The sequence below is a fragment of the Squalius cephalus genome, assembly GCF_949319135.1.
Source record: "Squalius cephalus genome assembly, chromosome: 5".
Lineage (NCBI taxonomy): Eukaryota > Metazoa > Chordata > Actinopteri > Cypriniformes > Leuciscidae > Squalius > Squalius cephalus.
This window is the reverse complement of record NC_137126.1, coordinates 45484527-45628705: the sequence shown is the minus strand read 5'-3', so window position 1 is coordinate 45628705 and position 144179 is coordinate 45484527. Positions and strand designations below refer to the sequence as shown.

Here is a 144179-nt window from a genome sequence, read left to right as displayed (position 1 = left end):
AGTTACTAACTTAAACTGAAACATATCCAGTTCAATTCTGTTTAACTCTCATTCTGTTCATTCAGTTTAGTTAACAATTTTAAAGGAATTGTTCATTCTGACCCGTCGGGGCAGTTCCAAAAACCAGTTCATACCTACCAGCCAAACAACCACAATACCCAGAGATTGGGATGATTGGTGAGCATTCATAATTCCTTACAATCAAAAATTTGGAATATTAATCTGCGTCTGAGAATGAGAGTCATGTCAAAATAAGAGTATTTGCACTACATTACATATGCCTATTCATTATATATTTTTTACTCTAATACCATTAAAAAGGTAGGCTATTATTATATTGTTATTATAAAAACGGCCTTCTGCAATTCAGTCCGTTTCCTGTGTCATCTCTCTTGGATAAGTTGTTGGTTCATTAATATTCAACATATTTTTTGCACACTGATTATTTAAATAGTACTAGTATCTATTAAGGTAAGGATATCTTTGATCTAAATTGTTACTACCCAGCAAACATTTGGACGTTTAATGACCGTTGAAAAGACGTCCGTCCGAGACGTCCCGTCATGGTTGAAAAATAGTTCCAAAATGGAAGTTGAACCGACGTCTCTTCTGCGCGTCCCTGGACGTCTAAATGCGTCGTCATATGTGTTTAAATGTGTTGCTGCATAATTTAAGTGTATAAGCCTGCATATAAAATAATCACACACCTATTGTGTAACATCGTGAAAGACAATCAAGTCTTGAGGTTTAGCCTACACATCTTGACAAAGGTTCTAAAAAGGTCCAAAATTGGTCCAGTCAGACCTGAACGTCAATAAAACGTTTTAATCACGTGTACATCAAAAACAATAACACATTATTTGTGGACATAAGCAAAAAAGAAGCATGTTCTGATTAAGCACAACATTTTATTGATCTTGAACAGCCAAAATTTCTCTTTATTTTTTTCAATGTTTAACATTTCGTGAGCTTAGAATTATAAGGTTCTATCTCCACTTTTGGTCGAAATTGAGTTTTTGACAATCTGATTCATTAGGTGTTTATTAATGCCTGTGTGGTGTTATTTTTGTAAAAAAAATATTTTGTTAGTAGTTATTAATAAAATAAAAGGTTCCATCTCACAAAACATAAACCGAGTTTAAAAACTTTGATCCTCAATAAACTAAAATAAACGGAGATAGAACCTTATAATTCTAAGCTCTCGATTTGTTAACCAAACTAAATACCAATAGCAAAATACTGAATTATTATATAAAGATAGTTCACCCAAAAATGAAAATTATGTAATTTACTCACCAAATTCCAAACCTGTATGAGTTTCTTTCTTCTGCTGAACACAAAAGAAGATATTTTGAAGAATGTTTGTAACCAAGCAAATAGAGCATCCACTGACTACCATTATTGGAGAAAAAATTATTATTAATGGGAAGCGACATCTGCTTGGTTACAAACATTCTTCTAAATATCTTTGTGTTTAGCATAGAAAGGTATACAGGTTTGAAACATGAGGTTGAGTAAATGATGACAATTTTCATTTTTGGGTGAACTATCCCTTAAACACATTGTTTGGCTCATTTTTTGTATCCACCACCCCCAGCTCTTCCTGGAGCGTGTTTCAGGTGTTCTGCCATTGCTGCATCAATTTCAGTGTCTGTAGCATGTGGGCTCCACCTCTTCACAGCATCTAAGGGAAGAGAATATATTTATTTTTAAAATAAATGCAAATTAAAAATTTGAGGTAAATGACATGCACTTATTTTCAAAATATTTTTATGGTCTTCAGCTAAATTCAAAACAGCATTTGTCCCCTGCCTCTTCAATACCACTGTGGTGCCCTTAAGAAAGACCCTTAACTAGGTGTGTAACAGTGAGAAAGTGAACAGGACATTTCTGATAAAGACAGGTGGGCTGTGATGTCCCCTGAATAGACATGTTTAGCAATTCTAAAATTACAAAATATTTTTAAAGCAGTTACTGAAAACATACATGTTCAAATCCAGCTAATTTCATTCTACTTCAGATAATTTACTTTCTGAAAGAAACTCTCAAAAGGCTACATTAATAATTTACAGTAATAACTTTGACTGTATCATTAAACATACTTTATACTATGGTATACCGTTGTATAAGTTCAAAGTAACTTTTAGCCTACTAGCTAATTTAGCCAAACTCAGTTAGCCAATTTCAGTTGACAATGTGGGCATCATTTCTTTCGGTTCATTCATGTCAAACAAGTAAAACTCTAGCACTTGAATCTAATAATACAAAATGTACGTACCCAACAGTAGATTTCTAATAATATGGGCCTCAATTCCTCCTCTCTCCGTGGTTGTTCAAACTTCAGTGTTCCGGAGTGAGTCTATGGGGAAAACGCGTTAACATCTCGTGAGATAATCTAACCTATCGCGGGATTTGGTAATGTCGGGAGATCTTGGCAGCACAGTTTTGGCAATTACATCCAACTCAGACACAAAAGGCGACCAGATATATTTCTGTTTTACATGTATATGCATACATTCCATTAAAAAAAAAACCACACAACGTATCAGGTAGGCTACAGGTTGAAATAATGACTAGAATGCAGAGGCTTTGCATTCACTTAACCACATAGGAACTGTGTGATTATAATTTATTTAAACAAGATAAAGTAAATATATTTACTTTGTATACAATTCGTGTATTTCATAAAGATAATTCCTGTTTTTTTTCTGTCTTGCTTGACTAGACGTGTAAAAGACATCAGTGGACGTCTGTTCACAGCCTTGACGTGTAAAGGACGTCAGTGGACGTCTTCACAACCTCTTAAAAACTACTTGGGCAATTAAATAAATTTTTGCAGTATTAACCATGCAAGGATTAAGCACAGCTTTTGCATATTTCACAAGGATTCCATGATGGAGGGTCATGATGGACTATAAATGCACGTGTAAAAGACGTCGCCAGGTGACGTCCTCTCACCCGATACACTATATTGAACTACACGTAGCTAAAAGTCTAAATAACAATTATACATGCAACCCCAGAGAACTGTAGACATGTACAAATGTATCTGAATGCATTTTTAGGAAATGTTCTGTGTTACATATTTTTACCGATTTATGCCGTCATACCGCGACTATTTTTGGCCAGGGACACGACGTTGCCGTCGGACCAATGTTTGCTGGGTAGTAACTAAAAAATAAGCACTAGTTCTATTTTTTCTTAACAAGTTAGGCATAATGAAATACTATTGGAATAAGTACTAGTATCTAATAAATAAGAACTAGTATCTAATAAATAAGAACTATCTCATGAATAAGTAGTATCTTTAAAAAGGTGCTAGTACCTAAAGAATAAGCACTAGTATCTAAAGAATAGGCTCTAGTACCTAAAAAATAGTGTGACTACATGATACACTTGCTCAAAACATCATGTGCACATCCTTTTTATCCACCTCTAAATAAGTGATCATTTAAATGTTATTGGTGCCAATGTAGCAGTTCCTCAAGCCAAGGTGGTGGCTATAAATGCCAAAGCATCTGACAATGTGAGATGCTTGTTTTGAGTAGATTTTGCTGATAACAGCTGATCTTGCTTTATCTTACTTTTTCCTGCCACAACAGTTACAGCAGCCAAAGAAAAGCTAACACAAGAAGAGCGGAGACCAAGAGCCCAACTAAAGCAAATACTGATCACCACAATGGTGACACTTCAAATGAAACAAATATCAACATCTAAACATTTGTTAATTGTCACTGAGATCTTCTGTAGATGTCTGACAGAAATAGTCAAATTATCTGTAGCTATTTTATGTCAGTGATTAAGGGCAGGACAAGTGTCTGAGCCAGAAAGTCTTGCCTTCAGATCTGATTTCTCTCATGATCCAAAGATGTATGATTTACAGATGTGTATTTTATGTTCATGTTTTTTGGACAAACACAAACTGTCTGTGAGTTGCTTTGCAATTAAATTGAAATAAACATGAGTTTTAATTTATTGCATCCTGCGTGTTTATTTGGTCCAGAAACAGAATCAATTAGGCCTATATCTAAATGAGACCATAAATGATGTTGAAAATGTCCACAATGGCCACATCTGAACTAGTTTTTAACCTTGTACGGAGGTTCCATGAACGTCTATATCTGACGTGCAGAACACGTAATAAAAAATACGTCATAAAAACTTTAATTCTGGCCCCTCAGTGGACGTCTTTTCAACGTCCGACTTTTGTGACAAAGACGTTGACAAGACGTCTTTTGGACATCAACGTGTTAAGTGCAAGTGAATAGCTTTTGTTTCATCATAAATTCTAGTAGCCTACTTTCGATTACCTTTGCTGTGGGCGGAGACTGAAGAGCAGGAAATCAGATCAAAGCGAGCTTGGACCGAATGAGATGAGAATTGAAACTTTGAAGTTAAGGCGTCAATATTTACTTGGACAAGGTAAGATTTCCTGGTTTCCTTTTATATCACTATTTGGAATATAACCTAGCTTGGAATGTCTTGAAACCCTAAAACACATTTGAGATGTTATAGGCCTACAGGTGGCACACCATAAAAAAAAAAAAAAAATAGCACAGCATTATGTTTAATAGGCTACTTAAGGAAAAGTGGATGTTTTTTTTTTTCTTTAGTTTTTATGAGACATTTCGTTTTTCCGGTTTAAAATGGAAAGTTGAACTAACGTCAGTGCGGTAAATGCGTTTAATTCCGACTGGTGACTGACGGCCGTGGCTTGGGCCTGATGTATAAACGCTGCGTAGGCTACTCGCATAAAAAGGCATTGAAATGTCGAGCGGTATTAAAGGAGAATCACACCATGATGTAAGAATGGGAGCAATTTTGTAGTCTAAAAGGTGTTTATTAAAGCGGATGTGCAAAAAAAAAAAAAAAAAAAGAAAAGAAAAGTGAAAATAAATATGGTTAGGAAAAATAAGAACAGGTTATCAATAATAAAATAGTCCAAACTAGAACTGTAGGCTACTAAAACAGTTCAAACTGCATCTGAGGACAGAGTGCGCACAGATATGGAGGACCAAACCTGCAGAAATTCAAAGTGAATATACATAAATAAATATGCAAAGAAATGTAAATTTAATGTAAAAATAAATGACTATTTATACTTTTATTTCCCTATTTATGTATAATTATATATTTTTCCACATTTATAAATAAATGTAGACATAAATACATATATGCATAAATAAACGTGAAAATAAATGAAAGTGGAAATAAAATAAATACATAGGCTAAATAAATAAATGAAAAAATAAATGAAAGTGGAAATAAAATAAATACATAGGCTAAATAAATAAATGAAAAAATAAATGTGGAAAAATATATAATTATACATAAATAGGGAAATAAAAGTATAAATAGTCATTTATTTTAGTTTTTTTTTTTACATTTCTTTGCATATTTATCTATGTATTTATTCATTTTTAATTTCTGCAGGTTTGGTCCTCCATACACAGACAGCGCTTCAATCAATAGGCCTAGCTCAAATCTCTAGAACCATGATCCGTCCTCAATCCTCCCATCCACTAATGACGGCTGCATAATTAAAGGTATAATGTAAGATTTTTGTATTAAAATATCCAAAAACCACTTGCACGGTGTTATATATTTCGTTCAATTGTGTTAACTCAACATGATGAAATGTTAGAATATGATGATCAGTATTATTCTAATGTTGATCTAGCTTACTGCTAGTCTCTCATACAGCCCACAAACTAACACATAGAATAACATTATAACTTTCATTACACTCAAATGCAGTTTAGTATGATAGCGAAACAGCACTGCGTTACCACACCATTTTTATTCGTCAAAGAAACTGACCTGTATGAGTAGTGCAGCACTTTTCAGGTTGTTCAGCAGGTTGTTCGGTAAAATGAAATGTCCTTATCCCTTTATATCCTACTAGCGCTGATATCAGAGAGGTGGTATTAACTTTAAAGCTACACTGTGTAGGATTTTCTCCCCTCTAGTGGTGAAATTGTTTATGACTACCAACTGAATATTACTTTCTAGCCCCTCCCATTCCGAGGACGTTTTAACTCCTGTAACTAATAACTAATGTATTTTCAAGATGGAGGCGGAACATGGCTGCCGCCATTCGAGCGACTCGCTCATATGTATTCTAAATGGCAGATTCTACGCTTACGAGAATACTTGATTAGTTGGTAAAAGTAATTACACATTAATGAGCACATATCATTTTGAAAGAAAAAAGTGTTTTTTGCTAAGAATCAACTTGAAAAATTACACATAGCTTTAAGTGACATTACATCTGACGCACAGAAGACTAGGCACATGTGATTAGTGATACAACCGGTCTTCATTGGCACGTGCCACTGACATTGCCGCGAAACACAGACACAGAACATGTTGCCGACTCGCCATATGTAGTGACACCTCACACCTCCAGTAGTGACTGACGTAATTGTGACACAAAATCCTAAATAAATAGCCTAATTAGTAATATTTTACGTCAATTAAACTTTACTTTATTTTACCATTAAAATCGGTAATATTTTTTTCAACATGTTATTTGTGTCACTGTCACGTCTGTGTTTGAGTGGCATTTGCTACTGAATGTTTTGAAATAGTGCTATTGTATGAAACAAAATGACACAAAAGTGGATACAGGCAATTGAGACAGTTAAAATAACAGTGACATCATTAAATTAAAGCATATTATAAATTGAATAGACTTATATGTAGGTGTCGACCCATACATGAATAAACATCAAAATGAAAATAATCTAAGGGTACCCAATCACATTTTTTCACATAATTTTTGTAACATTTATCATATCCAAGGCTCTTGTGTTGTCTTTATAAGCGAATTAGAGAAACTGATAATAGAAATCAGAGAAACAGAGTTCAAAATTGTAGCTCAAGACCAAAGAAGCGAATCATTCCTCTACTGCTTTAAAATTATGATAGAAAGCCCTACTACACACACACACACACACACACACACACACACACACACACACACACAAACATTGTATAAATAAACATCCTTGTTGGCATTCTTTCAGGAAACAATGGATTTGTCTAAAAAATAAGCTGATGAGGGACACTCATCAAAAGATGTGAAGCAGGTAAATCACTTAACATACACTAATAAATGCATCATTTAAAGCCAACCCTTTTTTCTTCAGTGCATTCACTTGAATGCTTGTTTGTGCATTATTGTCGAATCAAATTGCATGGGTTGTAAACTGTCATCACAGTAGGCCTATGCGTGTGTAGATCCAAAGGAAAGAAATACAGGACGCAGAAGTGGAACTGATGATCAAATAACTTAAGAGACAACAGGAACATAAGCACTATGCACACAGGAATATAATGAAAACAAAAATAAGGGCTTAAATACACTGTTACGCTGCTATTTTTGAACCAATAATCGGAACAAAAGGCAGTTGAAGGATGATGTGTATAATTCAAATATTTATCTAACTCCAATATAATTAATCTGACTCCATTAAAGTTGTTGTTATTCTTTAACCTCTTATTCTTTAAATGTAAAGGTCTTTCTTAGAACTGATAGGAAAAGGTAGGATTTAACCTGAATGTGTAGATAACGAAAGTTATAATCACTTTAGCTTTCAACATAATCAGTGATAAAAGGAAAGATTCTCAAAGCCTTTAAAGCAGGCAAAGTTATTTATTAAGTTACATGTTTAAATATACAGACAGTGGAATGGAACAACATACTGTATAGAAAACTTAGTTGTAACAAATAATGCACTGTGGTGCAGAGGAGGCTGTAAAAGCCTTTCTCCTAGTATGAGGTTACGCACCGGTGTGCGGGGGTGGCGGGGTTAAAGCTCCCAGATCAACAGTTACCTTTCCTTCTTATACCCTGAGCAAAGCATTGTTAAACATTAGTGGAATATCAACACCAAATCCGACCGACAGGAAGCCAAAAGATGAGGAAAATGGGTGGAGATCAAGAGGGGGAGAAGAACATTAACAATCTCCTCAATGTATGTTTAACCAATACCTAGATTGTACATTAGGATACTTTAATATCTATTAAGTTCACCACCATTCATTTCAGTTTATAAGCTGTCAGATGAGACCAAACATGACATAGTTTCATATTAGAACACACTAGTAAATAAACAGTATGTAGTTGAAAGCATATGTCCTGTGAAGCAAATGTTACAGAGTCTACAGACGTGTCATTGACGCAAATTACTCTGTCTCTCTCGACAGAACCATCCTGTGCCTGGAGTGTCCCAACAGTCCTCAATCATATTGATGAAATCCCTTGCACTAGATAGCCATTAGCATACTGTGATGATGAAGGCCATTGTGCCACGTTTAATTCACATGTATACCTTTAAAAGGATTTCTGAAGTACTAGGGCAGTAAAGAGTTCTGCCCATATTTGCTATAAATATCCAAACTATAGTGCAAACACTAGCTATTTATTAGCAAGGTAACTTAGATCAGCAGTTTAAGACATTAAATTCGTAAGCACATAACACAGTACTTCTCTTTAAAATACAAACAAGACTTTGATTATTCTAACACAAAAACTAATATCTAACACAAACACACACATTCGAGTTGCAGAAAGAAAGAAAGTGAGGAAAGAATGAGTTTTAAGAGTGAGATGATGAAATCCCAAGTTTCAATATGCACTTATAAGACATGACCTGAACGAACCATCAATCATTAATTTAACCCTTCTATCGTTTCTTAGACGAGGTTATTAAATCTTATATCAAAGCACCAGTTCAGTTAAGAACCTGGAGGCTACTCGCTTGTCTTTGTTCATTTGGGGGTTCCTTTCGTCAGCATAAAAGGGGGTAAAAGGGAGTTTCCCGGGTTGTTGATTGGCTGGCGGTCTCCTCTGCCTGGATAGATTTCTGGGGTGGCCAATCACGTGGTGTGCTGGCGAATGGATGTAAAGAAAGTCTATGAAGTTGGAAGCAAAACTTAACTTATAACCAAGACTCTCAACGGAAAAGAAAATTAACTAAGTAAGAGAAAGAAAAGTGAGACGAGAGTAGTTAGATGGCTTGAATGAAGCTGTTTAACCCATGTTCTTCTGATCTTGATTTGGGTTCTTTCGTCTGCTCGTCTACATGGTTACTTGTCTGTCTGGTTACTCAATGGCTACTCTATGCATACTCTATGTTTTGTTTGTGTCCTAAGGTTTTAAACTCAAATGTTTGTCGAGCCTCCTGGATGAGTTCTGACACATTAGATACTGTTTTTATTTGAGAGGTGGCATTTTCTTCCCCTCTCGTCATAAATCATGCCTTATCTGTGATCTCAGCTCTAGCAGAGATTACCGAGAGAACAGTTTAGACATGATTCCTATTATAAGATTACTAAACATTTTACACAGATTTCAGTGAAGCCATCTTCTGAATTATGAACATACGATTGTACTGATAGGAAACAAGAAACACTTTCATTCAACCATCCAATAGTAATAATAATTGCATGACTTATATGGGATCTAAGCATAAAAGTAACATATATAGGTTGTAGACATAATATAGAATTATGTAGTTGAACGATGTTTGTTTATAAGTCCATCACGAATTTTTTTGGAGATGATTTTATGTATTTTGATATGTAAAGTCAGGCCGTTTCTCAATATGCGTTCTTGTCTGTACTTGTGTTCTTGTGGACTTGTGAAACGTCATCAGTCGCTGCCCAAGTACTGTTCCAATTCAAAGTTCACATCTAGCCAAGTCCAGTTCAAATCCCCGGGTGTGTTCTTGATCCGCCCCTTTTACCGAGGATGCATCGAGAGGTGACTTGTGCTGACTTGAGAAAGCCAGGTATGAGGTATCCCAGAATGCATCTCACACCAACCAAGCGTCAATAGCAGAGGAGAAACCCCGCGTAATTTAAAAATACTGCTGTAATTGTGTCACGAAATGTAGTTTTAAGAGTTTTTCAGGCGAGAATGTAGTTGTTTAAAGCTCAAATCTTTGGTTTATTTATAAAGATAGCGCCTATTTGAAAATTTGATCTGACATTTTCGGAGTTGTGAGATCCAGGCAATCGGATGCTCGGCGCTCATGTACCCCGCCGAGAACAGCCTTTCCTCGGTTAGTGCTGCTGACATTTGCCACTGGCTTGGATGTCTCTAGTGGTTTAACATGAGATATAAACCGTCTTGTGTATATCTAACGGACGATTTATTTTATTTGTCTCATTAATCTATAATTTGTTCCCTGGCAAAACGTTAAGCTGAGGGCAAAGTGAAGTTTCATAGCTTTATTTAGTCTATTTAACTTTAATGTTGTAGCCTAGAGAGCTGACTTATGTTTGACTGAATCGTTTGCTTTATTATTGTATATAGCCTCTTATACCTTTTAGGCTACTTATACTTTTATAATGGCTATTATTGATCATTAAAACTGACATTTAACAAAAAAGGTTATGTAATTTTATTTTATATAGCCTATTTAAAACATAAAATATTTTATTATACATATTGCCATTCTCTCTGTAGTACATAATTAAATAAAATGACACAACCCTGTCTCTTTTTGCTAAATGATAGTTTTAATGATCAATATTATAATGTTTTTTATTTATCATATTTTTAAAATGAAAACAAAAAGAGTCAGGGTTGTGCTTTATATTTCGTGTTGTTATAAATATGCAGTGAAGATAATCAATTGCGTTGCCTGAACCACATTTGTGTGGCCATATGTTTAATATTTTTTTTAAATGAAAATGAAAAGAGGCAGAGCGGTGGTTTATAACATATTTTGTTTTATTTGTAGCCTAGATATCCACCTTATTCTGCTCGGCGCTGCCATAACGACGACTCCGGTTCCATACTTCCGGTTCGTAGCGCTTGACCTGTACTAGTAGCGAGAGAAGTTCAGTTTTAACGCTAACCACTCTAAACGTTTGTATTGAATGTATCTGATACGGAATCGGACATGGGCATTATCTCCTTGTTAAATGCTCGAAACACTCAGTTTCTAAAAAGTTTGAAATCTTCTTTGAATTGTTAAAACAAATAACAACAGCACATGAGGAGCTTGAACTCATTCTCCCGCTTCTAGTACAGGTCAAGCGCTACGAACGGAAGTAGGCAACCGGAGTCGTCGTCATGGCAGCGCGCATTGTTTAGACTGAGCAGAATAGGCCTATGTCACGAAAAAATTGAAGACCGGAAGTACGTCTTTTAGTAGGGATACGGCTCTTCCGGTTAGCTTTTTACAATGGCGGAGTCCGATAGATACCGCTGGACCAAATCTCTCCTCAACCTGCCTGAAGTCACATATGACGATGTGGTTCGGATGGTAAATGAAAACTCTCAAGTGGAAAAGCGTTAAAGCTGAGGTATGGCTGTCTACGTCCTGACGCAGAGCAACCCGGTGCACTACAACAACAGCGGCGGGCCGTTCGCCAGTAAGGTAAACGTTTCTATGGTAACAGCGAGTTGGACCAATCAGCAGACGTTGCTGCTACGCTTAGGATTGTGGGTAGTGTAGTTTTTTTTCATAAGATCGCGGATAAAACATGTTTTTCTTAAAACAAGGTTGATTTCATACGAACTTATAGCTTCTACAGGAGCAAAAACCTTCGTTTCACAACCTCATAGCTCGTGGTCAGTCTACCTCGGATGGTTTAGACATTATGGCTGATAATCTAAATCCTTATCGAGAAATACTGTTGACCGGAAGTTCTGAATCCCTACTCCGCGTTCCGGAAGCAGGAAGTGTGACATAGGCCTATAAGGTGGATACATAAAGAGATAACCGGAGTAGCCTGAGCGAGCTGAGTGACGCTATAAAGTACGCCGCTGTTCCATTTCAGAATTATCGGACTTGCGTCCTCCCGTCCTCGGGAGTTCGTTCTCCTGAGTCGAACTTGTCAAGTCCGAACTACCAAGGACTCAAGTCCGAACTTTGCGTACTTGGTATAGATAGATTTCCGATGACGTCACATTTCTCCCGCAACTCCTTACGGCGCCATCTTGTGTGTCAAGTGGGTCAAGCGTTTGTGTTACGGAGCATGATAATATCCTGAATCGGCATTATTCTGAACATGAAAATCATACGATTATTCTCCGTTTGGCTGGAGTCAATGTTCAGTGCTGCTCTTGTGAACATTTAGAGGTTTTGTGCTCTGGAGATGTGACACTTTATCTAATAATTTCCAAGATGGGCTAGCTAAATGCGCTAGCTCTCATCGGCTGTCAAATCGCTGTACCCAGGTGGCTACTATCGACACAGCCCTTGAGATTTGTTGGCTGGGCCAGGAGCACACTCTGACGATTGTCCACCTTCATCACTTTCTCTGTGGCCACATCAGCTGGTCGAGCCAGAGGCAGAGGCTAACGTTACACCTGGAGCACATCGCTCCGTGCTCGTTCTTTCAGTTAAACATGCGCCCAGTTCATCTACATTACTCACCGATCAAATAAGACTTTGGCAGGACAAAAATTCACTTTGGCGGGCGGCCGGGCGCTAAAACAAGTTCAATGCAGGAGAATTCATGCGTGAATTTAACTGAGTAGTACATGACCATGCACTCGCACAAATGCGACCATATAAAATTTTAACTCGCACATTCTAACAAAATAATTGTATGCTTCCAGAGACTTTCTTCCTCTTAATTCGTCGAAAGTGTACGCACTAACGGTGTGGATGAGATACTTGGCAATGTCCATTTCCTGAATATCGGGGTACGCCGCAGGATTAGCCTTCATAACCAGTCCTCTTTCGACATTGTGTAAGGATCCTTTCCATCGATATAACTCAATTTCTCATCATATCTTGCCTGGCAAACATCGTCTAATGTGTCCCTGTAAATAACCTTCACCTTGTCGCCAGGTTTGGAGGAATTTGTCATCGTTATCTCAACACAAAAGAGTCAAAAATACTTTATTAACTGGCTTTCTATTAATGCAGCACAGTGGCTTACTGACAGCTTTGACACACAACATGGCGGCGCGCCGCAGAGGATAATGGGTAATTCGCGAAACGGAAACCCATCTATTGAGAAACGGCATGCGGGCTGCGAAAGAGAATAGCTTTTGTTTCATCCCAAATTCTATTACTTTCGATTCCCTTTAATGTGGGCGGGGACTGAAGAGCAGGAAATCAGGGGCACGTTCAAGTTCAAAACGGTGCGCAACGTTTTGCTTCGGTTTCCGGGTTGAACGTCATGTTTCCTGGAAACGGCGTGCACCGGTGTGCAACAGGGTTTGAGATACGTTTTCTCTTGTTTGGTGGGTGTGTCAGAACTGCAGTCCAATCAGCAGCAACATGTATATAAAGCACGCGGTATTAAAGTGAACTCGCACAATGGGTTCAAGGAAAGTAATTTACAAATGTGTTCATGCAGCTCGGTATACGCAACAACTGAGGATATTAGAAGACATGTTTGTCGTACGTTTTATTGTAAAAATACAGAATATCAACATAATGATGTAGTTGTTTATATTTTTAGCTTCATTGCAAGTGTATGACATTTGGTATAGAAATAAACAATGGTAATTAAGTGCTTTTCCTAAAAATGAGAAAGAAAATACAGGGTATTAAAACAGTATGAACTACAAATAAAGTCAGTATGTGAGGCTAAATAGATGTGTTTTAGTCTGAATTAGGTAAGATGTGCTTCCATTTCAGTTTCAGCAATCCCTTCACTCGATTGGGATGTTCTCTTTTGTTCTGGGCGGCAAGTGCAGTAACTGTAACATCGGGCATATTTTGTAGTAGGCTATTAAACACATATTTATACCGACTTCATCAGGCTCCGAAAATTCTTCACAAAGAACACAAAGAATGGCCTTCTCAGCTGCCATAGTTGCAACTCTTGCGTCATCATCAGAACAGTGTGTTCAACGCATCACCGTTTCTGTTTAAAAAACGTTGTGCAAAGTTTTGTCGGCGCTGAACGCAGCCCAGGTGTGGTCCGGATAACCGTAGCCTATAGTAGGCTACCCGAGCGTGGAGTGAATGAGATGAGAACAGAAACTCTGAAGTTATGAAGTCACAAGTCCTACTCCATCTAGATTCTCTTTTAAAGGGGACATATCATGCTAAATCCACTTTTTTAGCCCTTAAATGCATATTGTTGAATATTTGGAGTGTTTAGAAATACAGAAAAGTTGAAATTATTCTCTTCAGGTGCTTCGTTGATATCTTTATATTCTGTTTTGGCCTTATTTTTCATCCTGTTCCGATTTTTCTGTTATCTATGACGTTTTGTGAACTATTACGTCACAGTATTTGCAGCGGAACTGCCAAATAAGGACACTGATTTCCAGCCCAACACTTCGAGCAATCCGCCATTTTTATTTCTCGCTGCAATTTTGTAGTCCAAGCTAAAAGATGCAGAAGTTACGAGAGGGTAAGTTAAAATGTTCGGTTGTTGGATGTAGTAACCCACACGCTTCATTACACCGTCTAATGTAGATGAACTGCCGCGCTTGTGACAGGGCGCATGTTTAACTGAAAGAACGAGCATAGAGAGAGAGACCCGGTCGCGCGCGCGCACTCCCTCTCTCTCTCTCTTCGGAGCCAGGCGAAAGTGTAAACAAGACACCGTCTCCAAACTAGACGCTGTCTTGCTCTCTCTCCCTCGCACATATTAATCAAAATAAATCGACACGGTGGTAAAAGGTCGGAAGACCAAAGTTTCATGTGTAAATACAGTAACACACCATTGCGATACATCCATATGAAGACGTTGTTCTGCAGGTTCGTCGTCTTCAATTTCATCTCGCTCCTGCTCCGACTCTGGCTCGAACATCTAAGGCTGGCTGGACAAGTCTTCCGTTGTTGACATTTTGTTAATAACGTGTGAATAAAAAGTTTCTGTGCCGCTAGATAATCGTATCTCTGCTATCAAACTACAAAAATGGCCGAACGGGGTGGAGTTGAACCGAGTGTCACTTCTGCAACCTGGAGAGGGGGCGGGGTATGAAGTGTCTCAATTGTATTTAAAGAGACCGCACCAAAACGAGTTGCTCTCAGACGCACATCAGAAAAGGGGTAGAAAAGGGGCCTGTGGAGCTATAATAATGAGGAATTCAGACCCAAGCATTGCAGTTCAGCTTTATATAGACTACAAATGTATGATTTATATGTAAAAAGGAACGATTTAAAAGCATGATATGTCTCCTTTAACTTGGACAATTAAGATTTCCAGGTATAAACAATATCACTATTTGGAATATATAACCTTGGAATGTCTCTGACTTCTTAAATTGGGACCTATTGACATAGGCTATACGTTAAAACTGCTAGGCTGTGACCGTAAATTAAGCAATCTTGTGCATCATCTAGAAGTTTTATAAGAATCACTATCATGGTCGTCTCCATTGTAGTAATGTTGCAGTATGAATTTGGCCCGTCTTGTGTCATCTTAAGACAGCCCTGGCACTCTGTGTCCTCTTCATATTTGCCGTCGTCGTTTTGTTTCTCGCCAAATGTAGGCTATGTCTGAGACACATTACTGCGTGTAGCCTAATTATTGTATTTATCACATTAGCTTATAATATAAGTATAATATATTTATTATATTATAGCCTGCTTATTTTTAATACTTAATTAAAACATTCTTGTTTTTTTTTTTTATTCTTCCGGCATAAATTACCAATGTCAGTAATTTAGAATCTGTTAGCCTATAGGCTACCTTTTAATTGCTATGTTTTAATCACTATCAAATTAGCCTGTCGATCTTTATTCATTTCAGTTAGTTTGACTGCGTTAGTCCACGCCTCTTTCTGCAGTTGTACAACAGAGCTGCCAACTCTCACCGTGAGACTCACACAATTGACGCTTTTCACACGCTCTCACGCCACACATCCACTTTCTCATGTAGATATAAATCATGAAGCAAAGAGGACACTTACACTGACGGACAAGACAGAGCAGGTTCCTTTTAATATGAAACAAATTCTCAGCTCTCTCTGTCAATTTTATTACGAAATTCAAACAATAAAATACCGTTTTGGCGCTCATAAATGTGACAGATCGCTGTAGCGCCTCAATTCAAGCGGCATGTGAACCGATCATTTCTCTTTATTACTAGTTAATAGTAAGTAAACACAAACAAACAATAATAGGTATGTTGAAAAGATAGGCTAGTTCAACTTACCGAAATGTATATGCCTCATAAATAATATCGACCAATCAGTGTTTTTCAACCATGTCAATAAAACAGCTGGAGAACAATGTCACATTTATCTCAGGAAAGCCATAATGACCATAGCACATTAGTTGGCTAGAAAAAATACTATTTTATAATATATTTAGTATCAGTAGGCTATAAATGAGTATTTTGCTAAATATGTGCACTATATTAATTTTTTTTTTTTACTTAAAATATTACAAAGTTGTTATTATAATAAAAACTGCATTATATTTAATTTGAGTTATTTTTAACATTTAATAGTACCAGCTAGCAGGGCTCTCTGTAGCAGCTGTTTTCAGCATTATTTGAGAATTTCTTTCTTGAGAAAAATTAACATGTATCTACTGTAGCCTACCATTTATCCAATTGAATCGGTATTGAATCAAGATCGGAATCAAACCACAATAATTTAATTGAAATTGTAATATTTGTATCAAACAATAATAAAAGCAGTAGCCTACCATTGCACCATGTAAACATGGTAACATGTTGTCCCTAAACTTAATAAACTTATGTTTAGTAGGCTACCAAATGTTTTGACGTCACAATAGCCTACTCTTATTGCAATTAAAGTTTTTCTTTTTTTACATCTCCCCATCATTTTGGATAGCTGTATGCTATGCTACTATCTAAGCTAACAAAAAAAAAATACTAGGAACGATAAATGTTTAAAGGTCCCGTATTATGCCCCTTTTCACAAGATGTAAAATAAGTCTCTGATGTCCCCAGAGTGTGTATATGAAGTTTCAGCTCAAAATACCCAACAGATCATTTTTTACAGCATGTTTAAATTGACATTTTTTGGGGCTCAGAAAAACGAGCTGTTTCAGTGTGTGCCCTTTAAATGCAAATAAGCTGCTGCTGGACGACACAGGGGGCGGAGCTTCATGAGCTCGCGCTCAGTCTCTCAGGACAATTTCATCTCACGGAATGATGATATCAGAAACTCTCAGTAACGGTGTTCATTTCGAGTTGGACAATAATGCCTACAGAGTCAGAGTGCTGTATAGAGATGGAACAGGTATAGTTTAGTAGTTTAATTACGGTTATTATAACGTATTTGTCATCTGCTTGTATGTATCCATTATTTATTAATAGCCTACAAGTCTGCTGTTTCGGACCAGGTCCGAATGATGATCAAACATATACTGATGAGTTTAATAAAGTTTATTGTACATCACACAAAAGATGAAGTGTCAGTTTTACTTCAGAAAATCACCGTAAGAGCTGAGTAAACACAGTAAGTTATAAGAAGTGTGCAAGTACATAAACGAATTTCGGTAGAGTTGAGGGAGCATTCCTGTGGGCGGAGGTTAGTCAAGAAACGGTTCTAGTGACATCACTAAAGAAGGAAGTAGAGGGATGTAGTCCAAACGGGCCGTTCGATGTAGGCGACTTCTGTTAAATAAAATATCTTGCTTGGCATTGAACTTTGAGCTTTATAATTTTACAGATATTATTTATGCTCTAACAGCAACATTACACACTAACTAAAGTTTGAAACATGGGATCACGAAGAACGGGACCTTTAATTTCACAAGACCTCGGTTTAACATCTTATCCGAAGGATGGAAAATATAGCACTTAACACTACGGCTACTGTTTACTATGACATACAAAACACTTCTCTTGAACTAACTGAAATAAAGCCAATTAATATATTTCCAGTTTCGTGTTAATAGCTCAAAGTATATAAAGCGTAAACTAAAACTTTAACTGGATAGCTCTAAAACTGGCAACAATTAACAGCTCTTACTTTAGTGGTCTTAGTAATGCAGTTCAAACTCTTTACTGGCAACAGCTGCGAATCCAAATCAACGAATACAGCAACAACACTACAGCTTTTCACTCTGACAGACAAAATGCTTGTTGTCTGCCACAGCTGATGTTTTTGCCTTTTCCATATACTGTATTTTCTCAATACATATTCATTCCCTCTCAGTGTTTGATTTGTTTTATAATATATAATAACTTTATTTTCATAGCACATTTAAAGGAGCTTCTCAAACCGCTTTACATTATAAGAAAATACAAGTCAAGTAATAAAATAAATCTAACAAAAGAGCATATTTGCTTTGCTGTATCCTGTTTGGTGTGATAGGACCATAACTTTGCACTTACCTGTCCTTTTCATGATTTAAATCATGATAGAAAGCTCTAGAGTGGTAAGCCCGTAAATTCACAGTTTTTCCCCCCCAGGAAACGATGGCTTGTTCATTGAAGACTGAAGTTGAAGAGGGACCCTTCAAAGATCTGCAGCAGGTAAGGTACCTTAAAGGGATACTCCACCCAAAAATGAAAATTCTCTCATCATTTACTAACCTGCAGTCCCATATGCATGACTTTCTTTCTTCTGATGAACACAAATGAAGATTTTTATAAAAATAATCCATCTCAGTGAGACCATATAATAGTTAACGGGGACCCCCAAAGTTACATAGAGTGAACAGTAATCCATACAACCAGAGTGGATGAATCAATGTCTTTTGAATCAAAAATATAGGGGTGTGTGTGAGAAAAGTCATATATTTTAAACTTTACTACTTTAAACGGTCACACTGCACTTTTCGTTCCATTGACAATTTATAAGCATGTGGATGCGGGAGACATGGAAATGCAATTATTTTGATAATTTGACTTTAAATATGGTAAACTCTACCCTGCAAATTCATAAAAATTAAAGACTTGTGACCAATGGAAGATTAACGTTTCACAGTTTGACCTCTTAGCTGCAAACTTGAAATCTGCAAGATTGCAGCGAAGTGCATGCCATTATTTTATGATCGATGCAATGTCTGTAGAAATTTCAAATGCTCAAAGTCTAGTGAGACCAGACCACAGTTTAAGCCGGTAATTCCGTCAGCTGGCAACTTTGGGATAGATAGATAGATTATTTTTCTAAAACTCTACATTTGTGTTCATATGAAGAAAGAAGGCATACATATGGGACGGCTTGAGGGTAAGTAAATGATGAGGGAATTTTCATTTTTGGGTGGAGTATATCACATATATACTTATAATGAATCATCATTTCATTGAAAACATTTTTTCATTGGTATTGACTTGAATGTCTGTTTGAACATGATAGATTGTTTATCTGAATTTAACAGAGAGCAGAAGAGCAAAAACACAATTTCAGGTTTCGTTTCGACTCTCATCGTGAGCCAGTGTCTGTGCCATGTAATACATCCATGACTGTTCTTGATGCTCTTATTAAAAGAGACACTTTCAAGAGGAATGAGAATGTAAGGGACAAAGAGAAAGAAATGGTCATCCAGAGATCTGACGGCGCTGCTGTGAAAACAGATTTCCCCTGCCGTCTTGTTGACAAAAATGAACTCTTAGAAATAACCTTCATCAAAAAGGAAAAAAGGCTTCTACAGAGCAACAGACACATGAAGATTTTCCACTCCACAGACAGACAGACTTAATCACCTTTAAAATCAAAACAACAGGAGGGAAAACAGTGAAACACATAATGAAGAACAATGAATTGGCAAACACAGCTGATTATGTTTGTGTTTATGCATTCAAAGAAGAGGAAGTCGAAACTGCTCTTAAGCGTGATGGACGATTCATTGATAAAATATTCCAGAAACTCTGTCTCCTCTCTCAGGAGTATAAAGGTGAAGCAGAGAAGAGTCAACGATCAAGGTATGAAATGTCTGACCTTGCTGAGGATCTTAATCAGAAGACATTTCAGATAATTGCTATTGATGGCAGGCGGCCTGAAACCCAAATGAAACTAACTAAAACCAGCAGTGTACCAAATTTACCTTCAGCTGCTGATTCAGAAAAAAATGACCTATGCCAGCATCCCACTAACACTGAACAAAAAACAATTCAAGAGAGAAAGACAAGATCCGCAGGTCCTTCAACTGAAGGGAATGCAACTCAGAATAATTCTTCTGGTTATTCTGGCTATTCTTGTTCCACTGAGATTGAGGATATTCTGCAGACTCAGTGCAAAGTTTTATTTGATATGCTACAAAGTCCAGAGAACAAAAAATTATACCAAGAAGAATTTGATAAAAGCCTTCAAAGTTTTACTGACGTGAAGAATGTGAAGTGGCTCATGGATCTGTCTGACTCAGTGTGTTTGATCAAAGTTGAGAATTCTGCCAGAGGAACCGGCTTTTTACTCTTTGACAGATTCATCCTCACTAATGCTCATGTTGTCAAGGACTTTGTTTATTCCCCACCGGAGGCTCCTCACACACTTAAGCTTTTAAGGAAATGTGTGGCGTTATTCAATTATGAAGTTATAGAATCAGTGGGAGAAGTTCTGAAAGTAAACGATGTTGTTGTTGCTTATGCTTATGGTTTAGAAAATGATGAATCCCATGATTTTGCTCTTCTTGAATTGGATTCTGCACCTCATAACTGCACTGAATTGCTTGAACGCTGTAAGCCTGGCCCCTCTCCTCACAGTGGTGGGATCTACATTGTGGGACACCCAGATTGTGGGGTTAAGAAGATGGACCCCTGCTTCATCGTTGGGATTGAGAATCGACTACCGAGTATAAACAAACACATATCTGAGAATGTGTCCTGTCCATATGTATCATGGCCATGTTGGTCGTGTCTACATCAGAACCACATTACATACGACTCTTGTTTCTTTCACGGATCTTCTGGCTCCCCGGTGTTTGATGAACACTGCTATCTGATTGGCATGCACACTGGTGGCTTTCATTACAAACATGTTTATACTGGTAGGAGTGTTATTGAATTTTCAGTTTCCATTCAGTCCATTATCAAAAAAATCCACACACAGATCAAAACCAGAAGTGAAATTTTTTATTTATTCTCTAAATTTGAATTTGTAAAAAACATTACATCTGGAGCAGACATGCCCGCTGTGAGGCAAGAAACGCTGAGTGAGGAAGTTGAGGCCATGGATATAAATTAATAGAACACTGGAGCCTTGAGGCCTGAAGATGAACACATTTATGTGTCTATCAGGGCAAATTTGTCAATCCCATTATGGAGTTTTCTTTTTTTTTTTTTTTTTTCATGTATTATTCTAGATTATTGAAGTTTTTTTTTATTATTAGTTTAATAACTTTTTAAATAATGCCTCGATGTCTGAAGAGGACTTGCACAAATATGGCAGTAATAGCAGATGATTCTACATGATTCTACAACAAGACTGGAAACAACTGCTGTCATGGAAATGCTAATATTTACACAATACATGTGAGGCCGATCTTTATTGATTACAAACTATGGATACACAACAAGCAAGAAAAAACAGAAGAGAAACAAAATCCACAAGCCCTTCAGCTGAACGTTGTATCCCTGAAATCATTCTAGAATCTGAAGTGGTTCTGCAAATTCTGCATGATCAGCGTAAATATTTCTTTGAAATAAAGCAGAAAGAGAGCCTCTGCAAAAAGGTTCTTCAGAGCAGAATATGATAAATGTGTTCCCCGTCTACATGCCCATTTCTTTGGGAGGAAGTTGCTGCAAAGCCGTAATTTATGAGAGACCTTTATGAGAAGCCATTATAGGTTTTACTTTTCATATAATTTGTTGAGATGTTTGCATGTTCAACAGCAGAGTCAAGTTTAAAGTCAAGTAACCCACCAGCAGGTGATTGTGGGATTTACGAGAGGAACGGTGAAAATTATTCATTAATTTGAGGCCAAAAATACAGTTATAGGCCATTATTTTCTTTACTGACTATTATTTTCTTTAATTGCTCATATATGCTTGTGTATTAATATTTCCATACTCATTTAACAAATCATTCACTCATAAATTCTATATATCCATTTGATATATTCGTTTAACTTTACATTTATGTTTTATACTGATTTTACATTGACTTCATCTTAATGTTTTACTTGTTGTAAGAGATCATGTTTAAGCTCCACTGTAATCATCTTTGAATCACACAAATATGGTACGTCATAACTATTGATATGACAGAACGCTTCTAATGAGAGACAACAATACAAAGCTACAATCAAATATGTATCTTCACCACAATAAATACATTTAGAATGAGATTTATTTTTAGTTTTTAGATTTAAATTGAGTTTATTGAAGGGCATTTCCCTCATATCTGTGTGTATTCATGCTGACTTTAGATGTAAATTGCAGCAAATAAAACCAAAGCTTTCGATTACACTTACATTTATTATTTTAACACTTTTTTTTATTTTAACACTTGCATTTTACCTTACATTGGTGGTGGTTGAGGAGATTTCCCTCTTCTATGTAAAGCGATTTGAGTGCCAAGAAAAAGCGCTATATACATGTAATTATTAATGTGAATGTCCTGTAAGAAATGTAATCAGAATTATTAATAAAAAACACTTTTAGTGTATAATTGTGAAACAAAAACCTTCATTGCTCATGCTAATTACAATAAAGACTCAATGAAAAGGTTTTATGAGTGCTGACATATTTCTTATGGAAACCAGATGTTTAGGGTTGACATGGGTCAAAAGCCACAAAATTCATTTTTGATTTGATTTTTGTCTTTAAAATCTACAGAAGTTGTGATAGTTTTTTCTTTACTATTGTGACGTATATCTGAGTGAAACGGCTTCTCAAACGAGTAGTATCTTTTTAATTTGAGTTGAAAGTGGCCTTAAAGGGTACATGGGCACACTTACCCTATATGGGAATTTATCTCATCATGTATTATTTAGACAACTGGATGTGTTTCTCTACATGATGTTCTATTTTTTTTTTTTTATAAAATCAAAGTGGACTGTATTTATTTATTGCCAGTGATGATCAACAGAAAAATATATTTCTTTGTTAATCAAAGCAGATGTGAAGCATCTAGCATCCATTGTAAGTCCTATATTTCTGCAAACACCTATAGCCTACTTTTATGTTTTCACTGGAAATATAACAAGCAAATGCTGTAAAGGATAAAATGCGCTTTGTTGCGACTTATTTGTGAACGAAAAAAAAAACTTACATTGCAGTGTGTATCTATGAACATCTAAGATTCTGAAACGCGATGATACCAAATGTGTTTGGTTTGGATTGACGTTTTTTCGTCCGTGAACGAATCATGAGACGAATCACGTGAGGCGGTTTAGCAGGGTTTTTCCTGCATTCAAAGACTGCGAAAGTATACACACTTTTAGTGTATAATTGTGAAACAAAAACCTTCATTGCTCATGCTAATTACAATAAAGACTCAATGAAAAGGTTTGATGAGTGTTGACATATTTCTTATGGAAACCAGATATTAAGGGGTTGAAATGGATTAAAAGCCACAAAATTCCTTTTTGATTTGATTTTTGTCTTTAAAATCTACAGAAGTTGTGATAGTTTTTTCTTTACTATTGTGACGTATCTGAGTGAAACGGCTTCTCGAACGAGTAGTATGTTTGTGGTTTGCTATTGGTGGATCTCATGTGAGTGACAGGTTGCTCCACCCTGATGCCAGTAAACGCATCATCAGAGAAGGAAAGATGTCGGGAGGGGAAATTATTTTGATTAAATATTAGGCACATGAAAAATATTACATGTAATATTACATGATTTACAGGCACATGAAAAAATTATGTGCATGGATAAATCGTTTATAATAAACTGCAATATTCCATAAAAAAGTAAGATGTCTATTTTGATTTCATGGTGACTTTAAAGACACTTTAGATCATAGAATTGATCTATTTAGTGACTTGAATCTTCTAGGTTGAGATCATTCAATTACTAAAATAAAACATTTTGGTAACACTTTAGAATACTATTCCATCATTAATGAATAACTACATAGGAACAAATGAGTAATTCAATTATTAACTATGTTAACTAACAAGAAACTCTGGTTAACAAATTAGCAAGTAGCCTAATAGTGCTTAGTTGAATGTGGTAGTTCACTATTAGATAATCAATAACTACTATTTTTTTCATACCTCAGAGGACTACTAGGAACTATACAGGTTCATAATTAATGTGAATAATGCATAATCTATAATTCATTCTAAAGTGAAGGATCATGGTAAGCCACTAGTAATGACTCAAGTATTACCAAATCATACAGAAGGAATTACTAATTATTTGGAACCGTATTCTGAAGTGAAAACTAGGGCTGAAACGATTTGTCGACAACGTCGACAATAAAAAATTGTCGACAAATATCTTTGTTGTCGAGTAGTCGTTTGATCCCACGTGACCTAATGTAAGGGCCTGCAATATCGCGATTTGACCGCTACGGCGCTGTAGCGCTAGAGTGTAATGCAGCCGTTACAAATGCTATTGCGGTAGAAGAAAACACAGCGCGAATTATGACGGAGTGCAAACGAATCCGAACTAGCAACTGAACTTAGGTGTGTAAAGTTTCACAAAACTGCAAACCAAGAATGCTGTCGTATGCAATACATGCAAGGCGGAACTTGCTTTTCACGGGAGCACAACATGCATGTTAAAACACTTAAAGAGGAAAAACCCGGCACGAGACGAGCCGGTGAGAAGTGAATGTTCTCCAGCTGAAGCTAAATAACTAGCAGTAAATCTCTTTTTAGAGAATGCAATACTACTAATAATAACAATAATATTAACAATAATAATATAATTACAGTAATGTGATGATTTATTTTTGCATAGAATAAAGCTTGATCGAGCTTAGGAGTCAGGGCTGTTTTTATTAATGTAACGTTAGCTCTATTAGGTAACGTTATAGTATTATCCCTTGCCTGTATTTTGTTACATATTCATGAAGACTTACAAAAGGAGATGTTATGAAGAATATCATGTCAGTTAATTTTTTATACTGTAAATTAAAATGTCTCTGTCAGCTCAGCTCAATTGTCATATCAATTTAAAAAAAAAAATTCTTATAATAATTGTTTGCAGTTTAAGTGTGTCTGTAATGCAGCTGATAATTTTTTTGTTTATTTTTTTCTATTGAAAGAGAACAGAATATTTAACCAATGCTTAGAGAGCATTTGTGTGTGATTTGAGTTTGACAGAAATCTGAAAACTTAAAGAGAATGACCTGTTTAGTTGCTCAAAGTTCATTAAAACAACCATTTCAAAAGCTGAAGTGATTTTCTTTTTTTATATTATAGTTAGAATATGTATAACTCAGTGTTTTAACTAATTGAAAAGGCTGAATAATCGTTCCAAACGTACTGATTAGTCGGCGAAATAATTGATGAATATAGTCGATTAACCGTTCTAATAATCGGTAGATTAATCGATTATCAAAATAATCGTTTGTTGCAGCCCTAGTGAAAACACGATTACACTCTACTAATGACTGAAGTGTTACCAAATCCATCAGAAGGAATTACTATCCAAAACCTTACAATGTTGCACTTTATTTTACAGTATGTGCACTTTCTATGTCCTTACAGTGTTCTTACCACAAAAGCACTGAATAGTGTAAGATACTGCAGTACATGGGTTAAATTAAGGTTTAGGGGTAGCTCAACTTTAGAATACTGATCCAAATAATTAGTACTTCCTTTAGAAGGATGTAGTAACATTTGAGTCATTATCCAAAACCTTACAAAAAACTCTTCAGTCATTATTAGAGAGTTATCATGTTTTTTACTTTAGAATACTGATTCAAATAATTAGTATTGGTAATACTTGAGTCATTAGTTGTGGCTTACAATGACCTTCAAATTTAGAATTAATTATACATTATTCATTATTCACATTAATTATGAACCTGTATAGTAATCCAGTAGTCCTCTGGGAGATATGAAAACAATAGTTATTGATTAGCCAATAGTGAACTACCACATTCAACAAAGCATTATTACTTACTAATTTGTTAATCAGAGTTTCTTGTTAGTTAACAGTAGTTACTAGATTGTTAATAATGCATTACTCATTTGTTCCTGTGTAGTTATTTATTAATGACGGAACAGTATTCTAAAGTGTTACCCATTTTTTTATATATTAATTTGAACATTGTTTGGCATGGAGCTCTCACCACTGAGCTCTGTTGTAGTATGTGTGTGAGATCACATGTTTGTGTGTTATACTCACAGGAAGCAGGTACTGTGAGGATCCTTCTATTAGATCCTGCAGAAAGGGATGCTGGGGAAAGTGGATTTGTTAAAGGGGGGGTGAAATGCTCATTTTCACTCAATCTCCTGTTAATCTTGAGTACCTATAGAGTAATATTGCATCCTTCATATCTCCAAAAAGTCTTTTGTTTTATTATATTTTTAATTGAAAGATAGGCTGTACCGAGTCTTTCCGGAAAAAAACGAGCGGCTGGGGGCGGGCCGTGTGGGCGAAGCTTAGCTGTGCTTACCCGCCTAGCTAACAACACACAGAGACATTTGTTCAACAGTTTTACATTCATTGTGACTGCTCGATCCTTAAGCATTAGACGATCTGCAAATCCGTCGATCTGGGCTTTGTTTATAAAACAATCATCGTCGAAATGCAGGGAACAACAGTCTTACACAACTCCGTTGATGCTCAGGAAAACAAACTCCATCCACGGGTTCCTTAACGCCGGGTTCTTTGGGAATCTGTGCAGGGTTGTCTTGCCCTGGCAACCAAAAACACACTTCTTTGGTGACATTGACTTCCCAAAAGCCGGGCAGGGCGCTTTGATGGCGTACTGCTTTCACTCTCTTGCTCTGGTCTAGGAGTGCGCGCGCGCCCGCGATCTTACCGGAGAAGTGCCCTTAGGACCCATATAAGGAAATTCCGCTCTATCTTACGTAAGACAGAGCCATACTCGAAAAAAACTTTCCGAAACTTGTGACAAACCGGAAGGAGTATTTTTGGAACAAAAATACTCCTTCAAACGTACAACTTAGTTTTTGAAACTTTGTCCATGTTTAGCATGGGAATCCAACTCTTTACCAGTGTAAAAAACTCAGTATGCATGAAATAGCATTTCACCCCCCCTTTAAGTATTTTTGCCATCTTGCTTGCTATTTTAAATGGAAAAGTTTCTCATTTGTTTGCATTTTGAACTAAAATAGTTCAAATGAAATGGGGTTGAGGATGGACTGATGGATCCTTATAGGTTTGGATCAGAGCTGTTTTATACTACCTCATTCAGCGGGTAAAAAGGATAACTGTAATGTATGGCGGAATAGCACTTGGGAGCACTTTGACTCGGCGTAAAAAGTCACGCCTGAAAAATCCTCTCTCCCTCTCCCTTCTGTCATTAGAACCAGCGTGACTTTTTACTGCGCCGAGTCGAAGTGCTATTCCGCCATACATTATAGTTTTCCTTTTTACCCGCTTAGAAAAGCGCCACGTTTTATTTTGTGTCACCATACTTGGTCGTGTAACTACTCGTGTAACTGTATTTAAATAGGGAAAACGTGGAGATGTTTGGTCGCTTCTAACTTCATCTCTGTTTGGTCCCTAATGAATGAACTGGGCTAAGCTAAGTGCTATCAAAGTGTCGCCGCGCGCCAGAGCGATTGAGTGCACACACTGAGACGAGAGAGGTATGTATCAACTCGTCTTAATTAAAGGGATAGTTCACTTTGAAATTAATTTTTGATATGTTTTAGCTTACCTCAAGGGCATCCAAGATGTAGGTGTCTTTGTTTCCGCAGTAGTTTCAATTTTGATATTTTTAGGTCAAACCGTTCTTGTCTGTCAGTCATTTCATGCAGGTCTATGGTCACTGGCTCAAAACACAAGCACAGAGTCCAAATTAAAACAATTCACCATCGTCCAAATGAAACAATTCCCCATCATAAGTACACATTGATGGCCTAAGACACGAAACGAGCGGTTTGTGTGAGAAAACGAACAGTATTTATATCGTTGTTATCTCTTGAAAACAGCACATGTCCAAATGATCTGACGGCGCGGGCGGGTATAGATATATACATAGATGTCGCCTTGGCTACTGCAGTTCATTGGAACGAAACGGTAGCCAAGGCGACATCTATGTATATATCTATACCCGCCCGCGCCGTCAGATCATTTGGACATGTGCTGTTTTCAAGAGATAACAACGATATAAATACTGTTCGTTTTCTCACACAAACCGCTCGTTTCGTGTCTTAGGCCATCAATGTGTACTTATGATGGGGAATTGTTTCATTTGGACGATGGGGAATTGTTTTAATTTGGACTATGTGCTTGTGTTTTGAGCCAGTGACCATCGACCTGCATTATATGACTGACAGACAAGAACGGTTTGACCTAAAAATATCAAAATTGAAACTACTGCGGAAACAAAGACACCTACATCTTGGATGCCCTTGAGGTAAGCTAAAACTTATCAAAAATTAATTTCAAAGTGAACTATCCCTTTAAGGGAATAATATAGTTTAATATGAAAAAACGGTGGAGTGTTCCTTTAAAGTTGTCAAAATACTTCATGTTGCATTACCTTCTTAAAGGGATACTTCACCTCTGGAAAGATGAATGTGTATTTAAAATGGGTCATTTATGTAGTAGAAATGTGAAATTATTTTTGAATTTTTTAAGCCTTCTAGATTGAGAAAATGTCACAGTTCTGTCACCCTTGTCTGGGTTTTCTCTTGGTTTAGTGACAGAGCTGTGACACTCCCGGTTTGTCATGTGTTGTGTTAGTCTGGTCTGTTGTGAGCACATAGCTGTCGTGTTATTTCCTTGTGCCATGTGCTCTCCTGTCAATTGTCAAACCCCGCCCATCTTGTTATCTCGTTATTGTTTAATGTCCCTCACCTGCCTGCCTCGTTACCTTCCTTGTTTGTTCCCTATTTAGTCCCCCTGTGTTTGCAGTCCTGTGCTGGTTCGTTGTCTATGTTCCCTCGTGTTCTTCTTGATGCCTGCCTGAGTTCTCCCCTGTTTTTCCCCCACGGAGTTGTTTTGTTTGTAAGTTTGTTTTGTTTACTTAATAAATTCCTTTTACGCACATGAATCCTCGCTTCCAGTTTTACCCATTACGTGACAGAACGAACCAGCCCTAATGAGGATTCAGCGGAAGGATTCACGCCAGCCACCAGCCTCTCCTATTTCCTGCCCGCGTTATGAACGCATTGTTAAGTTCACCGCCTTGAGTTCCCTTCGACAGAAGGGGACGAATGTGAGAGACTTTGCCCTGGAGTTCAGCTCCGCTGCAGAGGGGCTGGGGCTGGGTGAGATGGCCCTTAAGGACCTATTTAACTACGCCCTTGATGAACCCATCGACTTCCTAATAATGAGAGCTTTACAACGTACGACGTTTGAGGAATTTGTGAATTCCTTGGAGCGTCACGGTAATCCTCCTGCTAAAGAGGTCTCAGTTCCAGGGGTCCCAGTTCCAGGGGTCCCAGTTCCGGTGGTCCCAGTTCCGATGGTCTCAGTTCCGATGGTCCCGGATTCGGTGGTCTCGAGTCCGGTGGTCCGGAGGCGGAGGAGGAAGAGGAAGCACGTCACGTCTGTCCAGCCAGAGACTGTTCACGTCACGTCTGCCCAGCCAGAGACTGTTCACGTCACGTCTGCTCAGCCAGAGACTGTTCACGTCACGTCTGCCCAGCCAGAGACTGTTCATGTCACGTCTGCCCAGTCAGAGACTGTTCACGTCACGTCTGCCCAGCCAGAGACTGTTCATGTCACGTCTGCCCAGTCAGAGACTGTTCACGTCACGTCTGCCCAGCCAGAGACTGTTCACGTCACGTCTGCCCAGCCAGAGACTGTTCCTGAGCCTATGTCCTCGGACAAGAGGGTCGTCACGGCCACCGAGCCTGTGTCTTCGGACAAGATGGCCGCCGCCGAGCCTGTTCACGTCACACCTGCCGAGCCTGTGTCTTCGGACAAGATGGCCGCCGCCGAGCCTGTTCACGTCACGCCTGCCGAGCCTGTGTCTTCGGACAAGATGGCCGCCGCCGAGCCTGTTCACGTCACGCCTGCTGAGCCTGTGTCCCCTGGCAAGATGGCCGCCGTCGAGCCTGTGTCTGAGCCGGAGCCAGAGCCAGTGTCTGTTCCTGAGCCGGAGCCAGAGCCAGTGTCTGTTCCTGAGCCGGAGCCAGTGTCTGTTCCTGAGCCGGAGCCAGTGTCTGTTCCTGAGCCGGAGCCAGTGTCTGTTCCTGAGCCGGAGCCAGAGCCAGTGTCTGTTCCTGAGCCGGAGCCAGAGCCAGTGTCTGTTCCTGAGCCGGAGCCAGTGTCTGTTCCTGAGCCGGAGCCAGTGTCTGTTCCTGAGCCGCAGCCAGTGTCTGTTCCTGAGCCGCAGCCAGTGTCTGTTCCTGAGCCGCAGCCAGTGTCTGTTCCTGAGCCGCAGCCAGTGTCTGTTCCTGAGCCGCAGCCAGTGTCTGTTCCTGAGCCGCAGCCAGTGTCTGTTCCTGAGCCGCAGCCAGTGTCTGTTCCTGAGCCGCAGCCAGTGTCTGTTCCTGAGCCGCAGCCAGTGTCTGTTCCTGAGCCGCAGCCAGTGTCTGTTCCTGAGCCGCAGCCAGTGTCTGTTCCTGAGCCGCAGCCAGTGTCTGTTCCTGAGCCGGTGGTGTCTGTTCCAGTACCTGAGCCGGTGGTGTCTGTTCCAGTACCTGAGCCGGTGGTGTCTGTTCCTGTTCCTGGGCCGGTGGTGTCTGTTCCTGGGCCGGTGGTGTCTGTTCCAGTGCCTGAGCCGGTGGTGCCAGTTCCTGAGCCGGAGCCGTTGGTGCCAGTTCCAGAGCCGGAGCCGTTGGTGCCAGTTCCAGTGCCTGAACCGTTGGTGCCTGTTCCTGAGCCGGAGCCGTTGGTGCCAGTTCCAGTGCCTGAGCCGTTGGTGCCAGTTCCAGAGCCGGAGCCGTTGGTGCCAGTTCCAGTGCCGGAGCCGTTGGTGCCTGTTCCTGAGCCGGAGCCGTTGGTGCCAGTTCCAGTGCCTGAGCCGTTGGTGCCAGTTACACCGCCCGAGGGGTCGTCGCCGCCCTGGCTGCCCGAGGGGTCGTCGCCGCCCAGGCCGCCCGAGGGGTCGTCTCCGCCCGGGCCGCCCGAGGGGTCGTCTCCGCCGTGGCCGCCCGAGGGGTCGTCTCCGCCGTGGCCGCCCGAGGGGTCGTCTCCGCCGTGGCCTCCTGAGGGGTCGTCTCCGCCGTGGCCACCTGAAGGGTCGTCTCTGCCGTGGCCGCCTGATGGGTCGTCTTCGCCGTGGCCGCCCGAGGGGTCGTCTCCGCCGTGGCCCCCTGATGGGTCGTCTCCGCCGTGGCCCCCTGATGGGTCGTCTCCGCCGTGGCCGCCTGATGGGTCGTCTCCGCCCTGGCCGCCCGATGGACTACCTGCTCCACTCTGGCCACCTGAAGGGTCGTCTCCGCCCAGACCGCCCGATGGACTATCTGTTCCGCCCTGGTCGCCTGAAGGGTCGTCTCCGCCCAGGCCGCCTGATGAACTGTCATCCCCTGTGTCCATTTCCTCCCATGGTCTTGGCCCTCCGTCCCTCCCCCTAATTCCCCACAGTTCTACCTCCCTCCTTTCCCTCTCGGTGTATGTGTTTTGATCTGCTTGTCTTGTCTGCTTTTTGGTCTTGCACGTTTGATGTTCTTGTCTTGTTTTTTGTGTCCCTCCTTGGGAACGCCAGGTGGCGTTCCTTTGAGGGGGGGTAGTGTCACAGTTCTGTCACCCTTGTCTGGGTTTTCTCTTGGTTTAGTGACAGAGCTGTGACACTCCCGGTTTGTCATGTGTTGTGTTAGTCTGGTCTGTTGTGAGCACATAGCTGTCGTGTTATTTCCTTGTGCCATGTGCTCTCCTGTCAATTGTCAAACCCCGCCCATCTTGTTATCTCGTTATTGTTTAATGTCCCTCACCTGCCTGCCTCGTTACCTTCCTTGTTTGTTCCCTATTTAGTCCCCCTGTGTTTGCAGTCCTGTGCTGGTTCGTTGTCTATGTTCCCTCGTGTTCTTCTTGATGCCTGCCTGAGTTCTCCCCTGTTTTTCCCCCACGGAGTTGTTTTGTTTGTAAGTTTGTTTTGTTTACTTAATAAATTCCTTTTACGCACATGAATCCTCGCTTCCAGTTTTACCCATTACGTGACAGAAAAGCCAGAAAATGTATTTTTGGCTTATGTGGATGAAAGACAAAACATAAGAGGCAAGAAGAAGTACTTTAGAAACCAGCCTATTAATTATTATTATTACAGAGATGGGGTTTGGGGCTGGGTCCATGGGACTGTTTCTGGGGATTCACTTTTTATTTTACTTACCTTTTGTCTTCTGCATTCTCTTTACCATTGTCTCCTGTTCTTCCTTCAGACTCATCCCCCAGAAATAGTCCCATGGACCCAGCCCCAAACCCCATCTCTTAAAAATGAATAAAGGCTGGTTTCTAAAGTACTTCCTGCCTCTATGTGTTAATGCTCATGGGTAGCCTAAATGGGTTCCATTCAGACCTTAACATTAAGTATTTTACTGTTATGTGTTAACAAGATTCAACAAGACATTTCCACCTGGCTAGACCCAATGTTTAGATCTGTTGTGGTATTTAGCAAATTAGCACATACATAATTAGATTATGCACCGTTTGTCCATGTTAACAAAACATTTTAAAAAACTAATACATTTTTTGTTTGTCTTGATTTAAGTAATCAACACAGTTATTTTCATGGTGATATCTAAAGGTTAAAATTTTTACTCTATTCATGTAAGAGAAAGAATGAATAGGCTATATTTGGGTCTTTTTCTAAACTTTCCCCTAATGGGATTCTTCTGGACTTTTTTTTCCTTACTCAGGACATACTGAGGATACAAAATCAGTTGAGTTAGCTTCTGTTGCAATTTGTTCAAGGTTGACCCCCATTTTGGCTTAAAATGATTGGACTATAATGCTAAATCCTGAAGTATCCCTTTAAGGTTGGCTAGTCTGTCGTAGGGCAGAGGTTCAGTTGGGTCATCCGGGACAGGAAGATCTCTTTCACTGGGAAACCACAATTCAACCTGATCATAGAACAAAACAGATGATAAACTGAACTGATAGACACATACAAATGTTAAAAGTTAATTCATGCACTTCAGTCAACTCATTACCACACAGCAGACCTAAACACACAACACAATAAAGTTCCTAACTTAAACTGAAACATCAGTATAGTTCTGTTTAACTCTCATTCTGTTCATTCAGTTTAGCACACAATTTAAAAGTAACAGAATTTTTGTGAACAATCCCTGGCATGTTTTGTAGTAACGCTGAGTCTGACCCGTCGGGGCGGTCATGCTCAGCTGAGCGCAGAGGACGTGCAGCTGTTGGACTGTGAGAGTGCTGTTTTTGGGCTTTTCCAGGGATCTGCACGGAGCGGATGCTGGACTCGCCACCACACGTGTGTCTCCATCCACGCAGAAATCAACGCTCTGCAGCACGAGCTCATGATGGATCTGAACTGCATACATTGACTAAGAAGTTAGACTGTAAAACAACATTTTATACATCATGTTATTTGTTGTACTGAATTAAGTCTATGCTAATCTTAATAAAATAAAAATCATTTGCACAGTTAATTTATTTAGCTAAATTATTTTTTTTGCTTTATATTGTGGTTTTGGGAGTGACATAGGCCTACGTTTATTAAACGTTTACCCGTTTATTTTGGATATTCAGCCATTTATAAGTCATCATTCATCTCTGCAGCTAAATGGATGAATTCTCCTCCTCTCACCTGTTCATCTCAGACAGAAAGCGAGCTCTCAGCCACTCCTCATATTCCTGTAGACCTGCTCCGCTCTCTGCTGCAAACTGCTCACGTTTCTCAGCGCATGAGCCTTCACCAGATCCAAATTTTGTTTGTTTGATTGATTTTTGTAAGTAACTGGCTTTGTTGGTTTATCTAGCTAATTGGTTAGCATGAACACAAGGAAAGATATATACATTTATTGTTTTGAATGTACAGTATAGGCTATAATAAAGACTTAACTGCCAATAATAAAATTCAAACAACAGTTAAGTAGATCCAAAAACCGATTCACACCCACCAGCCAAACAACCACAATACCCAGAGATTGGGATGTTTGGTGAGCATTCATAATTCCTTACAATCAAAAATTCGGAATATTAATCTGCGTCTGAGAATGAGAGTCATGTCAAAATAAGAGTATATGCACTATATTACATGCCAATTCATTATATATTTTTTACTCTTATACCATTAAAAAGGTAGGCTATTATTATATTGTTATTATAAAACGGCCTTCTGCAATTCAGTCTGTTTCCTGTTTCATCTCTCTTTGATATGTTGTTGGTTCATTAATATTCAACATATTATTTGCATACTGATTATTTAAATAGTACTAGTATCTATTAAGGTAAGGATATCTTTGATCTAAAATGTGACTAGTAACTAAAAAATAAGTTAACAAGTCTTAACAAGTTAAGTATAATTAAATACTAGTCACTATTGGAATAAGTACTAATAAATAAGAACTAGTATCTAATAAATAAATAAGAACTAGTATCTAATGAATAAGTAGTATATTTAAAAAGGTACTAGTATCTAAAGAATAGGCACTAGTACCTAAAAAATAAGCACTAGTAGCTAATGAATAGAGACACTACTATCTAAAAATAAGTAGGGTACTAGTATCATGAAAATAGATACAGGTTTTAAGGATTAAATGTTAAAACGGCTTGCCATAGAACGCCAATTCCACCAACTGCGTTAAACTATAATTTATTATTTAAAATTACTTTTAACATTTAAAAACAGACATTTTCAAATCCCAAAGCTTGTAATTTCTCTTGGTAAGACTGACTTACTACACCTCCCTTTATGTATTTACAGTAAACAATTATTTTTATATATTTATTTTTATAAAGGGTTTTTGGTGACTTACTACAGGTGAGATTTTGCATTATTGACCTGTAGTAAGTCAAGCCTGGTTTCTAGGGACGTACTAACCATGGCTGTAGCCAGCTGTGAGGTCACCGAGGTCTGCTCTGGTATTTTTCAGAGGTGCAAGGATATTCCACAGCATCAAGATAATTTGTTAATGGTCATAAAGTGCAAGATAAGATGCAAGTAGCTAAACTAAAAATTTCATAATTGACAGCTGTTTTAAGAATGTTAAATGACCAACAAAAATAATCAGGCAAACTAATAAATTTTTGACTAATTTTACCATTTTGAATTGAAAATAAGGCCAATACAATTTACATTTACATTCATGTATGTAATTAAAGTAACTGTAAATATGAGAGGACAAGAAACCTTAATGAAGCCTTTTTTTTCATATTGGGCATAAGATTATTAATGAATGTGTACATATTGTGAATTAATTTAATACATTTTGTTAGCATTCCTGGCAGCCTTCAGTAAATTAACTTGTCTAAGAAAATGATTTATAAAACATAATAATATCAGTTGACCCTATGTTTGCTTTCTACACTGCCAAAGACAAAAATGAACATACTATCAGTCAAAGCTCAGCTTTAGGAGGGGAAGAGATAGGGCAAGATAAAAAAACTGAGAGAAAAAGAAAGACTGATGGAGATGAGGAGAGAGCAGGTATTGACAAATAATCTACTGCCCGCTGACATTGTTTTATAACTAGTTCTTATCCATTTTTTTTTTTTTTTTGGCCTTTTCTCATGTTCTCTGTGATTAGAAAACCATGCCTACAGCCCTGACTACAACTTTTCTAACATGGAAAAAATACATACAAAATACATTTTTGGTGAGTTACAGTAAGAAAAAAAAAAAATATATATATATATATATATATATATATATATATATATATATATATATATATATATATATATATATATATATCATGTACTGTATGTACTGTACAAGTGAAATATTGGCAGAAACTCAAACAGTAATTCAGTCTGCCCACTAGGCATTTACCACAACCTATAAATATCTTTCATTGGAATTAATGATTGGACGTTCATATTTTTGGACTTTGAGTGGAATTTGCAGACGGATCCTTTAGCAGCCTAGGTGAATATGCGCTCCCGAAGCGGTTGCTTTCCACTACAAATGCAAAAGTCAAATGCTGTTATTCGTCATTCAGATGACAAATTCCCTCCAATTTCCATAATTCTATTTATTCAACGATATTATCATTCTGTTAAGATAACAATCATATTCTGTTGAGAGGTCATCTGACACTCTCACACTCACCTTAAGTGACGTGACCAAAACTCACAATATTAATTTGTTTCCACCTGTGAAACTACATAACTGGTGCCTCATGTGAGAGAAAGTACAATCATTACAGCTTTGATATTCCAGTACCAATTTGATTATAAAGCACAACAATATTGACCACAGTTATGTAAATAAAACAATAAAATTATTACAAACATAATTAAACACAAATGAATAGTCTACATCTTTTACATATGAGAATAATCCTAAAACCAGTGTCTACAGCAACTTATATAATCAAAGTCACTCATATAAGATTAAAAGCTACAAATGTTTTAAAAGACTTTTGAATTCACTCAAGGTTGATGATCGTCTAATATAACCCGGTTTACTGTTCCAGAGCCTTGGGGCAGTTACCGCAAAAGCGTCTCACTTCTAGACCTGGCCATTGTTAACTTTGGTTGTGTACAAAAATGATAGGCATGTTGGTTGATGTTCTCTGAAACACTATTTTACCTGTTGTGATGTTCTCATCAGGATGGAGCAGAACCTGTTTGAGGAGCTCAGAGGAGGAGGATCTGCAGGAAACCAATTGAAACCTGACAGCACAAACATAACCAATTATTCAACTTGCTCATTTTCATACACACCCAAAGACAAAAAAGCACGTCAAAGGAATTAAAAACACACAAAGAAACCTACTCTGCAAGTCCCAGTGATTTTCTCGGAAATCAAATGCTCTTTTTGAAAGCTAGCAAGAGTCTGTTTAACTTCACAGATTTTACAGAGTCAACATGTTTGGCATGCATGTCATGTATGGCACAACAAATATTTTGTGTTAAATTCTCAGCTGCTCTTTAACTTTCTATTTCATGTCCTATAGTCGCTGCCTGTCTGTTACATTGTTCTTGACAGCTTGGTGAAAGAGAGGAGTGCAAAATAAGATGATATCTTGTATTAACAAATATAATGTACAAAGATGAAAGAGAGAATTTGATTTAGTCAAGTTAGTTTGTTATCCACTGCATTCAAGTGCTTTTCTGTAATCATCTTCTGGCAACAGAAGGTCTACATTGTTTTTCTGCTTGGGTGAACAATTCGGCCTCTTCCTGAAGTGTTCAGTGAGGGAGCTTTAATGTTTCTATGCGTCTTAATGTAGGTAATGTGTTTTGTGTTTGTGTGCGTTGCTCTTACCTCCCATTGTCCCTTTACTTCCAGATGAAGCCAAACTAGCAAACCCCACATACACAACTGTAGTGCGCTAAAGTTACAGCAGTGACGGTTGGTGTTCACGCAGAGGAACATTATATTATGTGGCTGAAAAAGGAAGAAAATGGGTCACATTAGTTTTTTTTAGAATCCTAATTTGATGTTCAAAGATTCGATTTAAAGGATTCAATAGATCTAAGGATCTGAACATGATACAGGGATTTTTAAGGTCACCCAGATGCACCACACTTCATACTCTGTGCCCTGCTTTGACCTCTGACCTTTTACCCTCAGGATGAGAACTTGTTTGAACAGTAAATCACTTACAGGAAATGCCTCAAGTATTTTATGGCGAGTATTTTGTTTTATCATCCATTATTTAACAGACTTTAAAGTTACATATGTAATTAGGTGATGGTTGATGTGTGCAGGTGGGAAACGAGGGATGCTGGGAAGTGAAGTGTGGTAGAGGTGACAGAGCCGGTGACCGAGACACAGGTAAAGGAACATTTCACACTAGTAATTTAGAAGCGGGGTGAAACCCTGTTCTGGAGCAGGGTTAGCACTGCTTTTGCGGTGCCAAACGTGTGCAGTGTGAAATGATGCAGTATTAGAATCTTACGGCTAGATGCTTGGCAAGCGACAACCAATAACATGCCTCATATTTACATACTTCGGACATTCATGGAAACACTGTGCGTTGTAGTTTCAGAGTTTGAAGGGGGAAATGTCAAATGGTGACAGAAAACACGACAATTGGAATTAAGAAGAGACCGCTTCATTCTTACCTTTTTATAATCATTAAAAAGCTGTTATTCACCTTCATCGTGATCTCACAAAGTTCAGTTATAATCAGGGAAGCTGTCTACACAATGAATCTCTTATTGTTATAATGAGAAGATTAACACTCACCGCTCAAAATACCGGATTTTAATTATGCTTAGTTGTTCACAACCATTTTACGCCCTCTATACAGTCTGAGATGTTCTTTATTAAATTGCAAAAGTATTCTGGCAATGGATTAGAATGTGAGAAAAGCATTGGTAAAACTTTAAAGACACTTGTCTAACTTTGTGCTTCAGAGGATTATGCAAATGAGTTCCACAGAGGAAAAAAGGGTGAGCAACACTGTGTGTTACAACTCTGATGTCAGCAGCCAATAACAGTACTGGAATGGAGAAGTACCCAATTGTATTCTCCTCCTTATCGGGAAGGGATAAATGTACCTTTTCAACAGACACACACAGTTCTGAGTGTCCCGTCCGATGAGAGTTTAACAGATACAAGTTCTGAATCTCAGTCCTGTAAGGGGAGAGACAGAAACGGATCAAAAAAGTTCTGAGTCTCTGGCCTGAGCGTTGGGAGGCATTATTCATCACACCATTCACAATAACAGATGCAACACATACCAAAAGCAGAAAGACCAAGTTTTGGCCCAGAGAGGCCAGACATACAGACACATTTGCAACAAGGTTAAGCTCAGGAGGGCAAACCTTCACTTCAATGTAAATTTGTCTGCATGTTTCAGATTTTAGGACCCCTTTGGTGCTCCAGGAGAAGAGTATCCCAGTGAGCTTCATGTTCAGGGCTGTTTAACGGATTCCGGCTACTTTTCCCACTGCATTGTCATCCAGTGGAAGACGTCACCGCCATCGGACCACTCACTCAACCAGATGGAACATAAATATTACTTAACCCAACCTCTTTCCAGAGACTTTGGCAGTGTTGTATATAATCAGTGTATGATTTCCTAATTTACATTAGAGGTAATAGCTGACACTCACTAATAACAAATAATGTTTAATTTATTTGTTTGATGTATAAGATTATCTTTCCATTAGAATAACATAACTCTCATAACATAACATAACTGCCATATTCACACTCAACTTTATACTTCATGCATCTTATGCACAATTATTACAAACATATTAAACACAATTGAATAGGCCTACATCTATAACATATGAGAATAATCCTAAAACCAGTGTCTACAGCAACTTATATAATCAAAGTCACTATTATATGATCAAAAGCTAACGTAAAAAATAAGTTTTACATGACTTGTTTTGAATTCACTCAAGGTTGATGTTCGTCTAATATAAACCGGTTTACTGTTCCATAGCCTTGGGGCAGTTACCGCAAAAGCGTGGTCATTTCTAGACTTCAGTTTAGCAGGTTTCATTTTGTGTTTTTAATTCCTTTGACGTGGCCATTGTTAACTTTGGGTGTGTATAAAAATGATAGGCATGTTGGTTGATGTTCTCTGAAACACTGTTTTAACTGTTGTGATGTTCTCATCAGGATGGTGCAGAACCTGTTTGAGAAGCTCAGAGGAGGAGGATCTGCAGGAAACCAATGGAAACCTGACAGCACAAATATATCCAGTTATTCATCTTGCTCGTTTTCATACACACCCAAAGACAAAAATGCACTCCGCAAGTCCCAATGATTTTCTCGGAAATCAAACGTTCTTTTTGAAAGTTAGCAAGTCTCTGTTTGACTTCACAGATTTAATATGTTTGGCATGCATTTCGAACAGACAGAGTTGAACAGAAAAACTAGATTTAGTAGTTAATTTATCATTTAATACATGTAGTATTTACAAGAACATTATGGATCAGTGCTTATCTCTAATAGATCTGCACAACAAAAATTTTGTGTTAAATTCTCAGCTGTTCCTAAACTTTCTATTTCATGTCCTTTAGTCGCTGCCTGTCTGCTACATTGTTCTTGACAGCTTGGTGAAAGAGAGGAGTGCAAAATAAGATGGTATCTTGTTTTAACAAATATAATGTACAAAGATGAAAGAGAGAAATTTGATTTAGTCAAGTTAGTTTGGTATCCACTGTATTTAAGTGTTTTTATTTAATCAACTTCTGGCAACAGAAGGCCTACATTGTTTTTCTGCTTGTGTGAACAACTCGGCCTCTTCCTGAAGTGTTCAGTGAGGGAGCTTTAATGCTTTATGTGGTTTTTGTGTATTGCTCTTACCTCCCATTGTCCCTTTACTTCCAGATGAAGCCAAAATAGCAAACCCCACATACACAACTGTAGTGCGCTAAAGTTACAGCAGTGACGGTTGGTGTTCACGCAGAGGAACATTATATTATGTGGCTGAAAAGGGAAGAAAATGGGTCACATTAGTTCTCTTTAGAATCCTAATTTGATGTTCAAAGATTCGATTTAAAGGATTCAATAGATCTAAGGACCTGAACATGATACAGGGATTTTTAAGGTCACCCAGATGCACCACACTTCATACTCTGTGCCCTGCTTTGACCTCTGACCTTTTACCCTCAGGATGAGAACTTGTTTGAACAGTAAATCACTTACAGGAAATGTCTCTTTTTTGGTTTTATAAGCTCTTGTTTTTTAATGTAAACTTCATATCTACTGTATTTTACACTAAATACAGATTTTAACCCCAGGGATATTTCAACCCCAGGTAAAGGAACATTTCAGTAATTTTCAGTAACATTTTCAGTAACTAGTAATTTACAGAGGTGTAAAGTCCAGGGGTCAGAAAGTAAAAGTCCTGCCATATGTTTATTCCACCCATGAACTCAGCCAGGTGATTTCACTAATTAGTTCTATCTCCTGGCTGAAAAACTGTGTTAATTAGCAAATACAGGTGATTGGAACAATAGCAAGGACTTTTGCTTTCTGAACCTGGACTTTACACCTCTGGTAATTTAGAAGCGGGGTGAAACCCTGTTCTGGAGCAGGGTTAGCACTGCTTTTGTGGTGCCAAACGTGTGCAGTGTGAAATTATGCAGTATCAGAATGTCACGGCTAGATGCTTGAAAAGAGACAACCAATAACATGCTTCATATTCACATAGTACTTTGGACATTCACGGCAACACTGAGCGTTATAGTTTCAGAGTATGAAGGGGGAAATGTCAAATGGTGACAGAAAACACGACAATTGGAGTGTAGAAGAGACCATTTCATTCTTTACTTTATTCTCAAAAAAAAAAAAAAAAAAAAAAAAATCAACTCAGGATAAACTTGATAATAGCCTACAGTAAGCAACAGATAATATGAGGATGCATAATGCTAGAGCATTAATGTAAACATTTCGTCCAATCAATGCACTGACACCACAAATATGCAATGGGCAGGTTTAGGAATAGCCTACGGTTTGAAACTTCAGCTTATGAATACCCCCATGATTAATTGTTAACCTCTGGTAAATTATGGCAATGTGAAGTTATGAGTAAACGTGAATCATTATAACACTTCTTCTAGAAATGACCTAACTAATTCAAGTGTGAAAAGCCCTTTCGAGTGTTATTTGATGACCGAACAGTGAAATATGTTGTCGAATGAATGATCTTTTACTTGTTAAATTGTTAGGCTATATCTATTATAAATGTGCCTGAATTCATATTAAATTACTGCTCAATGCTACTGACATTTTGATATTATAGTTAGGATGATTTATGTTTTTTTGTGGATGACACAAATCTGCGTTTTCATTAAGCTATTTTCATTCATTATTTCAAAATTATTTGGGTTTTCGTTTGCATCAGCTTTCAACCTGTAAATGGAAAAGCAATTGTCACTTTAACAAATCATTACCTTAAATATTCCGAAATGTAATGCATTTTTAATGATTATAAAAAGCGTGTATAATTTTTGTATAATTGTATTAGCTTGGTTGACACCAGACCCTTCTCTTGAAGAATCAAGACCCTTGATCATGAGAATCAAAATCATATTATAAAATCTTTCATATGATTTTTTTTTACAGTCTATGATTGTAACTGAGAGTGGGTCTGGGGAAGGTTCATTCACAGCCCATTTCCAAAGGGGCGTCACCAACAGACAAATCGCTCAAATGCCTCAATTGCGCAATTGGATAGACCTAAAACCAATCAGAGCGAGCGTCATCGTGAAAAGCACACCTCAACGTTTGTGATTGGTGGCTCGATTTGGAAAAATTGGAAATGGGCTTGAATGGGCTCTTGGCCAGAAATTTCAAATTTGATGGAAGTTCGTCAGGGTTGCTATAATTGTATGATTTTTATTATGAAAAATATTCAATAACTTCACTGTAATTCACTGCGTGCATTGTTGCCAAATTCAGTTCACACATCACTGTTGTCCTGTTGGTTATACTACAACACTTATTTCGGAAAAAAAAAATATTTTTAATATATATAAAAAATCAATTCTGCCCAGAATTGATGTCAGGTGAGTGTGGATTGCATCAATTTGCTCTTGATCTTCAAAGTACAACGGCAAAGGCACTTGTTGGTGGAACACTTTTGGAAAAAGTGTCAAGCCACTTTCATTTCTTTTGGCCACTGATGATGGACTGTGCAGAGAAAATTGAAAATGACATTAAAAACATGTCCATGTCTCTGTAAGTCGTTTATTTCTTAAGTCGTAAAAAAAGAGACGAGTGTTTATAAGTTTAGAGAGAGAGATATTTTCATTTCCTTGCTAAAGCAAACACACACCTTTATAAAATGCAAGTTACAGAGAACTTGGTAATGAGTATGATAAAACCCACATTAAATGCACACAGCCTACATTTTAGTCCAGATCAGTAAGCTATTTTAAGAAAAATGTATATTAAGAAATAAATTAGATAATTAGATCATCTCATTTATAAGAAACAACTCAAACCAGAACATTCAAACCATATGGGAAAAGTTTTTAATGTGGGTTTTATCATGTACAGTATGACGTTGGAAATAATCAAAATATTTGAGTGAGTGTGCAGTTCAACTCTTTACTTAGAGAGAAAGATTTACATACATATATACATGCCTATTATAAATGCCTCTTTTGTGTGTTCACACCAAAAAAACAAAAAAAACAAGTTAACATATCTACTGTAATGTTGCCCCAGAAACCATGTGGAGTATGTTTTAATGCAAGCAGTAAACAGTGTCTTAGAAGAGGCCATCTCACGCAAGCTAAAGACAGACAACAAAAGAAAATTAAAAAGAAAATTAATTTTGAAAGTGAGGAGACTAATGGGCAGCTAAACCTACACGTGGTTAGCTAAGTTTGAGCAAGACAGACCGTCAAGAACTTTTTGTCTCTCGAAATAAATTATAGACCCATCCATTGATATATACAAATGAATTGATATCTACCTACCCTAGCTCTATCTAGCTAATCGTTTATAAATAATAAATGTTGTGTCATTGCTAAACAACAATAACTTCAGCAGATTATTTAACATACCTCAATTCGTGTCGCTGTACAGCCTCCCCCATACTGGACGGTGGACGCATCAGGAACAAGTTATTGTTCCTTTCGAGTTATTAATCCGGGAAGTTCGAATCTGTGAATTTATTTCCAACTTTACTCAACTACTTTAGTTTTGATTTTCTTGGTGTGGAGCAGGTGTGGATATTAGAATAAAGTTTATTTATAGGTAACTAGGTGTGCGCAGTGTTAGTAACAGAGACAGAAGCTGTCAAGTCAAGAGACACTCTGCACCATCCAGCTGATCTTTTAAATTGGAATAGGTAATGCTACGTGTTTCTGGTGAATCTTTTCATATTTAGATTAGCTTAATGTCCCTGATTAGGCCAAATTTGTCTGTCTGTGCGGAATATGTTGGCTAAATGAAATGAGCAAATGAGCTGGTCAAAAAACCTCGGGATTGCAATGAATTGTTTCGAGAAGAATAGTAGTAATGTAACTGTAGTTTTTAAGTTAACGTGGTTAAAATAACAAAGTGAGATTACAGCAAGCCTATAGACCTCTTTTGAGCAATCCTTTGTAATCACAGAGAGGCAACGGTACACAAAACTGTCGTGTGGCTGTGCATGCCTGGTTATCATTTCTATTTTCTGTGTTTAGCCAGTGCATTGCAGTTAGGCTTATTTTAATGGTAATGTTTGTGGCATGTCCATTTCAGAAAAAGCTGATGGCCAGAGACTGTGAACTTGAGATGGCACAGGCTATTGACGATGATCAGGTAAGGTCATGATACTGTAGGTCTACTTACTGTTGTATAAAAACAGAACATTATGGAGAAAAAATCTGAAAAAATATTAAATTAATGTCTAAGTACTTGAGGAAATGTGAAAAAAAATGTATACTCCACAAAAAATGTAAATGCATTTATAAATTCATCCTTATGAATTTGCACTTGAATTGAATGAATACTCACCTTGCACTTTTGTCACCCTAAATAAAGCTGTGCTTGGATTCACTTACCTCTGTCTCCTGGCCTGTATCCTGACAGAAGGCTTGACCAATACCGTTATGGATCCTACACAGCCCGCAGTCCGTGCTTCCGCGAACCCCATGACATACACTATATTCGACCAGAACGGTAAAACTTTGGAGGAATTTGCTAAAGTTTACATTAACCTTTACCAGGATGGGAGCTGGGATGAGGAATTCCTTCAACAGGAGTTCTGGACCGGGTTGGATGATCCACTCGCCCAGATGCTGCTGCTGGATGATCTCGAACTACCTCTCATCAAACTCATTGACCGCACGCTGTGGGTGTGTGGTTCATCATTCACTGTGAGAGACATCCAGTCCGATCTCCACGTCCAGCCCGATCCTCACCTCATCAGCCCCGCCGAACCTGCTCACACAGTCAACCCAGACAAACCCACAGTACCACTCCCCGCTGAACACCGTATCCTTTCCGGACCAGTGGCTGAGATCACATGGCCCAGAGCACGAAAACTGATTTCAAACAGTGCTGATCTGGCGTCTAAAGTGTTTGATCCCGTTCTGATGTCCGTCTGGGGAGCTCGCAGATCTGCTCCACGTTCCACCAAATCCACCGAGCCTGTTATCTGCCCAGCCAAATCTGATCACATCGTCTGCCTAGCTGAGCCACCACTCCCTACAACGCCCCTTCGCCGACGTAAGAGGAAGAGGACCCGCCAGGCTCGCCAGACTCAGGAGGACGTACCCAGAGTCCTCGCCCTGTCAGCCCTGCCTCGATGCCACGCCATGTTCGAGGCACTTCACGCCAGTCCAGCCGAGCCTGCACTTCACGCCAGTCCAGCCGAGCCTGAGACTGAGAGCGTCATGCCCCCAGAGCCAGAGCCAGTCGTCGGCCCAGATGTTCCGAGTCCAGTTCCGAATCCAGTTCTGAGTCCAGTTCCGAGTCCAGTTCCGGAGCAAGAGCCAGAGCCAGTCTTCGAGCAAGAGCCAGAGCCAGTCATCGAGCAAGAGCCAGAGCTCCCGTCCAGCCCAGAGCTTTCATCGCCGCTGGTCTCGCCCAGCTCAAAGCCCTCTTCGCTGCTGGTTCTGTCCAGCTCAGAGCCCTCTACATCACTGGTCCCACCAAGCTCAAAGCCCTCGTCGCTGCTGGTCCCGCCCAGCTCAAAGCCCTCTTCGCCAAAGCCTTCGCCGCTGGTCCTGTCCAGCCCAGAGCTGCTTTCACCCCACGACTCATACATTTTCAGTAACGCTGCTTTAAAATGGTGTATTGTGAAAAGCGCTATACAAATAAATGTGAATTGAATTGAATATTAATAATCATTTATTAGATTTACTTCATACATTTCTGTATTTCTGTATATATTTAATCATACATATTTTCCATTGATATTTACTCCACCAATATGATAAAGAAAGGGTGGGCAATTCACTCCTATTGCTGATCAAATTAATTTATATTAGTAGGTTAATATTTATGACTTTAATAAAATAATCCTGAAGACCTTGATTAGCTTATTTAGGGGCCTGTAAGCCGGTTTAGCTGCTAGCCAAGAAAGTTTTAGTGGGTTGCTTTTAGTCCAGTCATCAGCGTTTTGCCTGTTTATTGCCGCCAACCACTTGTTTCTCTGTTTTGTTTCTTTTGGGATACTTGGGATACGGTATAAAGATATTCCTTTTGTATGATCACGTATCTGATCGCACCCAACTGCACAGCATCGCTCGGGAATGATAGGAATATTTCGCGACGAGCTGTAGTATCACTGTAGTTTATGTACTGTCTATGAGTATCACCGGCGGTTTAGCATTTTCTATTCCGTCAAGATGGCTGCTCCAAATGGCATTACGCGGGACATCCCAAAGTGTCGCCGCGCGCCAGAGCGGTTGAGTGCACGCACTGAGACGAGAAAGGTATGTATCAACTCGTCTTAGTTAAGGGAATAACATAGTTTAATATGAAAAAACGGTAATTACTTTATTTAATTACAGAAGACTGTGTGTAATGATCTGATAGTCAGCTTAAAGGGCATTTGTTTTATAATTGGGTTGACTAAAATGGGAAGAAAAACTAAATAAATTTCAAGGTTCACATTTTATTCAGTAGGATTTTTTTCTTCTTCTAGACCTATTAAACTGTCTACCGCAGTCAAATAAGAGAAGTAACAAAAAAAACAGTAAACTGCATTCAAATCTATGCACATATCGAATCGAAATTTGATTCAAAATGGATTTTGAATAGAATCGTGACCTCAAGAATCGATTTGAATCAAATAGTGAGGTACTAAAAGATTCCCACCCCTTGTGACTAACAAGGGGGCGTGGAAAAATTGTCATGGGAACACACCAGGGTAACCAAGGAAATTAACTAGACACACCTGGGTAGACTAATCAACATGACTACAAAGAACTACAAAACATGGCATAAGAGAAGAAACAACAAAAGAGTCCACAAACACACAGAGCACATGACAGCATCTGTGTTTAATTGGAACACACTGATAAAACCATTCATTTTGCTAAATCAGTTCATTCCTTAGGTTTTATGACTAAATTATGATATTCTTATAGAAAACAATTTTTATAGAAATCTTTGTTCTTTCACAGCTTTTTTACTCTCATTGTAGATATAAAGAAAAAAGTCAGAGATGGAATGGTAATACATCAATAATATTCTGTTTGAATAAGAAAGTATCACTGATTCCGACTTGTCAAATTATAGCAGATGTTTTTGAGTGTTCTGTATTTTCTCAAGGTATGTTAGTTTCCCTCTCAGGGTGAAAAGACATTTGTTTTGCTTTGCGGCATCACGTTTGGTGTGATAGATCCGTAACAGTGCGTTTTTACCTACCTTATTATTTAAATTATTGTAGAATAATGTAGACAGTGGTACGCCTGCATTAACTTCACTGTTGTGGACATTTTTCCCAGAAAACGACGGCTCATTCATTTAAGAAAGAAGTTGAAGAGGGACCCTCAAAAGTTCTGAAGCTGGTAGATCACTTTCTGTAACACATGCATGATTAATCATTTATTACAAACATTTCTTTAGTGGAATTCATTTGAATGTTTGAATGAATGTACATAAATATATATATATATATATATATATATATATATATATATATATATATATTTCATTTAACAGGAAGCTGAAGAGAAAAAACACACTTTCCAGTTTCGTTTAAACTCTAACACCTATTCAGTTGTGTGTACAACTTCCATGACTGTGCTTGAGGCTCTTAATACAAGCCAAATTTTCAGGGATGAAAAAGACAAAAAGAAGAAGAAAGAAATACTCATCCAAAGACCCAATGGAAAAGATCCCAGAGCTGCTGTGAAGACAGATTTCCCCTGCTGTCTTATTGAAGAAGATGAGATCTTATACATAAACTTCATCCAAAAGGATGGAAATAGTTCTACAAATCAACAAACCACTGCAGATCCGTCACTCCTCAGTAAAAGAGGTAAACCTGAAACATTAGACACCTTTTGGGTTAAAAAAGAAGGAGGGCCAACAGTGACATGTTTACTGAAGAGCAAAGCTTTGAGGGAAAGTGTTCGTTATGTTTGTGTGTTTGCATTCATAGGAGAGAAAGTCAAAACTGCTCTTAAACGTGATGGACGATTCAATGATGTCATTTTCAGGAAACACTGTGCACTTTCTGAGTCTGGTACAGAGACGAAACATGAATATTCATTACCTGTAGACGATCTTGACAAAAAGACTTTCCAGGTAGTTGTTATCAGTAACAAGAATCAGCCAGAGAGTCAGGAGGATGCGACTTGTGTCAAAACTGAGCCTAATGAAGCTTCCTTCGGATGAGACGTAAAACCGAGGTCCTGACTCTCTGTGGTCATTAAAAATCCCATGGCATTTCTCGTAAAGAGTAGGGGTGTAACCCCGGTGTCCTGGCCACATTCCACACATTGGCCCTTACCAATCATGGCCTCCTAATAATCCCCTTACATTGAATTGGCTCTATCACTCTCTCTCCTCTCTCCACCTATAGCTGGTGTGTGGTGAGCGCACTGGCGCCGTTGTACTGTGGCTGCCGTCGCATCATCCAAGTGGATGCTGCACACTGGTGGTGGTTGAGGAGAGATCCCCTGATATGATTGTAAAGCGCTTTGGGTGTACAGTAGTACATATAAAAGCGCTATATAAATGCCTCATTCTATTCTATTCTATTCTTCAGATGCTGATGCGGCAGAAAATGTCGGGCCAAGCCAGAATCCCATCGACACTGAGCAAGAAAAACAACAGAGGTCCAGAAGTTCATCAGAGAAGTATCATATCATAAAAGTGTTGAGAATTTCTTGGAGGTGAAGAAAGTGAGAGAGCTCATGAGACTCTCTGACTCTGTGTGTCAGATTCGAGTCGGGGGGGAAGCCGTAGGAACCGGTTTCTCACTCTTTGACAGATTCATCCTCACTAATGCTCATGTTATTGGTATATTTACTGACCTTACGACAGTCAACTTTGCAGAGTACACAGCTGTATTTGATTATGAAGACATGGATTCACCGATCAAGCGCATACCAGTTAAACAATACATAGCTTACTTTTATGGGAAGGATGACAGTGGTAGGCATCTTGACTATGCTCTTCTCAAATTGGATTTGGATTCATCACTTGTTGATAAAATTTTTATCTACAAGTATCAACAAAAGTATCCTAAATTGCTCAGTTGTTACAGTCCAAACCCTCCTATTAAAAGAGGTCAGATCTGCATTTTGGGACATCCAGGAGAAGGGGTCAAGAAAATGGACCCCTGCATCATCATTGAGAAAGAGAAACGACTGGAGGCTGCAAATAAACACGTATCTGAGTATTACGATTTATTTCATGTTATGAAACAAAAGTCTTTGGAAGAGAAATGGGACTTTTTTGACAATGAAATTACTTATGATTCTTGTTTCTTTCATGGATCTTCTGGCTCTCCAGTTTTTGATGTAGACTGCAATCTGATTGGTGTGCACACTGGTGGATATGTGTACGAAAGAAACAAACATAAAACTTGGAGCGTTATGGAATACAGCTATACTATGCAGCCCATCCTGGAAAACATCAGAGCACAGGCTAAGATAAAAGGTTTGCATGAGATTGTTAATATCTTAGAACCCTACAGCGATAAAAGCAATGTGTCTGGGGCTCCAGATCAACAGAATCAGGCCTGAAGAGTCTTGAATGAAACTGTCCACACGTCTATGCTGATTTTTTTTGGGAAGGACTGCAAAGTCTTCCATTTTGAGAGACCTAAAATATTTGAAATTTTCACTGTCATTATAGGGTTTACTTCTTTATATAATATAGGTTTGAATGTGTGCTCAACAGTAGAAGTTACACTCTGTTTCCATTATTTTTGACATGTGTAAAGTCGTATATCTCACCTGTGGGTGTTTGTGGGTTTGACTTGTGCAAAGACTGCAGAACAGTGAACATTATTCATTTGGCAGAGACTAAAGATACAGTAATTTCTTTATTGTTCTTTCTTCATTCACAGTTTATTCTTTATTGTATTTTCTTTACATTGTTATTCATACATAGTTCTGTATTTTCAAATCATATTCATATTAATTTAACAAATCTCTCACTCGTATTCTTTATATCTATTTTTTAGATAATGTTTTTACTTTACATTTTTTGTTGAGGTTTTCTGCTGATTTTACATTGATTTATCTGAATATTTTGCTTTTGTTGTAAGCGATCATGTTCAAGCATCCACATAAATCATCTCTGAATCACACAAATACACCAAATTATTCACTGTAATATGAGACAAGAATACACAGCTACAATCAAATGCAGGCGCGCTGGAAGCTGTTTCATGCGAGGGGGGCTGAGGGCTGGGTTGGAAAATATGTGATGTCATTATGTTGTGGCTGACGACAAGACATGAAATTTCTCTGTACTGTGTGTTGTAGCCATTAAAGAAAAATTTTTAGTTTCATATTTATGTTTAAATATTATAGGCTAATGTTATTTTTTTATTAAATCAGTGTTGATTATGAAAGTGAGCATATGCAGCATGAGAACGATAATGATACATCATGAGATGGGCAATATGTCTGGAGACATGGAGTGGGTAAGACATGATTTTGACCACTTCATTGAGTTTAGTTTTGTAGAAAGACTATTTTTAAAAAGATTTTAATTTTGTATAAATTGTATCTTAATTTTGATCAATGTTTTATCAACCAATTGCCTGTATTTAATAAATAAGAAGCAAATATATAGCAGACAATATAATAAGACGCCAGCACGATCACTTGCATTGCACGTGAAATTAAGCTAGCATAAGTTCTGCCAGGAAGACTCAATCGTTCACATCATGTATTACCTTCTCATCTATCCAATCATATCCTAATAGCCAGTATAAATGGGTGGTACTTACACATGTCTGAGTTCGCAGATGCTGTCGCTTCAACCACCTCCATCCTCCCCATCCACCACCAAGACTGGACTTTTCCTTCATCTCCCTAACATTTCTATGCTGGGTCCTCCCCTCCATCCTCCCATCACCTCCAGACGGGCTTTCCCCTCCATCCTTAAGCCGCCAGGATGTCCTCTCCTCCTTCCACCCCACCATCACCAGATGGCCCTCTTCCTTACTTCGCAGGGGGTGAGCTGCGCCCCTGCCTTCGTCTTCAGGCAGGATATGCAGATTCCGTACCCTCGGAATGCGAGTTACGGACGGGGCCTACGCCCAAGAATTTGATTGTTTGCTGAGCTCTTAAATAAATGTTCATTGTCACAGTATTAATTCTCCCGAGTCTTTCTGGTAGAACTGGAGGGTGCCGAAACTCAGCTTGTGCATCACAGATTTGAGAAATATAGGCTATCTATTGTAGAAAGCTTGAAATGTCTACTTTTAAACGAAACTATTCAAAACCAAAAGAAATAGGCTACTCTCTGCATAATGTAGCGTAATCCACATGAAATGTGCATTTCACATGCATTTCTCTCTGGCATTCGAGTCCACATTGTCAACTTCATCTTTGCAGCGACACAGAAAACACCAGTTTATTAATAAACAATTAAATGTCTCCTTGCTATTTTTGACACATTCATACTTTTGCTGGTTCTTTGCGGCAAGCTTTATGCGTGCGGTCGTGCGCTTGAGTGCAGCTATATTATGTAGCCTACACGCTCATTATCCTGTATATAGCCTATTTAAGTAATAAAATTAATATAAAGGGGCGATTTGTCCATCCGGATGCAGCCCTTATTTCACTTATTTTCGAACCAGCAGCCCATTCTGGGTTGAGCGAGCGACCCTGAGCGGAATGAGCCGCTCATGTGCTCTGAACGGAACAACAAAGCATGACAAATTCAAACTTTATTTCATTTTCTCCGTAGCCTCAACACTCACTACATTAGGCATAAGAGAGTTAGTTAACGCTGTCCATTTATTTATTTTTATTTCACGTTTTTAAAGTACAATATTATGTTAGTCCACAGCCCCCCACCAGGGGGTGCTGATGCTATGACGAGGGGGCTGCAGCCCCCGCAGCACCCCCCTTCCCGCGCTACTGATCAAATGTGTATCTTCACTACAGTAAATACATTTAGAAACATTTACAGTTTATTAAAGGGTTATTTCAGCAGATCACTGTTCTTCATGCTTTCATGATGAATTTAGCATTAGCATGTACCTTGTCTGATTCATTGGTGTGTGTTGTTATTGAGTGTTGATCATGTTGAGAATCTTCAGTTTGCTGTGTCTGGAAAATTCTGTGAATGTCCTATAAAGAAGACATGTAATCAATGAATAAAAACACTTTTGTTTTAGTGTAAATACAAACTTGTTTTTCATTTGTATTTCACAATCAATTACAATAAATATCCCATCAAAAGGCTTGACGAGTGCATTTTTCTGTCCTGTGTTTTTCCTGTTAAAACAGGAAGTTTGTGTGGAACATGGAATAAAAGCCACAAAACTTGCTTAAAATGTTTCAAATAGATGAATCATTTAGTGCCAGGAATCTTCTCTTTTTAGATCATTCGATCACTAAAATAATATATTAACTGTATTTAGCTCTCACCACTGAGCTCTGTTGTAGTACAGTATGTGTGAGATCACATGTTTGTGTGTTATACTCACAGGAAGCAGGTACTGTGAGGATCCTTCTATTAGATCCTGCAGAAAGGGATGCTGGGAAAGTGTGGAGAAATCAATCTTCTCCTCACCCTTAAAACCCAACTCCTTAAACACCTTCAGCAGCTCCTGAACACACAACAACACATTAAATACAGTCCTGTAGAGACTCAGGATCATCTGCTGATCTACAGAAACACAGAATATGTTGCTCTGCTTCAAAACTGAGTGAAAAACATTCCAGTGAACATCTACTGGACACACACAGATTTCACAAAATAGCTCTACATTTATGAGACTATTATGAGAGTGACTAACACATGCACATTGTTGGCTATATGGTTATAATTGTTAGCTATGTTTATGGATTTGTTAAGTATTTTTGCCATCTTGCTTGCTATTTTAAATTGAAAAGTTTCTCATTTATTTGCATTTTGAATTAAAATAGTTCAAATGAAATGGGGTTTGAGTTGGGCTGATGGATCTTTATAGGTTTGGATCAGAGCTGTTCTATTCTACCTCTCTGAATTCATCTCTGCTCCTGCGGTCCGGCTGGAACCGGTTCAGATGTGAAGAGATGTGATCATCTCCACGACTCAGAACTCTGAGCACATCATCAACTGACATGCCCACTTCATCAGGCTCCACCCCCCTCTCCTCCTCTTCATCAGCCTCGACTCCAGCGCCCTCTATATACGGCACAGACTACAGCAGGAACAGTGGTTTGAACCAATACAAGAGTAAATAATGGATTATTTTTGCACATTACAGTAATGAAAAGTACAAAACTAAGCATTTGCATTTAATCATTTAGCAGACGCTTTTATCCAAAGCGATTTACTTTACATTTTCCTTCTTTTGATTTTGGTGTAAAATATGACCCCAACAAGCTCTTGACAGGTTTTGTGAAATTCACCCACAAATTCCTCAGTTCAGAAGAGTGTTAACTGTGTCACACTGTGTGTGTTTGCGTTTGTACAGTTATCTTTGTGAGGATCAGTTTGAGTTGTAGACCATCAGAGTGAAAACAAAGTGAGTAAAGTGAGGATGTTTTGGCCAGTTCTCACTTTCTGGCGCCCCTTTACAGGGCTGTTTGAGGATTAAGACTTTGTTTTAGGGTTAAAGGTGTAGTCTGTAAGAATGACAGCTAGTGGTCGAAATATGTACTGCAGGAGGACACGCAACAGAAACGAGTGCAATTGACAATGAAAGCCGAGGATTCTAACACACTGTGAGTTGATGAGTTGATTTATAATATGCTAATTTTAATATGCTATCGAATGAGATTTAGATGAGATTCAGATTTAGATCTCTAGAGATTTTTAGATGGATATCGAGGCTTTTTGGGTTGGGTAGAATCTGCAATCTCTGATCCAGTTTGTTTGTTGGCTGCAATACGCTGTGTTTCCTGCCAACTGGCATCCCAGGGTGTCAAAAAACTATTGGGTGAACTGGAAGTGGGTCGAGATCACACAGACCAAAACAAAAACAGACATTCCAACACAGAACACACATTTCAAAGTAAAATAACTTGCAGTAGAAGTGTTTTTCAGAGAAACGAATATGTGAACTCAGCAATAGTTTCCTAAATATCCACAAACATATTATGGTATTTTTATGCTTTAGTAGAGTGAAAAAGTTACATACAGCACCTTTAAGGTTAGAATTAGGTTAGGCAATTAGTTGTGATAATTAAGGTTAGGGTAAGGGGATAGTGATTGCTAGCCTAGAAATCAAGACGCACCCTAGCGGCAGCAAAATATATTTTGCAGCCAGGGCAGTCTAGCAACTCTCCATTGACTTTCGCGCTGCAAAAACCTAAATTGGGTCAGGCCAATCACGTTGCGTATAGAGTAGGTGGGGCGGGCTTAACATAATGACGACAGAGTTGCGACGGTTCCCTGCCACTTGAAAACAAAGAATGGCGGAGCTGCTGGAGAACAGTCTTTCGAATTGGCTTTGTCCGTGACTCGGGAGGACTTGGAGTTAGGTTTTTCTTTAAGAAAAGAGCATAGAACGGCACTTAAGTCATTCTTAAAAAAAGGGAAGATGTGTTCGTAGTTTTGTCGGCCAGATATGGCAAAAGTTGAATCTATCAACTAACGTTAGCTCCGCTGTTGGGAAAACGCTCTGGTTGGTTGAAGCGCTGTCCTATTGCGTGCAGTAAAAAAGGATAGTAAAAAACATAAATAATAATAATATTATGACCCCCTTTAAAGTTTAAAGCATTACCTTCTTAAGGTTGGCTAGTCTGTCGTAGGGCAGAGGTTCGATTGGGTCATCCGGGACAGGAAGATCTCTTTCACTGGGAAACCACAATTCAACCTGATCATGGAACAAAACAGATGATAAACTGAACTGATAAACACATACAAATGTTAAAAGTTAATTCATGCACTTCAGTCAACTCATTAATGCACAGCAGACCTAAACACACAACACAATAAAGTTACTAACTAACTTAAACTGAAACATATCCAGTTCAATTCTGTTTAACTCTCATTCTGTTCATTCAGTTTAGCACACAATTGTATTGAACTGAATTGTTCATTCTGACCCGTCGGGGCAGTTAAGTAGATCCAAAAACCAGTTCATACCCACCCAAACAACCACAATACCCAGAGATTGGGATGTTTGGTGAGCATTCATAATTCCTTACAATCAAAAAATTTGGAATATTAATCTGCGTCTGAGAATGAGAGTCATGTCAAAATAAGAGTATTTGCACTACATTACATATGCCTATTCATTATATATTTTTTACTCTAATACCATTAAAAAGGTATAGGCTATTATTATATTGTTATTATAAAAACGGCCTTCTGCAATTCAGTTCGTTTCCTGTGTCATCTCTCTTGGATAAGTTGTTGGTTCATTAATATTCAACATATTTTTTGCACACTGATTATTTAAATAGTACTGGTATCTATTAAGGTAAGGATATCTTTGATCTAAATTGTTACTAGTAACTAAAAAAATAAGCACTAGTTCTATTTTTTCTTAACAAGTTAGGTATAATTAAATACTATTGGAATAAGTATCTAATAAGAACTATCTCATGAATAAGTAGTATCTTTAAAAAGGTGCTAGTACCTAAAGAATAAGCACTAGTATCTAAAGAATAGGCTCTAGTACCTAAAAAATAGTGTGACTACATGATACACTTGCTCAAAACATCATGTGCACATCCTTTTTATCCACCTCTAAATAAGAGATAATTTAAATGTTATTGGTGCCAATGTAGCAGTTCCACAAGGTGGTGGCTATAAATGCCAAAGCATCTGACAATGTGAGATGCTTGTTTTGAGTAGATTTTGCTGATAACAGCTGATCTTGCTTTATCTTACTTTTTCCTGCCACAACAGTTACAGCAGCCAAAGAAAAGCTAACACAAGAAGAGCGGAGACCAAGAGCCCAACTAAAGCAAATACTGATCACCACAATGGTGACACTTCAAATGAAACAAATATCAACATCTAAACATTTGTTAATTGTCACTGAGATCTTCTGTAGATGTCTGACAGAAATAGTCAAATTATCTGTAGCTATTTTATGTCAGTGATTAAGGGCAGAACAAGTGTCTGAGCCAGGAAGTCTTGCCTTCAGATCTGATTTCTCTCATGATCCAAAGATGTATGATTTACAGATGTGTGTTTTATGGTCATGTTTTTTGGACAAACACAAACTGTCTGTGAGTTGCTTTGCAATTAAATTGAAATAAACATAAGTTTTAATTTATTGCATCCTGCGTGTTTATTTGGTCCAGAAACAGAATAAATTATATCTAAATGAGACCATAAATGATGTTGAAAATATGTCCACAATGGCCACATTTGAACTAGTTTTTAACCTTGTACGGAGTTTCCATGAACGTCTATATCGGACGTGCAGAACACGTAATAAAAAGACGTCATAAAAACTTTAATTCTGGCCCCTCAGTGGACGTCTTTTCAACGTCCGACTTTTGTGACAAAGATGTTGAAAAGACGTCTTTTGGACATCAACGTGTTAAGTGCAAGTGAATAGCTTTTGTTTCATCATAAATTCTAGTAGCCTACTTTCGATTACCTTTGCTTTGGGCGGAGACTGAAGAGCAGGAAATCAGATCAAAGCGAGCGTGGACGGAATGAGATGAGAATTGAAACTTTGAAGTTAAGGCGTCAATTTTTTCTTGGACAAGGTAAGATTTCCTGGTTTCCTTTTATATCACTATTTGGAATATAACCTAGCTTGGAATGTCTTTTAACTTCTTAAAGGGTCATGAAACCCTAAAACACATTTGAGATGTTATAATAGGCCTACAGGTGGCACACCATAAAAAAAATTGCACAGCAGACAGCATTATGTTTAATAGGCTACTTAAGGAAAAGTGGATGTTTTTTTCTTTAGTTTTTATAAGACATTTCGTTTTTCCGGTTTAAAATGGAAAGTTGAACTAACGTCAGTGAGGTAAATGCGTTTAATTCCGACTGGTGACTGACGGCCGTGGCTTGGACCTGATAAACGCTGCGTAGGCTAGTATTCGCATAAAAATTCATTGAAATGTCGAGCGGTATAAAAGGAGAATCACACCATGATGTAAGAATGGGAGCAATTGTGTAGTCTAAAAGGTGTTTATTAAAGCGGATGTGCAAAAAAAAAAAAAAAAAGTGCAAATAAATATGGTTAGGAAAAATAAGAACAGGTTATCAATAATAAAATAGTCCAAACTAGAACTGTAGGCTACTAAAACAGTTCAAACTGCATCTGAGGACAGAGTTTCGGTGCGCACAGATATGGAGGACCAAACCTGCAGAAATTCAAAATGAATATACATAAATAAATATGCAAAGAAATGTAAATTTAATGTAAAAATAAATGACTATTTATACTTTTATTTCCCTATTTATGTATAATTATATATTTTTCCACATTTATAAATAAATGTAGACATAAATACATATATGCATAAATAAACGTGAAAATAAATGAAAGTGGAAATAAAATAAATACATAGGCTAAATAAATAAATGAAAAAATAAATGAAAGTGGAAATAAAATAAATACATAGGCTAAATAAATAAATGAAAAAATAAATGTGGAAAAATATATAATTATACATAAATAGGGAAATAAAAGTATAAATAGTCATTTATTTTAGTTTTTTTTTTTACATTTCTTTGCATATTTATCTATGTATTTATTCATTTTTAATTTCTGCAGGTTTGGTCCTCCATACACAGACAGCGCTTCAATCAATAGGCCTAGCTCAAATCTCTAGAACCATGATCCGTCCTCAATCCTCCCATCCACTAATGACGGCTGCATAATTAAAGGTATAATGTAAGATTTTTGTATTAAAATATCCAAAAACCACTTGCACGGTGTTATATATTTCGTTCAATTGTGTTAACTCAACATGATGAAATGTTAGAATATGATGATCAGTATTATTCTAATGTTGATCTAGCTTACTGCTAGTCTCTCATACAGCCCACAAACTAACACATAGAATAACATTATAACTTTCATTACACTCAAATGCAGTTTAGTATGATAGCGAAACAGCACTGCGTTACCACACCATTTTTATTCGTCAAAGAAACTGACCTGTATGAGTAGTGCAGCACTTTTCAGGTTGTTCAGCAGGTTGTTCGGTAAAATGAAATGTCCTTATCCCTTTATATCCTCCAGGACTAGCGCTGATATCAGAGAGGTGGTATTAACTTTAAAGCTACACTGTGTAGGATTTTCTCCCATCTAGTGGTGAAATTGTTTATGACTACAAACTGAATATTACATTCTAGCCCCTCCCATTCCATGGGCGTTTTAACTCCTGTAACTAATAACTAATGTATTTTCAAGATGGAGGCGGAACATGGCTGCCGCCATTCGAGCGACTCGCTCATATGAATTCTAAATGGCAGATTCTACGCTTACGAGAATACTTAATTAGTTGGTAGAAGTAATTACACATTAATGAGCACATATCATTTTGAAAGAACAGTGTTTTTAGCTAAGAATCAACTTAAAATATTACACAGTGTAGCTTTAAGTGACATTAGGCCTACATCTGACACACAGAAGACTTCACACCTCACACCTCCAGTAGTGACTGACGTAATTGTGACACAAAATCCTAAATAAATAGCCTAATTAGTGATATTTTAAATGTCAATTAAACGCATTAAAATCGGTAATAATTTTTTCAACGTGTTATTTTTGTCACTGTCACGTCTGTGTTTGAGTGGCATTTGCTACTGAATGTTTTGAAATAGTGCTATTGTATGACACAAAAGTGGATACAGGCAATTGAGACAGTTAAAATAACAGTGACATCATTAAATTCAAGCATATTATAAGACTTATATGTAGGTGTCGACCCATACATGAATAAACATCAAATGAAAATAATCTAAGGGTACCCAATCACATTTTTTGGTAATTTTTGTAACATTTATCATATCCAAGGCTCTTGTGTTGTCTTTATAAGCGTTGCATGTATTAGAGAAACTGATATTAGAAATTAGAGAAACAGAGTTCAAAATTATAGCTCAAGACCAAAGAAGCGAATCATTGAACTTCCTCTACTGCTTTAAAATTATGATAGAAAGCCCTACTACACACACATACACACAAAAAAATAGTATAAATAAACTTCCTTGTTGGCATTCTTTCAGGAAACAATGGATTTGTCTAAAAAAGAAGCTGATGAGGGACACTCAAAAGATGTGAAGCAGGTAAATCACTTAACATACACTAATAAATGCATCATTTAAAGCCAACCCTTTTTTCTTCAGTGCATTCACTTGAATGCTTGTTTGTGCATTATTGTCGAATCAAATTGCATGGGTTGTAAACTGTCATCACAGTAGGCCTATGCGTGTGTAGATCCAAAGGAAAGAAATACAGGACGCAGAAGTGGAACTGATGATCAAATAACTTAAGAGACAACAGGAACATAAGCACTATGCACACAGGAATATAATGAAAACAAAAATAAGGGCTTAAATACACTGTTACGCTGCTATTTTTGAACCAATAATCGGAGCAAAAGGCAGTTGAAGGATGATGTGTATAATTCAAATATTTATCTGACTCCAATATAATTAATCTGACTCCATTAAAGTTGTTGTTATTCTTTAAACTCTTATTCTTTAAAGGTCTTTCTTAGAACTGATAGGAAAACTTAGGATTTAACCTGAGCGTTTAGATAACGAAAGTTATAATCACTTTAGCTTTCAACATAATCAGTGATAAAAGGAAAGATTCTCAAAGCCTTTAAAGCAGGCAAAGTTATTTATTAAGTTACATGTTTAAATATACAGACAGTAGAATGGAACAACATACAGTAATGTATAGAAAACTTAGTTGTAACAAATAATGCACTGTCGTGCAGAAGAGGCCGTAAAAGCCTTTCAGCCTATCTGCAGAAAAGCAGATGAACCCAGAATATGAACGCAACACATTTTATTACGTGTATGCATTATTACATGTTCTGTAAAATGTGAAAAGCTTTAAATAAAGTATTTTTGAAAAAAAATTTTTTTTTAATAGTTTATGCTTAAAACAAGAACTAATATCTGTCAAATGAGTTGTGAAAACTTCCATTTGAATTGGCCCACTGGAAGATATTTGCTGTTGTTTTAATCATTAAACTCACTTCATTTTGATCAATTTCATAGAAAACTATTTTTGTCATTTTGTATCTCCAGTAAATGCAGCTTGATTTAAGAAACTTTAGACATTTTCATTGGAAAACAAGACAAAAATACTGAGAAAGACGGAGGAAGATAACTTTTTATTTTTCTATCAGAAGGTAGAGTAAAAGAGTTTTCCATAATAGTGGTTGGGAGCAAAGCGATTCAAGCTTCTTTTTTTTGTAAAATAAATTAAAAATTAATGGATATCTGTTGGAAGTTGTATTTTCAAACTCTGAAATGTTGCTAATGTTGTTTCCCCCTAGACATTATATTTAGAGAACAAATTGACGTATTGTGTTCCCTTTAATTTATTTCTTAAATTTTCATTACTTGGTCTTAAAAATGTCTTAACATTACTTCCATAAAACCTGGAGAAACCCTGAATGCACAGGTTTAAGCTTGACAGCCCCATTTCTCCAAACTGAGAAATCTGGACATTCTAGTAAAAATATCTTTTAACAATACTGCTGGGATTCTCACAGGAAAGAATGGATGATTCGTGGGAGAAAGAGACTAAAGCAGGACTGTCAAAATATGATCCTCAGCAGGTATATCACTTTACACTATATTATGAATAATTTTATGAAAATATTATTCAAAAAGTGTACATTCAAATGTGTTTGTATGTGACTGTTTTTCTAAAATGAACAGAATTCACAAAGGAAAAGCCACTTTATCCAGTTCCGTTTCAAGAACAATACATACACAGTAACCTGTGACACATCCATGACTGTACTCGAGGCTCTGAATACAAACAATATTTTCAAGAACATTAAAAAGAAGAACATGGAGAAGGAAATAGTCATCCAGAGACCCAAAGTTCCTAGAGCGGCTGTGAAGACCGATTTTCCCTGCTGTCTTATTCAAAGTGATGAGATCTTAAACATAACCTTCATCAGTAAGGATGGAAATGCTTCTGCAGAGCAAAAGCCAACTTCAGATATTTCAAATCCTGACTCTTTTGTCACTTTTTACATCCACACAACAGGAGGGGAGAAAGTAAAACGGTTAATGAAAAACAAGAATCTGAGGCTGAATGTTGTTGATGTTTGTGTGTATGCATTCAAAGAAGAGAATTTTATGACTGCTCTTAGCCGTGATGGACGATTTATTGATGATATATTCAAGAAACTCTGTGCGCTCTGTGAGATGGACAGTGAGACAATCCATGAAATGTCAAACAATGTGGAGCATTTTGATCAAATGCATTTTAAGATAATATTTATCAGTGACATTGATCAGCCAGATACTCAAAATGTCTTCGATACTACAAAGACTGAATCAGATTCAGTAGCCTCAACTAGAACTTTGACAGAAAATGTTGACCCCAGCCTCCAGCTTCCCATCAACAACGAAAAAGAAAAAACCCAAAGGAGAAAGACGGCTAAAAAAAGAACAGGTCCTATAGTGGTGATTCAAAATTCCAAAGAGATTCTGGGAATTCTGCGTGATCAGTTTAAAGATTTACTGGAGACTTTAAAGCAGCGAGAGAACCTAAAGGACAAGTCTGATGTCCAGAAGTTCTTCAGAGAAGAGTATCATAAAAGTGTTGAGAATTTTTCAGAGGTGAAGAAAGTGAAGCAGCTCATGAGACTCTCTGACTCTGTGTGTCAGATTCGAGTCGGGAGGTCCGACATAGGAACCGGTTTCTTACTCTTCGACAAATTCATTCTCACTAATGCTCATGTTATTGGTATATCGACTGACGTTACGACAGTCAACGTTGCACAGTACACAGCTGTATTTGATTATGAAGACAAGGATTCAGAGGGCAAGCGCATACCAGTTAAACAATACATAGCTTACTGTTATGGGAAGGATTTCAGTGGTAGGCATCTTGACTATGCTCTTCTCGAATTGGATTTGGATTCATCACTTGTTGATAAAATTTTTATCAACAAGTATAAACAAAAGTATCCTAAATTGCTCAGTTGTTACAGTCCAAACCCTCCTAACAGAGGTCAGATCTGCATTTTGGGACACCCAGAAAAAGAGGTTAAGAAAATGGACCCCTGCTTCATCATTGAGAGAGAGGATCGACTGAAAGCTGCACATAAACATGCATCTGAGAATAACAGTTTAATTCATGTTATGACACAAAAGTCTTTGGCAGAGAAGTGGGACTTTTCAGCATTTGAAAACAAGATGACTTATGATTCTTGTTTTTTTCACGGAACTTCTGGCTCTCCAGTTTTTGATGTAGACTGCAATCTGATTGGTGTGCACACTGGTGGCTATAAGTACAAATTAGAAGGACCTAAAACTTGGAGTGTTATGGAATACGGCTTTACCATGCAGCCCATCCTGGAAGACCTCAGAGCACGGGCTAAGATAAAAGGTTTGCATGAGATCGTCAATATCTTAGAACCCTACATTGATAAAAGCAATGTGTCTGGGGCTGCAGATCAACAGAATCAGACCGACTATGAGATGGGCAATGCCGAAGAGTCTGAAGAGTCTTGAATGAATCGGTCCACACATCTATGCTGATTTTTTTTTGGGAAGGACTACAAAGTCTTCCATTCTGAGAGACATATAATATTAGAATTTTTCACTGTCATTATAGGGTTTCACTTTTCATATAATTTTTTTAGAGATGATTGTGTGCTCAACAGTAGAAGTTACACTCTGTTTCCATTATTTTTGACATGTGTAAAGTCGTGTATCTCACCTGCGGGTGTGTGTGGGTCTGACTTGTGCAAAGACAGTCGAAAAGTGAACATTATTCATTTGGCAGAGACTAAAGATACAGTTTTTTATTTTTATTGTTCATTCTTCATTCTTTATTATATTTTCTTTACATTGTTATTAATACATACTTGTGTATTCATGTACAATCAGTAACATATTCATTTAACAAATCTTTCACTCATGTATTCTTTATATCTATTTTTTAGATAATGTTTTTACTTTACATTTTTTGTTGAGGTTTTCTGCTGATTTTACATTGATTTATCTGAATATTTTGCTTTTGTTGTAAGCAATCATGTTCAAGCATCCACATAAATCATCTCTGAATCACACAAATACACCAAATTATTCACTGTAATACGAGACAAGAATACACAGCTACAATTAAATGTGTATCTTCACTACAGTAAATACATTTAGAAACATTTAGAGTTTGTTAAAGGGTAATTTCAGCAGATCACTGTTCTTCATGCTTTCATGATGAATTTAGCATTAGCATGTACCTTGTGTGATTCATGTGTTGGTGTGTGTTGTTATTGAGTGTTGATCATGTTGAGAATCTTCAGTTTGCTGGGTCTGGAAAATTCTGTGAATGTCCTATAAAGAAGACATATAATCAATTAATAAAAACACTTTTGTTTTAGTGTAAATACAAACTTGTATTTCATTTGTATTTCACATAATCAATTACAATAAATATCCCATCAAAAGGCTTGACGAGTGCATTTTTCTGTCCTGTGTTTTTCCTATTGAAACAGGAAGTTTGCGTGAAACATGGAATAAAAGCCACAAAACTTGCTTAAAATGTTTCAAATAGATGAATCATTTAGTGCCAGGAATCTTCTCTGTTTAGATCCAGGCTTGTGCAAAATTCTGAATTTCAGAATTGGCCTCCATTCAATTCATGAATTGGAATTTGAATTGAATTTACTCCGCCCCACAGGACGTTGAATTGAATTTGAATTGGAATGACAGGAAGTGGTAGCCTAGAAATCTAGACGCTCCCTAGCGGCAGCAAAATTTATTTTGCAGCCAGGGCAGTCTAGCAACTCTCCATTGACTTTCGGAGCTGTAAAAACCTAAATTGGGTCATGCCAATCACATCGTGTATAGAGTAGGTGGGGCGGGCTTAACATAATGACAGATTTGCGACGGTTCCCTGCAACTTGAAAACAAAGAATGACGGCTGCTGCAGGCGAACAGTCTTTCAAATCAGCTTTGTCCGCGACTCTGGAGGACTTGGAGTTAAGTGTTTTTTTGAGAAAATAGCAAAGAATGGCACTCAAGTCATTCTTAAAAAAGGAAGATGTGTTCGTAGTTTTGCCGGCTAGATATGGCAAAAGTTGAATCTATCAACTAACGTTAGCTCCGCTGGGAAAACACTCTGGTTGGTTGAAGCGCTGTCCTATTGCGTACAGAGGGAATTTGAAAGACAGCCGTTTATCCCGCCCCTCGGATTGAGCCGTGTCTATGGTGAGTTGCCAGACCCAACATCTTGATGTAGGTCTGGCTTGCCAGGCTAAGGAAGTGGAATTAAATTCATGGCAATTCAAAGAAATTCCACACAGTCACACAACAGAAAGAATGTGTTGAGTCTCGCATGCATTCAGTGTTAGGAAGGTTACTTTGGAAATGTTATTGCTTACCGTTATTAGTTACCCATTATAAATGTGGTTTGGATTACTTTATTTGGATAACTTTATCAATGCAAAGCAATTTCGTTTTAAGTTGATTAGTAACTAATTGAATTAAGCATTTTACCTCAGTAATACAACTAAATACAATGACATTAATTTTGTAATTTAATAACAGAAATTTCATTTCACGTTTCCTTTTTCGTATTTACTCCTCAACCCTGCATACATTTTGTTCTAAAATAGATATTGATCAAATTCTTGAAATAAATTACCCCCCCAGTGTTGCTTAATTAGTTTTGTTCCAATGTAATTTTCATTTCAAAGTAATCACACAAACACAAAGTTGTTGTAAATGCAGTTATCATTTATTCCAATGCCAAAAATGACTGAGCAACACTGTTGCATCTAATTCTCAATAGCTCCTCAAATGTTTTTTCATTGAGTCTGCACCGTTCTGGTCTGAATATCTTTCCTGCAACACTAAAGATTCTCTGAACAGGTGCAGAGTGAAGTTGTAAGGGACTTCTGAAACTTAAAAAGTCCAGTGTTGCCCATCAAATTGTGCTTTCTCAAACAAATGTCCACCTCAAATTGTTTAGCAACCATTTTAAATACTTGGTTAAAGTAAAGCATTCTGGGAAATGGAGTCATGTTCCATCATGTTCCACAAAATTACAATTACAATAAATCAAACTTAATTATTTGTTCTGTGACTAGAGCTTTTAACATTCATTGCTGGGGGAAAACATATCCTTTTAATGTAATCTGTACAAGTAATTCAAACTAATATAATTTATAATGCAATCATATCTGACATATACTGTAAAGCTTCATTGTTAAACACTTCACTTAAAATATGTATATGAATTTCTTTGAATTTTTATTGAATTGCAATTCTGCTTCCTTTAATTCAAATTCGAATTGTAATTCTAGATCCTGTTTTTGACATCAATTCAAATTCAATTCAAATTCAAGAATTGAATTGGAATTAAGGAGTCATTCTCAATTCAATTCTGAATTGTGCACAAGCCTGTTTAGATCATTCGATCACTAAAATAATATATTAACTGTATTTAGCTCTCACCACTGAGCTCTGTAGTATGTGCGTGAGATCACATGTTTGTGTGTTATACTCACAGGAAGCAGGTACTGTGAGGATCCTTCTATTAGATCCTGCAGAAAGGGATGCTGGGAAAGTGTGGAGAAATCAATCTTCTCCTCACCCTTAATACCCAACTCCTTAAACACCTTCAGCAGCTCCTGAACACACAACAACACATTAAATACAGTCCTGTAGAGACTCTGGATCATCTGCTGATCTACAGAAACACAGATTATGTTGCTCTGCTTCAAAACTGAGTGAAAAACATTCCAGTGAACATTTACTGGACACACACAGATTTCACAAAATAGATCTACATTTATGAGACTATTATAAGAGTGACAAACACATGCACACTGTTGGCTATGGTTATAATTGTTAGCTATGTTTATGGATTTGCTTGCTATTTTAAATGGAAAAGTTTCTCATTTATTTGCATTTTGAATTAAAATAGCTCAAATGCAATGGGGTTTGAGTTGGGCTGATGGATCTTTATAGGTTTGGATCAGAGCTGTTATATTCTACCTCTCTGAATTCATCTCTGCTCCTGCGGTTCGGCTGGAATCGGTTCAGATGTGAAGAGACGTGATCATCTCCACGACTCAGGACTCTGAGCACATCATCAACTGACACGCCCACTTCATCAGGCTCCACCCCCCTCCCCTCCTCTTCATCAGGCTCCTCCCCTCTCTCCTCCTCTTCATCAGCCTCGACTCCAGCGCCCTCCATATACGGCACAGACTACAGCAGGAACAGTGGTTTGAACCAATACAAGATTAAATAATGGATTATTTTTGCACATTACAGTAATGACAAGTAGAAAACAATAAGCATTTACATTTAATCATTTAGCAGACGCTTTTATCCAAATCAATTTACTTTACATTTTCTTTATTTTGATTTTGTTGTAAAATACGACCCCAAAAACAAATTCCTCAGCTCAGAAGAGTGTTAACTGTGTCACACTGTGTGTGTTTGTACAGTTATCTTTGTGAGGATCAGTTTGAGTTGTAGACCAGAGTGAGAACAAAGTGAGTAAAGTGAGGACATTTTGGCCAGTTCTCACTTTCTGGCGCCCCTTTAAAGGACTGTTTGAGGGTTAAGACTTTGTTTTAGGGTTAAAGGTGCAGTCTGTAAGAATGACAGCTAGTGGTCGAAATAGGTACTGCAGGAGGACACGCAACAGAAACAAGTGCAATTGACAATGAAAGCCGAGGATTCTTACACACTGTGAGTTGATGAGTTGATTTATAATATGCTTGTTTTAATATGCTCTCATTCATAGAGATTTTTAGATGGATATCGAGGCTTTTTAGGTTGGGTAGAATCTGCCATCTCTGATCCAGTTTGTTTGCTGGCTGCAATACGCTGTGTTTCCTGCCAACTGGCATCCAGGGGTGTCGAAATACTATTGGGTGAACTGGAAGTGGTCGAGATCACACAGACCAAAACAAAAACAGACATTCCAACACGGAATGCACATTTCAAAGTAAAATAACTTGCTGTAGAAGTGTTTTTCAGAGAAACGAATATGTGAACTCAGCATGTTTCCTAAATGTCCACAAACATATTATGGCATTTTTATGCTTTAGTAGAGTGAACAAGTTACATACAGCACCTTTAAGGTTAGAATAAGGTTAGGCAATTAGTTGTGATAATTAAGGTTTGATGTATGTGTGTACCTGTGTGAGTGGGCCGGTGTGTTTGTAGTGCAGTGTGTGTCCGATCACGAGGCCCAGCGCTCTGGTGAAGCCCTGAGCCGGTTCAGGATGGCAGCAGAAATACAGCAGCAAGCTCAGATAGTCCAGCATCAGCGGAGAGGAGTGTGAGCTCGCAAACAGACTGAAGAAAAACTACACACACAAAGAAAAACATATGCATGTTCATACACAGATTACTGTATATGTTCAGAACACCTCAAAGAGTCTCAAATTATAAACCAATCAATGTTAATGCATTTACTGTATTCAGTGATGCTTTACTCAAATAATTAAAGGGGTCAAATCATGAGGAATCAGCTTTCAGAACTGTTGTGTTAGAAATGAACAGCTGAAGTCTATTTAAACAAGTTTTCAACAATCTGAGAGGCACATTAATGCCGAGTGTTTAGTGAATTTTTCAAAATGTAAAAAAAGGCAGTAAAAAAACAATAAAAGCAATAATATGACCCCCTTTAAAGTTGACAAAATCCTTCATGTTGCATTACCTTCTTAAGGTTAGCTAGTCTGTCGTAGGGCAGAGGTTCAGTTGGGTCATCCGGGACAGGAAGATATCTTTCACTGGGAAACCACAATTCAACCTGATCATAGAACGAAACAGATGATAAACTGAACTGATAAACACATACAAATGTAGCACAAGAATATATTTGAGGTTTGCTTCAATTGATTTTAATTGTAGAAGTAGCATGCAATTGGAATAAAATGAACTAGAACCCTATTTTCATTATAAAAATGTGTTTGTGTTTAAAGATTTGTGCTGTGTAATATGACCATGTTCTGTGAAATGTGCATGAGCGTAATAGACCTGTGTGTATTGTTCTTGTGTGATGAGTCCAGTTCCTGCAGTGTCGACGGCTCTGAAGCGCTGGAGGGTTTTTAACAGCTCAATCTGAGAGGGAAACGGCCACGGCAGAGCAGCGCTGAGCAGGAACTGACGCCAGTCCAACATCTCAGAGTCCTGAGCTAATACACACACCAGCTCATCAACCTACACACACACAATAGCACATACACCATCAAAGGGACTTTTCTGTAAGGCATCGTGTCATTTGACACAATTCATTTTTGTCAATTATGTCTTAACGTCGATGATCTCAAAATTGTGTTTTCTTCATGTATTGTCTTAAGTTTAAAGCTCTACCAAACTCATTTTTTATAATTTCAGCTAAAAATATTGTTAATATTGGTTACTATAATTTGACATTTAACATTATACTCAGATCAGAATTTATAGTCTAAATTTATAGATTGCTTGACAAGCAGTTTTTTTTCTGTTTGGACACATTTCCTATTGAAGCAGGAAGTTGAGGAGACAAACGTTAAAAATAAGGCCTTGACTACAATGAAGACACTCTCAAAATGAATAAATTCCCGCCACTTCCCTCTTAAAGCAACACCAAAGCACTTTTCCTCTTCGGTCCTCCTACAGATTGGAAGCGGAATTGTCCTTTTCCACTGTCGTAAATAATTTAGCCTACCGCAGCCTACCGTCGCACGCACGCTATTTGTTTATCGAGCACCGACTTTGGAAGATGTCCACAGACAAGGTAGAGTATGTTGCATGATTTTATGAAAGTATGATGTATTGCGACATCAGAAACGAAGAAAAACAAAATAATGACATTGCTCGCTATTTTTTTGCTATTGTAACGCTTGCCATAAAGCAAGTCAACATTTGTAGTTTCTTATGTCTCATTCGAACTACAGATCCGCTACCCGATCTGGCAGACTTGCATAGTGCGGTTATAGCCGATAGAAAGTCGCAAAGCGAACACAGAAGTGCCGTTCCCCCTGGTACGAGTTGACGAACCACTTAAATGATTTTGGAAACATTATTTTAAGGTACAAAAAATCTTTGGTATTGCTTTAAAGGGGACATATCATGCTAAATCCACTTTTTTAGCCCTTAAATGCATTTTGTTGTATATTTGGAGTGTTTAGAAGTACAGAAAAGTTGAAATTATTCTCTTCAGGTGCTTCGTTGATATCTTTATATTCTGTTTTGGCCTTATTTTTCAACCTGTTCCGATTTTTCTGTTATCTATGACGTTTTGTGAACTATTACGTCACAGTATTTGCAGCGGAACTGCCAAATAAGGACATTGACTTCCAGCCCAACACTTCGAGCAATCCGCCATTGTTATTTCTCGCTGTGATTTTGTAGTCCAAGCTAAAAGATGCAGAAGTTACGAGAGGGTAAGTTAAAATGTTCGGTTGTTGGATGTAGTAACCCACACGCTTCATTACACCGTCTAATGTAGATGAACTGCCGCGCTTGTGACAGGGCGCATGTTTAACTGAAAGAGAGACCCGGTCGCGCGCACGCACTCTCTCTCTCTTCGGAGCCAGGCGAAAGTGTAAACAAGACACCGTCTCCAAACTAGACGCTGTCTTGCTCTCTCTCCTTCGCACATATTAATCAAAATAAATCGACACGGTGGTAAAAGGTCGGAAGACCAAAGTTTCATGTGTAAATACAGTAACACACCATTGCGATACATCCATATGAAGACGTTCTTCTGCAGGTTCGTCGTCTTCATTTTCATCTCGCTCCGGCTCCGACTATGGCTTGAACATGTAAGGCTGGCTGGACAAGTCTTCCGTTGTTGACATTTTGTTAATAACGTGTGAATAAAAAGTTTCTGTGCCGCTAGATAATCATATCTCTGCTATCAAACTACAAAAATGGCCGAACGGGGTGGAGTTGAACCAAGTGTCACCTCTGCATCCTGGAGAGGGGGCGGGGTATGAAGTGTCTCAATTGTATTTAAAGAGACCGCACCAAAACGAGTTGCTCTCAGGCGCACATCAGAAAAGGGGTAGAAAAGGGCCCTGTGGAGCTATAATAATGAGGAATTCAGACCCAAGCATTGCAGTTCCGCTTTATATAGACTACAAATGTATGATTTATATGTAAAAAGGAACGATTTAAAAGCATTAAATGTCTCCTTTAAAGTCACCATGACATTAAAATGGACATTTCTTATTTTTTATGGAATATTGCACTGTTCATTATAAATGATGTATTGTGCACATCATTATTTTTACAGTAAATTCATGTGCCCTTTATTCATGTAATCTTTAATCAAAATATCTTCCTCTCCATCTTGCATCATCATCTCTTTTCTTCTCTGATGATCTGTTCACTGGTGTGAGGGCGGGACAACCTGTCACTCACATGAGATCCACCAATAGCAAACCACAACAATCCAATCGATTCCAGATTAATAAAATTAAGTCCCGCCCTAAAAAAATTTCTGGTTGGAGGAGCTGTTTTACTTGGATATAAGTCACATTAGGGAACAAAAGACACAACTTCTGTTTCATGTGGACTTTAAGCAAAGGTTTGTTGGGAAAGAAAATTATGTATGAGTGTTTGCAACCAAAGACACACGATAAACCATAATTTGCTCTGCTCGTCAGAGACGGAGGTGTTTGAGTGAAGATGTACCTGTGAGGGAGTGATGTGCATCCAGGGCTCAGGTAGGACATCACTACCCATATGAGAAGTTAATTCATGCAGAACTTCAGTCAACTCATTTCCACACAGCAGACCTAAACACACAACACAATAAAGTTACTAACTTCAACTGAAACATGTTCACTTAGTTCTGTTTAACTCTCATTCTGTTCATTCAGTTTAGCACACAATTTTAAAGGAATTGTTCAATCAAAAAACAATCCCTGGTATGTTTGACTTCTGTGTAGTAATGCTGATTCTGACCTGTCGGGGCGGTCTTGCTCAGCTGAGCGCAGAGGACATGCAGCTGTTGGACTGTGAGAGTGCTGTTTTTGGGCTTTTCCAGGGATCTGCGCGGAGCGGATTCTGGACTCGCCACCACACGTGTGTCTCCATCCACGCAGAAATCAACGCTCTGCAGCACAAGCTCATGATGGATCTGAACTGCATTCTCAATGTGCTTCCGCACAAACTCTGTCAGCTGGTCGATACTGGAAACACATGCAAACATATCTATCTATCAATTTTTTTTATTTTTTTTCATGGAACAGAAGAAAATATATTTAAAGTATTAAAAACACCCTACTGGTCAAAAGTTTGTAATTATAATAATAAAATAAAATTGTAATGCTTTTAAAATAAGTCTGGCTTTATTTGATCAAAAATACAGTAAAACAGAAATATAGTGAAATATTTCTACAATTTCTATTTCACATGATCCTTCAGAAATCATTCTAATATGCTGATTTGATGCTCAAGAAATGTTTCTTATTATGAAGGATCATGTGACTGAAGACTGAAGCAATGGCTGCTTAAATTACATTTTAATTTAAATTGAAATAAAATGTCAATATTACTAACATTAATATTGTGATAAAAAGCACAATATTTTTGATTAAATAGATGCAGACTCGGCGAGCATAAGAGACTTCTTGCAAAAACATTAAAAAAAATCTTTTACAAAAAATTATTATTTCAAACTTTTGGCCTATAGTGTATAGCTTAAGAATATTTAAAATATTCAAAATAAGTTGACTAAGAATTTATATTGCAAAACAAGATTTTATACATCATGTTATTTGTTGTGCAGAATTAAGTTTATGCTAATCTTAATAAAATAAAATAAAAATCATTTGCACAGTTAATTTATTTAGCTAAATTAAATTTTTTTGCTTTATATTGTGGTTTTGGGAGTGACATACGACCCGTTTATTTGAGATATTCAGCCATTTATAAGTCATCATTCATCTCTGCAGCTAAATGGATTAATTCTCCTCCTCTCCTCCTCTCACCTGTTCATCTCAGACAGAAAGCGAGCTCCCAGCCACTCCTCCATGTTCCTGTAGACCTGCTCCGCTCTCTGCTGCAAACTGCTCACGTTTCTCAGCGCATGAGCCTTCACCAGATCCAAACGCAGCTTCACCGCATGTTCTGCACACAAACACAGCACATTCTTACTGTTTACACATCACACACACACAGACATCCTGAAGCTCTGTACTGTTGATATACACAGTGATATGCAAAAGCGTACCTTCACGTTTCAGAGCGGCTGTGAACTCCAGTTTGATTCTTGTCCACTCTGCCTTCCTCTTGATCTCCTCAGGGTTCTTCACTGTGGGCTGAGGACTGGGCTCCGGAGGAGGGGTGGGATCACCTAAAACAACACACACCCTCATGTCAACACACACCAGCGCTGAAACTCATACATATGATGGAGTGGAAAGTCTTCACTTTTCTTTTTCCCTGCTTTCTTCTTGTCCGTAGCTGAGTTTGAAGTCTGCGATGTCTGTCTCTCTATCGGCTTCTGTTCTTCATCACCTTCCTCTTCTCGCTGCTGCGTCTCTGCCAACACCTGACACACAGTTGTGTGCAAACACACGTGGAGAAGACAGATGTGCCGACACAGGTGAGTATATCATCATTTCATAACTCATAGCTTATCCAAACAGAATCTTGAGTAGGAACTATCGTTTTTGTTAAATAAATTATGAAATGTCTAAACATGGACAAAAAGTTAAAAGAATCAACATTATAATGAAACGATAATGAAAAATATACAATAAGTCTCTTCTGCTCACCATGGCTGAATTTATTTGATCAAAATACAGTAAAACAGTAATGTTGTGAAATATTTGTAATTTATTCCTGTGATCAAAACTGAGTTTTCAGCATCATTAGTCCAGTCCTCAGTGTCACATGATCCTTCAGAAATCACTCTAATATGATGATTTGATACTCAAGAAACATTTCTGATTATTATCATTGTAGGAAAAGTTGTGCTGCTTAATATTTTTGTGGAAATCATGATGCATTCTGATGATCAAAAAGTTCAAAAGAACAACATTTATTTGAAATAGAATTTTATTTTGTAACAATGTAAATGTCAATGTCATTTTTGATCAATCCTTGAGGAATAAAGCATTAATTTCTTTTAAAAAATTCTTACTGACCCCAAACTGTTAAACAGTAGTGTTTATAAACAATTTATTCAAATTAGTAACCAACATTATAGAAATGACTAAATTGAAAATAGCCGTTTTTCGGTTTTTAATGTGATTATGAATTCTTTGATGCATTTTTTTTCTTCTCAGTTACAGCATATCGTATGTATAAACAAATGTACACAGTATTACATTTTTTTAAAATCATATTATAGATTATCTATCCATCTGCATTTTGACTAAATTTCTAAATATTTATACCCTGGAAATCCAGAGTTCTCGCGAGAGCACAAGTTGAATTTGCTCAGCGAGTTTACTCTGGTGTCGAGCAATGATGCTCATTAAATATGCCCTTGTATCCGAGCTGCACCAATCACATCGGGTTATCTGATATAGGCGGGCTAAACAGATAACGACAGCGATGTGACGTCGAAGTCATTAGTAAACATTGCAAGATGGCTATGGATGAACACCAGTTGTTTGAAACGGCTTTGGCCGCTACAATGAACAAGTTAGACTTGGCTTTTTATCTAAAAGAGGAACAGAAGACGCCGCTCGAATCGTTCCTTTGCAAGAAGGACGTTTTTGCTGTTTTGCTGACCGGATACGGCAAGAGTCTAATCTACCAGTTAGCTCCGCTGGTAGCTAAGCGCATGGGGCTTGTTGTGATTGGTCGTAGTGTTATCCAATTGTGTGCAGTGAGATTTTCAAATGCATGCCTGGTGCCGCCCCTCGAGCTGGCCAAGTTTCATTAGTCGATGCCAGACCATTAATCTTTCAGATTTAGGTCTGGATTTCCAGGCTAAAATATTTACATATTTTTTAATTGATTTGAGTCAAAACTGTCTACAAAGACACTGCCTACTTGAACATGATGTAGTTCAGAGGAATATTTCTTGCCTTAAACTGAAAGATGCTGCAAGTTTTTTTTTTAAATACACTAATTGCATTTTACTGTCAGAAGATGTAAATCAGTAATGGCAAATATGGCCCATATTTTTAAGCTCAACAGCAAAAAGATGATTATATATTTCTAATATCCAACACACCATGGTCCTGACGGCAGTGAGTGCGGTCTGGATGAACTCCTGCAGGAGATTCTCATCGGGATGATGCAGCATCTCAGAAGTGGGAGATCTGCAGGAAACCAACGGAAACCTGACAGCACAAACACATCCAGTTATTCAACAAACATACTTATTTTTTAAACACACCCAAAGACAAACATTTTAAGCACACATACACTTTAATTTTCTTCTTGTCCTCCATTTCACAGTCTTTTTCTTCAGCAATCTTTCCAGGTTTTTCTAACAGCGCAGGGCCAGGGCTGAAATAAGAATGCATAATATTTTAAAATACCAAACATCAGGTCTCTCACTGTGGTCCCCTCATCTTTCTAAATATCTTTACTGTAAAAAACAAATGTCTATGTTCAGAATTAAATACTATATAACATTTACTACACAGTATACGCTGCTGTATATTGAAAAGACAAGAATTATTCAGTAATTTTATCGATTTAACTACACTGGCACTATAGGACGAAAACTCAATTGCGCTGGATAGTGACACTAACGACTGTTATTGAACTCATTTGAATCAACATTGAACTGACTTGAACTGAGTCTTCTGTAGAGCTGCTTTACAGCTGTATTGAACTCGATTCTTAACTGATGAACTTTGCAACAATGATAATTAAACTGAATTGAAGCCAAATTGAGTCTAATAATGTAATCTTCTGTAAACTCAAACTCATACTGTAAACTCATACAGCAAAGCTCTAATCTTCTTTAGAGCTGCTTTACAGCTGAAATTGAAATTTATATTGAACACTGTATTGAAATGTTTAGCCTTATAGTCTAAATGATTATGGTAATGATTGTGGAATGTCTGAATGCAGCCGACTGACAGCAACATAGCCGGAAGGGCATCATAAACTGGTGAAAATGTACAGGTAAGCCCATGATATTTCAATAATAATGATTCCGATCTAAGAAACAAAGTTTTAGGTAATTGCTCATGTCTCAGCCAATGAAGATATCAAGGTCAAGTAAATAAGCAAGTGCAAAAGAAAAAGATTTTTCATTTATTTCAAAATAAAAAATACTTTTTTAAAGACCAATGTCTTTAATCATTAGTTCAGAGACACGAAGTTGCTCATAAAATAGCACTATAAAAGTAGTCTATATAGCTTGCGCACTATATTCCCAGACTTCTGGATCCTGTCACATGTGAGGAACAGACAGTTGCTCACAAAAAAGCTGCTCTATGACTTTAATAGACTTGCAATATATGAAATACTTTTCCTTCCCACTCTGAGATTTCATATTTTTAAATGGTGCGTGTTAAAAAAAAAACTAACAATCTTACATACTTTGAGTGCACTTTTCATTAATTCTGTGGCAATATCATAAAATTCTAGGTAATTTTGGTAATGTCCTGAATTGTATTAGATTCAAATGTGTTCAATTAATAATAATACATGCTATTTTAATGTTTCTTATGCCGTTGTTCTAGAAAAGAATAAATCTTTCAAAAAAAAAAAAAAGGAAACAATGGCCGGCGTGACATCTGTATCATTGGATGAGGATTTTTTAAGGGTCTCATGAAAAAGTGTTTGGAATTACTCTAGCTAAAGCATTTTGGAAAGTCAAAGCTTCTTGATAGCTGCTTTAAAAGGCCATATCTTTTTAGAGTGATAAATTATTGCATTTATGATTTACAATATGATGGTAAACCTTCACTAGTGGACTCATATTAACTATACTGTTGTGTTGACATTCACTCAGGAAAGGATTTTTTCAAGGATAAAGTTAAAGAGGGTCCATCAAAAAGCCATATGCTGCAGGTTTGTGAATTTTAATGGTACTTGGTGCTTATCAATTCAAATGCCTTTACCTGTATTGCATTTCTTGTCCTTCAGATCGCCGTGTAATCAGTGGCTGATCTTCTACTTCATGAATAATACACCTAAATTAAAGAATTTAAAAAAGTGCACATTATGAACTGTTGTGATCAGTGAGGATCCAAATTAAATCTGGAAAATTGTGCGGATACTCATCCCTGCTGTATAACATTTGTGTATATTATAATTGTCACGGTTCATAAATCCTTTGTCTCTTTCTTGTCTCGTGTTCTGTTGTTGTGTGTGTGTGTTCTGTGTACTGACTGTGTGGGCGTGCCGGATCATTAGCGCTCATCAGCAATCAAGTTCATCACTCCCGTCACCAGCTGCAGCTCATCTCATCACCCTTTATATGCTCACCACTTTCTCATCTCCTTTGTCAGATCGTTGTTTGTGGTATCCCGGTTGTGTTCCAGTCTGCGTCTTGAGTCCTGTGCCTTCCTTGTTCCTGTTCGTGTTCTGTGGATTCTGGATTATTTATCATCGTTGGAGTTTCTCACCGCACTGCTGCACTTCCACTCACACCGGGTTCCATCTGACCATCGGGGTCCCTGCGCTACCAACCTGACGATCCTGAATCTATTCCTCTGTCATTCTTACTTCAATAAAAGAGTTTTTCACTTGCATCTTGCTTCCACTTCTCATTCGTTACAATAATATTTTTGCAATATTGCTAATCATTTAATGGAAATCTTTTATTTATAATTCTTTAAATTTTTTCTGTATTCTTGTTCTTCTGAATTTAACAGTGCGACGAGGGGCAAAGCCACACTTTCAATTTCTGCTATCAATCTAAGAGGCATGCAGTGGCGTGTGATACATCCAAGACTGTGCTTGATGCTCTTAATACAAACAACATTCTCAAGAAGATTAAAAATGACAAAATGGAGAAAGAAATAGTCATCAAGAGATCCAATGGAGAAGTTCCTAGAGCTGCTGTGAAGACCGATTTCCCCTGCTGTCTTATTGAAAAAGATGAGCGCTTAGACATAACCTTCATCAAAAAAACTGGAAATGTTGATACAAAGAAAAAAACAACTGGAAGGCTTTCATTATCCAATGAATCAGAAAACTTTGTAATCTTTTACATTAAAACAAAAGGAGGGGATAAAGTGAAACGCTTAATGAAAAACCATGAGCTGAGGAAGGAAGTTGAGGATGTCTGTGTGTACGCACTCAAATAAGACAGACTGAAGGATGCTCTCCGGCGTGACGGACGCTTCATCAATGACATATTCAAGAAACAGTGTGCACTTCGTGAGTTTGGGAGCGAGATAAATCATGTAATGTCAAACACTGTAGAGCATCTTGATCGAAAGCATTTTGAGATCATTGTTATCAGTGATAAAATAGAGCCAGAGAGCCAAGAAGACTTCTTGAGTGATGTCAGCACTGAAATGAATGAAGCTTCAGCCGATGATTTGAAAGAAAACGTTGATCCTAACCAGCATCCCGTCAACACTGAACAAGAAGAAACTCAAAAGAGAAACGCGATGAAATCCACAAATACTTCAACTAATTCGTTTAAAATAATTCCAGACTCTGAAGAGATTCTGAGAATTCTGCATTCTCAGTTTCCATTTTTACTGGATATATTATTAAAGCGGCAAGAGAAGCCAAGGAAAAAATCTCAGGTACAAAGAGTTTGGAGAGCAGAATATGATAAAAGTGTTGAGAGTTTCTCTGAGGTGTATAAAATAAAGCAGCTCATGAGACTCTCTGACTCGGTGTGTCAGATTCGAGTGGAGGGATCCGCCAGAGGAACCGGCTTCCTACTTTTTGGGCAATTTATTCTCACTAACGCACATGTTGTTAGGGAATTTCTCGAGTCTCCAGACAAGCTTTCTTTAGAAGCTGCATTTGATTTTGAACGTCTGGACTCAAAGGTGAAGCTGGTGCGGGTCAAGAAACAGATTGCTGCTTACTGTAACATAACAGACGCCAATAATAGGCGTCTTGACTTTGCTCTTCTTGAACTGGATGCTGGTGATGAAATCGCAGGTCGTCCTGAGTTGCTCAGTCGTTTTAGTCCTGGCCCCCTTCCTAGCCGGGGTGGCATCTGCATTGTGGGACATCCAGAAGGTGGGATTAAGAAAATGGACCCCTGCTTCATCATTGGGAAAGATAAAACACAAGAGGCTGCAGATAAACACATATCTGAGAATCATGATTTCATTCATGTGATTACACAGAGGAGTTTGGAAGATAAATGGGACATTTATGAGAACCAGATTACTTATAACTCTTGCTTCTTTCACGGATCTTCTGGCTCTCCAGTTTTTGATGAACAATGCAAACTGATTGGTGTGCACACTGGTGGATATGTTTACCCAGGAGAAAAGGGTAAAACTAGAAGCATGATTGAATATGGCTATTCCATGAAGTCCATCCTGGATGTGATCAGGACACAGGCTAAAATAAAAGGTTTGCATGAGATCGTCAGTATCTTAGAAGAAGCCTACAGCAATAAAAGCTACGAGTATGGAACTGCAGATCAAGAGAATCAGGAAGACTATGAGATGGAAGATTCTGATTGAAGGGAATTTTTTTCCTTGGATAAACATGACATCAAGCCTTCAATTCTGAGAGATTTCTCAATGTCTTAATGATGGGGTTTCTCATTTCATATAATTCTTAGCAGTGATTGTGTGTTCAAAAGCTAAAGTTACACTTGGTTTCTCTTATTTTTGACAAGTGTAAAGTCATGCATCTCACCTGCAGGTGTTTGTGGGTCTGACTTGTGCGAAGAGAGCAGAACAGTGAACATTGTTCATTTGGCAGAGACTAAAAATACAGTTGTTTTTTTAAAAAGTTTCTTTACATTGTTATTAATACAGACTTGTGTATTCATATACTATCTATACATACTCATTTCACTCATATATCTGCATTTTTCTTATATTCTTTTTACTTTTTATGTCTGTTGATGTATTATAGTGATTTTACATTGATTTATCTTGTCAAGAGAAATGGAGTGTTCTCTTATAAACATTTAGATAAAGATCTAAATTATAAGAAAATATTTAATAAAAAGCAGATCTTAAAATTGCTGATATTGGAAAATATCTACGAGTCATGACGTTTTATCAGACATTCATAAGGTGACAGAAGCACATACTGTGCGCTGTGTCTACACCACATCCTCTAAAGATGACGTATGTTGCATTATGTGTGTGGGTGAATATGGGTTTTGCAGGACAAGAGCATTGTTGTCTGTAACTGCTAAAAATGAAGACAGTTTGGAGTTCAATGTGTAGAAAGGTAGAAAACTGATGAAATGTACAATAAAAATGTGTGTATTGCTAATGCCATTGACGCAAACAGTAAAAGCATTGACGCAAGTAATGTAACAATTAACGCACACAGGAAATGTTGAAGCAACGTGTGCATAAATATAGAGATATTGTGCGTTATTAGTGATTATAAAATGTGGCCTTTTTGATCTCTCTCAGAGTAGATGTGTGTGTGTAAGATCTTCTGAAGAGAGCAAGCGGAAGCCAGCCACAGACCACAACACTCAGAAGAAGACACCTGACTTTCTTAGAGAGAGCGCATATATTGAACGAAGAAAGGTTGAAATGTAATTGTGTATCTGGCCCATGGAACTTCCAGCTTAGCTGGCATAAGAGTGGTGTATTTAGCTTTTGCCTCTGCAAGAAATAATAAACTGAGAATGAGGACTGCCCTCAAAACTCTGAATAGTATTGTCCCAGTCTGTTTATTGCTGTAGAGCAAGAGTAGAGTCCTTTTGGGGTACTACCCCCCTCCCCCCTCATACAGCAAAATCAGGACTCATACAGCAAAACTTCAGATCGCTGTTCTTCATACCTTGAATGTAGATGTCAATTGCAATGAATAAAACCATTTAATGCAACATGCAGCTTTAATGTTTTTTTCCCCCTTACAGTTATTAGCATGTACCTTGTGTGACGCATGTGTTGTTTTGATTACTCATCATGTTGGCAAGCTTTTAGGATCTTCAGCTTGTTGGGTCTAAAAAATGTTATGAATGTCCTGTAAAGAAGAAATAAGAAAATATTGAATCTTTATAAATGATCTTGCTATTCAAACACTGAATGAATTGTAAAACAACAACTATTTTTTGTTACACGTATAAAATACTTTAAAAAAACATGAAAAGACTTGATTAGCAGTTTTCTGCCCTGTGTTGATCTATTTCCAAGTAAAACAGGTTTAGGACATATTGAAAGTTAATTTAAAAAAAGTCCATTCAACTTTGAGGTTTACACTAGAGTTTAGATAGTCTCTCGTAACCAGACCTTCATATTGACGGCAGAAGGTCTGGACTCCATCGCAGCTTTCATTGGCCAAGGACCACTCAAGAGGACATCTGATCGACAAGTAAAACAACCAAGCACATCACTAAATTGAGTGCACTTCTGACTCCGAGTCTTAATTAATCATATCTGGTCCTTGGGTCTTTAACTGTAAATCCCCTAACACTGGTGTGTGCTGCCGTCACATCTGGGGGATGCTGCACATTGGTGGTTGTTGAGGAGATTACTCCCTTTCATGTAAAGCGCTTTGAGTGTCGAGAGAAAAAAGCTATTATAAATGTAACAAATTATAAAACACAATAAAGGATATTTAATTAATTTTGGGGGGAAAATACTACATACAATGAGAGACTGACCTGAGAATGACTTCGTACAATTGCATCTTCATAGAGTAGGACAGAAATGTGGACAGAAATATAGGCCTAAATTAGGCTATATATTTGAAAAAGTTAAATATTCAAAATTACTTATTTTAATCAGGCCCAAATATATTGGCCTCATTCTTGACTCCTAAAAATGAATCTGTCTAAAAGTAAATAATAATAATAATAATAATAATATAACGTTTATAATGAAAATAAATAAAAGCTTCAAAGGGAAAACCTTTATTAAGTTTTTATTATTTAAGATTTTATTATTTAACTTTAAAAACTCTGCGAGTAGCCTATTGTTTAGTGTAGGCTAATGATTATCTAATCATTACATTGAATCACTAATGTCAAATATGAAGAGAGACTCCTTATTATGACTTTTTAGGTGTAGCTCATTTGCATCTCTCCTTCCCACTTTATGCAAATGAATAGCTTTTGTTTCATCATAAATTCTAGTACTTTCGATTCCCTTTAGAGGGCATGAACTGAAGAGCAGGAAGTCAGATCAAAGCGATCGTGGACCGAATGAGGTGAGAACAGAAACTCTGAGGTTAAGTCGTCACGTTTAGATTCTGACCTAAAGCATCTAAATTCCCTTTTTACTCGGACAAGGTAAGATTTCCAGGTATCCTTTTAATGGATATTAATATTTGCTATGTAAACTTGGAATAAATCATGACTTCTTAAATTGGGATCCTAGTTTCATGTCTACGTCAAAACTGTTTGTCTGTGATAAATTAATCGACTTTGAGCATTATCTAAAGCAGGGGTGGGGAACGTCCGGCCCCCGGGTCGTAACCGGCCCGCAAAACAGTTTGATGCGGCCCGCGAGACAATTCCTCCCCCCCCAAAAAAAAAAAAAAAAAAAAAAAAAAAAAAATTCAGAAACAAAAATCTCAGCAATTACTTTTCCTGTGATAGAAAACACAAAATAGGTAAAGTGGCAAGCAGCACGAGTCCACGAGCCGTAAGAGCAGGACGAGGCCAGTAGCGCGAGAGTTAATGAGTCACCTGCGCGCCGCATCGGTTTCAAGTTTCTCACGGATGAGCTTCGGAGGCGCGCGCGCCGTACCGGTTTCAAGTTTCTCACTGATCAGCTTCGGGGCGCATAAAAGGATCGGAACGAAGACAGCAGAGGACCACGCATGGACTTTATTGTGTGTGCGTGTGTTGCGTGTGCGTGTCTGTGTGGTAGTCGTCCACGATGGGCTGCTGCTTTTACTTTCGTTTTGTCATTTGCGTATTAAAGTGGAATGAGTGGCCGACTAAAAGTGGCCGACAGCAAGTAGAATGTGTGGTCGACTAAAACAATTCTTTTAACTATAAGCAACCCAATTTGTCTAGATCTGTATTATTTCCTTTGTATAATGAGCTTAAATATTGCTGCGCAGTCGTGTGATTTACTCTGCTTGATTAACATTATTACAATGTACTCTGATATGTAGCCTATATATATATATATATATATATATATATATATATATATATCAGTGGGGATTTCTTTAAGACTGCAAGGGAAGCTCGGCTTCCCCTATAATGTCAACAAAATTAATGGTCAAATATGTACAATTGTGTTAACATTTTATTGACTAAAAATGCGTTAGAAAACGTTAATCTCAAAGACGAGTTCGTTCAGAATCAGCTACATACAGCAGGTCAGCTGACTCGATCTCCTTCTCATACATTCCCGTAGCGACACAGACAGTGCATTTCCCTGTTGAAGCCCAGCGTCCATTGACTTCAATGGGGCTGCTCTGAAAAGTTTTTTTCAGCGCTTCGAAACTAGACGGTCATTGGATAAATGCTGCGATTATGTCCCGCCCACGGACGCTCAGCGTCTCTGGGGGTGAATGAGGAGTGGGCTGGCCCGGACTCCGGGCTTCCGCGTGATGATTGGAGGGGCTGCATCTCCTTTTGATTGACAGCGATTTCATACAATAAAAAGTCGCTGCCGCTGAAGCTATTGGAGCTCAGTCCCATCGCGGATTTTTCAAGTGATAGTCAAAAGACAAACTGCTGCTACCTCTTTCTTGGTATTTGCTTGTCGAAATTGCTAGCCATTTTTCATAATACATTTCACACAATTATACATTTATACCTTTATTATATTATTACTTATCCTATTACATTTTTTATAATATTATTAGTAATAATTAAAACAATAATTATTAAAATAATTAAAAATAGCCTATATATTATTAGTATTATTATTATTATTATACTTTATTATATTATTATTTATACCTTTATTATATTATTACATTTATACAATTATACCTAACTCTGCTGGCCATTGAGAGGACACACTGGTCAAGTCACTGGAAAAGACGCCTAGTTGGAACGATATAGGGTCACAGAGCATTTTCTTGAAAAGGAACGTTGGGCAGAATTTACGTATAAATAAATGGACAATTTTTATGATGTAGGCCGAAAATGAGCTTCCCCTCTTTGAAAGACCAGCAACCGCCACTGATATATATATATATATATATATATATATATATATATATATATATATATATATATATATATATATATATATAAGGTCCTCGAGTCGAATGTGTTCGAATATTTCACCAGCATCAGCCTTTTCACAGTTTGTATCACTCCGCTTGTCTGTGTTTTCGCAACTTGCATCATTAAGCCAGTAGGTGGTGACAAGTGACTGTCTTTATGAGTGAACAATTGAAATTTAATTGAACTGATTTAATAGTGCCAAAAACATTGATTTACTCAGGAAAGAAACAAGATGCTGAAACCAATCTTTAATGCTAAAAAGTTTACATCTATGCAAAATAATCCTTGAAAGATTTCTCATTTAAGGCCATTCCTGTTTCCTGTCTCAGATGTGATTGTGTATTGTCAACAATAAGCAGAAACATTTTGCATTTCCATTTAGTAGTGTGGATCATTCATTTCAACATTTATCCTCATTCACATGTTTAAGAATCTGTTATCTTGACAAATAATTTATGCTACTGCCCACTGACATGCTTTTAAAGCTATTGTTATCAAAAAATGTTGGCCTTCAAACACCTTAAAATGCACATATGTAGGTCCGAGAAATCCAAATTTTCTCGTGGGAGCATGCCCCCGAACCCCCCTAACTACCTCACATTTGAATGTGTGTGTAATATGGGCTGGTGTGCAGTGCCAGGACTGAATTTTTTAACCAGTCTGCCCCCCTGCATATAGGCCTAAAATATACATTATTCTCTGTATCGAATCATGTTATCTTGTTACCCACCCCCAGCCCCTGATGTTTCGGGCTCAGCCCCTGATGTTTTTAAAACCTAGAAACGCCCCTGCTCATTACAATGGCCCTTAAAGAATGTTAAAAAATAATAAATGGCCCTTGATAGGAAAAAGGTTCCCCACCCCTGATCTAAAGCCTTGTTTATACTGTCGCCTGACCCCGCAACTGTTCGATAATTGATTAAAGCCGATGCTGTGAATTATTCGTTTCATTTGAATCATTCGTGAACGAATCGTGACGACTCCATTGTGAGCGCCTTGCTGTTCGTGGCTATTTCCCGGGATACACCAAACCGACGTAAAACGCGGCGAAGTTAGTTTTAGGTTCGATACTCACCTGATATTCTCTTGCCACTGTTCGAGTCGGCAGTCTTACAAAGATATCATTACCATGATTTTGTTGTTTATGGTTCTGTTTTTTAACAGATGGATAACTTTGACTCTGACAGTGAGGAGGGAAACACATCACACCATACCGGGGTAGGACACTGCTAGTTAGGCTGAATGTTCTCATGTTTTACATATGGGATATAATTTGACTATAGTTGTTCATCATATGATTGTAAGGATGAGGAATTGGAGAGGGCAGTGGGGGATCAGCAGCACAAATGACAGTCATTTGTCTCATTTTGGTTATTCAGCTCTTGTTTTGTACTGTTAACTTAAATTCTCATTGATCAAACAGTGAAAGACGTTTTCTGAATGCATAGGCTAACATTTTTGTCTGAATGCAGTTTTACTTTTTCAGTTGTGTTTATTTCAGTTGTGTTTATAAAAGTTTCTGAATTAATATTAAATGACTGCTCAGAACTACTGACATGTTGAAGGATGATCCGTGCTTTTCTGGGATGATACAAACCTGTATTGTCATGCTGGATTAACGAAGCAAAAGCAGGTGCAGTCAACTCTTTATTAGAGACAAGTTCAAACAGAGGCAACAAACAACACTGGTGGGTGGGCAGCGCAGGGACCTCGATGGCCAAACACAGTGAGAAGAGCTGGTGCAGGGTGATGTGATGATGATGGTGATGAATCCAATGTGAACACGAACTGGAACTGGTAACAGGAAACTCGAACAACACCACACGATCACAGACGAAGAACACCAGACATCTAGACATCGACAACGATCTGACAGTGGAGAGAAGAAACCGGTGAGTATAAATAGGCTATGGAGATGAGTTGCAGCTGGTGCCGAGCTGATTAGAGATTGAATGAATGAACAGGATTGTTTGGGCCACGCCCAACCCACGCGACACAGACACACACACAAATAACAAAAGCACGAGACAAGAAGGAAACAATGCATCTGAAAACCGTGACATGTATAGCATTAATTATTTTCTTTTTTGTGTTTCCTTAATACCTCAAATAAAAAATCCTGAGATTTAAAATTAATCCATCAGTACTTTTTATGTTTGTTCTGAGACTAGACATGACTTTGTTTTCCTCACTTTGTTTCCTTCTAAAACAACATCTGGATGCAATAAACATTGATGCCAATTGTGCGTCTGTGTTCTGCGATTAAAGCTTACAAAATGTTTATCATAAACTAGCGCTAAGATCCAGTATCTATCTAGTGTTTTTGTCACAAAATGACTCACCAAAGCACAAAAATAAAGAGCAAATGTGTTTATAGAAATGATTAAATTACAATTAATGCTAGAAACAGAATAACAGAAGACTATGTTTTAAGGTTATATAATATAAAGAATAATATTTGACTATTACGAGTTTTAAGGTAACTGTTAAAATAACAGTGAGATTATTAAAGCAAGTTAAAAATCTTTCTCATCTCATCATCGTTTGTCCTATTCAAAGATACACGGAACGGCCAAAAACATGCCTAACGAACCACCCAACAAAAAGCTGAAGCTGACAGACCTTCAGAGTCCTGTAGGACAGGTGACTGTTATCCTTCTCATTCTCTCTGCTTACACACTGCGTTGGGTTTAGGCTTAGTTGTAATAGAAATGTTTTTGTCTCTTTCTGAAAAAGCAGACTGCCAGAGATGATAAATCTGGGGAGACGTCATATAATGCTCAGGTAAGGTCATGTTCTCTTACGAGAGGTTCTCTTGTATTGCGTAGTTACTACGCTACGGGAAAGCCTTTCTTTCTCGAGATACTGAAGCCAAAAATTATCCTTAATTTTTATAATCTTGTCAACGCAGTGCGGCAGCCTGCAGACCTAGGGCAGGCTTACTAGCGTGCCCATTGGCTGCCCTGCGGCAACTGCAGCAGCCTACCGCTGAGCCCTTGGCGTGACGTCACGACCAATGAGCGCGCTTGGCGCGCTTAATGCGTCACAGCCCGCGAAAAGGGGTGTGGCTTAGCGTATAAAAGCGGGGCTCGGAGGCTGCTTCTCTGATTTCTGTCTTTTCAGCGAAGCTCTACGCATCGCTGCTCTCTGAGGAAGCCGCCGTCGAAACAAGCGACCAGCACGCCGAGGATCTCAGCCTGAGGACGCCGGCCGCCTTCGCCGCCTTCAGCTTTCCCTGCCTGCTTCGCTATCCGGCGAATATATCCTTTTACTGCTCTGTGTTGTATGTGTTTGTGTGTTCGCCCCGCGACACACTTTGCATCTAAAAGAGCGCGAGGCGTTGTTGCAAATGCCTCGCTCATCCTGTGGCTCGTGCAGAGCCGCGCTCAGCGACGGAGACCGCCACGTGATCTGCGCTCTCTGCCTGGGTTTCGACCACGCAGCCCGCGCCCTTCACGGGCGGCTGCGAACAGTGTGAGGACTTGCCGATGTCGACCCTGCGGGCTCGACTCGCCATGTTTCACAATCCTCCACCTTCTCCGGCTGCCTCTTCCGGGCCGCGTAAGAAAAAACGCCGCTCTCAAAGGCCTTCCGAGCCGGTGGTTATAGCTGAGCGCTCGCCGGAGCCCCTCCCGCGAGCCTCGCTCTCTCCTTCTCCCCCGCCCTTCACCGACGCGCAACGGCCGGCCTCTGCCCGCACTGCCGTCGCATCAGGGGGTGAAGCAGACCAGCTGGTTACTCCCCTCTGTCAAGCCGCGCAAACGGCGCCGCTCACAAGGGATGTCAGAACGGACGGTCACGGGCTATAGCTTCCTTTACGTTACAAGGAAGCTACCCCCCCCCCCGGATGACGCACGCCCTCTCCCCCTCTGTTCGAGCCGCGCAAGGCGCCGCTCACAAGGGATGTCAGAAGTAGACGGTCACGGGCTGGCTTCCTTTACGTTATAAGAAAGCTACCCCGCGTCTCGGTCGCGCGCGTCACTCTCCGGCCACCTCCGTTTCTCACACATTTCTCAGTCCCCTCCTAGCTCAGGCGACTAGAAATATCTATATTGCAGTAAACGAGCCTGTTGTTATACACGCACGCCTGCAAACAAACGATGTCACAGCACATAATGACATCTTCCCGCTCTCTCTCCCTTTGTTCGAGCCGCGCAACTGCGCCGTTCTCAAGGGATATCAGAGCGGACGTCACGAGCACCGGCGAAAGGAGGAAGAGAGAGTGATTTCGTCCCGCTTAGGCCGGACTTCCTCCAATCCTCGCATATTTCTCAGTCCCCTCTAAGTTCAGGCGGCTGGAAATACTAATACTGCAGTAAACGAGCCTGTTTTAATACACGCGCGCCTGCAAACAAACGCTCGGTCATATGCTCGCACTGACTGGAAGCTCATGTGTGCCCCTGTGGCTCAGTGGCAGAACATTAGGCTTCCGCACCAGAGATCCGTGTTCGAATCCGGCTCTGGCAGCAGAAAAACTTTTTTCTGCTTGCTTCTCCGAGTTCGCGGCCAGCTTTCTTACATACAGAAAGCAAACCCGCATCTCACGGGATACATATTTCTCAGTCCCCTCTAAGCTCAGGCGGCTGGAAATACTAATACTGCAGTAAACGAGCCTGTTTTAATACACGCGCGCCTGCAAACAAACGCTCGGTCATATGCTCGCACTGACTGGAAGCTCATGTGTGCCCCTGTGGCTCAGTGGCAGAACATTAGGCTTCCGCACCAGAGATCCGTGTTCGAATCCGGCTCTGGCAGCAGAAAAACTTTTTTTCTGCTTGCTTCTCCGAGCTCGCGGCCAGCTTTCTTACATACAGAAAGCAAACCCGCGTCTCACGGGTTAAATATTTCTCAGTCCCCTCTAAGTTCAGGCGGCTGGAAATACTAATGCTGCAGTAAACGGGCCTGTTTTAATACACGCGCGCCTGCAAACAAACGCCGAAACACGACGCTCGGTCATATGCTCGCACCAACTGGAAGCTCATGTGTGCCCCTGTGGCTCAGTGGCAGAATATTACGCTTCTGCACTGGAGAACCGTGTTCAAATCCGGCTCTGGCGGCAGAAAAATATATATATTTTTTTTTTTTTTTTTTTTTTTTTTTCTGCTGGCTTCTCCGAGCTCGCGGCCAGCTTTCTTACATTCAGAAAGCGAACCCGCATCTCACAGGATGGTGCTTGAGTATTTATGAGCGTCTAAACATATGAGCCATCAAAGCATTTGCTCTATAACGCCGATGGTGTTACAAGTGTAGAAAATGTGCCCACTCCCATGTGCTCACTGCTACACACAAAACACGGTCTCCCCGGTAACGCTCACAGAGCGCACTCTCATAAAGCGGACACATGCCGCTTGAGTACTAAGTGTAGTAAATGTGCCCACAACTCTGTGCTCACACCTAGCTGCTGCCCGCTCTATCACACAGTTACCCGGGTTGCAGATCCTCTAAAGCTCACAAACATTCCGGCTCTGGCCGAAGGTGTCATAAGTGTAGAAAATGTGCCCACTCCCATGTGCTCACTGCTTCACACAAACATGGTCCCCATGGTAACGCGCATAGAGCGCTCTCTCATAAAGCGGACACAAGCCGCTCGAGTACTAAGTGTAGTAAATGTGCCCACAACTTTGTGCTCACACCTACCCGCTGCTCGCTCTGCCATTCAGTTACCTCGGGTCGCACACCCTCTAAGCTCCCAAACACTGGCCGTGTCATAAGTGTAAACTCTGCGCCCGCTCACGTGCACGCGCACTCACTTTTAGACATTACAATCCCCACGCCGCTTTCGCGCCAGGGGTGTTTGTCAGCAAATCGCGCTCCATCCTCTGGGACCGAGCTACCGAACGCTGTACAGCCGGCCAATACTGTTTACCAGCCCCCGTGTTCGAGCACCAGCGGCGCGCACGCCGCTCCATCCTCTCTGATACAGGTTCCCCAATCCCGCGCAGCGCGGCGATCTGAACCCAGAGACCATTCGACCCCTAGCTATGCATGCGGAAGCATGGGAAGCTATTCAGGGCGCGTCAGAATGGGTGCTGAGTACTATAAAACACGGCTATTCGCTTCAATTCGCTCGTCGCCCTCCGCGCTTTCAAGCACAGACGGAGACGAAAGTGAGTTCAGAAGCTGCGCACCTGCTTCAAGCTGAAATAGCGAAGCTGCTGCGCAAAAGGGCTATAGAACAGGTTCATCCTTCTCTGAGCGAGTCGAGCTTTTACAGCCGCTACTTCCTCGTACCCAAGAAGGACGGAGCGTTAAGACCTATTTTAGATCTGAGACATCTGAACAAAGCCCTCATGAGACGGCCGTTCAAAATGATCACAACCAGAAAAATCCTCGCGCAGATTCGCCCAGGAGACTGGTTTATCTCTCTCGATCTAAAAGACGCATATTTTCAGATCCAGATAACTCCCCGTCACAGGCCATTCTTGAGATTCGCCTTCAACGGTTGAGTATATCAGTACACAATCCTGCCCTTCGGCCTGTCTTTGGCACCCCGTACATTACGAAATGCATGGACACGGCTCTCGCTCCCCTGAGAAAACAGGGAATGCGAATACTGAATTATCTGGATGATTGGCTTATTCTAGCGCTGTCAGAGACGGAACTTGTGTCTCACAGAACAGCGCTTCTCAGCCATCTGGAGGATCTGGGTCTCTCGGTCACTGGACCAAGAGCTCGCTATCGCCCCGTCAGTCAATTTCCTTCTTGGAATAGAACTGGACTCGGTGGCTATGACGGCCAGACTGTCGGAGCAGCGCGTGCGCCGCATCCGCCTCCTCGCCGCATCCCTCCAAATAGGCAGCCGGGTTCCGCTGAGGACATTCCAGCGTATCCTGGGGCATATTGCCTCAGCTGCAGCAGCGCTCCAGCTGGGCTTACTGCGCATGCGCCCGCTTCAACGCTGGCTGAAAGCGCGCGTGCCCCACCGAGCCTGGGCGGCCGGCGGCTTGCGAGTCAAAGTGAATCAGAGCTGCATTTCAGCCCTGCAGCCCTGGCTGGCAGCCGTATGGTATCACACAGGAGTGTCTATGGGAGTGATTTCACACCGGAAAGTTGTCTCGACAGACGCTTCCAACCTAGGTTGGGGAGCGCTCTTCGAAGGCAGACCGGTCTATGGCCGCTGGTCAGACCAGGAGAATCTCCTACACATAAACTGTCTAGAGATGCTCGCGGTCGAGAAAGCGCTCAAACACTTCCTCCCATTCCTCCACGGTCACCATGTTCTAGTCCGCACGGACAATACATCGGTAGTGGCCTATGTGAATCGCCAGGGCGGTGTCAGATCAAAGACGCTCTGCACCCTGGCGGAACGCCTCCTCGTGTGGGCTCAGCACTCTGCGCTCGCTGAGAGCCGCGCATGTGCCTGGCCACCTGAACGAGGGCCCCGACAGACTGTCCAGGGACAACGTTCCCCCTGGGGAGTGGTCTCTACACCCCCAAACAGTCCAGTCACTGTGGCGCCGTTTCGGCAAAGCGAAAGTCGACCTTTTTGCGTCAAAAGACAACGCTCATTGCCCAGAGTTCTTCTCGAAGAACGAGGACGCGCTGGCCCAGACCTGGCCCAGCGGCCCGCTGTATGCTTTTCCCCCGGTCTCTCTGCTGCCTCAGGTCATCAAGAGAATCAGGGAAGCGCGCCACACAGTGCTCCTCTTAGCCCCATACTGGGAGAACCAAGCTTGGTTCCCGGATCTAATACAGCTGGCAGACTCAGCCCCCTGGCCGATACCGGTGAAGAGAGACCTTCTCTCTCAAGCCCGCGGCTCGATATGGCATCCCCATCCAGAGCGCTGTCTCTGCATGCGTGGAGCCTCAACGATTACACGCTGATCTGCCAGACGGGGTCATGAACACGATCATACAATCTAGAGCCCCCTCTACGAGGCGGCTCTACATGTCGAAATGGTCAGTGTTTAACAGATGGTGCACTGCTAAGGGGCTCGATCCACAGACATGTGGGGTATCGCGAGTACTGTGTTTCCTTCAAGAGTTACTGGACGCGGGCAGGTCCCCCTCCACGCTCAAAGTCTATGTCACGGCCATTTCAGCGCTCTCTGTTCAGAGCTGGGCCGCGCATTAGGAAGGAACGAGTTCGTCATCCGCTTCCTTAGAGGAGCCAGGAGGATGAACCCCCCGCGACCCCCCTCGGTTCCTATGTGGGATCTTTCACTGGTCTTGGAGGCCCTGAAAGCGCATCCCTTCGAACCCTTGGAAACTGTGGATATGAAATACCTCACGCTCAAAACCGTTTTTCTGATAGCACTGTCTTCAGTCAAACGAGTGGTGGAACAGCTCTTTGTTTCGTTTGGCGGGCGCACCAAGGGTCTCGCCGCCTCGAAACACAGCCTGTCCAGATGGATAGTGGACGCTATTGCTGCTGCTTATGCGTCTAAAGACCTGCAGTGCCCATTGGGCATTCAAGCTCACTCCACCAGAGGCATGGCCTCGTCGTGGGCGTGGTCCAGCGGGATTCCCATTCATGACATTTGTGCAGCGGCAGGCTGGGCCTCCCCCTCCACATTTGTTAGGTTTTACAACCTGGATGTTCCCGCCTTGCAGGCGAAAGTGTTATCAGTCTAAGTCTCGCGTATGCCAGCCCACTATCTGTGCGCGGGCTACGTTGTGTGATTTAGCTCTACTGGTTGAGCTGCACTATACAGGGAATTGTCAGTTCGGACCGGCCGTGCCGCTCCTAACCCCCTAGTGTGTGCTTATGTACGGCGCTAGCCCTCTGTGGGCCGCCCGGCTCTCTGCTATCACGTTCCCCGGGCTCTCCCTGGGACTCATTCAGTGGATGCTGGGCGCGCACGGCGTTGACAAGGGTGTTCCCGTAGCGTAGTAACTACGCAATACGAGAGAACCTCTCGTAAGAGAACGTTTCGGTTACTAACGTAACCTCTGTTCTCTCTAGAAGAGGGAACGAGTATTGCGTAGCCCGCCGTGCTCGCGCCACGAGCTCATTCGCTTCATGCGACAGAAACCAGAGAAGCAGCCTCCGAGCCCCGCTTTTATACGCTAAGCCACACCCCTTTTCGCGGGCTGTGACGCATTAAGCGCGCCAAGCGCGCTCATTGGTCGTGACGTCACGCCAAGGGCTCAGCGGTAGGCTGCTGCAGTTGCCGCAGGGCAGCCAATGGGCACGCTAGTAAGCCTGCCCTAGGTCTGCAGGCTGCCGCACTGCGTTGACAAGATTATAAAAATTAAGGATAATTTTTGGCTTCAGTATCTCGAGAAAGAAAGGCTTTCCCGTAGCGTAGTAACTACGCAATACTCGTTCCCTCTTCTAGAGAGAACAGAGGTTACGTTAGTAACCGAAACGATTTGTGTTATTTGTTTTATAGTGTTTTAAACCTATGAAAAAAAAAAAAGCTTTAGGTAACTTTTTCACTATCTACTGCACTACTATAAATTTTGTACAACAGCAAAACAATGTAACAATGGCAGTATTATCTTATAACAAGAAGATAATGCTGAATTTCACATTTTTATTAGAAGACTAAGAAACTTCTTAAAAAGTCTTAAACTTTCTTTGTCCATTTTGCAGGAAAGAACGGGTGCAATCACATCAGAAACAGGAAGAGTTATTAAGGAAGAGAAGCCCTCAAAAAGTGATCATGCGCTGCAGCTGGTACGTTTCATTTGTCCCACTTTATTAATCCATACTGAATTAAAGGGGTCATGAAATGGGCTAGATTTACTAACAGTTTGCATCAGTGCAAATTAGGGCTGTAACGATACGCGATATAAAACCGAAATCTGTGTCGTGGTGTGAGAAGGCAGAATCGCGACACACCCCTTCCAACTCGCAGAGTTATCCTTCCCGTCCAGATCTAATGCTACCACATCTTCAAATTACTATTAGTATTATTTGAAGTTAACATTATAAAATATGTAGACCTACACCACAAAACTAGTTGAGGATAAATTATTTAAAATTGGGCAATTCCATCAATTTGGACGTGACATTTGCAGTCAAAACTTGAAATATAAATTCTCAGAAAATGCATTTAATACCAATATATTGAAACTTCTCTTTATATATCATAATCCCTTAATAAAGGAGTCCAGACATTAGAAAAATATAAGTCTACATATGCATTTTATATTTAATATGAGAGAAATACACGTGTTACGGACATGACACAAAAAATCTTTATCTTTTAGGCAAAATATTATTTAGTAATTCTGTGAATTACACTGCGCAAACCAAAAGTAATACTACCCAACGGATGAAGAAGGGTTGGCTCTCCACAGAACATAATATATTTATTTTATTTTATTTTTAGTTCACATTTATGAGGAAAAAACAATGTTACGGACGTGTCAGTTCCCGGTTACGGATGTGACTGCTCTGAAAGCGACAAAAGACTGCTTTAAAACTTTCACTGAGACCTCAAACAGAAAGCACAAAGCCTTTCTTTAAAGTGAATTCCGTTTTGTATTAATCGATGTTAATTTTAATCAATGTTTCATCAAACAATTACCTGGATTTTATAAATAAGAAGTAAATATAGCAGACAATAGATAATCATGACACGGAGGCGCCGGCGTGTGAACTGGAGCTCGTCTCATAAATGAACCGAAACTCAGCATACTTGCCTCACAGACCTGAGAAATATATCTATTGTCTACAGAAAGCTTGAAACAATTCAAAACGAAACAAAACTATGTAGTCCGTATGAAATGTGCATTTCTCTGTGGCGCGTTCACTACTGAAGATCAAGTCAGCATCGTCAACTTCATCTTTGCAGCCGACACAGAAAACACTTGTTTATTAATAAACAATTAAAATGTCTCCTTGCTATATTTTACATATTCATAATCATTACTTTTGCAGGTTCTTTGTGACAGCTTTTAGGTGCTATATTGGCAGTGCCACCCACGTTACATGAATGCGACACCACCGCATCAGCACCGAAAACATGGAGATTTTTTTTAGACCATAATCGCACAACCTATTCGATATTCTATAATCAATTATACTCAGTGACTCATCCCAACCAAATATAAAAAAAGTTTACTTGTTAATTTAGTTTAGTTTGTTTTTCAACAGTCTGTTTTGTTACAAAGAAAACAGAAGTGTTATAGCTTTGGCTATTTATTTATTTTACTTAGGAATATATTAACATATATTTGTTGAGGCTCCAGTTGATCTTTGCTGATGTGGTCTTGATGAGAGAGAACCAGTGGTAGTCAGAGGATCTTTGGTGAATGGAAAGACAAGGCTGCAGCCTGGCACAAGCTTGGGGGTCCTTAGACAACTTCTAGTTCAGCATCATCTTCACGTCAGCATTTCAGAAAGGGGACTAAGAGAGCTGATCTTGTGATCAGTGATTTTTAAAGCGTGAAGATGTCACACCCTCTGGAGGTGTGTGAGCCAATGAGAATATTACCCTTTGGAGGGAAATTTTACAACCCATTGTGTTCTAGCAGGGCATTTGAATGTAATTTCATTGGGTGTTTAAGAAAAGAATCTTCAAGATTCTTATAATACTAATGCATCACAAAGTTAGCAAAATGTAATGTAAATTAACAAATGGGAAACGAAGATTGGAGTTTATAGAGACCAAACATGCCACAAATGATTCTGGTTGACCATAGAATGCAAAGTCTGAAACATTAACCCAATAAAGTTTACAAGAATACATAGGTCAAACCACATAAAAGGAAAATCATGAGATGGGAAAATTAGATACGTTTACACATTTTTCAAGTGGTTATATATAGAATATATACGATTAAAAGGATTTATTTCTCTTCCCCAGTAAAGAATTAAGTGAGCGTCACAGCCCTCTGCAAATTCCTTTTTGGGGTCGTAAAAGGTCTTATCAATCTTAATGATCCTGTAACAGGACACCGGGTTCTGCCAGAGTGTTAGCTTCATTTGGGATGTTAGTTTTGGGGGAAGTTTGCTTTGTTGGGAAAGTGAGTTTGCTGTATTATTCATTAAATATAATGAATCATTTGTGTGTGTCTGATTGGTCCAGATGCTACAATGTAAATAAAGCAGGTGTGCCCTTAACAACTCGTGTCTTATCCATCAGTCAAAAGCGATTGAATAAGAATGTATTCGTCTCATTTCACAATGGATTCTTTTCTTAATTATTCTTGACATGCTGCTGGTTTATCTTGCATCGAAAGCTACGGTAATGCCATTTTGTCCTCGGAGGGAATCGTCGTAGTTGCATTGGTTCATTTTAATCTGACTCAGGCCATCTTGAGCAACAAAACACACACATGCAGTAAAGGAGGGTGTGGACACAGTGCAATGAACTTTGCCAATCACAGCAGTGGACATTTAAGTGTGTTTCTGAACAACGCAAGGAGCTAACCTCCAGAAACATGATATAAAAATCTGAAAATGCATTTCATGACCCCTTTAAAATAATTTATCAAATGTGTGTGGGACTTCTCTACTTATAATATTTGACCAAAATAAACCTTTTTGACTACTACATAAATCCCCAGTTTTGCACATAGTTCTTCTCAGAAAGGAGTTGTGAGTTTACTTCTGATGGTTTGTGTATATATAAAATCATTGTTTGACAAGGGTTGGGGTAAATACTAAAATTATTCAATAATCATTTTTTTATTTTTTATTTAACAGAATGCTGAAGGGAAAACCCACACTTTCCAGTACTGTATCCAGAATGGAAAGAGAAAAAATGTTGTATGTGATACATCCAACACTGTATTTGGAGCACTTAAGGAGGAATTACGGAAATGCAGAGCGCTGGGGAAAGAAATAATAATCCGAAGATCCAAAAAGAACAACCATGAAGCAGCTGTGAAGGCAGATTTCCCATGCTGTCTTATTAAAAAGAATGAGACCTTGCAAATAAACTTCTATAAAAATAGTGCATCTACACACCAGGAAACAACTACAGATACCGACCCTAAAAGCCTAGTCACCTTTTACATCAGAACGAGAGGGATGAAAAGGAAAACAATAATGAAGAGAAATAAAGTTTTTTCGAATAACAACATTGACTATGTTTGTGTATTTGCACACAAAGGAGACACTTTTGAAAAGGCTCTTCGGCTTGATGGCAGATTTATTGAAGACATCTTTGAAGATGAATGTAATCTCGTTGATGATGAAATAAACTTCTGTCCAATAAAATCGAAAGTAGATTATTCTGATAGAAAGAAATTTGAGTTAGAGTTAAATTTTAAATGTAAAAAGCCACAAGCGCCTGTGCTTGGTGACAAGAATGATGGTGAGTCTGCTAAACAGAGCCAACAGCCTAAAAACACCAAACAAAAAACAATTCAAGAGGAAAAGACAAACGGCACAGATCCTTCAACTGAAGGGAATGCAACTCAGAATACTTCTGGAAATTCTTCTGGTGATTCTGGAAATTCATTCTTTACTGACATTCAGAACATTCTGCGGACTCTGTGTGAAGATGTATTGAATAAGCTAACACAGCCAGATAACCCCAAGGTTCAAGAGTTCTTGCAAAAAGAATATGATAAAGGTGTTGATGAGTGTTTCACTGTGGTGAACAAAGTGAGGCGAGTCATGGAGCTGTCTGACTCTGTGTGTGTGATAGTAATTGATGGTTTTTCCAGAGGAACCGGCTTCTTACTCTTTGACAGATTCATCCTCACTAATGCTCATGTTGTTAAGAAGTGTTTGGATCCCAAACCGGAGGTTTCTCACACACAAAAGCTTTCAGGGACTCTGACAGCTGTGTTCAATCATGAAGTTGTCGGATCTGAGACAGTAAATCTCCAAGCAAAGAGTGACCTTATTGCTTACAGATATGAAAAAGATGAGAAGCTCAGGTGGCATGATTATGCTCTTCTTGAATTGGAAGCTGCACCTGATAACTGCACTGAATTGCTCACTTGTTATAAGCATGGCCTCTCTCCTAATAGTGGTGGGATCTACATTGTAGGACACCCGGATTCGGATCATGGGGTTAAAAAGATGGATCTCTGCTTCATCATTGGAGAAGAGAATCAACTACAGAGTATAAACAAACACAGATCTGAGAATATTTCCTGTCCATATGTATCATGGCAATGTTGGCCATATCTATACAAGAACCAGGTAACTTATAACTCTTGTTTACTTCATGGATCTTCTGGCTCCCCGGTGTTTGATGCACACGGCAATCTGATTGGCATGCACACCGGTGGCTTTGATTACAAAGAAGGTGAAAGAACTAGAAGTGTTATAGAGTATTCATATTCCATGCAGTCCATCGTGGAAAGCATCATCACACAGGTCAAGACAAGAAGTGACATCATACAATTACTAAAAGCTGAAAAATTTAAACGTATACAAGAAAATTTTGACCTTGGGAAAATTGAGGATGCATACGGAGCAAACATGCCCGTTGAGGAAGAACAGCAGACTGAAGTCGAGGAAGAACTGCAGACTGAAGTCGAGGAAATGGATGTAAACTAAAGGGACACCTGAGCCTTGTCTCCTGATTGAAGACGCACCAATCCATCAGGAAAAATATTTGACAGAGATTTGTCAATCCCATATTTCCATGTATTCAAGATTGAAGATTTTTGTTATTTAATAACTTTTTAAATAAGGTCATTTGATGTGATTCTGCGTGATCAGCGTAAAGATTTACTGGAAATAAAGCACAAGAGAACGCAGAAAGGTTCTTCAGAGCTGAATATGATAAAAGTGTTCCCCGTCCTCATGTCTACATGGACATTTCTTTGCGAGGAAGTTGCTTTATCAGAGATTATAGGTTTTACTTTTCATATCATTTGTTGAGATGATTGCATGTTCAACAGCAGAAGTGTCTCTTATTTTAAAGTCAAGTAACCCACAGCAGGTGATTGTGGGACTGACGTGTCAAGAGTGAGGAACCGTGAAAATGATTCATTCATTTGAGCAGGGGCGTCATGCAAGCCAAAATTCTGGGGGGGCACAATCTGAGACGTTTTCTGACGGGTGATATGGTCATGTTAGGAACGGTCAGGGGGTTTCTCCCCCTGAAAATTTTTAAATTCTGGCTGCTAAACATACCATTTCAATGCAGTTTGGGAGGGACAGAAATACCTTAACGGAGCTAGCAGCAACCCTCCTCTATCTAAGGACTAAGTTAAAGTATCTATTTTGTAAGTTTATGTAGGCTAAAAGACAGGTTGATGAAAGAACTGTAAGCTCAAATTCAAAAGCTTTTTAAGTCTACTTCATTAATGTTTGCCTATCTTTTTCACTGCATTTGAATTAGCTGCCTGATCCGTGAAGAACCGTTAATAAAGTGGGTCGCGCAGCTCAGCGCCGCGCCACGTCTGGACAACTCTCACCTGAAAATACGATAACATCAGCAATTTTCTGATTTCTGTAAATAAATATAAAGCTAAATGTATATTGCAGCACAGGGTGAAGTCCGTATATACATTAACTACGATTTGAGACACATAAATGTAAATTTAATATAAAACTATGTAAATGGCGCTCTGTGGCGCGGCAGGATTTTGCCGTTGCTGGGCGCCGCGGACAGACGCCGAAAGGCGCCGCCGGTGTGTGTACTCTCATAGAGAATAATGTGTTCGAATTTAAAAGACGCGGCGCGGCGCTGAGCTGCGCGTCCGTTGTGCGACCCCTTTTTAGGCTAGCTATCGATAACGTTACAGTGACACAACTTAAGTTAATGCTCTGAATTTGCATCTAATATCAAATCCATAACTTTTTGATCCAGTTAAAATTTCCAGGTCAACCACAAATAATACCTTTTAATATCATCCGATAACTAATTCAATGCCGATTTGTTGCTTTGCCCACTTACCACTTCAAGACCATCTGTAAAACATTGCCAGCTCAACGTGCGAGACGAGTGAGTTGCTTGAACATACACAGCAAAGATTCTAGAGCGCTACGCGCGTAGCGCTCTAGATTTGATACACAGACACCATATTAGGAAAAAGGGCTGATGCTGACTGATTTACACATCCAGAAGAATACATTTGAGTTGTTATAGGCTCTGGTATATATTATGGAGCATAATAGGAAGTTGTGACAAAAAAAATTATCAGGGAGGAAAAATATGAGGGGGCACGTGCCCCCTCCCCTCACTTTGAATGGGCATGACGCCACTGCATTTGAGGCCAAAAATACAGTTATAGGCCATAATTTTCTTTACTGACTATTATTTTCTTTAATTGCTCATATATGCTTGTGTATTCATATTTCCATACTCATTTAACAAATCATTCACTCATAAATTCTTTATATGCATTTGATATATTCTTTTAACTTTACATTTATGTTTTATACTGATTTTACATTAACTTCATCTTAATGTTTTACTTGTTGTAAGAGATCATGTTTAAGCTTCACTGTAATCATCTTTGAATCACACAAATACGGTACGTCAAAACTATCGATGACAGAACGGTTCTAATGAGAGACAACAATACAAAGCTACAATCAAATATGTATATAATAAATACTATATACTAAATACTAATAAATAAATACATTTAGAATGAGATCTTTGAGTTTATTGAAGGGCATTTCTCTCATATCTTTGTGTATTCATGCTGACTTTAGATGTAAATTGCAGCAAATAAAACCAAAGCTTTCGATTACACTTACATGTATTATTTTAACACTTTTTTTTTTACCTTATATTGGTGGTGGTTGAGGAGATTTCCCCCTTCTATGTAAAGCGTTTTGAGTGCCGAGAAAAAGAGCTATATAAATATAATTATTATTTGTATTATTTCATTAGTGTGTGCCTTGTGTGATTCAAAGTTGTTTTTAGTGTTTATCATGTTGAGAAGCTTTGGGGATCTTCATTTTGTTAGGTCTGGAAAATTTTGTGAATGTCCTGTAAGAAATGTAATCAGAATTATTAATAAAAAACACTTATATTGTATAATTGTGAAACAAAAACCTTCATTGCTCATGCTAATTACTCAATGAAAAGGTTTGATGAGTGTTGACATGTTTCTTATGGAAACCAGATATTAAGGGGTTGAAATGGATTAAAAGCCACAAAATTCCTTTTTGATTTGATTTTTGTCTTTAAAATCTACAGACGTAGTGATAGTTTTTTATTTACTATTGTGACGTATATCTGAGTGAAACGGCTTCTTGAACGAGTAGTATGGTTGTGGTTTGCTGTTGGTGGATCTCATGTGAGTGACAGGTTGCTCCGCCCTAATGCCAGTAAACGCATCGTCAGAGAAGGAAAGAGATGTCGGGAGGGGAAGATATTTTGATTAAATATTACAAGGCACATGAAAAAATTATGTGCATGGATAAATCGTTTATAATAAACTGCAATATTCCGTAAAAAAGTAAGATTTCATGGTGACTTTAAAGACACTTTAGATCACAGAATTGATCTATTTAGTGACTTGAATCTTCTGTGTTGAGATCATTCAATCACTAAAATAAAACATTTTGGTAACACTTTAGAATACTGTTCCATCATTAATGAATAACAATACAGGAACAAATTATTAACACTTAACTATGTTAACTAACAAGAAACTCTGGTTAACAAATTAGCAAGTAATAGTGCTTAGTTGAATGTGGTAGTATATTAGATGATCAATAACTACTATTTTGTTCATATCTCCCAGACCCAGAGGACTATTAAGAACTATACAGGTTTATAATTAATGTGAATAATGCATAATCTATAATTCATTCTAAAGTGAAGGTCATGGTAAGCCACTAGTAATGACTCAAGTATTACCAAATTATTTGGAACAGTATATTCTAAAGTGAAAACATGATTACACTCTAGTAATGACTGAAGTGTTACCAAATCCACCTGAAGGAATTACTATCCAAAACCTTACAAGGCTGCACTTTATTTTACAGTACGTGCACTTTCTATGTACTTACAGTGTTCTTACCACAAAAGTACTGAATAGTGCAAGATACTACCATACATGGGTTGAATTCAGGTTTAGGGGTAGCTCAACTTTAGAATACTGATCCAAATAATTAGTAATTCCTTAGAAGGAGTAACACTAATTATTTTAATCAGTATTCTAAAGTAAAAAACATGATAAGTCTCTAATAATGACTGAAGAGTTTTTTGTAAGGTTTTGGATAGTAATGACTCAAATGTTACTACATCCTTCTAAAGGAATTACTAATTATGTGGATCAGTATTCTAAAGTTGAGCTACCCCTAAACCTTAATTTAACCCATGTACTGCAGTCTTACACTATTCAGGTTTTGGATAGTAATTCCTTCAGGTGGATTTGGTAACACTTCAGTCATTACTAGAGTGGAATCATGTTTTTAACTTTAGAATACGGTTCCAAATAATTTGGTAATACTTGAGTCATTACTAGTGGCTTACCATGACCTTCACTTTAGAATTAATTATTCATTATTCACATTAATTATGAACCTGTATAGTTCTTAGTAGTCCTCTGAGGTATGAACAAAATAGTTATTGATTATCTAATAGTGAACCACATTCAACTAAGCACTATTACTTGCTAATTCGTTAATCAGAGTTTCTTGTTAGTTAACAGTAGAGTGTTAATAATGCATTACTCATTTGTTCCTGTGTAGTTATTCCTTAATGACGGAACAGTATTCTAAAGTGTTACCCATTTTTTTTATATATTAATTTGAACATTGTTTGTTTGGCATGGAGCCCTCATTGTAACGGTCACAAGCTGGAGTGCCCTTGAGAGCCACCAGAGGGCACTCCACACCAGACTCTCACGTTCACTCACAGACTTCATCTCCCATCATTCTCTGCCTGGACTCATCAGCACTCATTATCACATTCACCTGTATCTCCTCTTCTTGTTTAGTTCACCCCATATAAGCCTGGTTCACCCCTTCACTCACTGCAAAGTTTTGTATGTTGTTGCACTGTACTTCTGAGCGTTTTCCCTGGTTTTCTTGTCTCTTGGTTTTTTGGATTTCTTGCCTGTCCCGTGGATTACTCTTGTGCCTCTGACCCCTGCCTGTTTTGTTTGTTTGTTTGGACTGTCTTCCTGTGCTTGACCCTCTGCTTGTTGGATTATGATTCTGGATAACCCCTTGAATAAAAGCTGCATTTGGATCTCATGTCTTGTCTCTGAGCAGATGCGTAACATCACCACTGAGCTCTGTTGTGGTGTGTGTGTGTGAGATCACATGTTTGTGTGTTATACTCACAGGAAGCAGGTACTGAGAGGATCCTTCTATTAGATCCTGCAGAAAGGGATGCTGGGAAAGTGTGGAGAAAGCAATCTGCTCCTCACCTTTAAACCCCAACTCCTTAAACACCTTCAGCAGCTCCTGAACACACAACAACACATTAAATACAGTCCTGTAGAGACTCTGGATCATCTGCTGATCTACAGAAACACATTCTGTATAATTTCCAGAAATCCTTAATGCTATATTTTAAAGTGATAGACACAAAATTATAATGTCATGAATTATTTACCCTCATCATTTCAAACCTGCATGACTTTCTTGAGCAGAAGAAATATATTTTGAGGGAAAAAGTAGACAACATGAATAAATGCTGACATAATTTTCATTTTTAGTTAAAGTATCCCTTTAAAGGGTCAACATTCTTCTTAAATATCTTTGACAGCTCCAGCATTGTTCAATTCTGCGGATGTTTGTACAGAAATAGGCCTACAGCTACACATATACATTGTATATCTCTTTATAAACCTTATAAGTCTTTATAAGTCTTATTTTTTCTAACCGTGTGCCTTATTTTTGCTATATTAAATAATCATGCTGAACAAAATATACTGGCCTCATTCCTGACTATAAGCACTTTCAGACTGTAAACACTATATAAGACAACAGCCATCGGCACATGAGCTCTGCAGAGACCGCGAGAACCAGACAAGTCCTCTGCACAGACACTATGGCCAGCTTCAACTCCTCCACCTTCATCTATTCTGATCTTCACATGGAAGGAATTGGACGAAATATTCTGCATGATATCAATCCACAATTTAGACTTGTGCTGCAGCCTAAAATCATAACCACACCACGTTGGTTTGTTTGGCCTGAGAAGAACCATCGCCCGATTTATTGGTTTGGTTGTAGCTTTTTCAGCTCTTCCTGTGAGGGACTGCAGCTTTAACACTTCTGTTTGTCTTTCTGTAATATTTAGTGTCCGTGTTGTTCTTACCTCCAACTGCCCTTCCTATTTACTTCCAGATGAAGCCAAACTACAGTAGCAAACCCTACATACACAACTATAGTGCACTGAAGTTACAGCATCTTCACAGCAGTGACGGTTGGTGTTCATGTAGGAGATCATTATTAATATATGACGAAAGAGGAAAGAAAGTTTCACGTTAGTTCTCTTTAGAATACTATTTGAAGTTTAAAGATTCTATTTAAAGAATACAGTATTTAAGCTCACCCAGATGAATGAAGGTCTCACTGGGGCTGCGTCCAAAATCGCATATCTCTTGAGTAGGTAGGCTACTATTTGTGAATAAGTAATTACTGCATGACTGCTAAAAAAGTATGTTCTATATAGTATGAAGGTGTGTAGTATGAATGTAATCTGGACGTACTACATCCGCCATGCTGTCATTATCATGTGACCGACCAGTGTCAGTTACGTCACTTCACTGCCATTCACAAATCCTCTCCCGTGGCCTCATGGGATAGTAAAGTGTTCATGATATGCACACTTCAGAATCTCACTGAAAGTAGTAGGTCATGCGGGTACTTTTTGCCTACTCTCTGTGAATCGGACATACTACTTTAGTCTCATTCACTATTCCCTACGTTAGTCCACTAAAACGGTTCACTTGAAGGAGTAAATGAAAAGGAGTGAGTGAATTCGGACAGCCGTTAAACATTCATCGGTTGTACACTCGTTATTGCAGTGCAATGTGGGATTGTGGGAAGTGCACTCAATAATGTCCACTATGGTTAATTCGGACAACAAATGGCTGTCCCTTCAAATAACGCCCTATTCGAGGACATATAGGGGGTGATTTCGGATTCAGACACTGTTTTTCACTTACTATATTCACCTAACTACTAGTTTCGATAAAGATACAGATTAATTGATTGAATGTTGTCTGAATGCATATAACATGAATGCTGTTAAACATTTTTAATTATGTTATTATAAATGTCTCAGAAATAATATTAAATAACTGCACAGTGCTATTTTAAAGGATGATTCGTACATTTTTTGGAATGACACACATCTGTATACCAGATGTTTCATTTTCTTTCTTTTTTTATTTGTCTTGTTTCTTTGCATTTCCTCAGTATCTCAAATGAAAATATCCTACGGTATGAAAGTAATTTATCAGTGGACTATTTCATGGCTACTATAATTAATTAAGAAAAAAAGCCCACAATACAGGGTGGATTCATTGTAAAAATTACATCCCCAATAGACTGACCTGAGAGCCCTAAATATGAGATAGTACAATTGCATCTCCTCTGAACCAGTGCGTAGACAATAAATTTCCACTTAAATACAAAATTGCCAATAAAAATTTCCTTAATATTTCAAAATACAGTGTTTTAATCATGTGTGAATTAAATGTGTGATCACAGAGTTCAGTGCCAAACCTGATCCAGCACACCTGCCTGTAATTTTCAAATAATCTACCTTGGTTTGATGGTTCAGGTGTTATAAGATATTTTTGGGCTCTCTATCACCCTGTTTGAGTTTGCATACTGTGAGTGTGAGCTGTCTACGACTATCGTCTACGACTACAAATTTGCATACAAGAGTATGCAAATTTGCCGCAAGCAGAAAACCGTTTAATGTGTGTATTGACACAGGTCCAACTTTATTGATGGAGGTGAATGCAGCAATTGTAATTAGCTATACATATCCTCTGTCCGACTGTATTAATCTGAGAATCAACCGAGCAGCAATCTGGTCTCGTGTCTTTGGTTCTCCCAGTGCACTGTAAAAGGCTTCACAAGATGGAGGGCAATGCAGAAGACTGTAGACAATTGAATACAAATGATCTAACAGGTGTGTTTGATCAGGGTTGGAACTTGGTGCTAACTTCCACTGAATTTGTGGATTCTTAAAATGAGTATGGTTATATCATGCATAATTTTTGTATTTTTTCTTTCTGTTCTGAGGAATTATATTAGCCAAAAAGAGTAGAAAACCACTGTGCTAACCAACAGACATAGAGCTCTCATCACTCAAAGCATTTACTGTTGATAAACTAAACCCTAAATCTGATCACAAATAAATGACTGTGTACCAGCCTCTCAAAAGGACAAAACATAAAATCACCAACCAGCCAATTAAACTGATCCAGAAACATACAGATGGGCTGAAAACAGATGATAAATACAAACACTCATAGATAACTAACTGGATGCCAACTTATCTGACTGTAAATAATATTAATTAGGCATTTATTTATTAGGCATATATAAGCTATATATATTTATTTGAAAAACAGTTCAAAGTTATTTTTAATTCTAAATATTTTATAAATAGGCTATACATATTTTAATCACACATGACAAAATACATTAGCCGTATTTTCAATCCTACAGAATAAAGAACCTTTAAGAAGTCAATAAATAAATAAATAACACGTGACATAAAATGTATAATAATAGGCCTGCATTATTTCCTTATTTCATTATGATGGCTTTATTTATTTAAGCCTTATTTAAGATTTTAAATAAAGATTGTATTATTTAACTTAGTAACTGTAATAATTATGTCTAAATAAATGATATCTATTTCTATTCTAATTATAGGCCTATTTATTATCTATATTTATACATTCGTTTATCTATTATCTGAATCACTAACATTCGCCTATGATGATCATGATCTCATCGGCGCTTATCCCTGCCACATTGTGCAGGTAAAGAGTGTTTCATCATAATTTATAATAGGGCTACTTTCGATTACCTGTTGACTAGGCTACTGGGCGTGGAAGGAAGAGCACGTACAATTGATATCAGAGACCCGGGCGGAAGTTAACCATACAGATACTCTTTTAACTTGGACAAGGTAGGCTACGTTTTCCTGATTTACATCTTAAACGGAAAAGTGAGGGATATAATTATTTGGAATATAACTAAGTCTTTGGATAGCCTACTAAATGTAGCAACTAATTTCTTGTTTTCTACGTAAAAATGCTTGGCTTTGATAGTAAATTCATCTTGTTCACCACCATCCAGGCACATTCGCAGGTCTTCAGTGAGTTTCGATTCCGTTTACCCGACGTGGACTGATTGACGGATCGACAAGAGAAAGAAATAAAGTAGGCTACGTAGGGGAGAGCGGGGCACAAAGTAACGCTTTTTGACTTTCTCAGTTTGTGTAAATCTACTTATGGTTCAGAGTATTTATTTTTTCCCACATTAATTTCCCACATGTCTAGGCTACTACAATTATGTGGTTTTGTTTTATTAATAGGCTACAGTATAAACTTTGGAAGTGAAATGTGACAACATGCCCCATAGATCGGGTACATTGTAACATGTGAGGGGCACATTGTAACATAACATATGACAGCTTAAAATGTTATCTGATCTAATAAAAAAAATATACAAAACAAACTAAAATATTTTCTAAATAAAATACAATTAAAAATCTTTTCATATAAAATAATGGCAATTTTTAATAATTAAATATAAACTCATTTTTGAGTTTTGACTACGAACACAGGAAAACACAGCTATACAACATAGTTCAAAACAAATAAATAATTAGTAATTTCTGAACATTGACTCTCAGTCTTTATTCACCTTTTTCTCACGTTTTCTCAATAAAATTAATAAAAGTATAGAATATAATAGCATATTTCTAATAGGGGCACATTGTAACGCAGTGTTACAACATGCCCCCGCCTGCACAACTGCTAGTGTCTTCTGCTGGTTAGCGAAGCATTAAATAACTATCTCAACTGTTAAATAACATCTTGGAGATTAAAATAATATCAGATTTTTCTTATTTTAAATAAACACAAAAAATAGAGATGAAAAATTAACTTAAGTAAGAAATTTACTAGTAAATACACAAAGTTTCGTCATCCAAGCATGTGCGGAAGTATTTAAAACAAGCGTGTTACTACTAGCCCCGCGTGCGATATTTTTTCCCCAGGATGGTAGGGGAAGACTCATGAATATTAATTAGGGAAGTCATCACTGATTGGTCTGATGACCTACCCCAACCCCACCCCTAAACCTACCCGCCACTGGGGGTCTGATGATCTACCCCTAACCCCGCCCTAAACCTACCCGTCACTGGGGTTAAGACCAATCAGTGATGACTTCCCTAATTAATATTCATGAGTCTTCCCCTACCATCCTGGGAAAAAAAATATCGCGCCTCGCGTTAGGTTGTGCCCCGCGCTCCCCTACTAACACTTTCATGCTTCAGACTAATTGTGCAACAATAAACAAGGTAAACCTTTTCCAAACACAATATTAAATTATTACCGTTTCTATCGATCGATCGTTGTACGTTTTTGTCACAAAATTACTTTTAAGTCTCACCAAAGCAAAAATAAAAGACAAATGAGTTGACAGAAACAATTAATGTCAGCAGAAGGTTATGTCAGCAGAAGGTTATCACAAGACTGTTTTAAGGTAGGCTAATACTAATTTAAGAATAATAGTGACTATCACAAATGTGAAGGTTAATTTGTTAAAAGAAATAAGTTATGCAAGTTAAACATATTTCTCAGCTCTTCTTCATTTATCCTGTTCAAAGACACAGAATGGACAAAAACATGCCTCAAGAACCACCCAACAAAGAACTGAAGCAGACCGACCAGAGTCCTGTAAGTGAATCTTCTCATTCTCTCTGTTTAGACACTGCTTTGGGTTTAGGCTTAGTTGGAATGGAAATGTTTTTGTCTCTTTCAGGAAAAGCAGACTGCCAGAGACAGTGAATCAGGGGAGACGTCACAAGCTAGTGACAATGTTCAGGTAAGGACATGATATTTGTTGCTTGTTTTATGGTGCTTAGGTCTACAAAACAAAAAGCTATTGGTAACTGAGAGTTATCATTATCATTCAACATTCAAATATAAAATCACCAATTATACTTTTAAAAAAAATGTAATCAGTAGCTAAATCCAAATGTCACCATATGAAATTTTTCTGAAATTCTCAAAGCCACAAATAAAGAAAATAGGATTGATAGAGTACTTAATATTTTTTTGTACAACAGCAAAATGTAGCCTAACAATGGCACTTTTAAAACAATTTTATCTTAGAACAAGAAAATAATGGGGAAATCACTGATCTACATAGAATGACTGGATAGCTCATGATATTATTAATAGTGAATGCTAAAGACCTATATTTTTGTGAATTGGTGAATATTCAGGTGAATATTGTTTCATGGCCACGAATTAATAATACCTCAGCACGTTTTACTATATTGTGGCCACGTTGTAATTCATTACATCAAAATGATGGATGGAATTAAACTTGTTTATAGATCAGTTGTTTGTTCAAATAAAGTGTTTGATTAGTTAGCAAGTACATGTTCAGGAAATGCATAATACAAATTGTATGGATTAATGTAGGTAACGGCAAACGGACTCTGCAAGAAGCTCTTTTGAAGCTGTCAAATCAAATGGTAAATGGACTGCATTTATTTGGTAAATGGACTGCATTTATATAGGCCACCAAAGCGCTTTACAATATTGCCTCACATTCACCCATTCACTCACTCATTCATACACCGACGGGGGTGTCAGCCATGCAAGGCGATCCAGCTCGTCGGGAGCAGCTGGGGTTAGGTGTCTTGCTCAAGGACACCTCGACACTTGGTCAGGTGGAACCGGGGATTGAACCACCAACCTTCCGGTTTGTAGACAATCTACATGAACCACTGAGCCACTGCCGCCCCTAAATGGTGTCGCTATTGGACACTTAATTGTGATTATTGCTGCTGAGGTTTCTTATAGGTGACTGTTGACTGTTTTATCGTTTTTGTTTGGGGGTTTTTTTCTCGTTTTTTTTTTTAAGAAGCATTACTCTTGCCTCGGAGAAAACAACACGGTAATAGCGACAATTCTGCATATAAATTACTACTTACAGGGCTTGATTTACAACCTGTGGGCAGTTTTTCTACATCCTTTTGTGAACGTCGTTTTACACTTGTATGCTGCACAGCGGGTCATCTTAAAAGTGCCGTCTACCAATCTCTGTACAACCCTTTTACTGTATAACAGCCGTTGGAGCCCTCTGCTGGTAGGGAATCGTAAGATGGCTGCTCGAACACTTCCGGTGGCTTCACTGCCTCAAGGAATGTCTAATAAGGCGAGAAGTTCCACTCTCACTACACTTCCGGCTTTTGAACTGGTTGCAGTTCCACTCTGATTCCATTTGAGGGCGCTCACAGGACAGGTGCAGAATGAATGGAGGTCTATGGCGCTATACCCCTCAAAATCCACTTCTCTCAGGATATAATTTTTTGTCTAGTAATTTGAATGTTGTATTCGAAAGGAGATGCAAAGAAATTACACATTGCTGGGTGTTAGATTTTTTAGTCACTTATTTGCTTTAAAAAGTCTTTTAAAATGTCAATGACGTCATACACATCGTACGACCAGAGAAACATCGACAACACAGCTGACACAGGTAAATACACTAGAAGAGTTTTTGTTTTGTTGGTTTCTGGTCCCGATTCGGATGCCACGATGCCATCAATCGGTATCTCTGGTCGTAATCAGTCCTTCACTGACCAATCAGCGTTCATTAGCAGAATGCTAGCGTGTTACGGACAACAACTCAACCTGTAAGAAATCGAAAGGACATAAGTACTCGTTCATTCAACTTTCGACCTATAACCCATGTTTAACTTGCAAAACCTACAATCAAATCTGAGATTTCTCAACGGCAATCGGGTGAAAGAGACAAATTTAGCCGTCTAGCTCCATTTATTTTGCACTCCTGGGTGATCGCCCCCAGTGGAACTCTGGTGGAACTACAACCAAAATTCGGTACAATAGGACTTAATAGGGAGTGGCCAGGCCATACCTGTCAAGTATCCCGTTTTGGCCGGGAAAGTCCCATATTTTACCCTTCTTTCCCGCCGTCCTCCCGTATTAGTATTTTCCGGTAAATCTCCCGGTTTTTAACCTGCGTTATTAAAAAATAAGGCTACCCCGGGCCTGGGCGGAGTAAAAAACAAAACAAAAAAACATTCCTAATCTGAGTCTGTCAGTAGCCTCGCGATAACTGCCACCTGCAGTAGCCTACTACAGGTACTGTAGGTGGCAGTTGTCGCGAGGTTAGTGTGTGAGGTCAGATGATGAGTGACAACCCTTACAGTCTATGGTGACAATGCGGGAAAAAACAGAAAAAAAAAACAGAGACGGATGATGGACGCTACTACAGAGACGGAAGGCACGCACAGTATTTGTAGTGTTCTCTGTACCTATTGTCCTGTGCATTGTTCATAATAAAGTAAAGTAAAAAAAAAAAAAAAGACAGAATTGGGCACTCCTGCCAAAAAACCAAAACCCTCATGTAAATACCGCGAATACAAAGTCTGCAACAAATTTGTACAATAACTCACTAAAAGAGTAAAGAAAAGTTATGTGAAATGAAAAGAAAAACTGTAAAAGAAAAGCAATATGAAATGAAAAGAACGTGTGGAATGAAAATAAAATGTAAATGTAAAGACAAGCAATGATAAATGAACAGAAAAAATGCATGAATGTGTGTGTGTGGGGGGGTTGCGGCATTCGGCGCAGTAATATCTTCACTAGATTTTTAGATTTTTCACGAGTGAAGATATTACTGCGCCGAAGTCGAAGTGCTTCCAAGCACTTGCTATGGTATTCCGCCATACAATATAGTTATCCATTTTACACGCTTAGAAAAGCGCAATGTTTTGTTTTGTGTCACCGTCCTAGGTCGAGTTACACTACGCGAGTAACTGTATTTAAATAGGGAAAACGTGGAGGTGTTTGGTAGCTTCTCTGCTTGGCACATATTGAATGAACTGGGCTAACAAAGTTTCACGGCAAGACAGAGCAATTTAGTGCACGCACTGAGACGAGAGAGGTATGTATCAACTCGTCTTAGTTAAAGGGATAGTTCACTTTGAAATTAATTTTTGGTATGTTTTAGCTTACCTCAAGGGCATCCAAGATGTAGGTGTCTTTGTTTCCGCAGTAGTTTCAATTTTGATATTTTTAGGTCAAACCGTTCTTGTCTGTCAGTCATGTAATGCAGGTCTGTGGTCACTGTCTCAAAACACAAGCACAGAGTCCAAATTAAAACAATTCCCCATCGTCCAAATGAAACAATTCCCCATCATAAGTACACATTGATGGCCTAAGACACGAAACGAGCGGTTTGTGTGAGAAAACGAACAGTATTTATATCGTTGTTATCTCTTGAAAACAGCACACGTCCAAGTGATCTGACGGCGCGGGCGGGTATAGATATATACATAGATGTCGCCTTGGCTACTGCAGTTCATTGGAACGAAACCGTAGCCAAGCGACATCTAGTGTATACATCTATAACCGCCCGCGGGCGGTTATACATGTATACACTAGATGTCGCCTTCGCTACTGCAGTTCATTGGAATGAAACCGTAGCCAAGGCGACATCTTTGTATATATCTATACCCGCCCGCGCCGTCAGATCATTTGGACGTGTGCTGTTTTCAAGAGATAACAACGATATAAATACTGTTCGTTTTCTCACACAAACCGCTCGTTTCGTGTCTTAGGCCATCAATGTGTACTTATGATGGGGAATTGTTTCATTTGGACGATGGGGAATTGTTTTAATTTGGACTCTGTGCTTGTGTTTTGAGACAGTGACCACAGACCTGCATTATATGACTGACAGACAAGAACGGTTTGACCTAAAAATATCAAAATTGAAACTACTGCGGAAACAAAGACACCTACATCTTCGATGCCCTTGAGGTAAGCTAAAACATATCAAAAATTAATTTCAAAGTGAACTATCCCTTTAAGGGAATAACATAGTTTAATATGAAAAAACGGTGGAGTATCCCTTTAAGAGACGATCTAGTGCTGAAATGTGTTTTTTAAAAGTGCTCATTGCCGCTGCGATCAGTGGCGTGGATACAGTGTTTTCTCTTGTGGCTTGCGAACACCGCACTGTCTTCACTCGGACGCTTCAATCTGTTGCGGAGACGTTCCGGTGAAATCACAAAATATAATGCACACTTGTGTAAACGTGTCCCTGCTTGATATACAACCACTGATGAGCATAATCTGTTTTGATGAAAAAAACAACAACTGTACGAATGCGGATTAGAACCCAAAACCTCTGACACGCTTGACGAAAGTTCAAGTTCAGCAGGTATGGAGCTAGAACTGTCTTTATTAAATGCGAGAAAATAAATGATCTGAGAGAAAAAAGAATATGGTTTTAATACCAATAGCAAAAAATAATACTTGAGACTAAAAAAAGTTTTGAGAGAAAGTATTGTAGCAACACTAGCTCAAATAAGGGGATATATTTTAATAACTGAACATGAATATGATCGCGTGTCGCGTGCCGCATTTCTGTCGCATACAGGTTAAAAGCAAGCAGCCTCCCCGTCTCTCTCTTGAAACCGACACGGAAGTGAGTTAAACTGCAATTCATTGACTGGCCGCTTGAGGCTGGCTGCAGAAGTGAGTCAAATCTGTATTTCCCCCATGTTAAAATTACCAACTTTACAGCAGAAAAAAACATGTTTACAGCCTGGTTCTCTCTGTGGCTTTGGTCTATACAGCTAATTTTGCCCTTCATAACAACTGTGAGGGGGGTGATTTTTTTTATAACTCATCCGTTTAGTTGATTAATATTTAAAGTTCTGCATAATTAAGGGTGTGTCCACTTTTAAGTGTCAGGTGGATTCCCGCTGATGTCAATGCTAGCCGTTTGCCTGCTGTTACTAGCCGTCACTTCACCTCAGCAAATTTTAGCTGCTGAACTTGCCATCTCTGCAGTGTTCATGCTTTTTTCGGGATTATTTCATACAATTTAATACACCCATTACTTCGCCCACGGCTTAGGATTCCGTCGTTGTCGTCGAGTATCGTTCGAGAGAACAACCAGCGCTGTATTTCAGTTGTTTTCCTCTGTGAACATGCACTAATGGATATCTGACAATTTCGTTGCTTTTTGGAGTTTTCAGATTTAAAAACGTCTATAAAGGCTTGTTCGTTCTGCTCTCACAGAACAGGCGCTTTCTCCGTCCATGCAATAAATGCACATCCTTGAATGAGCGTGGATTTCTAGCGCATTTACTTGAACTTCATAGGTAATATATCTATGGTTTAACCCATTTGAGAGGCGGCCAAATTCAGAATTTAAAATGGACTGAATAAGCTCTCCACAAACTTGACGAGCGATGCCGCGCTGACGGACCATAGACTAAAAAAAAGAGTGACTGACATGTAACTGTTATGCACATAAATCACTGTCACACACACACTCTCTCAGAGTAGTTACTGCATCATACATGTTCAACTAGCAGAATAGTACAGAATCACGATACACAGTCTCACTTGTAGCCATGTCTTTTAATAATATTTCAAAGGGCAAAAACAGGAACTTTTAATTGGCTTTACATCATCAACTGTCACTTTAGCGCGAGGCCCTGTGCAGTCGCGACTTGGTACTTTCCATAGGGTACTTTCAGTAGCATATAGCATTACCTCCCAAGCCTGAGCTAACTCGATCACGTTGAGCGGTGAGCGTGGTTTCAGATAGCCAGGCTCCTCCTCCCACGCCCCGCCTCTTTGCCCATTTTCTGTTATCCGAGAGTGACGCAAGGTGACGCGAGGCCAAGATGGCGACGGCCGACTCCGCCCACTTTAGGCTTCAAAAATGCTCTTCAGAAACCTACGGGTGACGTCACGGACACTACGTCCATATTTTTTTACAGTCTATGGTTAAAAGACCCAAAAAGGGAATTCTTTTGCCAATGTATCTGTATAGAAAGATAATTAAATACAACGAATTATAATTAATTATCAATACAGGTAGGCAAAAATAGATCAATTGTATATATCAGTAATTAATTACAACAAATTATAATTTAATCATTAATATATGAAAACAGATCAATGGTATATGAATAATCAATCACAACGAATTATAATTAACCATTAATATACTGTTGTAAAGTTTTTCTTTCTTCAAAGCAGAGACCAGGAGACTTGAGATGGATCTTATAAGCAGAAGAGATTTATTCTTCCAAGTAGTCTGTAGTTCATCATCATCATCAAGACTAACTCAAGAGAGTTGCCTTGCAAATTTATATACATTTAGGGGGAGGGATTTACATTGAGGTTGAACAAAGCATGCAAATTAGGTATACAGGTTAAGGTAACACTCTAGACTGTGAGGGTCTGGCCAATCCTAATTCAATCAGCATAAGGCTCCAAGAGCCATTTGGGTAATCATTCGTGTGCTAATCCCATCAGTCTGAGTGAAACTGGGGCTCGAAGAGCCATTAAAGAAAACAGGAATTTCAACTTTGCTGAGATCTTAACCTTAAAAGCTAAAATCAGTATTCTTCACTGTGATGTTATGTAAGAAAGCATATCTGAAAACATATTCTTAAATTTTAACCCTTCAGTCCCCTCTTTGAGAGTTCTTAAAATAACTCTCACAAAATACAAATTTAAACACATAAAGTTCATTCTTGTAACTGGTGTAAGTTACAGGCACATATAACTTGCTCTGTGTTGTTCATCTGTAATTGCATGCTGACACAGAAACAAACATGCAATTTAGGGTCCGTGAATTTTCTGCGTTGTGTATTTTTCATTTTCTTTTGTGATAGTTTGTTCAGCAGTGGGTCTGGTTGTCTTCTTGAGGTTGGGGCTTCATACGCAGATGAGACGGTCGTTGCATATGGATCTTGAAAAAAGCCATCAAGTTTTATCTGCACACTGTAAGACAGAAAACAGAAAAACAGAAAAACAGAGAGCAGTATTTCTTCAAAACACTACGGTTGTAGCAGTTTAAACACTATGGTTCTATCGTTTTCAGAGTCTACTGTTGTCGTTTCATTCTTTCCCTATTTCTTAATTTATTTGACACCTATGGACCAGTGAGGTAAGGATGGACTAAATCGGGAAAGGCCTATGAGGTAGTGTCTTCACCCTGGGTTCACCCCCGAACGCATGTTGTGTTCAGTTCTTCCAGGGCACCTCACTTGTCCGTGTCCTATTCTGTCCCTGTTGTGTGCACACTGTACAGTGTGTGAGAAAAATTGGCACATTTCCATTCTCCAGTGAAACATCAGTCCTAATAAACATCATTAACAGAGGATGGTTGTCTAACTGCAATATTCTGTGGTATAACATTTTAAGGCTGTGAGTATACTGAATGTCCCACAAACAAAGGCTGTGACAGTCAATAAGTCTTTCATCTTTGTTGTAAGTTACTGGGGAGATTAAGCAATCACAGCCTAAATGGTTAACACCGCATCAAGTTGCCCCACCAGTTTAACGAGGAGGGGAGGGGCTGCTTCAGAATATCAAGCAGGCTAAGCAGAAGCTGGTTAACCTTGTTAACTTGTCTTAAGTTATTTTTGTTTTTTCTACATTCTTTTCCAAAATGTCCATGCTTGCCACAGTAAGAACAACTGGCTTCTCTAGGACTTTTGCGTTTCTTTGGCTTCTCTGAGTTGACCTTAACAGAAACTGCTGCAATTCTTACTCTCTCTTTGACATCAGAATCTCTTTCCCAAATCGCTAAACTTTCTAGGTTACTTCTGAGAGTTCTTTTAGCCCACGTAATATCTAGGAATGGCAAGGCTGTTCTGTACTCAGCTACAAGACCATCTGCCCAAATTCGGATTAGAGCTCCTTTGTCAGCTAACACACTTTCGGAATCATCCACTATTCCACTGTACACTGCAGCTACCTGACAGAACCTCTCAGTATATTCACTCACAGTTTCTTCTTTCTCTTGTACACAGCTAGTAACTCTTGACCAATCGATTTTCGGTCCTAAGATATTCTTTAGGATTTTCAAAACACCTTCTCTCAAATCGCCTTTACTGACAGGTTGCAGTTCGGAAGTAACAGCAGACTCAAAATTGTTGAATTCAGATTCAGTTAGAATTTGTGACATTAGTAGGGCCCTATAAAATCCGTTTTATTTTTTCCCAAATTCCGTTTTATTTTTTCCCAAATTCCGTTTTTTCCGTTTTAATTTTTGCAAATTCCGTTTTTTCCGTTTTAATTTTTGGGAATTCAGTTTTTTTTTTACCCTTTACTGTTATTTTTGTCGTAAAAAGAGTGTTTTTAATGTTAATGATTAAAATGTACACAAATAAAATAGGAATGACCCTAAATTTATTGAGGTAACAAACAAAATTCTCATTTTAAGAGGTGTTAAAAATGGTTTGGTTTGTTTACATTAGTGAATGTATTAGGCTACTAACATGAACCACGAGCAATACATTTGTTACTGTATTTATTAATCTTTGTTAATTTTAGTTAACCCTAACCCTGTATTTTTATTATGTTACTTCACACAGTGCATTAAGCTAACTAATGTTAACAAATACAACTTTTCATTTAAATAATGTAGGCTACTAAATGGTGAAATTAACATTAATAAAGATTAATAAATGCTGTAGAAGTGCAGTTTATTAATAGTTAATGAGTTTAATAAATGGAACCTTATTGTAAAGTGTTACCGATTTTGTTATACACCGAACCGATTCAGTGTTGGACAGATCAGTTGTTTTAACTATTCATTAAAATGAATCGGTTCAAAGGAGTCATTAGTTCGCGAATCGGACGTATCATTAGCAGACTTGTGCGCGTTGTGTGATTATCCCGGCAGTTAGGATATCGCACAAGATTTGTCAACACAGTAAACATTTCATCATTGGATAGGTTTTGTTTAGTTTATTGAAAGTGTTTTTATGTCAGCTGAATGGGCGGAACGCTTTTCAGAGAAGAAGGCAAGGTAAAAAGTTTTTTTTTGCACAATTCACACCCAGCGGTAGCCTAATTCAGGAAAAAAATATCCGAATGCTCCACGTGAAACTTCGTTCTTCCGATCTTTTACCATTGTGTCAATTCTCAATTGATTAGATTAATAAGCGCGAGGGAGTGAGAGAGAGAGCAAGACAGTTTGAAGACGCGCGCGCGACCGGGCCTCTCTCTCTGCTCGTTCTTTCAGTAATATGCGATTTTCCTCAGACATACGTTTTTCTCCCACACAAAAACAGAATTTTATTCCAAATATGTAAAATTCCGCGAAATTCCGTGTTGACACTAGATTCCGCGTTAATTTGCCAATTCCGCGATTCCGTCCGCGATTCCGTGATCGCGGAAATTATAGGGCCCTACATTAGCTGTGTAACTTCCGGCAACGACATGTCGTAAAGATGCATTTTACTGAACAATGCTCTCCTAAACTCAGAAAAATTTCTTTGCACTGATGGCAAACTTTCAGCAATTCTCTCAATATCTTTCGGACGTAAAGATGTTTTGACTGCTTGTGGCTGCAATATGGGGGTTGCAAATGGAACTGTATCAACACCTTTTCCCTGAGGCTTTTGTCTAGCTACGCACACTTCAACTGCATTTACATCTACATTTACATCTGCATTGACATTATCCTCTATACTATCAAAAGACTGTAAATCAGGATAGCTTTCATCTGACTGTTGGTCTTCTAAATCACATTTGGTTGAGGCTTTGTTATGGCCCACCTTTGTCTTGAGACAGGACATGTGAGTCTGCAATTGTTTGTTCTGATCGTTTAACGTAGCAATACAACGAGCTTGTTCTTGTGCAATGGATAAGCTAAATTCTCGATGACAACAGATAATGGCTTTCATATCGTTCTTGCGAATACTTGCTCCTAGTACCTTCTTACAATCTTCAATTGACCAAACTTTGACTGCATCAATGCCAAATTTCTTTGTTAAATTCAATCTGACTTTCTCAGTCACGATTGTGTCCATGTGCTCTGATAACAAAGACTTAAACTCATTGTCTGTCCACAACGGTGTAGCTCGTCCAGCTTTTTCAGTTGTGGAAATCAGCCTAGCATTCCTTCTAACCATTTTGTGACTTTCTGTTACCACAAAACAAACACTAAAAAAAAAAAACCTTCTCTCTACTGTCTTGCAAACAGAGGGTACAATCTTATTAGCACATGAGGCTAAATCTTCTCTAGCTTACAAAGGTACAAACAATATTAACATGTAACTGTTAATCTTCCCTGCCAACAACAGAGGATCAATTTCATCTCTAAAAGAAAAACTTTTTAGAGGCTTATCTTTAGTTAACCAAACTCTACAGCTGTTTGTTAACTACTTCTCTGAACGGCGCAGAGGAAAACATTTGTTCTGGTCTGCATTGGTTCTTTGAAATGGAGTGAAACTCACCGAATCGTTGGTTGTACAGAAAACATTCGTCTGGAACTCAGTCAGCTTTGTTGAGATCTTTGAGCTTGAAGTTTCAAGATTCAGTCTGGGACTCAGTCAGCTTTGTTGAGATCTTTTTGGAGCTTGAAGTTTTCAATCTGGAGGAAGCTGGAAAGATTCAGTCTGGCAATCTTTGTCAGATCTTTTGTTTGTCAGAAGTTTCAAGATTCAGTTCTTTGAGCTTAAAATTCTTTGAGTTTCCTTCTTCTCCATCCGGGTCACACGGCACCATCTGTTGTAAAGTTTTTCTTTCTTCAAAGCAGAGACCAGGAGACTTGAGATGGATCTTATAAGCAGAAGAGATTTATTCTTCCAAGTAGTCTGTAGTTCATCATCATCATCATCATCATCAAGACTAACTCAAGAGAGTTGCCTTGCAAATTTATATACATTTAGGGGGAGGGATTTACATTGAGGTTGAACAAAGCATGCAAATTAGGTATACAGGTTAAGGTAACACTCTAGACTGAGAGGGTCTGGCCAATCCTAATTCAATCAGCATAAGGCTCCAAGAGCCATTTGGGTAATCATTCGTGTGCTAATCCCATCAGTCTGAGTGAAACTGGGGCTCGAAGAGCCATTAAAGAAAACAGGAATTTCAACTTTGCTGAGATCTTAACCTTAAAAGCTAAAATCAGTATTCTTCACTGTGATGTTATGTAAGGAAGCATATCTGAAAACATATTCTTAAATTTTAACCCTTCAATACCAATAGTCTAGAATAGATCAATTCTCAGGATAACCTTTAATAGAATTAATTTGTTATCGAATAATCTGTTCGTCCAGCAAACGGATCGCACAATCTTTTTACCAACCCTCAAGAAAAGTTATCCTTTTATAGACTCTCACAAAAAGGCTATTTTTCTGGCCACGAAAAATAACTTCTCTGTTCTATAAAACTAATTAAAGTATTAACAAAGGTAAAGCTTGTAGCTTAGATCGAATTAACATTTAAGGGACTTCGTAATGTGAGCAGCAGACAGAAGCAATTAGGTATATATGGTTTTAATAAATGAAACTACCAATACAGAATACACACGGAATAAATGTATATACAGAGTACAACCAGTAAAACAATACAAGACAAACGAATAACGAATGAGAGTGAGAGAGAGAGTGAGAGGGAATGAGAGAGTGAGAGAGGATGAGCGAGAGGAAGTGAATGCAAAATGTCAGGATGACAATTTTCACAGTTAACTCGTCTTGAGAGACACCAAGATAACAATGCCCAAAAGCAAACACAGCCTTAGATTTCACATGAAATTTATACTTGCATTAGAGTCTCGGTGTGACTGCGGAAGCAGCGCACGTGTGTCCTTTTTGGAGCTTGGGCGTTCTTCTCGTAACGTTACTTCTGGAGCAAACGGAGTTCGCGGTAAGTTTAAAAAGTCTACTCAAAGTTAAAGTTGCCGGCTGTTCACTTCACTGAACGTAGGACAAGTCCGAACACGAAAATAAAGACAAAGATTAAAGAAAAGAAAAGAAAAACGTAGTAATTCCTTAAGGAGTTGTGGGACAGGAAACCTCTCACTGACGAAGTGCCAGGAGAAACTTTCTGGTTCAGTCTCTTATGGAGAGTCTTAGTTTACGCCTACTTCGCGTACGTGGACCAATCACCTTCCAGAGATTTTCGAGCGGGGAGATTTCCTTTGTCCTGTCGGACGGTTCATTTGCATAGTTTATGACGGTGTCAGAATTCATAATTTCTAATCCAGAAAGATGGTACACACAGAATAATGCATTTTACTGTAATCTCCTATATATGAGTGGCTCAGTCAAACTGAGACGGTTAAAGGGATACCAAGAACGGCAAGAAAAGGAGGTGGTAATACAAAGTTATATTAGTATGCATGAATAGGAGCATTTATAGTTCACTCATTCAACTAGAAAATCATAAACTATGCTAATATGAACTGGGAAACACACAAAAGTATATTGTATACATATGACATGCTTATATTCTAAGTTAATGTTCAAAGTTCATGTATGTGTGTGCGTAAAGGTGCAGAGAGAGTTCGTAATCTCTCTGAAGCTGGCAAACGTGACTCGCGTGGAATGTCTGCTTTTCCTGGGTAAACTCAGTGGGCCCATAAAAGGTGTCAGAGGGGTAATTTGGCCTAGACTTTCTGGCGTTCAGGCCACAATTTGCATCTGAGAGTCAGGAGGTTAAAAGCTTTAGTAATCTTAGCAAAGAATGTGTTTAGAAGGAATGAATGAAAGAGTCATGATTCTTGTCCATCCGTTACAGTATTTTCTCATAGAACATAAAAAAATATAAATTTGAAATTTTTTAAATCATTTCTGAGAAAAAAAATCTCTCTCAAAATACTTTGAAAAAAACTCTCAAATATATATTTTTTGCTATCAGTGTGAAAACATTTTCTCAAAAAAAAAAGTGTTTCTCTCAAAACGCTTTTCTTTGCTCTCGATGCAATTTCTTGATCTCATGTCAGGATTTTGCTTTCGCTGTGAAAATTGTGTCATGGGCGGGGCCACATTCCTACTGTCTTGTCTTGGGAGTCGAACTGAATCATTACACCATTGTTCGGTTCACCGGCATAGATGTTCTCTGCCTTAGTTGAGCACGGACACTCCAATGTTTGGGTAAGATGATGACACACACAACTCGATGGGTAGCTGGCTGAGCAAGTTCAGCATCACTGAAGATTAAACAGGGGAACGCAAGGAGGGTCCTGGGGTATGCACCCCCGGCCAGAAATTTGTACGTTTAAGTCAAATGCATCATTCTGGTGCACTCTGAGAGCAACATTAAAGCTGCCGTCGGCAACATTTTTTTTTATCATATTCAGTGAAATCGACACTATAATCCGACAGAACAACATAAATAAGGTGGTTTTAGAAAAAAACGAGCTTCTAACTCCACCTGGAGCGTGTTATTTGTTTTGCAAAAATCCACCGCTCCCGGATCATCGGGTCCAATCAGCGCAGGGGGGTGTGAGATCTGACTGTCAATCACAGGTTGTGCACGCGCCACAGATCCCCTCTCCCTCGTGCACGTAACAATATCACATGCACACGACACGCCTGAAGTTCGCCTGAAGATTGCACAAAGCGTGATGGCGGAGAGAAAATCCACTAACAAGCTTCCAATTCCTCGGTTATTGCTATCTATGGGTAGATTAGCCAGGGCAGCCTACCTGTACCTCCGAGTCCATGGTGTTGATCGATGCTGAAGAGACGGACGCGTTCACAGAAAATCAGGTACACACACACTGATGAGCACAACCTCGATGGGTGGGTGCTCGCTGGTAGTGGGGGAGTTGCATAAGAGTTGTAAACATTCAAAATTTTGGCTAAGTCGACCCAATCTGCCAGACTTGCCGACTGCAGCTTTAATATGTTAAATTTATGCTGCTATATTTATAGCATATATTTCACATATGCATAGCCTTCATGTCAACTTATCTGTATTTCCTCCATTTAAATTGCATAGCCTAAGGCAAAGATTTTAGAGCGTATAGTGCTCTATAGTAGCCTGGCTAACGTCAGACCAAGTCTCATTTGAGACTTGGTCTGGGAACCACGTGTTCATTTTCTCGTATTTGAGGCGTGGTTTACGAATGCCCAGAGTCGTTTATTGGGCGCTATGAATGTCTATCAAATGCGCCTGTATGTAGCTCATAGCCAATCGCTTCAATTATACCAGATGACGTATGTAGAGCGACAGAAATTCCACGAGGAAAAAGACGATGGGTCAAAGATTAATTTGTACACGATGGCGTTTAGCGAATATTACCGTTTGTGCAATATAAACATGAGGGTAGAAGGTAACGTCGAGTCTGATGCCATGTTGGATCCATAGATATAAACAAACTGCTTCGGTGTCGTCATCGTCTTGCTGCTCCCTCCCCGTTCTGTGATTGGTTCCCTTTTTCAGGGGAAAATTTGGTCCATGGTGTCCAGACTGCCTAGCAGCGTGAATAAAATCGCGCTACGAGCAAGGCAGTATGGGGAAACCCACGCTAGCTCTATAGCCTACCTATAGTGAGAGATACAGATGCTAAACACATTAATAACAATCATTTTAGGTTATAGTTTAGTTATAGGTTCAAAGAGGAAATGTATCATATTGACCTTAAAACAAAATAGTTTATTCTGAGTCCATGGAGTAAAACTGTACAGGAGGTTGTATATGATGAACTAGGGCTGGGCGATATATCGGATGACATTGTTATGCGCATCTCGTCAGTAAAGCCGGTTCCTTGATTAGTAAATCGCCATCACCTGCTTTCAGAAGGAGCGGCATTTACTACACAGATCCGTAGTTCACTGACAAGCTGAGCCATATCACATTAATTATCGCAGGCGATACGTCCGTGATAATGAAGGGGAAATTGCCCCGGTTGTCAGTGAACTGCGAAACTAGTGAAAACTTCACTTAGGCCGTGTGTCCACCAAAGCGTTATTAGCCAGCTGAAAACGCTAGGCGCTCTGCTAAAAACGCTCAGCTGTGGGCGCTTGAGAGCGTTTTGGCAGCGCAGTGTTTTTTCAGTTGAGACGGTTGAGACCGAGACACTTTGCTTGTTATGATACGGAATATCCACGAAAGTCTTACTAGTATCTCATTTCACACATATTTTGTTTCTGTGTTGATTCTATATTAAAATGTCAATACAATGTAATGTATTTTATCTGGCTCTTGATTTTGTTCTGTTATTATGCTTCTTGTTGTCATCTGTTGACGGTTGGAGCTTTCCTATCAACAGTAGAAACAACTTAAAATACTCAATTTCCGGTCATACAGAAAAGAATAATACATCATTCGCAACTACTTTTATTTGTGTAAACTCACAATAACAAGAAAACTTTGTGCTTTTGTAAAATAAAAGAAAACAATCAGGCGTGCTTTCATGATCTCCGTGAACTGGAGCGCGTCTCAAAAATGAACTGAAACAAAATATAACCTACCTAGGCCTATATAAAGCTTGAAATTTCCACTTTTAAACGAACAAATTTGAATCTAAAGCAAATATCTGATTATGTAATCCGTATGCTAGGTGCATTTCTCTCTAAAGGCTCATCTGCTTTACAGCGGAGATGGATATGTTTGCAGCCGACACTGATTTAGAAAACACTAGTTTATTAATAAACAATTAAAATGCCTCGTTATTTTTTCAGACACATTTTATTTTCATTAGCATATAAATCACTGTAAATCACCTCTCTGTTCCAGAGACATGGCTCTTCTCATTCAGCACTGCGGGAAAAATGTAATTTCCCGGGTTCTAATTAGGCCTTAGAAAACCAGTAAAATCAATTGTTTCCATATTAATTTGTGAATATTTTAAATGTTTAATAAAGGGGCAAAAAGTCATGAACAAAAAATTGAATATACGTCAATGTTTATATATTTTTGCGCAGCATTTGTTGTGTAGCCTACAGTTCAAATTCAAATTTTGGTGTTCAACTTTGCATTTTAAAAATACAACAACCGTTAACTTTTCGTTTTTCAATTACGGGTTAAAAAAGGAAAAAGGAATGGACGCACGGACCTGACTAAGAATCAATTTATATTTAGTTCATACAATGAAGACTATACAAGTGTTTTATTTTTTTTATTTTTTTGCATTTGATTATTCAATTTCGGTGGTATTTCTTACTACATGTTAATAAACTTAAAGTTAATTTAATTTGTTTTTGTTTTTCCATTGTATTTGTCCTATTGTTTGTAATTAGCTTTTTAGTTCCTTTTTTAATATAAAAAATAAAATAAAATTGCCCGCCTTGCTTTAATTACAGAAGACTGTGTGTAATGATTAAAGCTTAAAGGGCATTTGTTTTATAATTGGGTTGACTAAAATGGGAAGAAAAACTAAATAAATGTCAAGGTTCACATTTTATTCAGTAGGATTTTTTTCTTCTTCTAGACCTATTAAACTGTCTACCGCAATCAAATAAGAAAAGTAACAAAAAAACAGTAAACTGCATTAAAATCTATGCACATATCGAATCGAAATTTGATTCAAAATGGATTTTGAATAGAATCGTGACCTCAAGAATCGATTTGAATCAAATAGTGAGGTGCTAAAAGATTCCCACCCCTTGTAACTAACAAGGGGGCGTGGATAAATAGGTTGGTTTCACGTGGTTGCAACAAGTTTTTATTAACATAAGTAAGAAAATAGGTAAACCGGGAAATCAATTACAGAATGACTAACAATTTCTGTCTGACAAACGATGTTAAAATGTCAGACAGAACCAAGCTCAAAATTAATACAAAGGAAAACATAATCAAGCAAAACAGAAAACAAACGGGAGAAAGCAAGTCTCACAACGTCTCTCAGCACTGGAGCTCTCCGAAGCACACTCAACATTCTCAAAACCTAAGCTTATATACAGGTGAACATCATTCTCCTGATGGCCCTGCACAGGTGTACATCATTATCCTGATGAGTCTCCCAGCTAGACGCACCAATTGACAAGAGCAGGAACAACGGAGACTCGTCACACACCCCCCCTAAAAAGAAGAGAGCAAATGGTCTTAATAAAGCAAACAACTCCCATAATTCACTTTGTCCAAGTAGCAATAGTTGGTTCAGCCTGAAATTCTCCCTTATCCAGTCAACTCTCCATCTTTCAGCAACCTGACGCCTAGGAAGCAAAATTAAGAAAGAAACAGAGAGAGCCAAAGTCAGAGAAAATACAAACTTTAAAACATTTAAACCATGTGAACACGGGACAAGGCGTCAGCAATTACAATCTCTACTCCTTTAATATGCCTTATATCCAAAGAGTAACACTAAAGAAACAAACACCACCTCATCCAATTGTTTTTTTCTTATTCGCCGATACTTGATAATTCCGCTGACGGATTGGAGTTGCATCTCCCACATCAATGTTGTGCTCTATTAGACCTGTAGACCTGTGGAGTATCAGAAAACAATGTAACATACTCAGTAGTCAAGTTAATCAAATCAATACACTGTACATTTGTTAGATGACTAAGCCGAAAGTGTAAAGAAATCAATCCTTCCGAACTTTTAAGACGAGCCTGAAAAACACAATCTCCCGGACAGATTTCACCTTCCTCCCCACCTACCAGAGATGGAACCAATTCAACAGTGTCATTATTGACATAAATCTGCAAGCATAACAGGTTTAATAAAAGAATCAGGCATACCAACTTTGTCTTCATTTGTCATAAGGTCATCGAAATCTTTAAAAGCATAATAAGGCTTTAATAAGTTTACGTGACACAATCTCATCTTTTTTTTTTTTTTGATCTGGTTTAATCAAATCATTCAGATCAGAAATCTGCCGAGCAACAGTATATGGTCCAACAAACTTAGCCTAAAACGGTGACCCAACAACAGGCAACAACACTAGTACCTGGTCATCAGGTTGAAACGAACGCAACTCTGTTCAAAGATCAAAAAGTAGCTTCATTTGACCTTGAGATTTGTGCAGAGATACCGTCACTAATTGGTTTGCCTCAAAATCACTAACATATGACAAAACATTTTTCGGTGGATCAGATTTTTCCCAGTCAGCAGATAAAACGGCCAACGGACTTCGCACATCATGTCCAAAAACAAGATCGTTTGGACTGAACCCAGAACTTTCTTGCGCAGCTTCCCGAGCCGCCATCATTAACCAAGGTAGACTAGTTTCCCAGTCCTTACCCACTTGAACACAGTACAACCTCAAAAGAGATTTTAACGTTTGATGAAACCTCTCCAGTGCTCCCTGACTTTGGGCATAATAAGCACTGGAAAGGTTATGTTGAATATGAAGTTGTTTCAACACTTGACCGAACAAATTAGAAGTGAAATTACTTCCCTGATCAGATCGAATAACTTGTGGTATTCCACCGACATAATCTACAACAAGATACTCAAACGGTTGACTAATGGCTGGAACTGGATAAAGTGGAGCAGGTTTCAAAGATTGACTTGGTTTTCCAGTAAGCCAGCATGTGTGATAAGACTTAATGTATTTAGATACATCACGCTTTAGTTTCGGCCAAAAAAAGTGTTTCAAAAGTAACTTGTACGTATTTCCCCCCCCCCATATGGCCAGAAGTATCATGTGCGGTCTGTAACACTAGCTGCCGGAGAGACTGAGGAATCACAATTTGCACCATAGGATCACCAATCGCAAACACTCCCTGTGGCACCCATTTCCGAACAAGTAATCCTTCGTCTAGGTAATACCCAGACGAAAGACTCTCAATTGTGTCATACGAGACAACTCGGTCAAACAATTCAACAAGAGTAGAATCAGTTTTTTGTTTTTCAATCAATTCATCACGTGACACTGACAAAATTGAAGGGATTTCTAGAGATTCACTCACCACCTTCTCAGATCCAGGTTTTACTTCAGCTTGTGATTTACTTATAGATCGTGTTATCACACAAGAAGGCAATATACTTGACGGACAAGTCAAACTCTCATCACCATCTGATTTCAAGATCATCGGGCATGATGTAACCACTAGATGTGGTGAATCATTTCGCCAGACATGATCACCAGCCAAGTCATTCCCCAGAATTATCTGTACCCCTTCCACAGGCAAGCGTTGACTGGATAAGGGAGAATTTCAGGCTGAACCAACTATTGCTACTTGGACAAAGTGAATTATGGGAGTTGTTTGCTTTATTAAGACCATTTGCTCTCTTCTTTTTAGGGGGGGTGTGTGACGAGTCTCCGTTGTTCCTGCTCTTGTCAATTGGTGCGTCTAGCTGGGAGACTCAACAGGATAATGATGTACACCTGTGCAGGGCCATCAGGAGAATGATGTTCACCTGTATATAAGCTTAGGTTTTGAGAATGTTGAGTGTGCTTCGGAGAGCTCCAGTGTTGAGAGACGTTGTGTCTCTCTATGACAGTGTAAACAGGCAAAAAACGCATGCATTCGGATATTTAGAGATCGGTTTCAGGCCTCATTCATATGTGGAAATAAATCGGATATGTGCCAATGTGACTGTCAGGCGGATCGAATTTTTTTGGGTTAAAAATTATCCAAAATAATTTGAGAAAGTACATAACCAGCCAGTGTTCAAAACTATCTGCTTGCCATAGCTCGATTCAAACATGTAATAATGTTTTTCGAGCATGTCTTTGCGTCATTACGTCACATCTGTACACATAAAGAAGGGTTTCGGCTAGTAGGCTATATTGAGTGTGAGGATGTTGGTGGTGGAGTGACAACTGGAGATTCACCCGTTGTAAAACGCGAAAGACTTCTGAGAAAAAAAGACTAACCGGGCCCATGCGAAAACAAGGACAAATATCGGAAGGGCATTAAATGTAGTCACGCAATGCTGATGTTGTAAACATTAACTATTTGAGAATAAAGTATAATTTGCACGGTTTGAGTGATATGATAAGCGATCGTTAGATTTAATCAGCGCGATTTACTGAAATGATTTTTCCCCTTAGTTGGTCAGAACAAAAGTGGATGTTCAGACGACATTTTCCGGTGAAAATTCTTATGTTGGTCATACTTCCAAAAAGTAGAATCTGTGATTGCGAATGCCAGTATCCACACCGGCGCGGTGATTGACAACCGCACATTCTCCTCAAAATATTGGATTCATCCGCGCTGTGCCATGCCGAAGCACAATGCACGTAAAGTTGATAATTCCGCGAATAACTGCAATTGCAGATTTCAAACAGAGATGGCGACAAAGGAAAAATTGCTGACTGCAGCTTTAAAGCAGAACTTGGTAACTTTTTTAACTTAATAAAACTGTCTAGAAATCATTTGGATGGTTAAACAACCTGTTCTGGTGATATTGGTGACTTTCCCCGCCCCCCCCCCCCAGCGTTCCCAGGTGGAAAACCAATCTTGCAACTTGGGGACTACCGTCCCGGCAGCGATATTTTTTTTCCCAGGATGGTAGGGGAAGACTCATGAATATTCATTAGGGAAGTCATCCCTGATTTGTCTTAACCCCAGTGACGGGTAGGTTTAGGGCAGGGTTAGGGGTAGTGCCATCAGACCAATCAGGGATGACTTCCCTAATGAATATTCATGAGTCTTCCCCTACCATCCTGGGAAAAAAAATATTGCGTCCCAGCAAGATAGAAATTGGAAGTCTCGTGAGAAGCGAAAACAAGACCGAGCGCGAAACACGAACTGCTTTACGGCAATTTGACATAAACACAAACGCATGGCATGTATGATGTATTACCAGATTACCCACCTCGGTAGACATAGCTCCACACGATACAGTTGGCTTACTCCGATCATAACAAACGCACATGAGCAGCGGTAGAGAGGGGGAGGAGGCCACCGCAAGTGAGTTTTTTACGGCTGTATTGTGAAATATACGCCTACCACAGCTGTAGGGGGAGCTCGTGGGGAAAACATGCGACAACAAAAGGGAAAATCAGCGAAGAAGTGACTAGAGTTCGCTAGAGTTGCCGAGTTCTGCTTTAATTGGAACACACTGATAAAACCATTAATTATGCTAAATCTGTTTATTCCTTAGGTTTTATGACTAAATGATGATATTCTTATAGAAAACCATTTTTATAGAAATCTTTGTTCTTTCGCAGCGTTTAACTCTCATTGTAGATATAAAGAAAAAAGTCATAGGTGGAATGGTAATAAATCAATAATATTCTGTTTGAACTGTAATAAAATATCACTGATTCCGACTTGTCAAATTATAGCAGATGTTTTTGAGTGTTCTGTACACTGTATTTTCTCAAGGTATATTTGTTTCCCTCTCAGGGTGAAACCTGACATTTGTTTTGCTTTGCGGCATCATATTTGGTGTGATAGATCCGTAACAGTGTATTTACCTGTCCTTTTCATTATTCAAATTACTGTAGAAAGATGTAGACAGTGGTACGCCTGCATTAACTTCACTGTTGTTGACATTTTCCCAGAAAACGACGACTCATTCATTCAAGAAAGAAGTTGAAGAGGGACCCTCAAAAGATCTGCAGCTGGTAGATCACTTTCTGTAACACATGCATAATTAATAATTTATAACATTTTTCAGTTGAATTCACTTGAATGTTTGAGTACATAAATAGTTTTTTTCTCATTTAACAGGAAGCTGAAGAGAAAAAACACAATTTCCGGTTTTGTTTAAAAACTAAGCTATTTTCAGTGGCAGGTAAAACTTCCATGACTGTGCTTGAGGCTCTTTATACAAGCAAAACTTTCAGGGAAGATAAAGACAAAATGAATAACATACTAGAAATACTCATCCAAAGATCCAATAGAAAATATCTTAAAGCTGCTGTGAAGACAGATTTCCCCTGCTGTCTTATTGAAGAAGATGAGATCTTAGACATAAACTTCTTAGAAAATGATGGAAATAGTTCTACAAATCAACAAACCACTGCAGATCCGTCACTCCTCAGTAAAAGAAGTAAACCTGAAACATTAGTCACCTTTTTGGTTGAAAAAGAAGGAGGACCAACTGTGACACGTTTACTGAAGAGCAAAGCTTTGAGGAAAAAGGTTCGTTATGTTTGTGTGTTTGCATTCAAAGGAGAGGAAGTCGAAACTGCTCTTAAACGTGATGGACGATTCAAAGATGTAATTTTCAGGAAACACTGTGCACTTTATGAGTTTGGTACAGAGACAAACCATGAATTTTCATTACCTGTAGACAATCTTGACAGAAAGACTTTCCAGGTAGTTGTTATCAGTGACAACAATGAGCCAGAGAGTCAGGAGGATGCGACTTGTGTCCAAACTGAGCCTAATGAAGCTTCAGATGCTGATGCAGCAGAGAATGCCGGGCCAAGCCAGAATCCCATCAACACTGAGCGAGAAAAACAACAAGATGGAAACACAACAAAGTTGACCAATCCTTCAACTAAGTGGTATGTAGTTAAACCCATGGACAAATCAGAAGAGATTCTGAAAATTCTGCGTGATCAGTTTAAAGATTTACTGAAGACGTTAAAGCAGCGAAAGAAACTAAAGAACGAGTCTGAGATTCTGAAGTTCTTCGAAGAAGAGTATCAAAAAAGTGCTGAGAATTTCTTGGAGGTGAAGAAAGTGAAGCAGCTCATGAAACTCTCTGAACACGTGTGTCAGATTCGAGTGGAGGGATCCGCCAGAGGAACCGGCTTCCAACTCTTTGACAGATTCATCCTCACTAATGCTCATGTTATTGGAGAATTTGACTCTTTCTCCATGAAGCTTTCAAATACATTCACTGCTGTATTTGGATATGAAGATTTGGAAGACCAAAATGAGACCAAGTATGTGCCGATCAAGGAACAGGTTGCAGCGTACTATTATGACAAAGACAACATGGGCAGGTATCTTGACTTTGCTCTTCTTGAACTGAAAGCCACTGTTGAAATGGCTAACGGTCCTGGATTGCTCAGTCAATACATTCATGCCCCCCCTCCTAACAGAGGTCAGATCTGCATTGTGGGACATCCAGGAGCAGGGGTCAAGAAAATGGACCCCTGCTTCATCATTAAGAGAAAGAATCTACAAGAGGCTGCAGATAAACACGTATCTGAGAATCGTGAATTCATTCATGTGATTACACAACAGTGTTTGGCAGAGAAATGGGAAAATCATGACAACAAGATCCATTACGACTCTTGTTTCTTTCACGGATCTTCTGGCTCACCAGCTTTTGATGAACACTGCAAACTGATTGGTGTGCACACTGGTGGATATGTTTACCCAGGAGCAAAACAGCAAATTAAAAGCATTGTGGAATATGCCTATTCCATGCAGCCCATCCTGGAAAGTATCATCACACAGGCCAAGAAAAATAAGAGATCTGACATCCTAAAATTACTCTCTGAATATAAGTCTTTAAATCTTAACTTGGAAGACAATGATGTGAACATGGAAATAGATCCATAAAACCAGGAAGACTGTAGATGAATAATGGGACAGCAGAGTCTTGAGTGGTGCCACTTTATCTACATATATATCATATTCATATATCTTGGGGTATTATGCAGGGATGTTTAATAAACAATTTCATTTAATTGTGTAGAGTTATAAGTTCTGTGCGATCCCTGGATGACTCTATGCAAATGTGTCTATTCATTGTCACTATTATTTTTATTGTCTATTGACTTGATTCTTGTGTAACATGTACAATCTATGTTTAATATGCAATGGAGCGACCAGAAAACTACATCCTGATCTCTGTTAGATTGTATCTGTATGATTCCAAAGAATAAATGACATTCTGTATAATTTCCAGAAATCCTTAATGCTATATTTTAAAGTGATAGACAAAATTATAATGCTGTCATGAATTATTTACCCTCATCATTTCAACCCTGCATGACTTTCTTGAGCAGAAGAAATATATTTTGAGGGGGAAAATAGACAACATGAATAAATAATGACAGAATTGTAATTTTTAGTTAAAGTACCTTTAAAGGGTCAACATTCTTCTTAAATATCTTTGACTGCTCCAGCATTGTTCAATTCTGCGGATGTTTGTAAAAAAAAAAAAAAAAAAAAGGCCTACAGCTGCACATTTACATTGTATATCTCTTTATAAACCTGTTGTGTCTTATTTTTTCTAACCTTGTGCCTTATTTTTGCAATATTAAATAATCATGCTGAACAAAATATAGTGGCCTCATTCTTGACTATAAGCACTTTCAGACTGTAAACAATGAGACACAAGATTGACACATCCTCTGCACACGAGAACCAGAGAAGACCTCTGCACAGACGCCATGGCCAGCTTCAACTCCTCCACCTTCATATGCCGGCGTGATGTACTCTGATTCTGACACAGAAGGAATTTGATTACATTTTTTTGAATGATATCAGTCCACAATTTTAACTTGTGATGCAGCCTAGAATCATAATCACACCATATTGGTCCTCCGACTGAGCCTGGTTTCTCCCAAGGTTTTTTTTTTTCTCCATTTCTGTCACCTGATGGAGTTTGGGTTCCTTGCTACTGTCATCTCTGTCTTGATTAGTTTGAGGACACTTAATATTCAAAAATGTTATTGATTTGATTGCACTTACATTCTTGGAATAAGAACCGAACTATTTTCTACAGAGTGTGGGAAAGCATATTTATTAAAATGTTTAATATAGGTTTACATTGAATTTAGCATGTTAAGGTTAGGTATAAATTATGATTATCAGAGTTTTCTAGCAAAAGACTCTGGTCAGTCCTGTTTTACTGAAACTCTTGGAGTTTGTGTTTTAGCAAGAAAGTCCAGCCAGTCCTGTACTCGGGTCTCAGTGTTTGAATAGATATGCTGAGTGGATTAGGGTGGGCAATGCTCCCAGTCTAGAACCGGTTCCTAAGTTTTTTTCTAGAAAAACTGTCTTTTTCGGTTCCTGCCCCTAAATGTATATAAACTGTAAGAGAACATTTCACGTCAGACTTGGTGACTGCAGCTACCGACAGCTCGTGTTCTCAATAAAGAATCCTGCTGAAGAAACAAGTCTCCTGGTCTTTCGATTCTAAGTTCACAACAACTTGGTGCCGTGGACCCGGATGGAGAAAAAGGAAACTCAAAGAACTTCAAGCTCAAAGACCTGAATCCAGATTGAAACAGCAAGCTCAACAAAAGATCTGCTTTCCAGACTGCATCTTTTGGAATCCAGAGCGAAACTTCCAGCTAAACAAAGATTACCAGACTGAATCTTTCCAGCTTCCTCCAGATTGAAACTTCAAGCTCAAAGATCTCAAAGCCTGACTGAGTTACAGAATCTTCCTTTACTACCAAGGGTTGGTGAGTTTTCACTCCATTCAAAGAACCGCTACAGACCAGTATATGTGTTTTTTCCTCTGCGCCGTTCAGAGAAGAGTTAACAGACAGCTGCAGGGTTTTGTTAACTAAGTTATCCTCTAAAAAAAGTTTTGTTTAGAGATGAAAGATACCCTCTGCCCGTCAGGGAAGATTAACATTACAGGTTAATATTGTGTACCCTTTGCTTTAGGCAGAGAAGAATTAGCTTTACGTGCTAGTTATTTTCGGTTGATCCTCTGTTTTTTTGTAGGCAGGGAAGATTTTAGCATATGTGCTAATATTTTGGTTTATCCTTTGCTTCAGGCAGAGAAGAATTAGCTTTACGTGCTAGTTATTTTGGTTTATCCTCTGTTTTTTTGTAGGCAGGGAGGTTAAGTGTGAAGTGTTGGTCATTTGGAAAGTTAACAATAGTTAAGCTGTGTTAACAAGTGTACCCTCTATTGTAGACAGTAGAGAGAAGTTTTAGTTTTTTTGTTTATTGTGTGGTAACAAAGAAAACTCACAGAAATGTTTAGAAAAAATGCCAGACTGATCCCCACAACGGAAAAAGGTGGCTTTGCGACTCCATCGTGGTCAGAAAGCGAATTCAAAAATATGTTAAGAGAACAAATGGACCTTATTGTCACTGAAAAAGTTAGACAGGAACTAACTCAGAAATATGAAATTCACCCAGACAAAACTTGGTCAGTAGATGAGTGTAAAAAGGTGCTTGGAGCAAGCATCCGCAAAAACCATATGAAAGCCATTGTTTGTTGCCACCGAGAATATGTCTTAGCAAAAGCCACAGAACAGTCTAAGCGCAACTCAGAGCTAGAGAAACAGGTAAATGAGCTACGTGCTAGAATATCTTCGTTGACTAAGAAATTGAGCCGCAACAAAGCTATAGAAAAAACTGATGTAGAAGTTAGTCAGCCAGATAACATTTACCCTGACTTACAAGCTTTTTTTGAAACAGATGTAGCCATCCAATCAGTAACTGATAAGCCAGTAGATTCAGTGAAGGTGTTTGGCGCTAGGAGAAGGTCTCAGGGAATTGAGGGAACTGAAAGTGTTCCTCTCAACTCTTCTGTTGTCCAAGTACAAACTGTTGCCAAAGCGCTAGGACCCAAAGATATCGAGAGACTATCCCAGAGCTTACCCTCAGCACGCACAGAATTTTCTGAATTTAGAAGAGCATTGATAAGTAAAATGCGTCTTTACAACATGTCGTTGCCAGAAGTTACACAGCTAATGTCACAAATTCTAACTGAATCTGAATTCAACAGTTTTGAGTCTGCTGTTACGTCTGAACTACAACATGCCAGTAAAGGCGATTTGAAAGAAGGTGTTTTGAAAATCCTAAAGAATCTCTTAGGACCCAAAATAGACTGGTCAAAAGTTACTAGATGTGTACAAAAGAAAGGAGAGACTATAAGTGAATACACTGAAAGATTTTCTCAGGCAGCTGCCACGTACAGTGGAATAGTGGAGGATTCTGAAAGTGTACTAGATGATAGAGGAGCTCTAATCCGTATTTGGGCAGATGGTCTTATAGCTGAATACAGATCAGCCTTGCCATTCCTACATGTTACATGGGCTAACGAAACTCTCAGAAGTAACCTAGACTGGTTAGCTACATGGGAAAGGGATGCTGATGTTAAAACCCAAGTGAGAATAGCAGCAGCTACGTTTAACCCAATGAAACAAGACAATAGATGGACTAAAAAAGAAAGCACATGCCACTACTGTGGAAAATCAGGGCATTGGGAGAAAGAATGTAGGAAGAAGTTGCAAGATAATAAAAGAAATAGAATGCATAATTCTGCTCCTTCTCAACCTGCCTACAATCCTGATGTAGTTCCGCCAATGTCCACTGAAACTTTAGGGCAGCTCGCTCAGGCTCTTCTAAGAGCACAAAAAGAACAGGAAAAAAACTAATTGTTGGGGCTGTGAGTAGCTACCTTTCCCCTGTAATCCATCATAATGACAAAATAATTTTTGTGAAAGGTAGCATAAAAGAAAAAGAGATTGATTTTTTGCTTGATACAGGCGCAGAGATTACAATAATTCCTACAAAATTGGCTAAAGGTTTAGACATCCCGTACAAGAAAACCAAACTTTCTTTAACTGGCGTAATAGGTGAAGATTCTGTTTTGTATGAAACCCCGCCCATAGAGGTACAATTTGGCCCGAAAACTCTGACGACAAAATTGCTATGTGCTCCATTGAATACAGGTGCAATTTTAGGCATGGATCTCCTGAGACAAGTACATCTAACTTTAGACATGTCCTCAGAATCTGCTAGCATTAAAATTTCCTCAGCACACGTTTCTACCAATAATGCAATCCCTCCAGAGTATGCTTTCTTACTGAATCATCCAATTTGGGCTAATGACAAGGATGATTGTGGTTTATTGACAGGTGTAGAACCAGTCAAATTGACAGGAACTCCACCCCCGGTTACCAAACAGTATCCAATCAGTAAGGAAGCCATACAGGGAATCAAACCTATTGTAGAAAAGCTGCTGACGCAAGGAGTGCTAGTTAAAACCAACAGTCCCTGTAACTCACCCATATGGCCTATCAAGAAATCCAATGGGACATGGAGACTTACCATAGACTACAGAGTAGCCAATAAAAACATTGATAAAATCACCCCGCTAGTGGCAGATCCATCTACAATTTGTAATGGCTTACCATTAGATTGTAAGATTTTTTCAGTAATTGATATGTCTAATGGATTCTTTTCCGTACCATTGCACTCTGACAGCCAGCCATGGTTAGCTTTCACAGTTGACCATGAACAATATCAGTGGACCCGATTGGCCCAGGGATTTCAAAACTCCCCGACCATATACCATCAGGCTGTCAGACGTGATTTGTGTGACCCAGAATGTCCAGTAAAACAGTCCACTATGATCCAATATGTCGATGATATTTTGATTGCCTCAACAGACCACGAGGTACATCAAACTGAATTGGCATCATTGTTGGACTATTTGCATAAAAAAGGACACAAATGCAGCTTTCACAAAGCTCAAATAGCTAAAAATCAAGTCACATTTCTGGGTCAAACAATTGGTGCAGGAAATAGATCTATTACACAGGATCGAGCGGCTTCAGTCAAAGCCATACCTCCGCCTACTACCATTAAAACACTACGCTCATTTTTAGGAACTGCAGGTTACTGTAGACCGTGGATTGAAGAATATGCCTCGATTGCTCAGCCTCTCTATGACTTGTTGAAAGGCCATGGTAAAGATTCAGATATTGTTTGTATGGAAGAGCTTCACCTCAAAGCATTCAATGATTTGAAGAGAGCACTATGTCAAGCACCAGCATTAGGAATTGCCCAATCTAATAGACCCTTTGTGCTTTATGTCCATGAACACTTGGGCTTTATGACTGCATGTCTAATGCAAGATCATGGGGGCAGTTTACGTCCAATTCATTACTATTCTGGTAAACTTGACATAGTAGCTCAAGGTATGGGACCATGCCTCAGAGCAGTACAGGCAGTTCATCTAGCGCTTCAGGCTTCATCAGCAATGGTGTTAGGTCAGACGGTAAATGTAAAATGCCCTCACGCAGTGTCCGCACTAATGAATCAAGCAAAAGTCACTTCTGTCACTTCCTCTCGTTGGGGAAATTGGTTAACTACTCTTACAGCCCCGAACATTGTTTTACAGCGTGCACCAGTCACGAACCCCTCATCATGTATGATGTCTGCAATGACTGAAGTTGTGTTAGAGGATGAAGGCGAAATGACTCATGATTGTGTTACGCTTACATACGCAGCGACAAGTGAAATAGCAGAAACTCCCATAGAAAATGCAGAATTTGAGTTGTTTGTTGATGGTTCAGCTCAAGTAATTGAAGGGAACAGACGAGCAGGTTATGCAGTAACGTCCACCACTGAGGTGGTAGCTTCAGGTCGTCTTCCAGATCATTTTTCAGCTCAGGCTGCAGAACTGGTAGCTTTAACTAGAGCATGCACACTAGCTTCAGGATCAGTTGCAAATATCTACACAGATTCCAGATATGCTTTTGGGGTTATTCATGATTTTGGCATCATTTGGCAAAGCAGACAGTTTCTAACTTCTGCTGGATCCCCCATTAAGCATGCTGAATTAGTGAAAGATCTTATGTTTGCCATGAAACTTCCAAAGAAATTAGCGGTGATCAAAGTGAAAGCACATCTCACAACTAACACTACAGAAGCTAAAGGTAATGCTCTTGCAGATGTAGCAGCTAAACAGGCTTGTTTCTATGTAACTGTACAAGTGTGTTCAGGTAGTACAGCACAGAAGACAATTCTGCCCCCTGAATCTATCATTGATTTGTACAAAGATGTTCCTCTATATGAAGCATGGACATGGTTAGACAAAGGAGCCACCGTTGATTCATCTGGCTGCTGGACCAAAGGGGGGAAGTATGTTGCTCCCGAATCACTGCTGCCATATTTGGCTCAACAAATACACAATTTGGGTCACAGTGGTCCAGCAACGATGAATCACAGGTTCTCAAATCAATGGTGGAATCCAAAATTCAGAAATGTAGCCACAGAAACAGCCAAAAGGTGTGTTACATGTCAGAAAAATAATGATGTACCAGCAGCCATTACACCAGCAGCACATACCCCAGCTCCACCAGGACCATTTCGTCATTTGCAAGTTGATTACATATCGTTGCCTCGTTGTAAGGGAAAAACTGACGTTTTGGTAGTAATAGACAAGTTCTCAAGATGGATAGAAACTTATCCAACAGGGCGTGCTACCGCTGCACATACTGCTAAATGTCTTGTCACTGATTTCATTCCCAGATGGGGTTTACCAGATTGCATTGACTCAGATCAAGGTACACACTTCACAGGACAGGTAGTTAAAGAAGTGTCTAAAATGTTGAAGATTAAGTGGAATCTGCACTGCCCCTACAGGCCACAAGCATCAGGACAGGTTGAAATGGCAAACAGAACAATCAAAACCAGGCTAAGCAAAATGCATCAGGAAGGAGTGTCATGGGTTGAAGCACTGCCAGCAGTACTGTGTAGTATGAGAGCGTCACCTAACAGATCAGTAGGACTGAGCCCTCATGAAATTATTACAGGACGCCCAATGCAGATGCCAGGTGTGATTGATCTTAGAAATGCTGATGTACACATTGCCTCAGATGCCCTGATTGCTTACTGTGAAAACCTCACAAAGGCAGTACAGAGTGCCAAAGAGAGAGTTGAGTCTTGTTGGCAGACTCCACCAGAAGGTGGACACACAATCGTCCCAGGTCAATGGGTCATGATAAAGTCATTCAAAAACAAACCATTAGAGCCTAAGTGGCAAGGACCACATCAAGTTATGTTGATTACAGCAGCTGCAGTATTGTGCCAGGGAAGGAAAACCTGGACTCATGTGTCACATTGCAAAGTGGTTCCTCCCCCTACAGGGAGGACACATGGACCAGTGAGGAGCCCAGGAAGAACTGGAAGCAACAGGCTTTCGGGGGCCAACCCTGCGGTGAAGATTCCCTTATAGGCCCTTCCCAACCATAGTCCATCCTCACCTCACTGTTCCTTTTTTAGGTGTCTCATAAATTAAGAAATAGGGAAAGAAGGAACCACAATTAGCAGACTCAGATTGAATAGAGGATACAACCCTAATGTTTGTAGTCTTTACATTGAATCTGGTCTGTTGCAGTTGTTCTTTGTTTGTTTGTTTTTAACCATATGCACTGACCTACACACCTGCATATGAAGACCCAACCTCCAGAAAACAACTAGACCAACTGCAGAGACTACAACCAACACAGAAGAAAAAAAAAATACACAACGCAGACTCACCTACGGGAACTTCAGTCATCCCTCATCATGATCAAGATTGTCGTACTACTACTAACCATCACGGACATCGCACAAAGTGTGGACCCCAGAAACAACATCTTCTTAGAGCTGATGAATATGTCCAGAAATGCCTTGTTTGCTGGAAAGAACGTTTGCATGCCACATGCACCTTCAGTAGGAGCCGGAATCCCATGGGTGACACACCCTATTTCTGTCTACAGCATCCTACCCAGCCCATTCAACGGCAGGTGCACCCTGGTTTATGTTCTACCAGCTATCAGAGAAAATACACACTCCACCCCAAGCTCTCCACAGCTACAAAATTCAGCTCCTTCTATCAACAAAGATGGCTGCTTTCCAGGACTCACTAGTGTTCAAACGTGGTGGTCAAGAACTCTTGGAGCATTAATCCCATCGTATGGTGTACCTGAGTGCTGCACCGGGTTAATGGATCCAACAGAGAATTTGAACAAAATCCAACAAGACATTCTTGATCTTTCAACAAAATTACACCAGATGACTGAAGACAATTCTTCATGGTTCGGAAACTTGATAGGTAAACCCTGGCTGTGGATTAAAGAAATAGCAATGCTGCTGTTATTTCTCCTACTGGCGTTCTACGTATGCTTTCACAGTATCAAGTGTTTCATTCAACAAATGACTCACGCCTCTCACGAGAAAATGACTGGTCCAACCATAAAAGAATATTACCCGTAAGAACTTCACGGACCCTAATTGCATGTTTGTTTCTGTGTCAACATGCGATTACAGATGAACAACACAGATCATGCTTTGTGCCGGTAACTTACACAAGTTACAAGATTGAACTTGCTATGTGCCTGTAACTTACACAAGTTACAAGAATTAACTTTTAAGTGTATAAATTTGTATTTTGTGAGAGTTGTTTTAAGACTCTCAAAGGGGCAAATGTGGGAAAGCATATTTATTAAAATGTTTAATATAGGTTTACATTGAATTTAGCATGTTAAGGTTAGGTATAAATTATGATTATCAGAGTTTTCTAGCAAAAGACTCTGGTCAGTCCTGTTTTACTGAAACTCTTGGAGTTTGTGTTTTAGCAAGAAAGTCCAGCCAGTCCTGTACTCGGGTCTCAGTGTTTGAATAGATATGCTGAGTGGATTAGGGTGGGCAATGCTCCCAGTCTAGAACCGGTTCCTAAACCTGTCTTTTTCGGTTCCTGCCCCTAAATGTATATAAACTGTAAGAGAACATTTCACGTCAGACTTGGTGACTGCAGCTACCGACAGCTCGTGTTCTCAATAAAGAATCCTGCTGAAGAAACAACCAAGTCTCCTGGTCTTTCGATTCTAAGTTCACAACAAGAGCCACTTTATTACTGAAGATATTTCAGAATTGATTAACTTTACACAGTTATTGAACTGAAGTGAATCAACACTGAACTGATTTCACCTGAATAATGATGCTTTACTATTGTCTTTTTAGAGCTGCTGTACTGCAGTTGAATTCATTATTCCTGCATGTTTATCACTGTAAAGCTGCTTTGAAACAATCTCTATTGTATAAAGTGCTATCGAAGTCAAGGTGACTTGACAATATCTACATGAACACCAACCTTCACTGCTGTGAAGATTCTGTAACTTCAGTGCACTACAGTTGTGTAGGGTTTGCTAGTTTGTCTTCATCTAGAAGTAAATAGGAAGGGCAACTGGAGGTAAGAACAATATGCACAGACACTAAATATTACAGAAAGACAAACAGAAGTGTTGAAGCTGCAGTCCCTCACAGGAAGAGCTGAAAAAGCTGCACCATATCCAATAATGTAATATACAAATTTTTCTTATCTTTGCATATGCAAATAGAAGATATCATATTTTGTGCTCCCTCTTTCACCAAGATGTCAAGAACAGCTTTATGCAGATCACTGCATTTAGACTATTTTTAATACACAATATACATTTAATATTGTGAACGGATTATTACGGCATAAAATAGTCCAACAATTTTTTTTTTGCTGTTTTGGCAGCAAACACTTAATATGGGTTTGGTTCATACAGGGATAAAAAAGTACCCCATGTGTAAAATGAAATACTCTGCTGGACATTTAATGCTGTGGGCCTGGGCTTGTTCAGATACATGGCATCATGGATTCGATCAAACACCAACAGATAAAAAATCTAAACCTGACAAACTGTGCTAGAAATCTTATAATGGGCCATGTTTGGATCTTCCAACAGGACAGTGATCCAAAAACAAACATCAAAATCAAAACAAAAATGTGTCATGTGGGTGTGTGGAGATGAACCCAATAGCAGACAGTAGTCACAGCAACACAGTTTATTGTACAAATAACAGGAAAAACAAAGCCCACGAGGGGGCAAAACAAGACAGGACTATGAGGGACTAAACTAGACTATGACTCTGACAATTAACTAGACTATAAACAAACAGCAAAAACAGAACTTTCTCTAGACAATACTCTTGACAGGATACTCACAAGGTTTCACAATGAATAACACGCAATGTTAGACACAGCGTTTAACATGCAATGTTTCACAATGTACCGACACAGGACAGAAAACACGAGGGGATTAAATAGGGAGCAAACTAATCAGGAACACAGGTGAAAGCAACAATCTAATGATTACAAGATGAGATAACAAGGGGGCGGGGTCAGGTGACAAGACAATGCAAGCACACAGCCAAAACAAATGGCCATGTGCTTACACATAAAACATGGGCCTGTCATGATCCTGCCTCAAGACCAGGGAAAATCAGAGACAAGGCAGAATCATGACAAAATGGGTCACTGAGCACAAAACCAAGCATCTGCAATGGCCATCCCAGTCCCTGACCTGAACCCTATAGAAAATGAGGAAACTGAAACTAAAGAGAAGAAGCGCCAACATGGAATCTGAAGAATTTGTAAAGATTCTGGAATGATCTCTGATCTCTTGTCAGGTGTTCTCCAAACTCATCAGGCAGTATAGGAGAAGACTCAGAGCTGTTATCTTGGAAACAGGAGGTTGCAAAAAGTATTTAATAAAAGGGGACAAATAATTGTTCACAATGGGTTTTGGTGAAAAACATGTATTTCATAATGTGATTTTCCACCCACTTTCAATTATTTTACTTCAATGAAAGGTTAGATTTTTGCAACAACTTTAAGGACACCAATTTTAAACCAGCCAATTAAACTGCACCAGAAACATACAGATGAGCTGGAAACAGACGATAAATACAAACACTCATAGATAACTAACTGGATGCCAAATAGGCTACTTATCTGACTGTAAAAAAATATTCAAAGTTATTTATTTTAATCACACACGTGACAAAATACATTGGCCTTATTTTGACTCCTAAAGAATAATAGTAAAAAATAAATAAAACAAACTTCAGCGCCCATCCCTGCCACATTGTGCAGGTAAAGAGTGAGTGTTTAATCATACTTTCGATTACCTGTAGACTAGGCTACTGGGCGTGGAAGAAAGAACACGTAGCCTACAATTGATATCAGAAACCCGGGCGAAAAAAAAGAAAAAAAAAAGAAACCCGGGCGGAAGTTAACCATGCAGATACTCTTTTAACTTGGACAAGGCTACGTTTTCCTGATTTACATTTTAAACGGAAAAGTGAAGGATATCATTATTTGGAATATAACTATGTCTCTAAATGTAGCTACTAATTTATGGTTTTCTACGTAAAAATGCTTGGCTTTGATAGGAAATTAATCTTGTGCAGAATGTGCACCATCATCCAGGCACATTCGCAGGTCTTCAGTGAGTTTCGATTCCGTTTACCGGGCGGATTGACGGATCGACAAGAGTGTAGCCACATTGGCTATGAATCATGGCTCATTGAATCAGAACATAAACGCACATTCCTTCTTGCTGTCCCACTCTGAACCCCCGAAGGTAAATCAGTTGTGTTGGCTCCAGCTAGTCGGCAATAAATGGTCCTTCGCGACACCTTATTGCACCTTGGAGGATAAGTTCTGCATTCCAAACCCCCCCTTTCCCCTCTCTGGACCACAGAGAGATAACGAAACTTGAAACTTTCTACACACAGACACACACACACACACAAACATCCTCCTATAGAAATATAGTTTTAATGTATGTAACTCAGATTTGGGTTTGACCTTCCTGTATGCATGTTTTATTAATTTGTTTGATCATATAATTATGATTTTCTAGAGGTGTGGTTTTGAAATGTATTCTTTAATCAATAGTGTTTTAGTTAGAGAAGGTTCACTAACATTCTCTGGCAATCCCTTCCCCCCTGTGTTGAACTGTGTTTTATTGCCTAATGGAATGTCCAGCAACAGAGATTTTAGGAGTGGAGCAGAGTTAGTGTTAATCTTTAACCCTACTTAAATCCTACATTTTCTATATGTATAACCATTGAAGAAATATGTAAACCTGAATGTAATTTCTCTTTTCCACGATTGTTCTTCTCTGTGATGGGTTTTTGTATTCTTGTAAACCTTAAAGGAATAATGTTTCAGATGTGCACCCTGTTGCAATCATAGATATGCCATGTGGATCTTTTTAAAAGTCCAATTTTCATTTCCATTTGTAAATGTACATCACATTTTGGGTTAATCTTATTCCTAGATTGTTAGTAGAACTCTTAATGCTTATTTTACAGAATAAGAAGTCATTTCTATGCCGTAGCATTTAAACATACCAAATGTGGTCTTGAATTGAACCTCCATATACCCGTAGGAAAGATATGGGTACCAAATTATGATAAAATGCATTTTACTGCAGTTATAATTGTTTAAAGTAGAAATGGCATGATCCTAAGACTGTCATAAAACATGCAAATCGAACTCCTAAGTGAGACAAAGGAAATTTCTCCCGCCTGGAATTTCGCGTTCCAATTGGCCCAAGCGCCAGGGAGGAGGAATTTTTCGCTACCCTAGAAAAGCGGAACACTCCGCGTTCCGTTCAGTTGAGTTCGGTATTTTCTTTCGTCTTGTTTGTTCCTGCTTGTTCGAACCCTCCTCAT

At 38.8% G+C, this 144179-nt stretch overlaps 6 protein-coding genes and 2 long non-coding RNA genes across 14 annotated transcripts; 7 read left to right on the top strand and 1 right to left on the bottom strand.

Annotated features, from left to right (window-relative positions):
- Positions 1-4308: 4308 nt before the first annotated feature.
- Positions 4309-23043, top strand: LOC307159245 (serine protease FAM111A-like). 4 transcript variants are annotated; one of them, XR_013821343.1, is made up of 5 exons: positions 4309-4422; positions 5434-5546; positions 7029-7091; positions 18328-18390; positions 19239-23043. XR_013821343.1 is itself a non-coding variant. In XM_079872504.1 (4 exons), exon 4 carries the CDS (start codon positions 19607-19609, stop codon positions 21038-21040), a length of 1434 nt encoding a protein of 477 aa, XP_079728630.1. In that variant the 5' UTR covers positions 4327-4422; positions 5434-5546; positions 18328-18390; positions 19239-19606; the 3' UTR covers positions 21041-23043. The 4 variants fall into 4 exon arrangements, 1 of the variants encoding a protein (XP_079728630.1); XR_013821342.1 differs by lacking the exon at positions 5434-5546; XM_079872504.1 differs by lacking the exon at positions 7029-7091 and having other exon boundaries at positions 4327-4422.
- Positions 23044-44147: 21104 nt separating this feature from the next.
- On the top strand, positions 44148-92945 carry LOC307159262. The gene is made up of 3 exons (XR_013821348.1): positions 44148-44209; positions 86085-86129; positions 92884-92945. It is a non-coding gene; the product is annotated as an uncharacterized lncRNA (long non-coding RNA).
- On the top strand, positions 44500-49596 carry LOC307158287 (serine protease FAM111A-like; the record flags this gene model as incomplete). The annotated part of the gene is made up of 3 exons (XM_079870721.1): positions 44500-45216; positions 47564-48205; positions 48691-49596. 3 exons carry the CDS (start codon positions 44500-44502, stop codon positions 49594-49596), a joined length of 2265 nt encoding a protein of 754 aa, XP_079726847.1.
- Positions 56606-63603, top strand: LOC307159235 (serine protease FAM111A-like). Of its 3 annotated transcripts, XM_079872481.1 has the most exons (5): positions 56606-56697; positions 57720-57832; positions 59177-59236; positions 60682-60747; positions 60851-63603. In XM_079872481.1, the coding sequence occupies exons 3-5, from the start codon at positions 59183-59185 to the stop codon at positions 62660-62662; spliced, it is 1932 nt and encodes a 643-aa protein (XP_079728607.1). In that variant the 5' UTR covers positions 56606-56697; positions 57720-57832; positions 59177-59182; the 3' UTR covers positions 62663-63603. The 3 variants fall into 3 exon arrangements, with proteins under 3 accessions (XP_079728607.1, XP_079728608.1, XP_079728609.1); XM_079872482.1 differs by lacking the exon at positions 57720-57832 and having other exon boundaries at positions 56621-56697; XM_079872483.1 differs by lacking the exons at positions 56606-56697; positions 57720-57832; positions 60682-60747 and having other exon boundaries at positions 59181-59236; positions 60851-63128.
- LOC307158286 (sperm flagellar protein 2-like) lies at positions 63404-74646 on the bottom strand (the record flags this gene model as incomplete). Its single annotated transcript, XM_079870720.1, has 14 exons — positions 63404-63487; positions 65665-65787; positions 66155-66370; positions 67312-67482; positions 67836-67928; positions 68156-68338; positions 70802-70905; positions 71075-71301; positions 72103-72241; positions 72345-72467; positions 72545-72665; positions 74304-74412; positions 74498-74581; positions 74633-74646. The coding sequence occupies 14 exons, from the start codon at positions 74644-74646 to the stop codon at positions 63404-63406; spliced, it is 1791 nt and encodes a 596-aa protein (XP_079726846.1).
- Positions 76046-77873, top strand: LOC307159263. Its single transcript, XR_013821349.1, has 2 exons — positions 76046-76102; positions 76909-77873. It is a non-coding gene; the product is annotated as an uncharacterized lncRNA (long non-coding RNA).
- Positions 92946-96670: 3725 nt separating the features above from the next.
- Positions 96671-97758, top strand: LOC307159159 (serine protease FAM111A-like; the record flags this gene model as incomplete). The annotated part of the gene is made up of 1 exon (XM_079872371.1): positions 96671-97758. The coding sequence occupies exon 1, from the start codon at positions 96865-96867 to the stop codon at positions 97756-97758; it is 894 nt and encodes a 297-aa protein (XP_079728497.1). The 5' UTR covers positions 96671-96864.
- Positions 97759-106254: 8496 nt separating this feature from the next.
- LOC307159230 (serine protease FAM111A-like) lies at positions 106255-132221 on the top strand. 2 transcript variants are annotated; one of them, XM_079872475.1, is made up of 6 exons: positions 106255-106282; positions 106453-106535; positions 107990-108059; positions 108145-108207; positions 129539-129601; positions 129708-132217. In XM_079872475.1, the coding sequence occupies exons 3-6, from the start codon at positions 107997-107999 to the stop codon at positions 131496-131498; spliced, it is 1980 nt and encodes a 659-aa protein (XP_079728601.1). In that variant the 5' UTR covers positions 106255-106282; positions 106453-106535; positions 107990-107996; the 3' UTR covers positions 131499-132217. The 2 variants fall into 2 exon arrangements, with proteins under 2 accessions (XP_079728601.1, XP_079728600.1); XM_079872474.1 differs by lacking the exons at positions 106255-106282; positions 106453-106535 and adding an exon at positions 107539-107865 and having other exon boundaries at positions 129708-132221.
- Positions 132222-144179: the final 11958 nt, after the last annotated feature.

Coding starts and splice junctions, on each gene's coding strand:
- LOC307159230 (XM_079872474.1), top strand. CDS start 107,831: ATGTCAGCAGAAGGTTATCACAAGACTGTTTTAAG. Junction 107,866..107,989: donor TATCACAAGACTGTTTTAAG/GTAGGCTAATAC, acceptor TCCTGTTCAAAG/ACACAGAATGGACAAAAACA. Junction 108,060..108,144: donor AGCAGACCGACCAGAGTCCT/GTAAGTGAATCT, acceptor TGTCTCTTTCAG/GAAAAGCAGACTGCCAGAGA.
- LOC307159245 (XM_079872504.1), top strand. CDS start 19,607: ATGAAGAACAATGAATTGGCAAACACAGCTGATTATGTTTGTGTTTAT.
- LOC307159235 (XM_079872481.1), top strand. CDS start 59,183: ATGGATTTGTCTAAAAAAGAAGCTGATGAGGGACACTCAAAAGATGTG. Junction 59,237..60,681: donor ACTCAAAAGATGTGAAGCAG/GTAAATCACTTA, acceptor GGATTCTCACAG/GAAAGAATGGATGATTCGTG. Junction 60,748..60,850: donor CAAAATATGATCCTCAGCAG/GTATATCACTTT, acceptor TAAAATGAACAG/AATTCACAAAGGAAAAGCCA.